A 144,179-nucleotide genomic window follows, 5' to 3' on the forward strand; every position below is an offset into this window, starting at 1 on the left:
CTGGAACTATCACACAGTATTACCGTTGTATGTTTACCTGTGGATCACTCGCAACGAGTCGTAAAGGGACCTTGCTAAGTCTTTGCATTAGCAGTGTTAGAAGAGCACCTATTATGTAGGAGGCATATAGTAACTAAATGAATGAATGAATACACTGAAAATACTAAACAGTTTGTATGATCAAGACAGCGAGGAAAGCAAGAGGTAACTGGCTTCTCACTTGCTTTCTGCCTATTGTACAACTAGGAGGCTGACAATAAAGTTTATTTGAGCGTCGACGTGCCCCGACGTGGCCCCGCCTTCCCAGCCGGAGCCGCGATTGGTGGGCATTGGCCAGCGGCGGCCGTTCCTAAGCCACGATTGGCTAAGGCCGCCGTCATTTCGGAGCGCCCGGCGCCCGCCCGCCCTCTCGCCGCGTCGCCGGTGTCTGTGCAGCCCGCTTCTCCTCGCCTCTCCTCTCCCGGCCGCAGCCCGGGGGACCGGAGCGAGCAGCGGGCACCATGTTCCGACGCAAGCTGACGGCTCTCGACTACCACAACCCTGCCGGCTTCAACTGCAAAGGTGAGGAGGCGGTCCCGGGCCCGCCGCGCGTCCGTGACGCCCCCCCACTCCCCGCCGCCCGGCCGCCGCTCTCTCAGCGCCGGCACCTGGGCTCCCCACCCGGACCGTCCGCGGCCTTGTCTCCCCCGGACTCCTCTCCTCCCGGCCGCCAAGCACCTCTGCTTTCCGCCTTCCTTCACCGGCTTCGGAGCCCCGTCACCAGCTCTTGCCTTGGCATCGCCACTTTCTGCACTTGCTGAACTCCAGACCCCACGCCCACCCCCCTCGCCCGCACTCTCAGCGCTCTAGAGGGAAAGTCTTCGCTTTTTAACGTAGCTTTTCAGCCCCGTGGTTCCCGGGTGATTGGGCGATACCTTGAGCACCTGCTGGGGGCCCAGCACAGTGCTGGAATCTGAGGAAGATGCTGAGTAACTTGAAGACTCGTTCACTGCCCCTCGGGAACTAAGGGGTGGGGTGGGGGCAGTGGGAGCCCATCCGGCAGTTTGAGCTCGAGATAGAACGAAGTCCAGGACTGACGGTGTCGGGGCAAGCGCGTATAGGAACGAGCTAGTGACAGTGTGCGAGTCGTGCAAAAAAAGTTAACAGCACACGAGCGGGGCGGTTGAATAGTAAATACAAAGGTATTTGGGATTTCACAGCATTAAAATTGTAAAAAGTATTAACATTGCTACCCACTGCTACTCACCTACTACCCACTATTCATTTTCTTCCAGAGTTTTTGGCCTGTGGTAGACTAATAAGTTTGAAAGTGATCAAGCACAGCCTGGGATGTTCAGACCATTTTATAAGTCTCAAGACTTCATAAGGGAGGCCTGAATTTGAATTCAAGCTTGAATTTTGTAATTGAAAATAATTTCCAAGCAGGGTAGCGGTGTTTTGTTCATCTCCTGTAGAAGCATGTCAATTTATAGAATCTTGTTCTTCTGCTTTGCCTTTTATGTAACAAAAAAGGTTCAGTGGTAGCAGAGCTTAGATCTGAATTTGAATCTTTGAGCCTCAGGTTTTTTCACTGGTAAAAATCGGGATATTACCTGCCTCGAAATGATGTGGGAGGATTAAATGAAACAACATCTGTACTTTTTCATGAATGCGTTTAATGTGCCATAACGGTAAGTGACAATGGTAGTCAGTATCTTCTTTCTGTTTGCCATTTAATTTCCTGTACATTATGATTGCTGTAAATTTAACCTGGCCCAGTCCTTCCTCCTCCTCTTTCCCATAGGAACTGGAATAATAACCGACACTTAAATAGCAAAACTGTGTGCCAGACACTGTTTTTTATCCTTAAATATTTTATTTAATCTTCATAACAACCCTATGAGGTAAGTCTTACTATTTATTACTCCCCATTTTGTAACTCAAGAATCTGAGGCCCGGAAAATTTAGATAATTAGCCCAAGTTCACACAACCACTAAATGTCTGGAGTCAATTTGAATTCAGGCCAGGATATGAACATAAGTTAATCCAAAGTCTGCACTTTTTTTTTTTTTTTTAATCAGTCATCAATTTTATACACATCAGTGTATACATGTCAATCCCAATCGCCCAATTCAGCACACAACCATCCCCACCCCACCACGGTTTTCCCCCCTTGGTGTCCATACGTTTGTTCTCTACATCTGTGTCTCAACCTCTGCCCTGCAAACTGGTTCATCTATACCATTTTTCTAGGTTCCACATATATGCGTTAATATATGGTATTTGTTTTTCTCTTTCTGACTTACTTCACTCTGTATGACAGTCTCTAGATCCATCCACATCTCAACAAATGACTCAATTCCGTTCCTTTTTATGGCTGAGTAATATTCCATTGTATATATGTACCACATCTTCTTTATCCATTCGTCTGTCGATGGGCATTTAGGTTGCTTCCATGACCTGGCTATTGTAAATAGTGCTGCAATGAACATTGGGGTGCACGTGTCTTTTTGAATTACGGTTTTCTCTGGGTATATGCCCAGTAGTGGGATTGCTGGATCATATGGTAATTCTATTTTTAGTTTTTTAAGGAACCTCCATATTGTTCTCCATAGTGGCTGTATCAATTTACATTCCCACCAACAGTGCAAGAGGGTTCCCTTTTCTCCACACCCTCTCCAGCATTTGTTGTTTGTAGATTTTCTTTTTTTTTTTAATTATAAATTTATTTATTTATTTATTTATTTTTGGCTGTGTTGGGTCTTCGTTTCTGTGTGAGGGCTTCCTCTAGTTGCGGCAAGCGGGGGCCACTCTTCATCGCAGTGCGCGGGCCTCTCACTGTCGCGGCCTCTCTTGTTGTGGAGCACAGGCTCCAGACGCTCAGGCTCAGTAGTTGTGGCTCACGGGCCTCGTTGCTCCGCGGCATGTGGGATCTTCCCAGACCAGGGCTCAAACCCGTGTCCCCTGCATGGGCAGGCAGATTCTCAACCACTGCGCCACCAGGGAAGCCCTGTTTGTAGATTTTCTGATGATGCCCATTCTAACTGGTGTGAGGTGATACCTCATTGTAGTTTTGATTTGCATTTCTCTAATAATTAGTGATGTTGAGCATCTTTTCATGTGCTTCTTGGCCATCTGTATGTCTTCTTTGGAGAAGTATCTAGGTCTTCTGCCCATTTTTTGATTGGGTCGTTTGTTTCTTTAATATTGAGCTGAAGGAGCTGTTTATATTATTTTAGAGATTAATCCTTTGTCCGTTGATTCGTTTGCAAACATTTTCTCCCATTCTGAGGGTTGTCTTTTCGTCTTGTTTATGGTTTCCTTTGCTGTGCAAAAGCTTTGAAGTTTCATTAGGTCCCATTTGTTTATTTTTGTTTTTATTTCCATTACTCTAGGAGGTGGATCAAAAAAGATCTTGCTGTGATTTATGTCAAAGAGTGTTCTTCCTATGTTTTCCTCTAAGAGTTTTATAGTGTCCGGTCTTACATTTAGGTCTTGAATCCATTTTAAGTTTATTTTTGTGTATGGTGTTAGGGAGTATTCTAATTTCATTCTTTTACATGTAGCTGTCCAGTTTTCCCAGGACCACTTATTGAAGAGACTGTCTTTTCTCCATTGTATATCTTTGCCTCCTTTGTCATAGATTAGTTGACCATAGGTGCATGGGATATCTCTGGGCTTTCTATCTTGTTCCATTGATCTATGTTTCTGTTTTTGTGCCAGTACCATATTGCCTTGATTACTGTAGCTTTGTAGTATAGTCTGAAGTCAGGGAGTCTGATTCCTCCAGCTCCATTTTTTCCCCTCAAGACTGCTTTGGCTATTCAGGGTCTTTTGTGTCTCCATACAAATTTTAAGATTTTTTGTTCTAGTTCTGTAAAAAATGCCATTGGTAATTTGATAGGGATTGCATTGAATCTGTAGATTGCTTTGGGTAGTATAGTCATTTTCACAATATTGATTCTTCCAATCCAAGAACATGGTATATCTCTTCATCTGTTGGTATCATCTTTAATTTCTGTCATCAGTGTCTTATAGTTTTTTGCATACAGGTCTTTTGTCTTCCTAGGTAGGTTTATTCCTAGGTATTTTATTCTCTTTGTTGCAATGGTAAATGGGAGTGTTTCCATAATTTCTCTTTCAGATTTTTCATCATTAGTGTATAGGAATGCAAGAGATTTCTGTGCATTAATTTTGTATCCTGCAACTTTACCAAATTCATTGATTAGTAGTTTTCTGGTGTCATTTTTAGCATTCTCTGTGTATAGTATCATGTCATCTGCAAACAGTGACAGTTTTACTTCTTCTTATCCGATTTGGATTCCTTTTAATTCTTTTTCTTCTCTGATTGCCGTGGCTAGGACTTCTAAAACTATGTTCAATAATAGTGGTGAGAGTGGACATCCTTGTCTCGTTCCTGATCTTAGAGGAAATGCTTTCAGTTTTTCACCATTGAGAATGATGTTTCCTGTGGTTTTGTCATATATGGCCTTTATTATGTTGAGGTAGGTTCCGTCTATGCCCACTTTCTGGAGAGTTTTTATCATAAATGGGTGTGGAATTTTGTCAGAAGCTTTTTCTCCATCTGTTGAGATAATCATATGGTTTTTATTCTTCCATTTGTTAATACGGTGTATCACATTGATTGATTTGCGTATATTGAAGAATCCTTGCATCCCTGGGATAAATCCCACTTGATCGTCGTGTATGATCCTTTTAATGTGTTGTTGGATTCTGTTTGCTAGTATTTTGTTGAGGATTTTTGCATTTATATTCATCAGTGATATTGGTCTGTAATTTTCTTTTTTTGTCGTATCTTTGTCTGGTTTTGGTTTCAGGGTGATGGTGGCCTCATAGAATGAGTTTGGGAGTGTTCCTTCCTCTGCAATTTTTTGGAAGTGTTTGAGAAGGATGGGTGTTAGCTCTTCTCTAAATGTTTGATAGAATTCACCTGTGACGCCATCTGGTCCTGGACTTTTGTTTGTTGGAAGATTTTTAATCACACTTTCAATTTCATTACTTGTGATTGGTCTGTTCATATTTTCTGTTTCTTCCTGGTTCAGTCTTGGAAGATTATACCTTTCTAGGAATTTGTCCATTTCTTCCAGGTTGTCCATTTTATTGGCATAGAGTTGCTTGTAGTAGTCTCTTAGGATGCTTTGTATTTCTATGGTGTCTGTTGTAACTTCTCCTTTTTCATTTCTAATTTTATTGATTTGAGTTCTCTCCCTCTTTTTTTCATGAATCTGGCTAATGGCTTATCAATTTTGTTTATCTTCTCGAAGAACCAGCTTTTAGTTTTATTGCTCTTTGCTATTGTTTTCTTTGTTTCTATTTCATTTATTTCCACTCTGATCTTTATGATTTCTTTCCTTCTGCTAACTTTGGGTTTTGTTTGTTCTTCTTTCTGTAGTTCCTTTAGGTGTAAGGTTAGATTGTTTACTTGAGATTTTTCTTGTTTCTTTAGGTAGGCTTGTATAGCTGTAAACTTCCCTCTTAGAACTGCTTTTGCTGCATCCCATAGGTTTTGGATCGTCGTGTTTTCATTGTCATTTGTCTCTAGGTATTTTTTGATTTCCTCTTTGATTTCTTCAGTGATCTCTTGGTTATTTAGTAACATATTGTTTAGCCTCTATGTGTTTGTGTTTTTTACGTTTATTTCCCAGTAATTCATTTCTAATCTCATAGCGTTGTGGTCAGAAAAGATGCTTGATATGATTTCAATTTTCTTAAATTGACTGAGGCTTGATTTGTGACCCAAGATGTGACCTATCTTGTAGAATGTTCTGTGCGCACTTGAGAAGAAAGTGTAATCTGCTGTTTTTGGATGGAATGTCATATAAATATCAATTAAATCTATCTGGTCTATTGTGTCATTTAAAGCTTCTGTTTCCTTATTTATTTTCATTTTGGATGATCTGTCCATTGGTGTAAGTGAGGTATTAAAGTCCCCCACTATTATTGTGTTACTGTGGATTTCCTCTTTTATAGCTGTTAGCAGTTGCCTTATGTATTGAGATGCTCCTATGTTGGGTGCATGTATATTTATGATTGTTATATCTTCTTCTTGGATTGATCCCTTGATCATTATGTAGTGTCCTTCCTTGTCTCTTGTAACATTGTTTATTTTAAAGTCTATTTTATCTGATATGAGTATAGCTACTCCAGCTTTCTTTTGATTTCCATTTGCATGGAATATCTTTTTCCACCCCCTCACTTTCAGTCTGTATGTGTCCCTAGGTCTGAAGTGGGTCTCTTGTAGACAGCATGTATATAGGTCTTGTTTTTGTATCCCTTCTGCAAGCCTTTGTCTTTTGGTTGGAGCATTTAATCCATTCACGTTTAAGGTAATTATCGATATGTATGTTCCTATGACCATTTTCTTAATTGTTTTGGGTTTGTTTCTGTAGGTCCTTTTCTTCTCTTGTGTTTCCCACTTAGAGAAGTTCCTTTAGCATTTGTTGTAGAGCTGGTTTGGTGGTGCTGAATTCTCTTAGCTTTTGCTTGTCTGGAAAGCTTTTGATTTCTCCATCAAACCTAAATGAGATCCTTGCCGGGTAGAGTAATCTTGGTTGTAGGTTCTTCCCTGTCATCACTTTAAGTATATCATGCCACTCCCTTCTGGCTTGTAGAGTTTCTGCTGAGAAATCAGCTGTTAACCTTATGGGAGTTCCCTTCTATGTTATTTGTCGTTCTTCCCTTGCTGCTTTCAATAATTTTTCTTTGTCTTTAATTTTTGCCAATTTGATTACTATGTGTCTCAGCGTGTTTCTCCTTGGGTTTATCCTGTATGGGACTCTCTGTGCTTCCTGGACTTGGGTGGCTATTTCCTTTCCCATGTTAGGAAAGTTTTTGACTATAATCTCTTCAAATATTTTCTCTGGTCTTTTCTCTCTCTCTTCTTTTTTTTTTTTTTTTTGGCATTTAATGTTGTCCCAGAGGTCTATTAGGCTGTCGTCATTTCTTTTCATTCTTTTTTCTTTATTCAGTTCCGCAGCAGTGAATTCCACCATTCTGTCTTCCAGGTCACTTATCCGTTCTTCTGCCTCAGTTATTGTGCTATTGATTCCTTCTAGTGTAGTTTTCATTGCAGTTATTGTATTGTTCATCTCTGTTTGTTTGTTCTTTAATTCTTCTAGGTCTTTGTTAAACATTTCTTGCATCTTCTCGATCTTTGCCTCCATTCTTATTCCGAGGTCCTGGATCATCTTCACTATCATTATTCTGAATTCTTTTTCTGGAAGGTTGCCTATCTCCACTTCACTTAGTTGTTTTTCTGGGGTTTTATCTTGTTCCTTCATCTGGTACATAGCCCTCTGCCTTTTCATCTTGTCTGTCTTTCTGTGAATGTGGTTTTTGTTCCACAGGCTTCAGGATTGTAGTTTTTCTTGCTTCTGCTGTCTGCCCTCTGGTGGTTGAGGCTATCTAAGAGGCTTGATGGGAGGCTCTCCAAAGTCTGCACTTTCAACTCCTACTTCAAGCAGCTCAAGTAACTTATAATTTTGGAGTTAAAAAAAAAAATTCCACAGGACTGTTTGTGAAGAAGGAAGTGTTTTACCTGTTAACCTGGTGCTTCTCGTGATTTATACGGTGTTTTTATTGCAGATGAAACAGAATTTAGAAACTTTATTGTTTGGCTCGAAGACCAGAAAATCAGACACTACAAGATTGAAGACAGAGGTAATTTAAGAAACATCCACAGCAGTGACTGGCCCAAGTTCTTTGAAAAGGTAATGAATTAGAAACTAAAATAAAACATACAGGGAGCTTGTCTAAAAATTATATGAAGACAGGCAAGCTTAAAATTACTGTGTTCTTTTAAAATAAATAAAACTAATAATGATCAGTGTTAAAAAAGCTAGACTTCAGGGATTTAACTTATTTCTTAACAAATTTTTTTGTTTTTAAAGCAGATTATATTATCTCTTCCTACCAAGCATTCAGTATTAGATAGAAATGGTATGGTGAATCATTAGGCATGAGGGTGGAGGGGAGTATAGAGTAGGCTGAGGAGAGAGGTAAGCTCATGTGCCGTAAAGAGTTTGAACTTGACCCAACTGGGGAGTTGTCACAGTTTTAGGTGATGTGACTGGACTAGTCTTCCCACCCCTCACCTTTCCCAACCAATCCCTGGTTTTTCAAAACTGTCAGCTTTAAGCTTATGTAGCTGGAGAGGAGGTGCTTATCCCCAGTACTTAGACGTGTGCCTGACATACAATAGAGAGACCTGTTTGTTTCATGAATTTATATATTTGTGTGTGTTTATTTGTATACATATATGTATATGTATGTAAATGAATGATATATCAATATTCATTTCTGCATTTTCTCTATAGCAAAACTTATTCTGTATTCACATCCTTTAGGGCCCTGTACCTGACTAGCTCGCTGCCATTGAAAACTAACTTTATAGACTATTAACTAATAAAGGTAATGGCACAAGTAGACACTCAAAAAAAGAAGAAGAAATAATTTTGTCCAGAAACACTGAGACTTCTTAAATAAACAGTGACACGTATTCTCTAAATAGTAAAAATGGCAAAAATCAGAATTTTTACATTACATTAAAAATATAGCAGAGATACAGTTAGAGTATTATATTAAAATAAGACATTATTGACACACTTGAAAACTAAGATTATGTCTTGTTTTTGCCTATATTTGACATACACAGTTGTCCCTTGTTATGTACAATAGAAATAATCCTAAAAAGATCTGTGTGTATTATCTTATTTTTGTGCCTGGAATAACTTTCCTGTTGACCTAGTTTAATTTTAGTAATGTTTTTGCAGAAAACAGTTGTTTTCAAATTAGAATAAAAATTACATTTTACAGCATCATTATTTACATTAAACATTTTTATTGGCTCTGTTACTTTGATGAGATCTCTTCCTTTAAGAATATGAAAAGTAATGCTCACTTTGGCAGCACATCTACTAAAATTGGAACAACGATATAGAGAGGATTAGCATGCACAAGGATGACACGCAAATTCGTGGAGTGTTCCATATTTTTAATTGAGTTATTTGTAGTGAGGTGGATGGACCTAGAGTCTGTCATACAGAGTGAAGTAGGTCAGAAAGGGAAAAACAAATACCATATGCTAACACATATATATGGAATCTTAAAAAAAAAAAAAAAAGGTTCTGATGAACCTAGGGACAGGACAGGAATAAAGACGCAGATGTAGAGAATTGACTTGAGGACCCGGGGAGGGGTAAGGGGAAGCTGGGACGAAGTGAGAGAGTAGCATTGACATATATACACTACCAAATGTAAAATAGATAGCTAGTGGGAGGCAGCTGCATAGCACGGGGAGATCAGGGGAGATCAGCTCGGTGCTTTGTGACCACCTAGAGGGGTGGGATAGGGAGGGAGGGAGGGAGATGCAAGAGGGAAGAGATATGGGGATATATGTATACATAGAGCTGATTCACTTTGTTGTACAGCAGAAACTAACACAACATTGTAAAGCAATTATACTCCAATAAAAATGTTAAATAAAAAAAAGAATATGAAAATTGACTAAATTTTCATTTACTGGTGTTTAGGTACCTAAGTTTCTAGTTTTATGAATTAGAGGATTGTGTAAGTTACATACTGCCTCTGACAATGGGCAAGTTTATTAACCATTCTGTGGCTCAATATTGTTATCAATAAATGGGGATAACAGTGGTATCTATCTCATAGCAGTGGTATGTTTGTTATTGAAATATACCTATGTACCTTTTCACAGAGATGCCCTGCCCATAGCAAGTGCTATATGTTTATTAATTTCCCTGCCTCTACTACTATTATTGCTACTACTGGATTATTTTCCTTTGCCCTTCAAGAGTGTTTTTGAAAATTTTGATAGGCTTCTTAATACTTTGAAATATATTGTTAGGATTTTATATTTCCTTATATTACGTCTTATGATGGCCCACTCACGTGTACAAGACAATATAGAGTTCCACATGTGGAAGGGTATTGAAGAATATAAAAAACTTTCTGATGAAGAACACCCAGAAATGACAGTAAAGTAGTATAACCTAAAGATAAATGTATTGGAACTTACACAGATATTATCTTTCAAGGTGGTTTCTTTGGAATGATGATGTCATTGCCTAAAGCATATTTAGAACTTCTTTTGCAATTACTTTTAGATCAGGAGACATCTTTTGAATATCCTTAATATTGACAGTTCTTTTATACTTTGAACATGGATTTGCTTTTTGCATCATGACTAAATCTTGTGAATGAGGTGCTTTTTTTTAAAGCAGGGGAATAAAATTTTTGGTTAGAAAATAAGTTATGGCTAAAAAGTGCTGATTCATTAATTATCCCCCAAAGGATTTCCAAAAAGGAGTTCCAGAAGTTTTGAGTAACATCATTGTTGGTGGAATTCGATTTTAAGTTCCTAAGAGACTTATTTTAAGGACATACTCATTTGAATATGCAGCTTCTGACATTTATTAAAAACGCTTGTATGTCACATGGCTTACTCTCTTCAGAAGCATTTCCATGATATGAAAGCTAAGGTTTAGATAATAATTGGTTTTGTTTTGTTTTGTTTGGGAGAAACAAAAGTCCTTTTTATTTAGACTTTTTAAAGTCCTTTTTATTTACCTGCTCTATGTGTATTGAGACCTGGAATCAGAAAGTATAGATTCAGCTCCCCAATTTAAGTCGTGTAACTGTCAGCAAGTGTTGACCTCTAGGCGTCGGTTTTCTCATCTACGAAATGAAGTTATTCTACATCAGTGGTGCCCTATCTGGAATCTGCAAAAGTAAAAATTTCAAAAAGCATGATGGGCCTACTTCATTATTTTTCCCTGAGTGGTACACTTAAGTGTTTCCTTCCTTTGGGTTATATAATTGCATCAAAGGTTTAGTAATGTAAATGGTTATAAGAAATTCTTAGAGATCCAAACTAAGGTCTCTTTCAACTCTACCATTTTTTTATTTTGTGACTTTATAGTAATAATGAAACCAGACTTTTTGTTCCCCTCACACAGTATCTCAGAGATGTTAACTGTCCTTTCAAGATTCAAGATCGACCAGAAGCAATCGACTGGCTTCTTGGTTTAGCTGTTAGACTTGAATATGGAGATAATGGTATGTTTTGTGGGGAATGTGTGTTTTAAAGAGAGAGAGAGGAAAGGTGGGAAAGGAGTGTAAAAATGTAGGGAACTTGCCAGTTTGTCTTACATTGTTTTACCTTTGGTTCATTTTAAGTTTTGTACCTCCTCATCTCACTTTACAGCATCTGTTTAAAAATTTACTTTTTGTAATTATTCTCCTGTATCCACCTCCCAAATTGTCTAGGAAAGAATTTTCTTTTCCAAAATGAGAGAGTCTCCTTACTATCATAAGATATTAAAAGCACTGGTTTCCATTGGTATTTAGATTTTTCTTTTAGAATTTGAAGATGATGTCTTCTGAAGAAGAAGGCTAATTGAATGTCTTCTCACAATGTCACATTACTTTGGTGAATTTGCCATCTTTCAGTCTGTACCTTAACCTTTCAAGTTCACTTGTTGCTGCTGTCCCAGAATTGATAGGATTTCAAGTGTTGGTTGCAGCAGGTAATTTCACAAGAGACTGAAATATACATCTAATGCAAATGTGCACTATAGGCCAAAATATATTTATTATTAATGTTTAGTGTTATTTTATTACAGATACTTGTATCATTGGAAGGTTTTAAATGTTAGTACCTGTAGTAAAAATAGCTTTCCAATAAACTGTTTTCTCTCAGGCCATTTCATTTTGAAAGGCCTGCTAACATCTGAATGTAATATCTGATTATCTTACTTTACCTCCATCCTCTGCATTTATGTTGTTCTCTTTCATGGGACTGTCAGTTCCGGTCCTCTTAATCATTTACGTTTGAAGCCTTTTTAATGTGTTTGGCCTCTCCCTTTTCCTCTCATTCTGTTCCATCCATTTTTCCCTTGTCGTATCTTTCCTTCTCCATCCTCACTGCTGTCGCCCTAATTCAAGCTCTTGCCACTTTTTCCTGAGATTATTGGAATGTCTTTCATACTAGTCTCCCATCTATGTCACCCTCTAGTCTCATCCACATGGCCCACCAAGCTAATTTTTTGAAACATAAATGTTTTAGAATGCTACACTTTGTTTCCAAACGATAGTTCCTTTTATATATTCAGAAACCATTGCTTTCCCATTTAACTCTATAGCTTTTTAAGTCATTCGCCACTTTCCATTTTGCTTATGTCTTACTTGCCCCACTAAATTGTAAGCTGATCAACTCAGCTTTGTTTCCTACATGGTACCTCTATTAGTTTCCTGTTGCTGCTGTAACAAATTACCACAAACTCAGTGACTTAGAAGACTGTTTATTATCTTACAGTTTTGGAGGTCAGAAGTCCAACATCTGTATTAGGACTGAAGTCAATTTGTCGACTGGGTGGGTTCCTTTTGGAGGCTCTAGGGGAAGATCCATTTCTTTGTCTTTTCCATCTTCTAGAGGCTGCCTGCATTCTGTGACTCTGGCCCCTTTATCTTCAAATCTAGCAGCATATCATCTTCTAAGCTCTCTGTGATTCTGCTTTCATTGTCACATCTTCTCTGACTCTGACCTTCCTGCCTCCCGCTTATAAGGATGCTTTGATTACATTGGGCCCACCTAGGTAATCCAGGATAACCCCCATACCCCCAATTTCAAGATCCTTAATTTAATCACATCCACAAAGTCCCTTTTGCCATGTAAGATACCATATTCATAAGTTCCAGGGATTGGAATATGGACATTTGGGGGGGGGGAGCAGTCATGATTCTCTCTGCCACAGTACCTGACATAGTTTCTTGTGTACAGTAGATGTGCTTATCAACTATAAATGCTTGGTAAATTCAATATATGAATGTTTATACATACTGGTGTGGAGCATCAACCAGCTGTTTTTTTGCTGGTTCTTCAAACTTAAGTTTCAGATGCCTTATGGCAGAAATCTGAAGGAAAGCTCAAAGACTTTTTCTTTACTATGGAGCCTTTAGCAAAATCTACCTGTTCTGGTCTGAGTTGGTAGGAACTCTATTAGTTAATTTGCAGCAAAGTATTTTCCAGCTTTTCAAGTGTTTTTCAGCTATTCCCACATAAAATTATAGTCACATCTCTATTTCTGTTTTACCCTTATTTAGTCCATTTCTCCCATTTTTTATAATACTTCAACTTAGGTTACCTAGGTTGTACCAAGAACAGTAGATGCCATATGATTGTGTATCCTTGTAGTTGACTGTTAAGTACAGTTTCTTCTCAGTGATAGCATGGTCTTTTTTTAATGTATTAAAAAAACTGAGTTTGTATGAGAAACATTGCCCCTTATCGGTAGGAGGCACTGCTGTGCTTTTATGGTTTTACATTAATAAGTTGCATTCTTCTTGACTTTTAAGTTATTTTAAATTTTTATTCTTTGATAAAACCATTGTGAATTTTTATTGTTTGTGCCTTAACGTTTTTTAAAGCCTTTTGCTAGCTTGTCAGTTAAGGTGATTAAAATCTGACTTAAATTCTTTTAACTTTTTTGACATAATTTTAGATTTACAGAAAGGTTGCAAGAATAGTAAAAAGAATTTTTTCATATTCAGATTCTGCAGATATTATTAACATTTTACTTCATTTGCCGTATCCTTCTCTCTCTATATATATATACATACTCCTAATTTTTTTCTAAACCGTTTGACACTAAGTTGTAAATGATTTCTCTTTTAACCTTATGCACATTTCCTAAAAAAAGTCATTGTCTTACATAGCTACAGTACATTTATCAAAATCAGGAAATTAACTTTGATTCTTTACTGTTATCTATAGATGAGATTCACATTTCACCATTTGTCTCAATGTTCTTTATGGCATAAACAAGCAAACAAAAACCTCCAAAGCAGTCCTGGATCACGTGTTGCATTCTTTCTCCTTAGTCTCTTTAGTCTCCTACAGTCTGGAATAGTTACTCAGTCGTCATGCTTCAGGACACTGACATTTATTTTGTAGAATGTCCTTCAGTTTGAGTGAGTCTGATGTTTCCTCATGATTAGATTCAGGGTTTGTAGTTTTGTTAAGAGTAACACAGAAGTGATGTTGTGTTCTTTTAAGTGCATCATATCAGGAGGCATGTGTTGGTGATATGCCTGAATACTGGTCATTTTATTCTGATCACTTGGTTAAGCTTTCTTCAGTGTAAAAATTACATATCTTGTGGAGAGATATGAGATGATTTCTATATTCTTCTCCTCTTCAAACCTTAGCTTTAGTATACATTTGATGATTTTTGCCTGAGTCAGTTATTATGTTGATTATGATGACTAGAAGGTGTTTTTCTAATTCCATCATTCCTCTACATTTATTTTTTGTCTTTCCACTATAAGGAAGAGCTTTCCCTTCTCACCAGTTTATGTTTGTTTGTTTATTCATATCAGTGTAGATATGTGGATTCTTATTTTACTCAGTGGGTCTTAATCCTTTTTTGTCATTGTGTATTTTGATGTTTACATTGTTCCAGGTTTGGCCAGTAGCTCCTTTAAGCTAACTCCTGTCTGATTTAAATTTTAATGCTTTTATTTTCCCGTTAGCAAATCATATAAGCACTATAGCCAAAGATGGCATTTTGGGCATTAAGTTTGGTGAATTACTATTAAATATTTTTATTTGTAAAGTCTTTTAAAATATTATTATTTAGTATTTTTCAGGTAAAAGTAATAAAATCTCCTTTTGGAATTCTGCATTTTAAGTCTCCATAAAATAAGTTTAGGTTTGTATATGATGGTGTATTTGAAGTGATTTTTTTAGAAAGCAAGGTTTTTGGTTTTGTATACAGCATTCACAAGATTTGCAAAGAAACTTCTTAGTGTGTTTGTATTTAACCTCATGTGACCTATACTTACCCTTCTCCCATTCTTCTACCCCTACCAAGTTTGAGGGGAAGCTGAAAAGCAGACTTTCTCTTCTAAAATTTAGATGGTGTTTGAAATGTTTTACTTTAAGAAATGTTACTGAAAAGATATTTGTGTCTGATAATCATTTCAGCTTAATTAAAAAGCTAGTCACATTCTCTTCTAGTAGATTTTTTATTATAGCATTTTTTTTTTTGAATGCTTGAGTTGTCTTATGCTTATAACCAGTTTGGCTCAGTTAAATTCAGTAAATAAGCAACGTTTGTTTTACCTTAAGTTGAAGCTCTACAAATTGTATTTTTGCCTATTTTTACAGCTGAAAAATACAAGGACTTGGTACCTGATAATACAAAAAACGCTGACAATGCAGCTAAAAATGCAGAGCCATTGATCAATTTGGATGGTAAGTGTATAAATGCATAAAAATGATCATCAACGTTTTTGGTTTCTTAAATGTTTTTTACTTCCTAGAATGAAGTCTGGGTTTATTTGGTTTTAGTAGATTAAGAATGTTTCATGCAGACAACATTTGTGTTGATATTTTATTCTCTATGCTGTTTTTTACTGTCAGTTATTGTGTGCTTTCTCCCTCTTCTTGTAGCTGAATATCTGAAACTGAAAATGCTCTTCTTTCATCTGCTCATAGTAACTTGGGGGTTTTGATTTTATTTAATCATGGTGGTGATTGTTTGCCTTCCTGGGTGCAGAAAATATTTTTTCTAATCTAATGACAGTATGAGACAAGTGTTAAAATTTTTCATTGTTTTAAGTCCCAGATGTCTTTAAGTAATTCTTTCTCCTTTTAAAAGTATTAAGATTCTAATTACTTAGATTATAATATGTTAAATATTCTTTCACTGACTGATTGTGACCTGTAATTTATGAGTTACCCTTATGAATTAATAAGCTGCTTGGACGCTCTAGAGCTGCTGCTTGGAGAAAAGGTTTTGGGAAAACTGTCCATTGAAGGGAATCTGTGTATTAAAATTAATAGCTTTGGGAAGAAAGGTTAATTAATAGTGTTACATAAATGGGCCTTGCAGAGAAAGTTACAGAACAAACCTCATGTGAGTTTAATTTAGTCATTTATTGGATTGTTCACTTTGGTTGATTAGTAGGAAAACCATTGATCTCATCAATTTACCTAATTTACCCCATACTGCTTTTGTCAGCAGCAATTTTAGAAATTAGAGATTTTTTGTTACTAGAAAATAAAAATATTTTTTTAAGTTTATATGTTTGCATATATGTTTGTAATTACATGCTTGCAGAGCTTTAAGTTTCCATTTTTAATCTTTTATAGTAAATAATCCTGATTTTAAGGCTGGTGTAATGGCTTTGGCTAACCTTCTTCAGATTCAGCGTCATGACGATTACCTGGTAATGCTTAAGGTCAGCTTCATATTCTTGATTCTTGACAAAAACTCTATATAATTTTAAAAACTTCATTTTCTAAAAATAACTGTGTTTGATATTTAAATCTATGGTAGAATGAGTAAAATGTTGGAGGAATGTGGGACATAAAGCAGATTTCTTGAATTCATTGGTTTTAGATTACCTAACAACTAATATCAAAGAGTGTTTACTGTGTGCCTGCCACTGTGCTAAATCCTGTGCACAGATGACTCATTCAGTCCTCCCAACAATCCTAGAGGTGGATGTTAGTGTCTTTTTAAAATATGTATATGAAGAAACTGAGACTTAAAGATAATAGATAAATAATGTTCAAGCTGACGTTGAAAATGATAGTCAGGATTTTAATCTAGGCACTCGACCTTATGGTCCATTCTTTTTCTTCTTTTTTTTTTTGGCCGCATGGCATCTGGGATCTTAGTTCCCTGACCAGGGATCGGACCCACGCCCCCTGCATTGGAAGCACAGAGTCCTAATCACTGGACCGCCAAGGACGTCCTGGTCCATTTTTTTTCCTGTATCACCCCACTTCTGTTTAATCAGTCCTTTTAAATATTCATGGTCTGTATTCATTAAGATTGTGGAAAATGCCAAACTAGTAATGGTGAATTTGGTCAAAAACATACCCCCAAATCTCTTTGAGGAATGAATGTTTCTGTCCTCCAAGCCCCTTACAGCAGGAAACCTGATGGCCTAAAAGAGGCCTCTTATTTCTGAGTGGAAAAATATACTCATGCTTCAGAAGATTTATGTCGAGTAATTATGATAGTCTAGTGGGGGGAAGGGGAGGGGTAGGGGAGTGGTACTTAAGATACCAGACTTGGAAGTTATTTTAGAAATTGTTATTGATTTTATGAGAAATTAAAGAGCTTTAAATTACTTTAAACCACTTTGCAGGAAATTGAATAATTTCACTCTACCCACAAGAGATCATAATTTATTCTCCTTTTTAGAATTGTATTTATTAAATGACAGTTGTAATATGGGAAGACTGTTCTATTCCTAGATTACTATAATTCTCTATACTGAATCTGAATGTTAACTCAGATTTTCCCAACTCAGATTGGACGCCAAGAGACAAAAGTTGTTTTTAGTGAAATTTAGCTCTTTGAAAGGCTTGTTCCTTACTCAGGCAATTATAGAAATTGCTTTGGAACAGTTCTACAGTGGTTATGTCAGCTTTAATCATAAACTGAGTGAGAGGAGAACAGACAATGCTAGCATATTTGGGGTGCTAAAAGTACAATATAAGTCAGTTATAATCAAAAGCTTTATAAAATTCTAATCCTAGCATGTTTGTCCTTTTGAGTTATTTTAAGAAGCATTCAAACAATACATGACAATATGGAAAACATCCATACTGCAGCTGTGAGAATCAGTACATTAACTGTTTGGCAACTGGACTGTGTAAATACATTTGCAATCACTGTTAGATTGGTTTAATTCTTTTTCAAATGTAGCATTTGGTTTGTTTTTATTAAAAATAATTTTTCAAATTTTCACACTTATCTTGGGGTTGTGTCATCCACTAATTAAAATTCCATTAAAAAATCTTACTTTTTAAGTGTGTGCAGGTGCGTGCATGCATTTGTGTCTGCAGTGGTAAAATGCCTTGCTAATGAAAAAAAAAATGTGTCCTTTGAAAGATCTGAAAACATTTTACTGTAATAAAGTGAAGAAAGCAGGGACAGTGTGCATGATATACTACCCTTTGTGTCAAAGGTGCCTGTTTGTGTGTGTGTGTGTGCGTGTGTGCACTTGCATATATCCCTGAGCATGCTTGTAATTTGATAGAGGCCTTGTGAGTATACACAAGGATCTGGTAGCAATAATTGTTTTCTGAAAGTATGGCTGAGGCTTGGGTAGAAAGGAGACATACTTTTTCGCCATGTATCCTTCTTTATTTAAAAAAATTTTTTAGCACCCACAAATTACCTATTCAAAAAACGTAATTGTTATGAACATCATTCCACATTATTAAATACTAGAAGTGAAAACTTTCATTACAGTAGCTATTATTTTTAATTTGCTGGGGAGTTTGTTAATGAATTAGGTATTTCTAATTTCATCAAATTGGGCATCCTTAGTCTGTATTCTCAGAGAAGAAAAGATAACAAACAGCCGATAAAAAGTAAAAATACTATTTTGGGATTTCTTAGGCAATTCGCATTTTGGTCCAGGAGCGCCTGACACAGGATGCAGTTGCTAAAGCAAATCAAACGAAAGAGGTATGCTGTTTTTTTAATTTAAATAAATTCTAAATTAATTATTACTGAAAGTTTCTTTTGGTTGTCATGAGTTTGAACTTTGCCTGAGAATGCTTAATATATCTATTCTGTGTTAGAACTGCCTAGAGAAAGAATAGCTTACTTCAGTGGGATTGAATTTGATTCTGAAGCAAACTGTATCCAGTCATTTTTGAGTGAAAAGTGAACTTCATGTTTATCTCACTTCATTACTTTTAAGAAGCCTCCAATAGCATATCCACAGTCTACCAGTTCAAAACTACTGCATGTGCCCAGTTCAAGTTTATTTAAAAGAACTTCCACTTGTGAAATTTACTGGGTTATTTTGACTAACTGCTAGAAAACAGGACACACCTTCTCTTTTTTAGTAATTCATTTTCTTTTCTACCTAAGTCTTTATCTTCACCCTTTTGTTTCTTCAGAGAAATCTCAGTTTATTCTATTTCCTAGCATAAATCATAAAAAAGTAACTTGTTAAGAAATCTAGGATATTTTTAGATGAACTGTCCAAGAAACCCAAATGCCCCTGAAGTCCTCTTGACTATGGGTCAGTGCAGAGAATGTCCTCAGGGGTTAGCAGCTGCAGGTGTCTGATAACGCCCCTTCCTGCTACACAGATGAATGTCTTGGGTACAGTCCACATTCTGGACCCTGGGCCTTCTATTGTGCCTCCCTCACCCTCCAATTCCCCAATGTCTTTTGTCCTCTGATCCCATCTTTATCGAAGCCCAACAGCATTAAGGTTATTAATGCTGGGGCAGTGTAGTCTCCTCTGAAAGACGCTCAGTTTCTTTTAAAGGTTCTTATTGGCTTATTAATTATGTATGAATCAGGCCACTGGAAATTGGATTAAAGATCAGCTTATTTCACCCACACTATAGAACAGACAGTAAATTGTTCTGGCATAATAAAATCATTCATCATTCAGCAAAATTATGCCTTTGGTTTGGAAGGCAGTGCAAGTAAGGCCATAGCCAAATCTCTTTGCTCTTGATTGCAAAGTAAAATTCAGTTTATTTTCAATGCTCCAAATAAATCTGAACTTTAATGTCATCTCAAAAGATACTATGCTATAATAATACAGTGGAAGAGTTCTATAGTTGAGTGTTCCTGTTTGCAATTGTTCATAACTAGCATTTGGGGCGTGTGGTCATCTTCAGGGGTGCCTGTTCCTAGGTGGTCTGTTGGCAGATGAAGGGAGAAGAGAACCTCTGGTACCAGACTGACACAGAAAGCTACTCAAGTACAATTCTACTCTAGTTTTTTGCTCACAGAATTTTCATACCCATTTGTTTCTTCATGTGTATAATGTATTACTAGTGATTTTAAAGCATTTTGAGTCTGGGTAGATTTGCATTAATAATTAGGCAAGAAGTGAGTAGTGACAGCTTAGCATTTGTAATGTTGAAAGTATAGTGACTTTTTAAAAAAACTGGTAATGATTTTATACAGTATAATCAGCAGAAAGTCTAGACTGCCTGTCCTCGTTTTTATTTGGTAGTTATTGTGAACTTCACACAGGTTGGCGCCACCACAGGCACCATCTCTGGTATATCTGTGTGCAGGTGCCGACTGGTTAGCTAAATGGGTTCGATTCTGTTCATTTTCCTAGACGACTTCAAAGTGACTTTTAAATGAACTGTTGAAAGTTAATATGTAGATAATCTGGTAAACATCATGCTTGCAGAAGAATGTTATGTATATTTTAGATTTGTGCAGTTCATAAAGACAAATTAATGTGCTCCAAAAGTAAACTTGCTTGAGAAAAGTCATCTTAACAGTAGTCCTATTTGCCCGGTACACTGCTGCTTACTATAACTAAAACGGGACAGTAGCAGCCCTGCTCAACCTTCCTTCCATAGCAGTAGTGACAGCACTTCTGCAAAAAGGAGCTATTCTTTTATATGCCTGGTCTTAAAGGATTGGATGTGTTATGGGACTAGCTGCCCACTACATGTAAAGGCCATTCTTTCCTAACTAGTTGTAGTAGGAAAAAACTCATAAAAAGGCAGATTTAAAGAGAAAATTCTCAGGCACCTTGCCACTGCAGCTAAAAGGGTTAAAATAACAATAGCTAGCTGCTTTTCAATTTGAGGTGAGAAAATGTAAACGTATAACTATACAGTCTGATTTTTGTCCTTTTTTTTCTAAAGGGCTTGCCTGTTGCTTTAGACAAGCATATTCTTGGTTTTGACACAGGAGGTAAGTAAGTGATTTTGTTTTAATTCAAACTGTTTTTAGAGACTTTTAGTGAATATTTGGGGGAAATGAGTGAATAAACGCAAACGTTATTGATTAATGCAGCGTTTCTTATGAAACAGATGCAGTTCTTAATGAAGCTGCTCAAATTCTGCGACTGCTGCATATAGAAGAGCTCAGAGAGCTACAGACCAAGATTAATGAAGCCATAGTAGCTGTTCAGGCGATTATTGCTGATCCAAAGACAGACCACAGACTGGGGAAAGTTGGAAGATGAACATTTTAGGATTTCAGCTTCTCACCTACTTAGTACAGTTGGGAACCATGTACGCTTTGGCATGTGTTTGGAAATGTCATGTCTTCAAGGGAAGAATTCCAGAAAATTGACTATGTTCTAGAGATTTACCATCACTGCATTTTCTTCAATAAAGTTGGGAAGGTGATTGATTTTTTTGTTTTTTGACCATGTGTTTATGTATTTGTATAATTAATCTATCTGCTTCCTCCCTGGTGGTTTAGGTACATGCCACCCCCCGACTTCATTACACGTATAGAAAATACAGATCCTTAAGTAAGTCATAGGAAAACTTAAAATATTTTATTGGAGTAATCTAGAAAATTTGAGAACTGTTACATCTTTGGTATTTATATATAAATGTAGTAATTTCTGTGGGTAATTCTATAGAGGGACTTAGGATCAGAAAATACAAACTGAAACATTGTAGCACCTTTTAATATAAATAGAAATGCACTTATGCAGAGGTAAAAAAAAAAATCTTAGAATAAGAAGTTGGTTCTGTCCCATCAGTTCTGCATAGCCTTCTCTACGTCAAGGTTTATGATCTTTAGGATCATATTTTTGTACTGATCACATGTACTTTAATTTCTTGGCCAGAAAGAATCTGTAGCAATAGTCAGATTTAGGGTCTTAACCTGCTCTAATTGGTTCTTAGTTCAATTAATTTGACCTTTTAAATAGGACATAAATGTTTATTAAAAGTTGCTTTAATAAGCAACAATTAAAATTGTTACCTTTTTAAACTTGAAATAACTTTTGTTTTTAAAAATACAGTAGTAAAGATTGAGGTATAAACTTTTCACAAAATATACTTAGTCTTTTTGCACTGAAAATGTTCATCGTATATGTCCAGAACTTCTAATGGCCAATTGCTTTTTCACTTTCTTCACCTTTGTTCGCAGTAAATGTTCTTTAGGGTCCTGATTCCGATTGTAAACTCCAAGTCCTTTATAATACCATATTTACTTTCTTCCTGTGGAGGGAGGGGACAGCATGTGAGTATTTTTATATCCAGTTTGCCACAGCAAGTCTTTTAAAGGGGAAATATCCTAATAGACTGACCTTTTTTGTGTGTATAGTTAAGCTAGGTAGACTTAAGGTAGTAGAATGGTCACCCCTGTGTGTTGGCCATTAGCTTTTCTAGGTCAGAGTGGCTCTCACCGGTGGCAGCAGCAGGCCAAGTGTGGTCAGTTACCAGATCTATCTTTCTCTACCTGGCTGATCCAAAGGAGCCACCTGAGCATGTCCGTTTACCTGTTGGGCAGTAGGGGTAGACTGCAGTTATCCCGTAGAGGTGAGATCGCTGCTCTGGGAGATACTCATCAGTAAACTGGCCACTGTCTCTATTTACTGATATAACACCATCCCTGGTAACAGAAAGGAAGAGTGAATTCACAGGATTTAAGGTTGGATAGAAAAAGCCAGTTTATCAGGAAGAGAAATCTCTGCCAGACTTCTGGAATACATTTTTAAAAGTCAATTTAAATCACATAACTAAATAAGATACCTCATGGTACCATTTAAAGGTAGTCTTTTATTCTCTGAAGATCAGATTCAGAGTAATGTGCTTCCTTTTTGGATAGTTTATTACCAAATAGCTCTGCCATTTTTAAGCTACATGTGAGCAATACCATTAAATTTCTGGGTGATGTGAAAGTATGCTTTTAAAAGCAGTTAACACTTGAATGATGTCTGCTAATGAAGAGAGAATGAAATGAAAACTTTAGCAGGAGGGCTTAATAACTAAAGTTGCTTACTAACATTTGGTACAAGTGGTGTGTCTTCCAAAACAGTTTGCCTTTTCAGGCTTGTCCAGAGTGTGTCAGGCTCACCTTCTCCAGTCGGTGTGGTAGAAGTGATCTGCATAGCTCACAATGCTGAAGGGGTAGTTGAGATTGTTTTGAATAACACGCCGTCCAGTTCCATCAGGTAGTGTACACTCTAGTTTTTTAGTTCCTTTTAAAACATCAAAGAGGGAAAAGAGATCCTTTCATGCGATGGGGAAAAAAAAAATCCTTTACCAATAATAGTGGCAGGTAAGTTCATTCTCAAAGGAAACAAAGGTAGAACTAGAGTATTCTATCCCCATTGCAATAATACAAATTAAAAACTGTAAAATTTTCCTATTCTATTACCAGTCTTCAGTTTGTTTAAGAGCATTCTAGTTTTTAGTGGAATTTAAACTCTTAATCCTTTTTTGGAAGAAAGGATTGCATTTAGAGAAATCTGGCTAAGTTTCTCCCAAAGTAGGACATTAGAGATGAAATTATATCAGTGTTAAAAAAGTTTGTGTTAGCTCTTAAATTGTTGTAAACATAACATTTGGATAAATATTAATACTTGCCCTTTGTAAGCAATGTATAATAATAGCCAAGGCTGCCTTTCAACTAAAATCCTTAATTTTTTTTTTTAAAGACTGTATTATTTTCTAGTTAGGAATAAAAAGTGCCATTTTTCAATGTAAATTTTTAAATAGCTAAACGAGGCAAGAATTTCCAAGTTTCACATTTCTCATGGAACCCTGATTTAAATTTCAAATACTTATTAAAAAATATAAATGCAGTATAATGAAACAGCATCTTTTCAGTTGTGCTAATAATGAAATCACACAACAGAAAGAGAACCTGGGAATAGGCAACCCAAATTTATTACTGAAGGAAGCCATCCTGCCACATCACTTTTCACAGAATGTCCTCAGCACAATAGCATACTGACTGTGAAAGTAACAGATATTTATAAATGTTATAATACTGGCAAAAAAGGAAAATGACCCCTGTTCATTTATCTAAGCCTGTCGATTCCAACAGTGGGTAATATTTATTTTTTAACCTAAAAAGTGTGCCAAGTGCTCATGTGGAGGAAGGGCAAGCAGGACAAAAGTAGGTTGGACATAGTACTAGCCCTCAAACCTACCGCCTAATTCAAACACATACATCCAGGACCTCAGGAAATTCATCACAGGAGTCATTACAAAGTGTCCTTTAAAAGGAGTAGATCATTTGCTGTACTGTTATAAACGTAAGCCAGAAGTCCCAAATGGTGGGATTTGGTTTTACTGTAAAATCTGTTAGAGTGCTCACGCTTACTGAACATTGTGGTGTTCTGTATTTGCATTCCATGAGTAGTAGTACCTGCATCTGCCCAGCAGAGCAATTTGGAGAAGGGGTCAAAGGTTAAACCATTGGGTAGTCCAATGTCTTTATTCACCAGAATTCTTCTATTTTCTCCATCTAAAGACGACGATTCAATTTTAGGAGCTTCTCGATTCCAATCTGTCCAGTACAAGTTGCTGTGGATAAATTAAATGGAGAAAGATAAACCTTCCCCAATGTATAGAACCCAAATTCCAGAACGATCTTTGAGGCTTTTCACTAAGCATTTCTGAGTCAAAAACACTTCGCTGAAAGTGAAAGCTGAAGGTTATCTTTACTGATTTGAAGGTTTCTCTGGAATTTCATTTGGTAGAAGCCCCATTAAATATGGCAAGAGTTTCTCAAGGTATAGAAATCCTCCCTGATTCTAACGAGTCCCACTGAAACACGGACCAAGTTATATGTCCCAGTTGATGACCTTAGCAATTATCATAGACAGGAAACATTGTTCTTTTGACTGTTGCCACTGTGAAAATGAGGTCAGAGAAATAACATGCCTGGTGTCTGAGTTTTGCTTACTCACCAACTAATGCAGGTAACCCCACTGCAGGTTTAACACTGGGATTTCCTAATGTGTTGCTGGAGGAGACTGACTTCATTCCGGTTGAAGTGCTGTCTCAGGCTTGGCCTGATCATCTGATCCAAAGTAGCCCCCAGTCTCTCTCACATACTCTGAATTCTCTATGTATCACATCACAGGCTTAATAATTTCCTTGTTATTCATTAGTTTACTGTCTTATTTCTTCCTAGTAGAACATAAACTCCATGAAAGGACAGACCTTGTCTTTGCCTAAACAGTACCTGACACCTAGTAGATCCTCAGTGAATACTATTAACTTAATATATTTTGAACTTTCATGCCCATGTTCTGACCCTCCCCTACAACTGTACTTAGAGCCCAAGGGCTTCAAATGAGGATCTACAGGTAACAGGAGAATTAGGGAAGCCCGGCTGACCCTCGGATTGGATCCACAGCGATGGCGCGGGGGTTCACCAGGTCCGTGTGGAAGAGGGCCCTGCGCTCAGAGCCGTCCAGCCTGGCCCTCTCTATCTTATCCAGGCCGCTGTCTGTCCAGTACATCGTTCTACGAAAGTGGTCGATGGCAAGTCCTTCGGGGCTTATCAGACCTGGAATAAAACAAAGGCAGGGCTGGAGCGACTGCAGCTATGAAAGGTGAACCTGAAGCAGAGAGCTCTGCTTACTATGTTTGAATAGTTGGGGGAAAAAAAAGTCTTGAGAGTTTCTAAGTCAAAACAGACAGAGTCAATAGAGGAACAGATCCTGCGTTAGTTTTTCTACCACCTCTAGTACCCTCTAGCCTAACAAGACCTCCCAGCCTGATGGCACTAGGCATCCCCAGGGCTGGGGCCAGGCGGCATCAACTGTAGCCGCACCTTGAATTCTTACTGCAAGCCCTTTCTATTCAGAGTCCTATCAAGAAGGTAGAGGGGAAACTTTGGCATAAAAGAGGCAAATAACTTGGACTTGGTAGAATGAAATGGAATGGGAGTCGTCTTCTGGGTGAAGCTGCTGACCTGAGTTAATGATGGTCTCGGGCTCTGCTCCCGATTCCAGACGGGCGCGGCTAATTGTCCGTCCAGCAACGTCTGTCCAGTACACCATCCTCTCCCGGCAGTCGTAATCAATTCCCACGACTATGGAGCCCTTTGTGACCAAGACACAGAATTGGAAGAATTAGGATTCCTTGCATTTCCCCCGACTTCATGCTCGGCTGCCTCACTCATGCGTGGCTGCAGCGAACAACCCTGCATCGCATGGTTTTATGGCAACCGAGCACAGTGGTTAGATGTGTGGGTGATGGAGGCCAACTTCCTGGGGCAGAGCCAGGCTTGGCCACTTGCTAGCTGTATGACTTTGGTACTGAACTTCTATATGCCTTTGTCTCCTCATTTGCCAAATGAAGATAACAATACCTACTTCACGTGGCTGCTATAAACATTAATACCATAAGTGCTTATAAAGTATCCTAATCAGTACTTAATATACTGTAAGCTCTCAATAAGCACTATTACTATTGGTGGTAAAAACAGAAGTGATTTCACGAAAAGATTAGCCCCTTCAGTGATTAGAGGACAAATGCTAGTGTCAGCGAAGTAAGTCTTTAATATTTCACTGGACAAAAACTGACTCTTTCAAATGTTATCAGCACTTTTTCAAAAAGCCTTTCTAAAATTTGCCAATATATAACAAAATCTACCCTCCCCTCCCCTGTGAGTGAGATCTTTCTGCTATCTGAGGTGCAGTCACCCTTACCCCCGCATCTCTGCCTCTTCCTCCAAGGCAATCATTTAGTTGTACTCTTGTGTAAAAGAAAGTTTACAACTTGATGGGTTAAGGAACTGGGGAATGGTGGTCACCTGACCTCTGGCTAGGGAGCTCTCCCCCTCCTTCCTTATTGCTAAATAAATGATGCAGTCTTTTTTTAAATGCCGAGTCTGTGATATTCCTTTCCAAAACTCTGCACAGAAGTTGCTTCATTCAATTTCCAACCCAGAGTCCTGCTCTGAGAAGCCTGGCAGATGTGCAGAGCCAACATGCAGGGGCCACCCAGCTGTCCCTGAGGTCATGCAAGCTCCCTGCTTGCCTAACAGCCTCCTGGGGCTGTCCTGAACTTATGCCTCTGGGAGAGGAGTCAGTACAAGAAACTACAAAGCAGGATTAGGCTCCTGTGGAAGAGTGGGCAGTTTATATGGGAGGATCTGAAGGTCAAGTACAGTTTTAAAATTTAAAGTCATCTGTCTCGGGCACGGGTGCACGGGCCTCCACTGACCCAGGGAATCATGGGATCCATTAACTCATGTAATGATTTCAAGGTTTCTTGGAGGAAAAAGTCCCAGTTTAAGTAAGTTTCCACAAGATGTGCTTAGAACCCATATTCCATTTCTCTTTCAGTTCCACCACCATTACCATCAACCACCCTGCCGTCATCAGAGGCAAGTTCAGAAATGCAGTGAAGCCACCTGACTTGGCTAGAATAGTTAGCTTGAGGTGATGACAATTTTCTCTTTTAGAGAAACTTTACAAAACAGGAGCGAGTATTTGGAAACGCATACACAACTCACATCTTGGAAGAATAAAACCCACATTGTTTTCTGAACACTGGCTACTTCTAAACTTTTTTAGACCAGATAAGAGGTTGTTCATTAACAGAAGTAAATGTAAACATGGACGCTGTATTATTCTTTCTCGTAGATGAGCAAGTACCTGGAGCGTGAAGTTTAGAAATGGAATTAGGCGATTTTCCATTGTAAGTGTCAGTGCCTTTCTGGTGAACTCCCTTCTCTTTTCTCCATTTTAGAGAAGAAATTCCTTCTCCAAAGTGGAGTGCCTTGACCATAGGGAGGCTGCTGGCTCCGGAAGCAGCCAGCATCCCCTGGGGAAAGCCCTGTCCATTCCCTTCCATGATCACACGCTCCCCAAAGTTTCATCTGTGATGGAGTCAGAGAAGATAAGAGGCTGGTCAACAGAACCAAATGCGAGGGCAGAGGGCTGCAACGATGAGGCCATCACTAGTTGGCTTCCAGGATCTCTGCAGAGATGTCTACGGCTTAAAGAGAATGCTGGGGACTTGGGTTTACCTTCTGTCATTTTCCCTTGGATCCCCATATGCTGCCTCAATATGCTGCCAACTCTGAAATTCCCTTACAACGTATCCGAAACCCCATGAACCAACTGGAGAAAGCGGCCTTGGTCAGTCAGACGTGACTCCCAGCCACAGAGAGCCCCCTCCTCTTCTGTGTGTCAGGCTCCCGAAGATGGCAGCCCAGAAACCCTCCAGGATCCCCCTCCACCTCCGGCCTTGCCCAGATCTGGAAACCCGATGCAGACCCGCCCCCAGGGGAGAAATCCACTTTACATGCAGCGACAGCAGGGTCTTGGCTGTGTCCTTCTGAAGCCTGGTACCATTGAGGGGCAAGTGGCCGATCTGCTGGCCCTGGGCATAGAGCAGGAAGGTGCCCACGGGTGGAGGGCTCACGTCGGGCCGGGGCGTGGGCCGGGCTGTGGGTGGAGCAAGTGTGGGTATACCTGCCGTGGGGAAGAGGAGGGTGTCAGGAGCGGAGAGGGAAGGGAACAGGGTGGGTGGGAGCAGAGAGGGAAGGGAACGGGGTGGGTGGGGAGAGGGGAAGAGAAGTTACTTTCCCACATACCAGAGCCTCCAGAAACATCACAAGTTTTTACCCTGGACAGATGTGCTCCAGATGTTCCTTAAAGTCTAATTTCTAGGGTTTTTTTCCCAAAGATCAATTATGTAAATCACTGCCAATTACTGGGGAGGAAGACAACAAAACGTTCCCCTCAGAACAAAGGAGAAAGTTTTCTTTTTCTTTTTTTTTAAGGGAAAAAATCCAGAGCCAGTGTTGTGTCAGCTTCTCTCTGGGGCCCCAGGGTGACACGTGTCCCCTTTCACCCTGGGCTCAGAGTAGGGGAAGGGAGGAGGAACTGCATATTGAATTTAGTTCCAGATGTTCTAATTACAGAAACTGTTAATGACAAAACCAAATGTTAAATCTGAATCGGGATCTGGGGCAGACCAGGTTATAAATCAACACGGCTTATCAGCGACTTCTTCTGTTGGACCTGTTCACCCCTCATTCCCCCCACCTTCACCCACAGCTGGCAGCTTTCCTTCAGGGACACGTCAGATGCCGCCCCTGGGTGCTTACATGCAGGGGTGATGCCTGGCTGGGAGCGGGTGCCCGGCACCTCTCTGCCGTCCCGGTCCACACACCAGCAGAAGTCACTCTTCCCGTGGCACTGCAGGGGCATGAAGTAGCCCAGGTCATCGCACTGGGGCACGTACTGGTCGTCCCTTGGTGCGCCACCGTAGTGCTCCAGCAGGCTTTCCCTCCAGCGCTCACAGACGGTCCGGGGCCTCTGGGTGGGCTCTGAGCAGGTGGGGACAAAAGGCCTTTGATTGTGAACCAAGGACGGAATGTAGCATGTGGCTCAAGATCCCCACTCCTGGCCTCCTGGCCTTCTTCCTCCTCGTGTCCATTAACGACGCCTCAGCCAAGCCCCTGGATGCTGGCCCTGAGTAGCAAAGTGCTCTAAGCAGTTCTCCACAGGAATCAGGAGAAGGGGTCGTCCTGATGCTCCTGTCTCCCTAGGCCAGAAGGACTGTCATCAAGGCCCAGCCACATCAGGAAAGAACAAGAGGAGGTAACATCTGGGGTGCAAGTCTCGCTCAGCCTGGGAAGGGGCGTCTAACAGTCCTTGGGGACTCAGGGCCTACATGATGCTTAAAGCCAATATTTATTCTTTCTTGTTTCAAACTCCAGGACCTGCGTCTGAGAGGGCTGTCTTGACGCTGGCCAGTGTGTCTTAGAAAGTATTACCAAATGCCCTACTTACGTGGCCCTAAGTATCTATCCATTGGAAAACTACATTGAGTAAAAGTAAAACCTATTGTAATTAGTATGTGTGAGCGTAGGAGAGTTGGTGGCAAACAATTTGATACTGACTGTGAGACACTCCAGCTCCTTGAAGTCCTTTGGCCACCCTGCTCTGGGCTTATCTCAAAGCTGAACCTTCTTATGGAGGCTCCAGCTTCCCACCATGCTGCTCTGTCCCCTCCTTTCTCCAGCTTCCTTCCCCATCCTTGCCCCTGCCCCTGCCCCCCACGCCCATACCCCCCCTTCCTCACCACCATGCTTAAACTCCTGTTAGCTGCCCTTGCAGAGCAGTTTCTCTGCCTGCAATTTTTTTCCCAGACTGCTTCCACAGGGCTGCCAAGGCTCTGTCCCAAACACGGCAGTTCTCTGAGAGGACTGCTTCAGGCAGTTTAACTTGTACAGCCTCCTAAGATAGGATTACCTAAAGGAACTTAAGTAGAAGGTACTTCTCCTTTATTAATTCCTGCAACTCATGCCTATGGTCTGTAGAATCATACAGCCAAGTACTTACTTATACCACCATGTGGATGTGTAACAGAGATCTCAGAGGAGAACAAAAACTGGGCTTTCCCCGATCAAAGCTGCTCTCCCCTAGACTTTTCCATGTCAGTAGCCAGCACCTCCATCTTTCCATTGCTCAGGCCCGGTCATCCCTGACTCCCTTCTCTCACTCTCCACATCTGATATGTCAAAAAATGTCAGCAGTATATCTTCACATCTCACCACATCCACCCCTGTCATCTTATGCCAGGATTACTACGATAGCCTTCTTACCGGTTTCCCTGCTTCCATCATCTTTCCTGCCCACCCACCTCACCCCCTCCACCACCCCCACTGTAAACTCAACTAGCAGCCAGAAAGAGTCCCTTTAAAAAAACTCATTTCATGTCACTCCTTTGGTCAAAACCTCCAATGGCTTCAAAGAACAGTTGGAAACATTACATTACATTTGGGCTCCAGCATCTACACTTCCTCTAGGAAAGGATGGTGAATAAAATCTTCAGAGCTCAAACCCAATGATCACAGCTCCAAGACTCACGACGTTTGGGGGAAACGGATGCCCTTCAGGCTGTCTCTATAGCTTATGACCCACAAGAAGCAAAGCTCTTTTTAAAACATCTTGGAGAAGGAGAGACTGACTTCCTCACCTAGATGTGTCTCAAAGGACCCAGAGAAGGAAATGCCACTTCCTCAGACACTCACCATCCATCACCAGAGGTGGGATTCCCTGGAGAAGTTCCCAGCACTGCCCCAGATCCACATAACAAACTCAGAGGATCAATTCTCAGGGGACCACCCAACGAGGCCCATCTCTTTGTTTGGAATGCAACACACAGCACATTCAGCTTCTGGGAAAGGGGCACCTCACGTCACCTACACGTGGGCATCCCAATCACTCCTTATTATTTCAAGCTACTTCTCGATCCAACCATGGATTTATTTCTATTTCTGGTTGGCAGGGTTTTAAATATTTTTAAATCTTGAGCACAGAGTGTTCTCTCTCCCTTCAAAGCTGACCCCGTTATGAAGATGAGACTGGTCAGAAATGGCAGCCGAAGCCAAACCAGCACCAAGAGAGAAGCTTGGCCATGGGAAAGAGTCTGCACAAAGGAACATGTTCTTCTTTTAGTAATTAACTTTTCATTCTCTTGGCTCCCTTCTGGATCACTGTTCTTAACACATGCCTGTCTTAATAAATTTCATAGAATTCTGAACCATTCCCTTAAGGCGCCTCCCAACCATCTGATTTCTTCAAACCCCAGCTGGAGTTAGAACCAAGACTTTTTAAAGACTAGGCATGAGTGAAACAGAATTTCTCTGTATTCTTTTTTTTTTGGACCTGCAAAATATTTTCCTAAAAATAGGGACAGAGAGGAACTAGAAGTGTCACTGTGAAAGCAAGGGTATATATACATCTAGATCAAGCATTAACAATTTTTACTTATATGAATCTTAGAACCACTAATGTCCTGGCCATCACAATTCATATTATTGAAAGGATCAAAACTGGTAGTAATTCTCCAGTTCTTACTCTCATACATGAAAAGCCAAGACTAGTACTTATGAAACCCTTTTCAATAGTAAAAATGGATCTTTGAATAGCAAGCTCATGGATATGTACAGGGATTATTTTGGCTAAAATGATATCAAACCAATTCTATGTTCTTCATAATAAAGTTCTTCTGTATTAAAAGAAAAAGTTCTTCCCATCTTCGAACAACTCAGCGAGGCATAGAAACCTGCCTTGGCAACCTGCGGTTGGCGTGAACTGAGCGCTCGGGAACCACGCCTCACACAGGTGGGGAGTGCTCAGACGGTAACAGGTTCATGCGCTGCATCTCAGATCACGCAGGCTAACAAAACAGGTTCCTGCATCTCTTCTAAAGGTGGCAGGAGCAAGAGCGATTCCCCCTCGACATGTGAGCCTGGCTAGAGAGGGCTGGGGTTACTTGCTTAGAGCAAACTAGCTGCATCCACCTACGCGTGTCATACTTATTTTTCCCACTGATACTAAAACAGCCTTCAGACTGTTTCCTGCACTCCAGAAGTCAGAGTTAAGTGATACAAAGTTACATGGGAAGGCAGTTTTCCTTTTGGACAAGAGGCTGGTCTGGCAAGGTCATCAAGCTCTAAGATCTCTCTAAGCTGCAGTAACAGATTTGGGCAGTGACCTCAGCCTGACCTCCACACTCAGTCTCAACTTCTAGTCTTGTACTTGTCTAAGAGGCTGGAGTCCAACATGCATGTCATGCACGGGTCTCTGTGTTCCTGTAAGATGTACGTGCACATAGGCGTGTGCCCACCATTCAGGTGTTCCTAGGAGGAAGGAGGCTATGCAAGGATGATGTGGTCTGCGTGGTCTGGGCAGGGGTTACAATCTATCCCACAGTAAGCACCATTCTGCTGCTCTGCCCCAGGCCTGTGCTGGGACCAGGTGTCTTTCCTGACTGGCTTACCTTGTGGTCCGCAGCGAGGCGGGACGGAGCCGGGTGGGGTCCGGGTGCCAGGGACTTCCTGACCATCGGGGTCCACGCACCAGCAGAAGCCAGTGCTGCCGTGACACTGCAGCGGCAGGAAGTGGCCCTGCTCATCGCACTGCGGGATGTGGAGCTGGGCAACGGGATGAGTGCGCTGGGCCTGGGCATCGCGCTGCTGGCTCTCACAGGGTCTCAGTCCAGAGGCGGGGTCTTCCGGGACCAGAGCAGAGGAGATACAAAGGAGGAGTAAAAGGCATTGCAACCCATCCACTTTTACCAGCCAGCCTCAAAGTCTCCTGAGGGTTTCTTTTTTTCTATAACTGGAAGACAGGATAACATGGGAAAAATAGCAAGGCGCCGGAATTTTGGAGTCCTGGGTTCTTATTTTAGCTCTGCCACTATCTACCTAATTCCCGCAGTTTACCCTGTAAGTCCTGGCTGATTATATAGTGAAACAGCCTCTCCCCTCAGCCCTCAGGGTCCTATTGCTATTTGGGTAAAATGAAGAGCAACCCATGACTTCTGTCCAAACATCCCAAGAGACTCCAGAGAAGACAAAACTGTGTTCATCCCCTGAGGTCCAGAGCTGGAGTCTGAGGAACTCCAGGTCAAGGGCAGTTGCTAGAGTGCACCGTGTTGGCCAAGTTCTACTAGAACAGTCACCATGGGGGCTAACTCCCCGCTCACTAGTGCATGTGTCTCCTGGTCAGTCAGCTCGATCTCAAGGCTTCATCTAAATTGCACTTATCAAGGCAAAGCAGATCACCAAGAGAGTTAACCAGAACTGCTACTAGGTAGGACCATGGATGGGTCATACGTCGGGCCTCCCAGAATGCTAATAACCAGTGAACTATCAGTAAACTAGGCAGCCAGAAATAATGCAGGAAAAAATCCAGAGCCTGGAAAATCCACCAACTCAGGCCTCAGACCCGGAGAAGTCAAGAGTGGGCTGAGGTGCTGTAGCAAAACAGCACTGAAGGATCCGGGAGTTTTCTGTGCCTGATCTGGCCCCCCAGACCGTACCAGGTGTGCACTGAAATCCATCCCCATGATATCCAGGTTGGCAACGGCAGGAGAAGGAGCCAGGAGTATTGGAGCAGGTGGCCGAGGGGTGACATCTGTTTTCCGAGCATTCGTCAACATCTGCAGCGGTCAGGGAGGGAGGGAGAGAGAGGGAGGAAGGGCGGGAAGGAAGGAAGGAGCATGACTTCACTGCACACAATCTATGCCACCACATGGCTTTAGTGCGCGTGGATCAACCACGAGGGCTCCACTTCAGAAGACCTCGGGCATGAGCAGAAACACGTTGGCACCTTAAAGGCAAGCTTAACAGTCCAAAGTCGAGGGACACGTTCAGTGTAGAAATCAAACATATACTTCACAGAGAAATATATCCCGGCATCTTTCATCTACAGTGAATTCCAGGAAGTTTTTACCTTTGAACTAACCTTTAGTCCGTAAACCATTCATTCCCTTCCATTGTATTCCATATAATAAATATACATAACAATAGTTTTTTTTTTCCTTTCCTTATTGGCACCATCTCCCTATAGCGCTGATTTACAGGTGCAAAGAACCCACTGAGTCTCCAAATACTTCTTCAACTAAGTTAGAAGCACATTCAGTCTTACATAGTCAGAGAGTCCTACTACCTAGAATGCCCAATTAATCAGAAACTTTCTTTACTTCTTTCCACCTTTAGAAGAAATAGAAAAGTATAAGAAAAATATTATCAGAGATTTTGAAACAACACATAGAAAAGAAAATCTAAATTTGTCTGGCTTATCAGCACAAACAATTCAGGTCCTAACATTCTCTATATGGTACCATGAGGATTAATTCTCACATTTCTCAAAACTGCAACATCCTGAAACTTCAAACAAAGGCTGACTTATATTCCTTTTATTTACTGAAATCAGCACAGGCTGACAATAGCAAGACACCACCCCCGCTCCACCCTGCTGCCAAAAAATAAATAAAAGTCTGAAAATATCACTGTTGAAACCAGTGGCCAGTGGTTGAGATAAGCCATCTTCAGAGACAGGAAGTCTTCCTGAGTAAAAGAAGGATAAAGGGTGTAGATCTGATCAAGGCTCAACTGAAAATAAAACGGAGTAGTCACATCTGAGGTAACATCCAAGAAATGTTTTTAAAATGTGTGAACAGGGAAAAATGTGGGACCGGGTAATCGGTGTAAAACCTAGAGAACAGGAGTCCCAGAAGGAGAGAACTGCATCAATTCTGTACAGCTCATGCAGAGACACATCGCACCCTGGAAGCCGGAGACTTACAGCCCTGAATGTGACGTCAATCAGACATGGCTCCTCGCCCAGCCTCCGGGACCCAGGTGAGGTCTCTTCTAGGGCGATCAGTGCCACCCTTGCTGTGACCGTGCTCGCACTGAGCCACCTTCCCATGACTGAGGGCCTTTCCCAGGTACCAGTAAGTAGATGTGCTGGTTACACAGCACAGACGTTCTGTTCAGGGGAGAGGAGTCTCTGACATCGTAATTAGCAATGTAATTACTTAATCTGCTTATCGTCAGGCTCAGGGAGTTTACTGCACATAAATTAGTTTACACTGAAGTCCAAAACCCCTGAATGCCCGACACAACCAAGTTTAATGCCACCCAGAGAGGCTCTGCCTAGATGAGCAGTGGGCCTGTCTAGTCACCTTCCGTTCACTGACAAAGGCTGGAAAGTGGTTATAAATTCATTTGCAAGGTTAGAAATCAAACCAGGTTTGCTGGTTAGCTCCTCAGTTAACCAAAAATAAACCGAATAAAAATAATTACAACAACAAAAAGCTTATCTCCAATAACACACAAGGGAATCCCCATAAGGTTAACATCTGATCTCTCAGCAGAAACTCTGCAAGCCAGAAGGGAGTGGCAGGATATACTTAAAGTCATGAAGGAGAAAAACCTACAACCAAGATTACTCTACCCAGCAAGGATCTCATTCAGATTCGATGGAGAAATTAAAACCTTTACAGACAAGCAAAAGCTGAGAGAGTTCAGCACCACCAAACCAGCTTTACAACAAATGCTAAAGGAAATTCTCTAGGCAAGAAACACAAGAGAAGGAAAACACCTACAATAACAAACCCAACACATTTAAGAAAATGGGAATAGGAACATACATATCGATAATTACCTTGAATGTAAATGGATTAAATGCTCCCACCAAAAGACACAGGCTGGCTGAATGGATACAAAAACAAGACCCATACATATGCTGTCTACAAGAGACCCACTTCAGACCTAGGGACACATACAGACTGAAAGTGAGGGGATGGAAAAAGATATTCCATGCAAATGGAAATCAAAAGAAAGCTGGAGTAGCAATTCTCATATCAGACAAAATAGACTTTAAAATAAAGACTATTACAAGAGACAAAGAAGGACACTATATAATGATCAAGGGATCGATCCAAGAGGAAGGTATAACAATTGTAAATATTTATGCACCCAACATAGGAGCACCTCAATACATAAGGCAAATACTAACAGCCATGAAAGGGGAAATTGACAGCAACACAATCATAGTAGGGGACTTTAACACCCCACTTTCACCAATGGACAGATCATCCAAAATGAAAATGAATAAGGAAACACAAGCTTTAAATGATACATTAAACAATATGGACTTAATTGATATTTATAGGACATTCCACCCAAAAACAACAGAATACACATTTTTCTCAAGTGCTCATGGAACATTCTCCAGGATAGATCATATCTTGGGTCACAAATCAAGCCTTGGTAAATTTAAGAAAATTGAAATCGTATCAAGTATCTTTTCCGACCACAACGCTATGAGACTAGATATCAATTACAGGAAAAGATCTGTAAAAAATACAAACACATGGAGGCTACACAATACATTACTTAATAACGAAGTGATTACTGAAGAAATCAAAGGGGAAATCAAAAAATACCTAGAAACAAATGACAATGGAGACACGACGACCCAAAACCTATGGGACACAGCAAAAGCAGTGCTACGAGGGAAGTTTATAGCAATACAAGCCTACCTCAAGAAACAGGCAACATCTCGAATAAACAACCTAACCTTGCACCTAAAGCAATTAGAGAAAGAAGAACAAAAAAACCCCAAAGCCAGCAGAAGGAAAGAAATTATAAAGATCAGGTCAGAAATAAATGAAAAAGAAATGAAGGAAACAATAGCAAAAATCAATGAAACTAAAAGCTGGTTCTTTGAGAAGATAAACAAAATTGATAAACCATTAGCCAGACTCATCAAGAGAAAAAGGGAGAAGACTCAGATCAATAGAATTAGAAATGAAAAAGGAGAAGTAACCACTGACACTGCAGAAATACAAAAGATCATGAGAGATTACTACAAGCAACTATATGCCAATAAAATGGACAACCTGGAAGAAATGGACAGATTCTTAGAAATGCACAAACTGCCGAGACTGAACCAGGAAGAAATAGAAAATATGAACAGACCAATCACAAGCACTGAAATTGAAACTGTGATTAAAAACCTTCCAACAAACAAAAGCCCAGGACCAGATGGCTTCACAGGCGAATTCTATCAAACATTTAGAGAAGAGCTAACACCTATCCTTCTCAAACTCTTCCAAAATATTGCAGAGGGAGGAACACTCCCAAACTCATTCTACGAGGCCACCATCACCCTGATACCAAAACCAGACAAAGATGTCACAAAGAAAGAAAACTACAGGCCAATATCACTGATGAACATAGATGCAAAAATCCTCAACAAAATACTAGCAAACAGAATCCAACAGCACATTAAAAGGATCATACACCATGATCAAGTGGGGTTTATCCCAGGAATGCAAGGATTCTTCAATATACGCAAATCAATCAATGTGATACACCATATTAACAAATTGAAGGAGAAAAACCATATGATCATCTCAATAGATGCAGAGAAAGCTTTTGACAAAATTCAACACCCATTTATGATAAAAGCCCTGCAGAAAGTAGGCATAGAGGGAACTTTCCTCAACATAATAAAGGCCATATATGACAAACCCACAGCCAACATTGTCCTCAATGGTGAAAAACTGAAACCATTTCCACTAAGATCAGGAACAAGACAAGGTTGCCCACTCTCACCACTATTATTCAACATAGTTCTGGAAGTCCTAGCCACAGCAATCAGGGAAGACAAAGAAATAAAAGGAATCCAAATCGGAAAAGAAGAAGTAAAGCTGTCACTATTTGCAGATGACATGATACTATACATAGAGAATCCTAAAGATGCTACCAGAAAACTCCTAGAGCTAATCAATGAATTTGGTAAAGTAGCAGGATACAAAATTAATGCACAGAAATCTCTTGCATTTCTATACACTAATGACGAAAAATCTGAAAGTGAAATTAAGAAAACACTCCCATTTACCATTGCAACAAAAAGAATAAAATATCTAGGAATAAACCTACCTAAGGAGACAAAAGACCTGTATGCAGAAAATTATAAGACACTGATGAAAGAAATTAAAGACGATACAAATAGATGGAGAGATATACCATGTTCCTGGATTGGAAGAATCAACATTGTGAAAATGACTCTACTACCCAAAGCAATCTACAGATTCAATGCAATCCCTATCAAACTACCACTGGCATTTTTCACAGAACTAGAACAAAAAATTTCACAATTTGTATGGAAACACAAAAGACCCCGAATAGCCAAAGCAATCTTGAGAACGAAAAATGGAGCTGGGGGAATCAGGCTCCCTGACTTCAGACTATATTACAAAGCTTCAGTAATCAAGACAGTTTGGTACTGGCACAAAAACAGAAATATAGATCAATGGAACAGGATAGAAAGCCCAGAGATAAACCCACACACATATGGTCAACTTATCTTTGATAAAGGAGGCAAGCACATACAGTGGAGAAAAGACAGCCTCTTCAATAAGTGGTGCTGGGAAAATTGGACAGGAACATGTAAAAGTATGAAATTAGAACACTCCCTGACACCATGCACAAAAATAAACTCAAAATGGATTAAAGACCTAAGTGTAAGGGCAGACACTATCAAACTCTTAGAGGAAAACATAGGCAGAACACTCTATGACATACATCACAGCAAGATTCTTTTTGACCCAGCTCCCAGAGAAATGGAAATAAGAACACAAATAAACAAATGGGACCTAATGAAACTGAAAAGCTTTTGCACAGCAAAGGAAACCATAAACAAGACCAAAAGACAACCATCAGAATGGGAGAAAATATTTGCAAATGAAGCAACTGACAAAGGATTAATCTCCAAGATTTACAAGCAGCTCATGCAGCTCAATAACAAAAAAACGAACAACCCAATCCAAAAATGGGCAGAAGATCTAAATAGACATTTCTCCAAAGAAGATATACAGATGGCCTACAGACACATGAAAGAATGCTCAACATCATTAATCATTAGAGAAATGCAAATCAAAACTACAATGAGATATCATCTCACACCGGTCAGAATGGCCATCATCAAAAAATCTAGAAACAATAAATGCTGGAGAGGGTGTGGAGGAAAGGGAACACTCTTGCACTGTTGGTGGGAATGTAAATTGATACAGCCACTATGGAGAACAGTATGGAGGTTCCTTAAAAAACTACAAATAGAACTACCATACGACCCAGCAATCCCACTACTGGGCATATACCCTGAGAAAACCATAGGTCAAAAAGAGTCATGTACCAAAATGTTCATTGCAGCTCTATTTACAATAGCCAGGACATGGAAGCAACCTAAATGTCCATCGACAGATGAATGGATAAAGAAGATGTGGCACATATATACAATGGAATATTACTCAGCCATAAAAAGAAATGAAATGGAGGTATTTGTAATGAGGTGGATGGAGTTAGAGTCTGTCATACAGAGTGAAGTAAGTCAGAAAGAGAAAAACAAATACAGTATGCTAACACATATATATGGAATCTAAGGGAAAAAAAAAAAAGGCCATGAAGAACCTAGTGGCAAGACGGGAATAAAGACACAGACCTACTAGAGAATGGACTTGAGGATGGGGGAGGGGGTGGGGTGAGATGTGACAGGGTAAGAGAGTGTCATGGACATATATACACTACCAAATGTAAAATAGATAGCTAGTGGGAAGCAGCCGCATAGCACAGGGAGATCAGCTCGGTGCTTTGTGACCACCTAGAGGGGTGGGATGGGGAGGGTGGGAGGGAGGGAGATGCAAGAGGGAAGAGAAATGGGAACATATTGTATATGTATAACAGATTCACTTTGTTATAAAGCAGATGCTAACACACTATTGTAAGGCAATTATACTTCAATAAAGATGTTTGAAAAAAAAAAAAAAAAAAAAAAGAACAAACAAAAATAAATTAACCTAAAACAAAAACAAAAAGACTTTAATGAGAGATGGTTTCTTAAGTAGGACTTGAAAAAGAAAGATGTAAATGCTAAAATGGTTGCTATTGTGTAACAGGTATATTTAAAACTTCCTTTAAATTAAAAATATCTGAAGTAATTTTACATATTGTACCCATTTGGTGTATACAGTTCTTTTATCCATCTTTGTTTTTTCATATTAAAATATATGGCCTTCAAAAAAAAAAAAAAAAAAAAGCTTATCTCCAATCCAATCATCATGGATTCTATATTGTCATACTTAATTATCTTTGAGGTTGGCCCTCTGTCTCTTCAGAAGGACAACTCAAATGCCCAGTTGGATGAAGCTGGTGCCCACCCAGATCCTTGGGACTGGAAGATGCTATAAAACCAAAGCTGTAAAACTTAACGTCCAGCCAAATGCAGGAAATTAAAGCTATTCATAATGCATATGCTAAAAGTACTTCTCATGGTAACAGGAACCCCAGGCAATGGCAGGAAGCAGGAATTCCTGAGATACAGGGCCTATTTCTAGAAACCACGGATCACTTGCTTGTGATTATTTTTGAACTAAGAGAAAGAGGACTCCCCAGAGGTACCGAGTTATGTTCTTAAAGCCTATGGCCTAGGAATTCTGACCAGACCCGAAAAAGCAGCCATCCTCCCACAGATACCAAAGTCACGGGGAGACAATAACTGATGAAGCACCAACAGGGAGAAAGTCTCTGAAGAGACTGAAAGCATCACGAGTGAGCAACACCTGTCCCCCAAAGCTGGAGAAGTTTAAGACTCCCTGAAGCACGGTCCCCAACACCTCTTTGGAGAACCTTGCACCGTGACAGGAAACTGGAGGCTCGCCAGCCAGCCCAGGGCCTGGGTGCAGAGGTTACACCCCTCCTTAGGAGCGCCAACCCTGAGGAGTGTGCGGGGGAAGCCCGAGCTTTTGTGTAAAGGAGGTCTTCCCAATTTCACGGGCGGTCAGGTGTCGAGAGAAAGTGCAGAGAGACTTTCAACCCCTTGGCAAGGGAGGAGCTTCCTGTTACACCACTGGGGACGGTGCGGGGGGGGGCTGCTTAACCATCACTGTTGGGATCTTCAAGGATTGGAAGAATACTGAGGTCAAGGCAGCGAGGTTCAAGGCAGAGCAGAGCCCCTTACCAGTCAGATAATGCAAGATGGCTTATTCTCAGTGTAATTCTCCATTCTGTCCTCTACCAAGCTGCTAAGAAAACCTGTTTGGAAACTGTATTAAAAATTCTCTATTTTGAGTTCATGCTTTGGTGCTTCAACATTCTTCTCCCTGCCTTACTTCTGAGCCCACACCCAAAACCAGCTGAAATCCCTTCAAAACAAACCCAACCCCTGGACTCGAGCTTCCCCCTCTCTACCTCCCCTGCTTTGCTTTTCAAACACCCAGTGAAATTTCCTGGTGGCCAACTCACCTCGACCCGCCTCCAGACCCCAACAAAGGCTTTGGCCCATGAGTTCTTGCTCCCCACCTACTCGGTCAAGAGCCCTGCTGCTGGCTGTGCCCTTTGGATCCTGCGTGGTGTGCAGTGACCCGCTCTCTGGGACCCGAGTATAATCAGCTTCTTCTCTGCTTCCGCTGTGACCACGCCAACTTTACTATACCTTACCCAGCATCTACACGCTTCCAATAGGAACCACGAGAGAGGACAGTGTAAGTACCTCTCCTCACGGCCCTTCTCTGGGTAACGGGCCATCTGTAACCCAGTACCTCAACTCACACGTGAGGAAAGGTCCCAGTTCAAAACACTCTGCTTTTCCACCCGGCAGGATCATCAAGATCTGCAGGGACAAACATGCCTGAGAAATATCCAGCTCACACCAATGCAGGGCTGAAATCAATCCCCATTGAGGGGAGCTGGAAAGATTTCATTCAGTTGCATAAAAGTAATTCCTCTTAGTGACTCAGACTAGGTCGAGAACCCAAAGCCAAGTGCAGCCTCCCTGGGGAACCTGGTTTTTAACAAATTGGCTGGAGAAAAACCCACACACCCTTTTAATACTAGTTTGATGGAGTGAAAACAAATGTGTGTTTCAAGTGTGCACACTTTCCACAAAATAGAGCCTTCATCTCTATTTTTCTCTTTCTTCTCTATCGCTATGGTCACTGGGACACATGCACACTGTGACATGCCTTTAAAAATGCACACACACACACACATTTATATACTTATCCTGCAAGCCTCCTTCATGATTAGCCCAGCCTGATTTATGCACAGCATAGGTCTTTAGGAAAATGACTATTCATTCTCTACTACCCCACAGTCTGGAAGCTTGGACGGCAACCACAGGGTAACTGACTATGGCAGGCAGCCTCTCAGATGGTCCCCAAAGATCCCTTCCTCCTGATATTCAGTCTTATGTAATCCCCTTCCTTTGAGTAACTTGCTTCCAACCAAGACACTAAAGCAGTACTGAAGGGATGTCATTTTTGTGATCACTGCCAACCTGCTGGCAGACTTCCTGCTGCTGGCTTTGATGAAGGAAGCTACTTTGTAGGAGAGGTCCTCGTGGCAAGAAGCTAAAGGTCACCTCCAGGCAACAGCCAGCAGGGACCCGAGGCTCTCAGTCTGATAGTCCTTGGGGAACTGAATCCTGCCAATAAGCACGTGAGGCTCTTTCCCCACCTGGGCCTTCAGATGAGGCCCCAGGTCTGACAGAGACCCCCTGACTAGACCATATAGAGAATAATAATGTGTATTGTTTTAAGCTGCTATGTTTTGGGGGAATTGGTTATTGCTGCAGTAGATCACTAATACACTGGGGAAGCAATGGATGGGCTTGGCCTATTTTTAAGTTTGTGGGTTCCAGAGAGAATCTCAAAAGTAGAGAACCAGAGATAAAACAGGAACAACTGAAAATGGCAGAAATCAGCAAGAAGACAACAATAACAAAGAATGACAGCCCTATAAAACTCCCAGCATGGAAAAGTAGCTAATATCAGGATCCTAATATGACCCCAAAATGTAACCCAAGTCCTACAGGACAAGCAGAAGTTAAAAGAAGGGAGAGAGAATGATTCTAGAAGGGGTTAGGACAAGAAGCTCACCTACATTAACATTCTGATTTTAACACTCATCACATCTAAGCTGCAATAATTTCAACTTCTTTGTTTTAAACCAAAGACCTAAGGAATGAAATACTTTCAAAGCACCATCTCTGCTGACCTGAGCAGCCGGATGTTTAAATACGAAATTCTACTGACAAGATTTTTTCCTCTGTGCATTCTCGTTTCTGAGAGCCAGTAGTGTGTTAAATCGAACTGAATGATGAGTCCCACGAGGTGGAAAGAGCAGTATTTCCACTGCGGGGGCTTAGCAGAAACATGAGAAGTTTACGTGCATCACCTGACACCCCTCCCTCCAGACCTAGAGGGTACCTCTGTCTGTCCAGAGTATCTACTACACATGGAGCTCTCTGGCCGGTCAAGTGGGACAAGCATCTGTGACTTACACATCTACCTCATCCTAACTTGAAAAGCACCTGAGCTCTGTCTAAACCTGGGGGTGTTTTTAGGGAGAAAAAAAAAAAAAACCTCAGGGTTGAACTGAGCCATAGCTTTGGGTCATTTCAATATAAACTGTGTTTTCAAAAGTAAACCATACAGCTGAGCTTCTGTACAGCAGAAGTGGAAACATTAAAGAGCCAGGTTCAGACAATCCCGAAAAACCCCACATCTGGAAAGGAGTAGAGGGGCTTTGCTGCCCTGACATGTCTGTTCTGTCAATAACGCATGGCTTCAGGCTGCTGGTCCACTCAGCCTGTCCTGCTGAAACCAAAGGGAAAAGGGAGGAGGAGGAGAATCAAACATCTAGCGAGGAGGTCAGGGCCAAGCTATTCGATCAGTTAACAAGCTCCCAGGGGGCTTCCCTGGTGGCGCAGTGGTTAAGAATCCACCTGCCAATGCAGGGGACATGGGTTCAAGCCCTGGTCCAGGAAGATCCCACATGCCACGGAGCAACTAAGCCTGTGCGCCACAACTACTGAGCCTGTGCTCTAGAGCCCACAAGCCACAACTACTGAACCCACATGCCACAGCTACTGAAGCCAGTGCGCCTAGAGCCTGTGCTCCACAACAAGAGAAGCCACTGCAGTGAGAAGCCTGTGCACCTCAACAAAGAGTAGCCCCCGCTCGCCACAACTAGAGAAAGCCTGCGCACAGCGACGAGGACCCAACGCAGCCAAAAATAAATAAATTAAATAAATAAATTTTTAAAAAAACAGAAGCTCTCAGGAGTTACAAGGCTGTTCTTAGCAAATCAGCTCAGTGGGCCCAGGTATACGGGGGCAGAGGCAAGAAGCATTTTGATGAGAGAGGGAAAGCCTGCATTTTAGGTTTATATTCCTAAAACCAACCCTTTTCCCACCATCCTCTCATTCCCAGTGTCTCATTTAACCATTATTTGTGTGCATTACTGACAGATGTTTTGAAGATCTTTAGTGATTACATAGATTTACTGAATGATCTCTATATTAAGGTATTACTAATCCCAGTTTCATGAACATTTATAATCAGTGTTATGCCTAGTTTTTCAGTAACAACCTCATACAGTTCTAAGTTAAATTTGAACAGTTAGTCCTGCTTTCTGGTTTAGTGATTTTATAAAATTCAGTATGAAGTCTTAAAGATTTAGATTTCTGGGAGAAAAGCTTTGAGTACTTAGGTATGCATTAATATCCTTTTATATCTGTGGATTTATTTCTTCTCTCTCTCTCTCCCTCTCCCCTTCCAGAGAGAGAGAAGAAGGGGAATAAATTCCACAGAAAGAACTGTATGTATGTTTAGAGATTGCTTAAATTACCACTTCACGCAGGGGAATAGCAACTAAAAATTAGGCAGGACTGGAGGCGCTGAATTAAGCCATTAGCCAGAGAGACTGAAGGATGGAGACTTCCTCCCAGGAGGATATATGACTTTCCCCACATCCCTCCTGGCTACACTAGCTCCAGGGAACAGAAGGTTACAAGCTGGCAGGGTCTCCCCACTGCCCCAGGCACGGCTCTTCCAAGGACAACCATACATGCTCAACAATCTGGTCCCAGGGCAATCACCCTCGGCCTCTCTCTTTCTGACTCAAAGGACACCTTTTCTTTCTCTTTCGGCAGTTCCACGGCGGTGTGAGTCAAAGGAAGGGAGAGGCTTCTGATAGGCCCTGGGGATGTGCATCCAAAGCAACGTTCAGAGTCACTGAGGCCGCCCACAGTTACTCACCGGTGCACTGGTGCCCGTCGCCGGCGTAACCCGGCAGGCAGGCGCAGCTGAACGAGCTGCCTCCGTGGTGAATGCACTGGGCCTGGCCGGCGGGAGCACAGTTGTGACGGCCATCCTCACAGGGGTTGGGAGGTGGGGCGATCACTGAAAAGAGAAGAAGGCAAGGATGTCCAAGAGCCCAGACCTGCGAATGGGTGAACCCTGCTCTCCACAGTGTGATCTGCACACCAACAGCATTGGGACATCTGTTGGGGCTTATAAGGAATGCAGGTCCTCAGGCCCCAGCACGGAGCCAGTGAATCAGAATAGGAATTTTAACAAGATCCCTAGATGGTTTGTATGCATATTAAAATTTGAGAAGTGCTGATCATGGTTTGTGGCTCTAACACTAGGCATGAAGATCAGTCATCAAAAACTGTCCTTGGTGGGGCTTCCCTGGTGGCGCAGTGGCTGAGAATCTGCCTGCTGATGCAGGGGACACGGGTTCGAGCCCTGGTCTGGGAGGATCCCACATGCCGCAGAGCAACTAGGCCCGTGAGCCACAACTACTGAGCCTGCGCGTCTGGAGCCTGTGCCCCGCAACAAGAGAGGCCGCGATAGTGAGAGGCCCGCGCACCGCGATGAAGAGTGGCCCCCGCTTGCCGCAACTAGAGAAAGCCCTCGTACAGAAATGAAGACCCAAAACAGCCAAAAATAAATAAATAAATATTTTTTTTAAAAAAAAGTCAAGCACGGATGGCTTAAAAAAAAAACTGTCCTTGATTAAAGTTTATAACTCCCCAGAGCACTGCTGCTTTGCATGCCTGCGTACACACACACACACACACACCGTCTCTGTGACCGCTGCTACTTTTTCATCTCACTGGATTGAAAAGTGGGTTGGCTCTAATATCATCTAGCTCTAACAGTGGGATGAATTTGGAATTCTAGTTCTTTTGGATCCACTTTTTTTTTTTTCAATTTTATTTATTTATTTATTTATGGCTGTGTTGGGTCTTTGTTTCTGTGCGAGGGCTTTCTCTAGTTGTGGCAAGCGGGGGCCACTCTTCATTGCGGTGCGCGGCCCTCTCACTATCGCGGCCTCTCTTGTTGCGGAACACAGGCTCCAGACGCGCAGGCTCAGTAGCTGTGGCTCACGGGCCTAGTTGTTCCGCAGCATGTGGGATCTTCCCAAGCCAGGGCTTGAACCATGTCCCCTGCATTGGCAGGCAGATTCTCAACCACTGCACCACCAGGGAAGCCCTGGATCCACTCTTCGGTCAAGTATTTTTCTGGAATTCTAGAAAGGGTATATTTATTACAGACGGAGCTCTTTGACCAGTCAAGTGGGACAGGCCTCTTTGAATTACAAATCCATTTCATTCTAATTTGAGAAACATTTGACCTCTATCTAGACCTGTTGGTATTAGAGAAGTTCATAGTCTTGTTACATGATTGGGCCAAACACCAAGATACACAGCCATCCCGAAAGAGGTGAACATCCTTCCATAACTTACACCAAAAATATCTATTTAGAGAAAAACAACAACACAAGAACAACAAAAAAAACCCAAACAAAAACAAAACCCCAACAAACAGGGCTGACCTGAGCCATAGCTTTGGGTAATTTCGATGTAAATTGTCTGTTTTCTAGAAAACCATGCAACAGAACTTCTGTATAACGGAAGTGGAAACAGTAATGAGTCCGAGAGCAAGGTTCAGCATGATTTTGGCTAAAAAGAGGCACAGTTTTGGCACTCACAGACGCAGGTGTGCCGGTCGTCTGCAAACTCATAACCACTCCGGCACTCACACCTGTAGCTTCCCAGCAAGTTGACACACACAGAGTTGGGGCCACAGCGATGGAAGCCGGTTGCACATTCATTTACATCTAAGAAGGAATAAGAACAGAAAAGGCTGCATAAACCAAAGTCCCCACAAGTGCAAGGTCTGCAAACTCAATGTTCTCTCACCCCTAAGAGGTTTCAATGGGACTAACGGTTGGTAGACTCAACAGGGGTTGAAATGCACGCTAAGTACCAGATGTGGATGCATGTTGCCGATCGTCATAAAAATAAACATTTATTTCAAGTCATTCAAGTATGAGCCCCAGGGAGATACGTTTTGAACAAATATTCTGAGAAGTCTTTAAACATTTAAACAATTCTGAACATTTAGAAGAAAAACTCACAAAGTAACGATTTTTCTTTTAAAACGTAAAGAAATTTCCACTACTGATTTTGAGATACAGTAAGTGAAAGAAATAGGTGAATGTCTGAAATCTGAAGGTAACCAGAAAACGTACTCTTTAATGAATGTAAAAAATACTTGATTCCGTCTTAAAACGACAACATTTGAGAATGTAAAATATTCAGGAATTACAAGAGCCATTTTCAGAGTCCCAGCCCAAAATACCCACCTCCAAACTACCCTCTTAAACCTAACCAGAATATGCTTAGTTTTTAAATAGCTGTATTTAGCTGAATAGCTGCTAAACTCATTGATCCATGGAGATGACAAAGCAGACACTTGTCTTCTATGGACATAATGTTGGAGGACTCCATGAGGGAACACAGAGCATGCGGCTCTTACCCACGCAACTCCGTCCATCTCCCTGGTACCCGGATGCACACTCGCAGGTGTAGTCTACACCTGTCGCCGGATGGCACCTAGCCGTGGTGGCACATGTGTGACTCCCGTCATAGCAAGGATTCACTGGGGTGGGATCTGAGTCCCCTGCATGGGTAGAGAGAAAATAAAAAACAAAAGCACAATCTGGCTGTCATAAAGAGAACGGCACAGAAGGAAGAAGATCGGCAAGTCCTTGGAACTGTCTGTGAACCTGTCTGTCTGGGGCCCACCTGGCGACCTTACTAAATTATTAATATCCAAAACGAGGGCGGATCATCTGCGTAGCAGTTTTCGATTCCAGAATGGCTTCCCCTTGCCTACTCTGCAGACTACTAACCTTTTCTTGTTTACAGCAGGTTTGTTTCAGGGAATAAAAATATCCAACACATAGCATCCTTTTATTTAAAAGTGCTTTCATTCTATCTTCTCAAGATAATTCTGTGAGGCAGGCTGTCATTCCTTTTATTGGTAATTTTCACCGATAAGGAAAATAAGCGAGAGACATTAGAAAAATTGCCCAAGCTCACAAAGCCAGGAAGTAGTACATCAAGGACTTATAGCCAAAATTTCTGCCTCCTAATTGAGCAGTCTCTCACCAAGTGCACTATTCCATGGGTCAAAATTCAATTAATGAGAAAATCTTGCTTTTTAAAAAAAAGATTTATTAAGACCAAATAAATAGGAATGGCTTTCACAGTATTTACTCTTTAGGATTAACCTTGCCATGACTCCATCCATCCACTGGGTAGTGATGACTGTTAACATCTGAAATCTTCCCTAAAGACCTTTACTTCTAGATCGAGTGTAACAGTAATGTGTATTAAGCACTTATGTGCCTAGCACTGTTCTAAACCCATACATATACCATTCCATTAAATACTCATGTCTATAACGTGAGGAAGGTATCATCATCATCTTCATTTTACCGCAGCACAGAGAGGTCAAGTAACCTGCCCAAGGTCACACAGCCAGAAGAGGTGGATGCATCAAAAAGCTAGGCAGTCTGGCTGCAGAGCCCACCCATGCTTTCCATCATTTTGCTACAACTACCACCAAAGGAACTTCATGAAGTCATCTAATCGAAGCCAAGAGCACAGAGGTGGTGGTGCTGTAGACAGCCCCAGTTGCCCAGACTGGATGAATCCATTAACTTTGGGCACTTCCATTTACTTCTCCGATTCCTCAGGTGTAAAATGAGAATAAAAATAATGCTTATATCTGCTAGAACTGCTAAAGAAAATAAAGAAAATCCAACTCAATGTATGTGAAAGGCGACTCTGCCACAGGCCAGCCCACCCAGCCCCCAGGGACTGCATTCCTTCTTCCTCATCAGCTGGGCAGAGTTCATTCTCGCTTGAAGTTTTAGCTTTGTCTCAGTCCTAAGAATTAATTCCGACCTTAGATTCAAAAGATTGCATGAGCCCCACCCAAACCTCCCGGGCTCTACCTCAAGCCATCCCTGCTCCTAATGGGGCTCCGTCTAAGTCATGATAACTTGACTTCTGTCCCCGGGTTTCTGTCTCGACAGCCAGCTTGACGCACAAGCCTACCTTGCCCTCCACAGCTGTCTCACTGCCCTAGAAACCAGCAGCTTGGCATCCATAGACTTTGGCAGTACCACCTCCTCCTGGACTCCCTTTGCTTTCACTCTAGCTCACCCACATCTCCCCACCCCCTGACCTCATGTGGGTGGGCCTCACCCACATAATTCCCAGTCTAGACCCAAGTGCTTGCTGCTGTCGCCTGCCTCACAGATGGACTTCCCTCCAGTCCTTAGGATGCCTGGTCATTTCCCCAGTGCTAGCCCACCGCCCACGTTACAACTCTTCCAGTTTCCTCTATGAGTCTGCTGTGAATGGGGATACCTTGGCCGAGTCCCTGATGGGACGCCTTCACTTTCTGGTAAACTCCCATCATCGCTTTATAAGAAATGCCACGTGTGGTCCCGCTGTGGAATATTCTCCTATCATTGATTCCCACATTATGGCCTGAAAATAAGGAGGGCCATGGGTTTACCCTCAGTTCACCTCAGTGACATTGGCTGGAGTAACGGAATCTTTGCAAGTAAACAGGACCAACAGTGGCGCTAGCATTTTTAAACCTGAGGAACTGAAGTACGCCAGCAGAGGCCTCGCTCCCCAAATCACGCAGACATCCTTGGACGTCCCTCATCCCTCCCCTCTGGTTCTCTTGCCAGACGGGCCCAGGAGCACAGCACTGGGGTTGTAGTTGCGGGGTTGACTTGATCGTATTGCCCAAGGTCCTGAGTCAGTCCCCTGTGTGCTGCAGTTGAGAACGACAGGGTTGCATCCTCACTGAAGGCCCCACGTGAGACAAGAACCTGATTGCCCCCCATTATTCCCTCTCCATTTTAGGAGAAGGTTTTGTACCAATTCCTGACGTACCCAGTCAAAGGAAGAAGTGAGCTTTGAAATGTTTTCGTTTACAAACACTAGTGGCTTAGCCCTCATGTTCAGTACTTTCCAGTATCAAAACTTCACCGTGGCACACTCCAGCAGAGATTAGTGAGTATACGTCATGTCAGGAGTTTACCACCCGGTGAGGCATTAAAAGAAAACACATGGGCTTCCCTGGTGGCGCAGTGGTTGAGAATCTGCCTACCAATGCAGGGGACACGGGTTCGAGCTCTGGTCCGGGAGGATCCCACATGCCGCGGAGCAACTGGGCCCGTGAGCCACAACTACTGAGCCTGCGCGTCTGGAGCCTGTGCTCCGCAACAAGAGAGGCCGCGACAGTGAGAGGCCCGCGCACCGCGATGAAGAGTGGCCCCCGCTCGCCGCAGCTAGAGAAAGCCCTCGCACAGAAACGAAGACCCAACACAGCCATAAATAAATAAATAAATAAATAAATAAAAATTAAAAAGAAAAAACATGCAGCACAAAAGTTGATTGGCAAACTTGGACGGGACACACCAGCGTACCTGAAATTGCGGAGAAAGTGTGCATAATTACATCATGCTGACTTAAAAGAGACTTCACTGACAGCAAGGCCACATCATTTGCTGAGCCCAGTGCAAAACGAAAATGTGGGACTCTATGTTCATAAATTATTAAGAGTTTCAAGACGGTGACAGCACAGCTTTAAACCAAGTGTCAACCCTTTCTGAGCCTGAGGCCCTGTGCTCAGAATTTGGTTTCCAACAACACTATATTAAAAACCCATTTCTAAAAATGTTTGGTTATCCATTCTCTATGGCTAGTTAGCTTTTCTCCTATTATAGTAAGTAAAGAAGAGCTGTAGCCTTCTTAAGACATTTTCTATTTCACCCTTACCCTCTGAACAGCTTGACTCTCTGACAGAGGATCTGGAACTAATTTAGTCATTTAATCAAGAGGGGAAGAGTGGTTTTCCTTAAAGGAACAGTCTGTTCAGCTTCAACGCATGGCCCTCCGCCCAAAGGCTCCTCAACTGGAGAGCTGAGCGGGGGGCAAAGGCAGGAAGCGTTCCTGGATCCTGTCCTGTGAACCCACCGATACCAGCCAAGCCGCACGGGAAGCTCAAACTCTCGGGGAGGGCAGGGGGCTGACTGGAGGGTTGTGGAGGGTCTGGAGACTGCTTCTAAATCCCGGGACACTGAACCAGGGGCTCCCACGTCAGGTGGGGCAGCTGTGTTGTTTCGTGCGCATTCCAGCCAGATAACTGCTCCCTCCAGAAAAATGCAAAGGCTCTCGAGAAGATACTGCCATGTGCTGCGAGGGGAAAGAAAAAATAGGTTGTGTTTTGTTTTCCTTTTAATAAATTTTCTTCTTTCTTCCCCATTTTTCTCCTATTCGGGTAGAATGAACAGTATATGGCTGTTTTCTGTAGGGGTGGATGAGCAGGGTTGAAACGCAAAGGGTAAATCCCCACGTCCCTTCTTTTAAAGTTTGGTCTATATTACGAGGCAGTCCCGGGGTCTGTGGAGTCAACGTGGGGCCGCAGTGCCGTCGGGGGGAAAGAGTGGGCTCTGGAGCCGGTGTTGGGTTTGAGTCCCAGCTCAACACTTCTAGCTGTGACCAGGCAGATTACTTCATGTCTACACCTCAGTCTCTGTAAAATGAGTCATAATTCCCTTACTGGGTAGGGCTGTGGTGGGGATTAAATGAGTTAATTCACGCAAGGTACTTAGAACAGTGCTTGGCATCAAGAAGACTGTCCTTTGCTACTACCAGCACTACTACTACTACTTATTATTATTTGACCTGGGTAGAAGGGAAAAATCATGCAACTCTAAAGGCAAATTAGCAGCTTGGTACCTAGCCAGTTTGCTGGCTTTCTGACCCTTTGCTACTTCTCCCTCTGGGTATGTCTCTAGGAAAGATACACCCAGAGATCTGTCTTTTCCTTACATGATTCCAGAGTCTGAATGAGACCTTGAGGGCTGGGAGGCTCTCCTGATAAACTACTCTTCTTACAGATCAGACGCCTACACCCAGCGAAGGGCTGAACTGGACATTCAAAGGTGAAGGTCATTTTCCCCTGGTGTTTTTGTTGAAATCTCTCCTTGAGACCTTTTCCTTCCTTCTGAGGTACGTGTTCCTGTAAAGTCAGCTGACATTTTTATACTATTAATTCACTACCGTATAATCCCTTCTTCAGATAGTCAATGGCTGCGCCCCCCCCCCTCCACCCAGCGCAGTTTCTTAAAACCAAACCAGCCAACCAACCACACCAACAAGCTCAGGATTCCCGTTTCGAATCACCTCTACATCCTAGGGAGGAGCCCTGTCCTCTTACCTTAATCTCCTGTTATCATACTGCTGAAGTGACCGCTGCACATCGAGCCCAAGGAGGCTTAAGGGGCCCTCAGCTCCAGTGGTGAAGCACAGACTCGCCAGTTACACACTCACCTCTCTGAGGTGTGGATTCCGGGCTCAGCAGTATCAATACAGAACTGAACAAGGGAAACATTCTTTCTCCTCTTGTGCCTCTTCTAGGGGAAAACTGCCTACTGGTTTTCAGAATTAAAATGCTCCCTTGATCTGACAAGGTCATTTCACATCTGTAGAGTTCCCTGACTTCCCAGGCTCATCCTCTGGCTTGCCTAGAACATTTTTAAAAAATTAACATACTTTATTTTTTTTAAACAGGTTTAGGTTTACCAAAAAATTGAGCAGAAAGTACAGTTTCCATAGCTACCTCCCACCAAGTTGCACAGTTTCCTCTGTTATTAGTATCGTGTATTAGTGTGGTACATTTGTTATAACTGATAAACCAATATTGATGTATTGTTATTAACTAAAATCCATAGTTTACATTGGCATACACCCTTTGTGTGGTCCAGTTCTATAGGTTTTGACAAATGTATAATGATGTGTATCCACCATTATTGTATCATACAGAATAGTTTCCCTGCCCTGAAAATACCCTGTACTCCACCTATCCATCCCTCTCTCCCTCCCCCTGAGCCCCTGGCAACCACTGATCTACTTACTGTCTCTACAGTTTTACCTTTTCTAGAAAGTCTAGAATCACACAGTAAAATAAATAAAATAAATTAATTTTAAAAAAAATTATATGAGAACAAAGTTTAAAAAAAAAAAAACTATTAGCTTATTCATTCAACCAACAGCTTTAGCCATACTATTAACAGCTAACATCACAGCAGGACCCCTATTGATTCATTTAATTGGAAGAGCGACTGTAGCATTGCTGAGTATTAGCACCACCACAGCTTGCATTACATTTCCTATCCTTGTCTTACTTACTATCCTCAAATTCACCATTGCAATAATTCTAGTTTATGTATTTACCTTACTAGCAAATCTTTACCTACATGACAATACATAATGTCCCACCAAACTCATGCATATCACATAGTAAATCCCAGTCCCCGACCCCTTACAGGAGCTCTCTCAGTCCTTCTAATAACAGCAGACCTAATTATATGATTTCACTTCAATTCAACATTATTATTAGCACTAGGCCTACTAACTAATACCTTATCAATATATCAGTGATGACAAGGCATCATCTGAGAAAGCACTTTTCAAGGCCATCATACACCAAGTGTTCAAAAAGGACTTTGATATGGAATAATCCTATTTATTATTTCAGAAGTCCTCTTTTTTACCAGTTTTTTTTTTGAGCCTTCTACCACTCAAGCCTTGCCCCTACACCTGAACTAGGGGGATGCCGACCACCAACAGGCATCCGTTCTCTAAATCCATTAGAAGTACTACTTCTTAATACCTCCGTATTATTAGCCTCTGGGGTGTCCACTATCTGACCTCACCACAGCCTCACAGAAGGAAACTGAAAACACATACTCCAAGGTCTTTTTATCACAGTCGCCCTAGGTGTTTATTTTACTTTTCTACAGGCCTCAGAATATTACAAAACATCCTTTACAATTTCAGATGGGGTATACAGGTCAACTTTCTTCATAGCTACAGGATTCCACAGACTGCATGTTAACTATTGGCTCTTCCTTATCGTCTGCTTCTTACATCAATTAAAATATCACTTCACATCTAACCACCATTTCAGCTTCAAAGCCACTGCCTGATATTGACATTCTGTAGATGGAGTATGACTATTCCTTTATGTATCCATTTATTGATGAGGATCTTATTCTTTTAGTATTAAATAGTACAATTGACTTACAGTCAATTGGCTTCAGCAGAATCCGGAAAAGAATAACTCTAATATTGACATTAATTACAAACATAGCACTAGCCTCACTACTTGTATTTATCACATTCTGACTTCCCCAATTAAATATTTACACAGAAGAAACAAGTCCTTAAGAGTGCGGATTTGACCTTATAGGATCAGCACGTCTACCTTTTTCCATAAAATTTTTCCTGGTAGCCATTATATTCCTCCTTTTTGATTTAGAAATTGCTCTTTTACCCCCTACCCTGAGCATCTCAGACAAATAATCTAAAAACAATACTCATTATAGCTTTATTCCTAATTTTATTACTAGCAATAAGCCTAGCCTAATGAATGAACCCAAAAAGGACTAGAATGAACTGAATATGGTAATAAACTAAAATAAATGATTTCAACTCATTAGATTATGATTAAGTTCATAATTACCAAGTGCTTTTAGTGTATATAATTATTGTAACATTTACAGTATCTCTTATAGAATTATTAATATATTGATCTCACCTAATATCTTCACTATCATGCCTTGAAAGCATAATATTATCACTATTCATTATAGCAATGCTAATAATCCTAAATACACATCTTGCCCTAGCCAGCATAATACCAATTGTTCTGCTAGTATTCTCAGCTTGAGAAGCCGCACTCGGACTATCCCTACTAGTAACAGTATCAAACACATATGGCACTGATTATGTACAAAATCTTAATCTCCTCCAATGTTAAAAGTTATTATTCCTACAATTATACTAATACCACTAACATAATTATCAAAGAACATAATCTGAATTAATACCACAGTCCATAGCTTATTAGCTCATAGCCTTTTTCTTCTTAATCAATTTAATGACAATAGCCTCAACTTTTCACTAATTCTTTTTCTCCAGCTCCTTATCAGCACCATTATTAACTTTAACATGACTCTTACCATAAATATTAATAGCCAGCCAATTTCACCTACTCAAAGAATCATTAACTCAAAAAAAATTATATATTACCATGCTAATTACATTACAAATATTCCTAATTATAAAATTCACTGCCACAGAATTAATCTTATTTTATATTTTATTTGAAGCAATACTAGTTCCAACACTTATTATCATTACCCGATGGGGTAATCAAACAGAGTGTCTTAACACAGGACTTTCTTATTTCATACACTAGTAGAATCACTTCCACTCTTAGTAGCACTAATACATATTCAAAATGTTACAGGCTCACTAAAATTTTTAATACTTAAATATCAAACACAAGCAATAGCCAACTCCTGATCCAACATTTTCATATGACTAGCATGTATGATAGTCTTTATAGTAAAAATACTCCTCAACGGCCTTCACCGTTGATTACCTGAAGCACATGTAGAAGCCCCTATTGCAGGATCCATAGTCCTTGCAGCTGTACTACTAAAACTCAGAGGCTACGGTATATTGCGAATTACAACAATACTAAACCCACTAATATATTTCATAGAATACCCTTTTCTCACACTCTCCTATGAGGACTAATCATAACTAGTTCATTTTGTTTATGCCAAACAGATCTAAAATCACCTATCGCGTATTCTTCCATCAGTCACATAGCACTTGTTATTGTAGTCATTCTTATCCAAACACCTTGAAGTTATATCGGAGCCACTGCTCTAATAATTGCCCATTGCCTCACACCATCCATATTATTCTGCCTAGCAAATTCAAATTACAAACGAATTTACAGCAGAACAATAATTGTAGCCCGAGGTCTACAAACATTCCTCCCATTAATACCAACATGATGACTACTAGCAAGCCTAACAAATCTAGCTCTACCCCCTAACTATCAATCTAATTGGAGAACTCTTTGTAGTAGTAACATCCTTTTCATGATCAAATATCACCATTATCCTCATAGGAATTAACATAGTAATTACCACCTTATACTCACTATACATATTAATCGTAACACAATGAGGCAAATATACCCACCACCATTCACATGAGAAAATGCCCTCATAACCCCTTCACATTTTACATCTCTTACTCCTATCATTAAACCCCAAAATCATTTTAGGGCCCTTGTACTGTAAATACAGTTTTAAAAGAACACTAGATTGTGAATCTAGTAACAGAAGACTAAATATTTTTATTAACTGAAAAAGTATGCAAGAATTGCTAATTCATGCTTCCATATCTAACAGTATGACTTTTTCAAACTTTTAAAGGATAGCTATCCATTGGTCTTAGGAACCAAAAAATTGGTGCAACTCCAAATAAAAGTAATAAACTTATTTACCTCTTTCACACTAGTTACACTATTTATTCTAACGATACCAATTATAATAAGAAACACCAACATCTACAAAAGTAACACATAACCATCCTTTGTAAAAAACCACTATCTCATATGCTTTTATCACCAGCTTAATTCCAACAATAATATTCATTCATACAGGTCAAGACATAATTATCTTAAACTGACATTGAATTACTATCCAAACCCTTAAATTATCACTTAGCTTCAAAATAGACTATTTCTCAATATTTGTGCCAGTAGCATTATTTGTCACATGATCTATTATAGGATTTTCAATATGATACATGCACTCAGATCCTAACATTAATCAATTCTTTAAATACTTACTCCTTTTTCTTATCACAATACTAATTCTTATCACTGCTAACAATCTTTTACAACTTTTCATTGGATGAGAAGGAGTCGGAATTATATCTTTTCTACTTATCAGGTGATGATATGGACAAGCAGATGCAAATACAGCTGCTCTCCAGGCAATTTTATACAATCGCATTGGAGACACTGGACTTATTATATCCACAGCATGATTTCTATTTAATTGAAACTCATGAGAAATACAACAAATCTTTATACTTAACTGAAATCACTCAAACCTACCGTTAATAGGACTTGTGCTGGCTGCAGCTGGAAAATCCACCCAATTTGGCCTCCAGCCATTCCCTCAGCAATAGAAGGCCCTCCTGTTTCAGCTCTACTTCACTCAAGCACAAGAGTTATAGCAGGTATTTTCCTACTTATCTGCTTTTACCCTTTAACAGAGAATAATAAATTTACCCAAACAATAACATTATGTCTGGATAAACACAACTACATTATTTACAGCAATATGTGCTCTCACCCAAAATGACATCAAAAAAATTGTTGCCTTCTCTACTTCAAGCCAATTAGGCCTTATAATAGTATCAATCGGTATTAACCAATCTTATATAGCATTTCTCCATGTTTGCACACATGCCTTTTTCAAGGCCATCCTGTTTATTTGCTCTGGATCCATTATTCATAGCTTACATGATGAACAAGACATTCGAAAGATAGGAGGTTTATTTAAAGCAATACCTTTTACCACAGCGGCCCTCATTATCAGAAGTCTCTCACCGACAGGAATACCGTTCCTCACAGGTTTCTACTCTAAAGAACTAATTATCGACACTGCTAACACATTGTACACCAACGCCTGAGCCCAGTGAATAACTCTCGTCCCCACATCCCTTACAGCTGTCTATGGCACTCGCATTATTTTCTTCGCACTATTAGGACAACCTCGCTTTTCTACTCTAACTTTAATTAATGAAAACAACCCACTGCTAATCAATTCTGTTAAACATTTATTAGCTGTAAGTATCTTTGCTGGATTCATTACCTCCAGCAAAATTCCTCGAATGACAATCCCACAAATAACTATACCTGATTACTTGAAACTAACTGCTTTTGCTGTGACCATCCTAGGTTTTATTCTGGCATTTGAAATCAACCTCACTACACAAAACTTAAAATTTAAATATCCCTCAAATTTCTTCAAATTTTCCAACCTCTTAGGTATTTCCCCATTATTATACACCGCTTCCCACCATACTTAAATTTATCAACAAGTCAAAAATCAGCATCATGTCTCCTAGATTTAATCTGACTAGAAAGTATCTTACCAAAAACTACTTCCCTTATTCAAACAAAATTTTCTATACTAGTGTCAGACCAAAAAGGCCTAATCAAACTATATTTTCTTTCATTCCTCATCACCCTTGCCCTAAGCATAATTCTATTTAATTACCATGAGTAACCTCTATAATAACCACAACACCAATAAGTAATGATCAACCAGTAACAATTACCAATTAAGAACCATAGCTATACAGCACTGCAATTCCTATAGGCTCTTCACAAAAAACCCAGAATCACCTGTATTATAAATTACCCAGTCCCCTAGTCCATTAAACTTAAATACAATCTCCACTTCCTCATCCTTTAAAACAAAGAATACTATTGAAAATTCTATCATCAACCCTGAAAGAAATATACCTAGAACAGTCTTATCAGAGACTCAAACTTCAGGATACTTCTCAGTAGCCATAGCTGTCGTATAATCAAATACTACTAATATTCCCCCTAAATAAATAAAAAATACTATTAAACCCCCAAGTGAACTGCCAAAATTCAACACAATCCCACAACCAATACCACCACCTACAATCAATTCAAGTCCACCATAAATAGGTGAAGGTTTTGAAGAAAAGCCCACAAAACTAATTACAAAAATAGTACTTAAAATAAATACAATGTATGTTATCATTATTCTTACATGGAATCTAACCATGGCCAATGAAATGAAAAATCATCGTTTTAATTCAACTATAAGAACACTAATGACCAACATCCGAAAATCACACCCATTAATAAAAATTATTAACAACGCAATTATTGACCTCCCAGCTCCATCAAACATTTCATCATGTTGAAATTTTGGCTCCCCACTGGGCATTTGTTTAATTCTACAAATCTTGACAGGTTTATTCCTAGCAATACATTATATATCAGACACAATAACTACTTTTTCATAAGTAACACATATCTGCCGAGATGTAAACTATAGATGAATTATCCGATATCTACATGCAAATGGAGCCTCCATATTTTTTATTTGCTTATTTATTCATGTAGGACAAGGCTTATATTATGGATCCTATACCTTTTTACAAACATGAAACCTTGGAATCATCTTACTATTTACAGTCATAGCTACAGCATTCATAGGCTATGTCTTACCCTGAGGACAAATATCATTCTGAGGGACAACAGTTATTACTAATCTCCTTTCAGGAATTCCATATATTGGCACAAGCCCTGTCTAATGAATCTGAGGTGGCTTTTCAGTAGATAAAGAAACTCTTACACGATTCTTCGCCTTCCATTTTATTCTCCCATTTATCATTGCAGCACTAGCAGCTGTCCACTTACTATTCCTTCACAAAACAGGATCTAATAACCCCACTGGAATCTCAACTGATATAGACAAAATCCCATTTCACCCCTACTGTACAATCAAAGATATCCTAGATGCCTTACTGCTAATTCTAATACTAATAATATTCGTGCTATTTTCACCCGACTTACTAGGAACCCAGACAACTACACCCCAGCAAACCTTCTCAACACACCACCTCATATCAAGCCAGAGTGATAATTTTCTATTTGCATATGCAATTCTACGATCAATTCCTAATAAATTAGGAGGAGTAATGGCCCTAATCTTTTCAATCTTAATTCTAGCATTTATCCCAATGCTTCACACGTCCAAACAACGAAGCATAACATTTCGACCTCTCAGTCAATGCGTATTTTGAGTACTAGTAGCAGACCTATTAACACTAACGTGAATTGGAGGACAACCCATAGAGCACCCCCTTCATTATTATCGGACAACTCGCATCCATTCTATATTTCTTTTTAATTCTAGTACTAATGCCAGTAACTAGCATCATTGAAAATAATCTCCTAAAATGAAGAGTCTTTGTAGTATCAATATATCTATTACCCTGGTCTTGTAAACCAGAAAAGGAGAATAACACATCTCCCTAAGACTCAAGGAAGAAGCTCCAGCTCCACCATCGGCACCTAAAGCTGAAATTCTATTTAAACTATTCCCTGAAGATTTGTTATGGGACATTTACAAGATTACTAAGTACAATCTTAGTATTAAAATAACCTCTTTTTACCATAAATTACCATGTACTTCATGCATAATGTGTATTACCACATTAATAAGTACATATACATCATACCATACATAATACATATGTATAATCGTACATTATTTACCCCATGCTTATAAGCATGTACATTATTACATAGTACATATTATTGATTGTACACAGTACATTAAGTCAAATCAATTCTAGTCAACATACATATCATATCCACTAGATCACAAGATCAATCAGCAAGCTGTGTGAAACTATCAACCCCACTTAGCAGGTGTCCCTCTTCTTGCTCTGGGCCCATAACTTGTGAGGGTTTATATTAATGAACGTTATCAGACATCTGGTTCCTACTTCTTACTCACCTAAAATCACCCACTCTTTCCTCTTAAATAAGACATCTCGATGGACTAATGACTAATCAGCCCATGTTCACACATAACTGTGGTTTTATGCATTTGGTATCTTTAAATTTTTATAGGGATGCTGTGACTCAGCTATGGCCATCTGAGGTCTTAACACAGTCAAATAAACTGTAGCTAGACTTTAATTGAATATTATTTACCAACATCATCAACCATAAGGTGTTATTCGGTCAATGGCTACAGGACATAAGGAAATTACACACACATACATATATACATACACATACACATTGAACAGGTAAATAACCTGTTTAACAAGCCCTCCTTACGCCCCACTAAATCCCATACTCTACATGCCTATAATGCCCTGCCAAACCCCCCAAACAAGGCAAAAACATATAAATACATAGAATTTAATCTAGCCAACAAACATAAACAATGCTCAAAATAGGATATACCTAGAAAATAAACCCTAATCGTACCAATGAATTACTTAGATATTTGCCATTTATATAGATAGGCATCTCCCTAGCTCTATGGACCATTTTTATCAAAATTTTAATACTAAATCTAGCACAAATCATACAAAACAACGATATACATGTTACTTCACAATATAAACACAACTTGTTAATGTAGCTTAAAACCTAAAGCAAGACACTGAAAGTGCCTAGATGAGTTTATCAACTCCATAAACACATAGGTTTGGTCCTAGCCTTTCTATTGGTTTTTAATAAAATTACACATGCAAGCATCTGAGCCCCCGTGAGAATGCCCTCTAAATCATTAAAAGGACCTGTCATCAAGTCCACTAATACTAGTAGCTCATAACACCTTGCTTAACCACACACCCACGGGAAACAGCAGTGATTAAAATTAAGTGATAAACAAAAGTTCAACTAAGTTACATTAACTAGGGTTGGTAAATTTCGAGCCAGCCACCACGATCAAACGATTAACCCAAATTAATAGAAATTCAGCGGAAAGTGTATTAAAGAGTAACATAAAGTTAAATTTTAATTAAGCTGTAAAAAGCCATAGCTAAAATAAAAATAGACTGCGAAAGTGACTTTAGTATTTCCTAATTACACGACAGCTAAGACCCAAACTGGGATTAGACACCCCACTATGCTTAACCCTAAACCCAAATAATTATTATAACAAAATTATTCGCCAGAGTACTACCAGCAGCAGCTTAAAACTCAAAGGGCTTGGCAGTGCTTCACACCCCTCTACAGGAGCCTGCTCTATAATCAATAAACCCCAATAAACCTCACCAACCCTGGCTAATTCAGCCTATATGCCGTCTTCAGCAAGCCCTAAAAAGGAATAAAAGTAAGCATAATTATACATAAAAACATTAGGTCAAGGTGTAACCTATGGAGTGGGAAGAAACGGGCTACATTTTCTATCTCAAGAATGTATTTCTCACTACACGTAGGTTTTTATGAAAACTAAAAACCAAAGGAGGATTTAGTAGCAAACTAAGAATACAGTGCTTAACTGAATAAGGCCATGAAGTAAGCACACACTGCCCATCACCTTCCTCAAGTATTACAATAGCTTCCTACAATCTATTACTAAACACTAATTATGTGAGAGGAGACAAGTCGTAACAAGGTAAGCACACTGGAAAGTGTGTTTGGATAAATCAAAGCCTAGCTTACATAGTAGCACCTAGTTTACCCCTAGGAGATTTCATAATTTATGAACACTTTGAACTAAATCTAGCCAACCCCCCACAAGTTTCACTAATATAAGCAAATTAAATAAAACATTTACTCAACATTTAAAGTATAGGGGATAGAAATTTAAAATATCCTCTGGCATTACAGAGACCATACGGTAAGGGAATGATGAAACATTAAAAGTAATAAAAAGCAGTTAACCCCTTGTACATTTTGCATAATGATTTAACTAGTAAACATTTAACGAAGAGAACTTAAGTTAAACATCCTGAAACCAGATGAGTTACTTATGAACAGTTTATTAGAACAAACTCATCTATGTAGCAAAATAAGTAGATTTATTATAAGAAGATTTATAAGTAGAGGTGACAAGCCTAATGAGCCTGGTGATAGCTGGTTGTCCAGGAAAAGAATCTTAGTTCAACTTTAAAAATTACCAAAAAAGTCATAAATTTTAATGTATTTTTAAATGTTAATCTAAAAAGGTACAGCTTTTTAGAAATGGATACAACCTTATCTAGAGAGTAAAAACAACACCATAGTTGGCTTAAAAGCAGCCACCAATTAAGAAAACGTTCAAGCTCAACAGTAACTTTATCTTAATACCAATAATGAGCAAATCAACTCCTAGCTTTATACTGGACTAGTCTATTGACCAATAGAGGCAATAATGTTAATATGAGTAACAAGAAATATTTCTCCTTGCATGAGCTTACATCAGTAACTAATACTATACTGATAATTAACAGCAAATGAACACAACGCAACATTAAATTATTTATTAAGTAAGCTGTTAATCCAACACAGGCATGCACTCAAGGAAAGATTTTAAAAAGTAAAAGGAACTCGGCAAACATAAACCCTGCCTGTTTACCAAAAACATCACTTCTTGCATAACTAGCAGTAGAGGCACTGCCGGCCCAGTGACAACTGTTAAACGACCATGGTATCCTGGCCGTGCAAAGGTAGCATAATCATTTGTTCTCTAAATAAGGACTTGTATGAATGGCCTCATGAGGGTTTTACTGTCTCTTACTTTCAATCAGTGAAATTGACCTTCCCATGAAGAGGCGGGAATAATAAAATAAGATGAGAAGACCCTACGCAGCTTTAACTAACCCCCCAAAAGACTAACTAAACCACTAAGGGATAACAAATTTTTACATGGGTTGACAATTTTGGTTGGAGTGAGCTCAGAGAACAAAAAAGGCTCTGAGTGATTGAAGTCTAGACTTACTAGTCAAAACATATCATCATTTCTCGGGGCTTCCCTGGTGGCGCAGTGGTTGAGAGTCTGCCTGCCAGTGCAGGGGACACGGGTTCGAGCCCTGGTCTGGGAGGATCCCACATGCCACGGAGCAACTGGGCCCGTGAGCCACAATTACTGAGCCTGCGCGTCTGGAGCCTGTGCTCCGCAACAAGAGGCCGCGAATAGTGAGAGGCCCGCGCACTGCGATGAAGAGTGGCCCCCACTTGCCACAACTAGAGGAAGCCTTCGCACAGAAGCGAAGACCCAACACAGCCATAAATTAATTAATTAATTAATTAAAATAAAAAAAAAACAACATATCATCATTTCTTGATCCAAAAATTTATCAATGGAACAAGTTAGCCTAGGGGTAACAGCTCAATCCTCTTCTAGAGTTCATATCAACAATAGGGTTTACGATCTCGATGTTGGATCCGGACACCCCAATGGTGTAACCTCTATTAAAGGTTCATTTGTTCAATGATTAAAGTCCTACGTGATCTAAGTTCAGACCGGAGTAATCCAGGTCGGTTCCTATCTATTATATATTTCTCTCAGTTCAAAAGGACAAGAGAAATAAGGCCCACTTTTAAAAAGCACCTGATAAACCAGTTAATGATATAATCTTAATTTAATTAATATATACAAAATATTACCCAAGAACAGGGTTTGTTAAGGTGGCAGAGCCCAGTAATTGCGTAAAACTTAAACCTTTGTAACTGGAGGTTCAAATCCTCTCCCTAACAAAATGTTTATAATTAACATCTTAATACTCGTTATCCCCATTCTCCTAGCCATGGCATTCCTCACATTAATTGAACGAAAAATCCTAGGTTATATGCAACTTTGAAAAGGACCAAATGTTGTTGGACCATATGGCCTATTACAACCTATTGTTGACACAAATTATTCATTAAAGAACCATTACAACCAGCTACATCCTCCATTTCCATATTTATTATTGCACCAATCCTAGCCCTAACCCTAGCCCTAATCATATGAATTCCTCTACCTATACCTTATCCCCTCATTAATATAAATCTAGGGGTGTTATTTATAATAGCTATGTCAAGCCTCGCCGTATAGTCCATCTTATGATCCGGATGGGCTTCCAACTCAAAATATGTATTAATTGCAGCCCTACGAGCAGTAGCACAAACAATTTCATATGAAGTAATACTAGCAATTATTCTTCTATCAGCCCTTTAAATAAATGGAACTTTTACTTTCTCGACCCTCATCACAACACAAGAACATTTATGAATAATCTTCCCATCATGACCCCTAGCTGTGATTTATCTCCTCTCTAGCAGAAACTAACCAGGCCCCCTTTGACCTAACAACAGAAGGAGAATCTGAACTCATATCGGGTTTCAACGTAGAATATGCAGCAGGCCCATTCATTACATTTTTCTTAGAATATGCCATTATAGGGCTTCCCTGGTGGCGCAGTAGTTAGGAATCTGCTTGCTAATGCAGGGGACACGGGTTCGAGCCCTGGTCTGGGAAGATCCCACATGCCACGGAGCAACTAAGCCCGTGAGCCACAACTACTGAGCCTGCGCGTCTGGAGCCTGTGCTCCGCAACAAGAGAGGCCGCGATAGTGAGAGGCCCGCGCACCGCGCTGAAGAGTGGCCCCCGCTCGCCGCAACTGGAGAAAGCCCTCGCACAGAAACGAAGACCCAACACAGCCATAAATAAATAAATAAATAAATAAATAAACAAATTAAAAAAAAAAAGAATATGCCATTATAATAAATATTTTCACAACAATCCTCTTTCTAGGAGCATTCCACAACCCCCGCATATTAGAACTATATACAAAACTTTATTATAAAGACACTATTATTAACAGTTTCTTTCCTATGATTTTGAGCATCCTACTCTCGATTCCAATATGCTCAGTTAATACATCTACTGTGAACAAACTTCCTACCACTAACACTAGCCCTATGCATATGGCATGCCTCACTACCTCTTATAACATCAAGCATCCCTCCACAAACATAAGAAATATGTCTGATAAAAGAGTTACTTTGATAGAGTAAATAATAGAGGTTTAAGCCTTCTTATTTCTAGAATCACAGGAATTGAACCTATCCTTAAGAATTCAAAATTCTTCGTGCTACCGTATTACACTATATTCTATGCTAAGGTCAGCTAAATGAGCTATTGGCCCCATACCCCGAATATGTTGGTTTATATCCTTCCAGTACTAATAAAATCCATCATCTTTATCATCATCCTAACAACAATTCTCTCAGGGACCATAACTGTAATAACCAGCTCTCACTGACTACTTATCTGAATCGGATTTGAAAGAAATATTAGCCATTATCCCCATCATGATAAAAAAGTTCAACCCACGAGCTATAGAAGCGTCCACTAAATATTTTCTAACACAAGCTACCACATCAATATTACATATAATAGCTTTTCTCCTTAACCTATTATATTCCGGCCAATGAACCATTACAAAAATCTTTAATCCAACAGTATCAGTAGTAATAACAATAGCCCTAACCATAAAACTAGGACTATCTCCATTCCACTTCTGAGTGCCTGAAGTTACATAAGTTATTTCATTAATAGCACGCCTAATCTTATTAACATGACAAAAAACTCGCACCCTTATTAGTATTATAGCAAATTTCACCATTCATTAACCTAAATTTAATACTATCCTTATCCATACCATCTATTATAATTGGAGAGTTACGACACTCTAAAAATCTATTCATCAATTGATGGGAATTTGGGTTGTTTCCACCTTTTGGCTATCATAAGCTTTTCTTTCTTTCTCTTGGTATATAACTAGGAGTAGAGTTACTCAGTCAAATAGTAACTTTGTGTTTAACTTTTTTGAGAAACTGCTGTTTTCCACAGTTACACCATTTTACATGCATACCAGCAACATATGAGGGTTTCAGTTTCTCCACATGCCCACCAATATGTGCTATTATCCATTTTTTGACTATAGCCATTCACATACATATAAAGTAGTATCTCATTAAGGTTTTGATTTTTGCATTTTCCTGATGATTAATGATGTTGAGCATTTTTTCATGGGCTCATTCGATGATGTCTTTGGAGAAATACCTATCCAAATTTTTTGCCTATCTTTTAATTAGATTATTTGTCTCATTGAGTTGTAAAAGTTCTTCATATATTCTAGATACAAGTCTCTTATTAAATATATGATTTGCAAATATTTTGTCCTATTCTGTAGGTTGTATTTCACTTTGTTGATAATGCCCTCTGAAGCACAAATGTTTTTAATTTTTTTTTTTTTTTTTTTTGGCCGTGCTGCTTGGCTTGCAGGATCTTAGTTCCCAAACCAGGGATTGAACCCGGGCCACGGCAGCACTGAATCCTACCCACTGGACCACCAGGGAATTCCCCAAAGTTTTTAATTTTGATGACACCCCATCTATCTATTTTTTTCTTTTGTTGCTTGTACTTTTAGCATAATATTGAAGAAGCCATTGCCAAATTCAGGGTCACAAAAGTTCACCCCTAAGTTTTCTCTAAAATTTTAATTTAAGTACATTAAGGCCTTTGACCCATTTTCAGTTAATTTTTGTTTATGATGTGAAATAGAGGTCCATCTTCATTCTTTTTCTAATGAGTATTATTCAATTTTACTGCAATTCTTGTTTGTCTAGAAATAGATTTAACAATACTTCAATATTTTATAATGCTTTACAATTAGGCAAAATGCTTACAGGTTTGCATATGCAACGTTTGCATATGCAATTTCATTTTTTAATTGAAGTATAGTTGATTTACAATATTATATAAGTTTCAGCTGTATAACATAGTGATTCAATATTTTTATAAATCATACTCCATTTAAAGTTATTATAAACTATTAGCTATATTCCCTGTGCTGTACAGTATATCCTTATAGGTTATTTTATATATAGTAGTTTGTATCTCTTAATCCCCTATCCCTATCTTGTCCCTCCCTCCGTCCCTCTCCCCACTGGTAACCACTAGTTTGTCCTCCATATCTATTTCTGTTTTGTTATATTCATTTCATTCATGTTTTTTTGGATTCCACATATAAGTTACAGCATACAGTATTTGTCTTTCCCTGTCTGACTTATCTTACTAAGCATAAAACCCTTCAAGTCCATCGTGTTGTTGCAAATGGCAAAATTTCACTCTTTTTCATGGCCAAATAGTATTCGTGTGTGTGTGTGTGTGTGTGTGTGTGTGTACCAAGTGTTCTTTATCCATTCATCTGTTGATTGGCACTTGGGTTCCTTCCATGTCTTGGCCATTGTAAATAATTGTGCTATTAACGTTGGGGCACATGTATCTTCTCGAATTTTTTTTTCATTTTCTTCAGATACATACCCAGGAATAGAATTGCTGGATCATATGGTAGTTCTATTTTTAGTTTTTTGAGGAACCTCCAAACTGTTTTCCACAGTGGCTGCACAGATTTACATTCCCACCAACAGTGTACAAGGGTTCCATTTTCTCCACATCCTTGCCAACACATTTATTTGTGTTCTTTTTTTGTTTGTTTGTTTTAATTATTTATTTTTGGCTGTGTTGGGTCTTCGTTTCTGTGCGAGAGCTTTCTCTAGTTGCGGCGAGCGGGGGCCACTCTTCATCGCGGTGCGCGGGCCTTTCACTGTCGCGGCCTCTCTTGTTGCAGAGCACAGGCTCCAGACGCGCAGGCTCAGTAGTTGTGGCTCACGGGCCTAGTTGCTCCGCGGCATGTGGGATCTTCCCAGACCAGGGCTCGAACCCGTGTCCCCTGCATCGGCAGGCAGATTCTCAACCACTGCGCCACCAAGGAAGCCCCTATTTGTGTTCTTTTTGATGATAGCACCTCACATCTGTCAGAATGGCTATCTCATTGTGGTTTTGATTTGCATTTCCCTGATGATTAGCGATGTTGAGCATCTTTTCATGTACCTATTGGCCATCTGCATTTCCTCTTTGGAAAAATTTCTATTCAGTTCTTCTGCCCATTTTTCAATGAGTTGTTTGGGGTTTTTTTAATGTTGAATTGTATGAGCTATTTATATATGTTGGATATACATGTTGGATATGTTGAGCATCTTTTCATGTGCCTGTTGGCCATCTGTATGCCTATTTTGGAAAAATGTCTATTCAGGTCATCTGCCCAATTTTTAATTGGGTTAGTTTTTGGTATTGAGTTTTATGAGCTGTTTATAAATGTGTGCGTTTATTTCTGGGATCTCTATTCTGTTCCATTGATTTATGGGTATGTTTTTATAACAGTACCATAATACTGTTTTGATTACTGTAGTTTTGTAGTATAGTCTGAAGTCCAGGGGCATGATACTTCCAGCTTTCTTCTTTTTTCTCAAGATTGCTGTGGCTATTTGGGGTCTTCTGTGGTTCCATATAAATTTTCAGATTATTTGTTCTAATTCAGATTATCTGTTTTCATTCCTGTGAAAAAAAATGTCCTGGGCATTTTGATAGGGATTGCATTAAATCTGTAGTTTGTTTTCACTAGTATGGACATTTTAACAATATTAATTCTTCCAGTCCATGAACATGCATATCTTTCCATTTCTTTGTATCATATTCAATTTTCTTCATAAATGTCTTATACTTTTCAGAGTATGGGTCTTTCACCTCCTTGGCTAAGTTTATTCCTAAGTATTTTATTCTTTTTGATGTGATTCTAAATGGGATTTTTTTCTTGCTTTCTCTTTCTGATAGTTCATTATTAGTGTATAGAAGAGCAACAGACTTGTGCACATTAATCTTGTATCTTGCAACTATACTGAATTCATTTATTAGTCATAATAATTTTTTGGTGGAGACTTTAGGGTTTTCTCTATATAGTGTCATGTCATCTGTAAATAGTGACAGTTTTACTTCTTCCCTTCCAATCTGGATGTCTTTTCTTTCTCTTGTCTTATTGCTGTGACCATCTTCATCCTTTTGCATGTGGATATCCAGAGTTATCCCAGAACCATTTGTTAAAAAGAGTACTCTTTCTCCTTATTGAGTTGTTTTGGCATCCTTGTCAAAAATCAATTGACTGTAAATGTGAGTGCTTATTTCTGGATTCTCACTTCTATTCCCATTGATCTGTATATCTATCCTTATTAGAGGACCGCACTGTATTGATTACTCTTAAGTTTTGAAATCAGGAGGTATGATTCCTCCAACTCTGTTCCTTTTCAAGATTGTTTTGGCTATTCTAGGTTCTTTAAATTTTTATATGAATTTTAGGATCAACTTTTCAGTTTCTGCAAAAAAGCTAGCTGACAGGATTGTGTTGAATCTATAGATCAATTTAGAAAGCACTGCCATCTTAACAATATTATGTCTTCCGCTTGTGGTTGCCAAGGGGGTTGGTGGGGAGGGGAAGGGATTAACTGGGAGTTTGGGGTTAGGAGATGCAAACTATTACATTTAGAATGGATAAACAAGGTCCTACTGTATAGCACAGGGAACTATATTGAATCTCCTGGGATAAACCATAATGGAAAAGAATAAAAGAAGAATATATATATATGTGTATAACTGAGTCACTTTGCTGTACAGCAGAAATTAACACAGTATTGTAAATCAACTATACTTCAATTAAAAAATAATTTAAAAAACACAATATGTCTTCTGATCCATGAACTTAGAATGTCTTTCCATTTATTTAAGCCATCTTTGTTTTCAGAAACATTTATAGATGTCAATGTAAAAGCATTGCACTTCTTCCTAAAAATGTATTCCTAAATATTTTATTCTTTTGGAAATGGAATCGTTTTCTTAATTTCCTTTTCAGTTTACTCATTGCTACTTTATAGAAATACAATTAATTTTTGTATACCGATCTTATATCCTGCAACCTTACTGAACTTATTAGTTCAAATAGTTTTTTTTAATTAATGAATTCCTTAGTTTTTCTACCAATAAGATCATGTCAGAGGAGAACAGAGATAATTTTACTTCTTCCTTTCCAATCTAGATGGCTTTTTTTTTTTTTTTTTCCATTTTCTTGCCTAACTGCCCTGGCTAGAACTTCTAGTACAGTGATGAAGTGAAGTATCAAGAGCAGGCATCTTCTTTCTGATCTTAGAGGGAAAGCAACCAGTCTTTCCTCATTAAGTATGATGCTAACTTGGTTTTTTTCATACATGCAAGTTCTATTTCATTTTGTTCTTTTAGGCTCTGGCTCTTTGTCCCACACCTTGATTTGGTGAAATCCTTCTCATCTTTTAAGTTTTAGCTAAAATTTCACTTCGTTGGGGACATCATTCCTGAACCTTGCAACTAGGCTCACAGTACCCTGCACTTATCACAATCATAACAAATATTTGTCAGCATCAATCTCCCTCCTAACTTGGCCACACGCTGTTCACAGGTGTATCCCCAACACAGACGGCACACAAAATTGGGTGTTGCAGCAAACCAGCCTCATGTATATGCTCTATTCCTGATCTTGGCAGGAACACTATTCTAAAAGTTCCATTTCTACCTCTCAAGGACAGGACCCTGCTTTATTCATCCTTACACCCAGCACCTAACAGAGCCTGGCACTCAGTTACCCTTAGTAACCTATGTGAATCATTCTGAGGCCACTCAAAAGGCATGAAAGAAAGAAGGTTGGATATAATTTTTGCCCAGCAATAACAAAAAAGGGAAACCATACCTTCAACAGGGCCAATTTGATTGGTCACAGCGAATCTGAGCACTTTTTCTTCATCCGTGTACAAGGCAAAGACCCGGTCCACATTCAGCTGCTGGGTGGTGGGGGTGGCCCAGTGTCTGGGGGCATGCCTGCATGCCTGGTAAGTGATGTTCTGGTGGATGCGGTAGGACCGTGTTTGGTTGACGGCACCCAACGTGAGAGAGTAGGCTCTGGAACTTGTGGAGGTCACAGCTGCAATAGACATTATTCAGTCAAACGAGGAAATTTACAAATATTAAATATAGAGGTTTTTTTTATGTGAGGTGAGTTTCTCTACACAGTTTTTAATGTAGTTGCTGGAGCATGTCCCTTTGGGAAGTTTGAGTTTATATGGGGAAACCTGCAAGGCAATCCCAAGAACCCACGTAGATGTAAAACCAAAGCACTGAGAGGGAGGAGGTATAATCACTGCTGTCAATATTCGCAAAGAATAAACTTTACTATATGCCAGCCAATGCCCAGCACTCTATAAGCAGTGCCTCATTTATTCCTCACAGCAGCCAGTGAGGTGGGCCCTGCCATCTTGTGTGGAGAGTCTCACAGAGGTTAAAGAGTTAATTAAGTAGTCTAAGAAGCAAAGCTGGTATGCAGAGCTGGAACTGGAACTTAAGTTGGCCTGACTCTACCCCGCTCCCCCCAGGTTTTCAACCAATCCATCCATCAGTGCACAGAAAAGAAGACTTCCAACACCTTGCACTTAAGTCTGGAGGCTTCTGGGGAAAGGGGCAGGGGTCTTTTATCTCCATCTGGGTGCAGAGTTGGGAGGCCAGGCAGTTTTCTAGCCATCAGCTACCCTGTGCCCAGGCCAGATCTCTGCTGCCCATTCTCTTCCCTGTGCCTCTTGCCTGGCTTCCAGCTCTCACACCGCATGAGAAGCAAAGGCACAACTCAGAACAAACCACTGTGCTGCAGGACAGCAACCGAGATTGGGGCAGCGTCTCAAAATCAGGGGGTGTCTTACAGAACACATCACACCTTACACATCAACCATGTAAGAGAGACAGAAAAGGGGTGATTATTCTCATTCTAAAGATGAGAAAATAAGCTCTCAGACAGTAAGTGATCTTATTCCCCACATATTTTAAACACATCCATGATAAGAATTCCTGTCTTCTGACTCCAAATCTAGTGGTAGTTTTACAACACTGTGCGGAATCTCTGATTTCAAAGCAGGCTGAAACAAGGTTACAGAACAAGTATAAATTCCAATAATCAATATTTTTCCACAGCCCAGAGAGCAGGATGGTTAAAAACTGTACAAAATTATACCATCCCTCCCCATGCCATAGACAAGGTTGTTATTATGTTATTATTATCTGCAAATATTGGGTAGGGATGTTGATATTCTTGTGTACAACAGCCAGCACTTTTCTCACACTAATAAAATAACAAGAATAATAAAAAACACTGAGCTCATTTCATGTGCCACACACTGTTCTATAAGGACATTCCACGTAGTCACTCACATAATCCTCACAACTATCTCGTGAGATACACACCATCCCCATTTTACGGAGTGAGAACTGGTTGCACGTACCTGAGTCCGAGTAGTGGTAGAGCTCCTTGTAGGGAGCAATGTGGGCTGTGAAGTTTGCTGGGATGTAAGGCACCTGGCCTTGAATGTTGGTTTGAATGCTCAGATAGTTCTCTGGGTCCAGCCCCTCAGCAGTTTGAGTGATTCGAACCCTTTCCTCTCCTGGGTAGAAAGTAACTTCCATGTCATGGATAAAGGTAGCACCTGGAGAGGAAAAAAATCCAGCCCAGGGATGAAAGGAGGCCTTGCATCTTCCAGCAATAATCACCAGTGCATACTTCCACTTCCCAATTTCTGCTACTGTTGGGGATGGTGCCTAAGGAGATCTGATAACCAAGGTTAAGTACTATCAGCTGTTGATCTCACCAGTTCCCCGAATTTTCTGTTAAAGAGCATGGTTCCATTCTATCCCATCTCACACTGCTTCTCTTTGTAGGAACTTGTTTTCTGTGAAAAATAAACCCCTAGGAATATCCTCGACCTTTCTCTTTCTATGGCTGTCAGACTTAACAAAAACAATCAAAAATCCCCAGGATACCCATTTACATTTGAATATCAGATGAATAAAAAACATTTTTAGTATAAGTATGTCCCATACAATATTTGGGGCATACTTATACTAAATTATTCAATTATTAATTGTTTATCTGAAATTCAAATGTAACTAGGTATACTGTATTTTATTTAGCTACTTTTGACTCAAGGTTTTATCAAAACTTGATTAGAGCAAGATCCTACAAATGCCTACTGAGCTCTACAGCTGGAGGTGGGCCAAGAACTTTTCTCTCACACTTTATGTGCAATAAAGATAAATCCACTAGGAAACAAGGGGTAGTGAGGTGAGAAGCCAGAAAGTATTCTCTACACCCTTGCTATCAAAGGGTGGTCCTTAGACCAGCATTATCATCTCCTGGAAGCTTGCTAGGAAAACAGGATCACAGACACCCCAGGCCTGCCACCCCCGGCCTACTGAATCAGAACCTGCACTTTCCCGAGGCCCCAGGTGATGTGCAGGTGGGTTAAAGTCTGAGAAGCCCTGTCTATACTATTATAGATCAGAGTCATCAGGGGACAAAGAGGAAAGGCACCCCTCCCCCATGAAGTAAAATCATCTCCAGGTGCCCTGGAACTACCACCTGCATCCCTCTTTGGCAGATCTGTGAGTGACACCTGAATTACACAGAAGCTTCAACAAACTGGGGTAAGAGGGCATGAATGCTCTAAATGGGATCATCCTATTCTCAGAACAACCTGGAGAACCTTTAGAAGAAATCACTGTCTTTTAAAAACAGTCCTGGGGCTTCCCTGGTGGCGCAGTGGTTGAGAATCTGCCTGCTAATGCAGGGGACAGGGGTTTGAGCCCTGGTCTGGGAAGATCCCACATGCCGCGGAGCAACTAGGCCCGTGAGCCACAACTACTGAGCCTGCGCGTCTGGAGTCTGTGCTCCGCAACAAGAGAGGCCGCCATAGTGAGAGGCCCGCGCACTGCGATGAAGAGTGGCCCCGCTTGCCACAATGGGAGAAAGCCCTCGCACAGAAACGAAGACCCAACACAGCCAAAAATAATTTTTAAAAAAACAGTCCTGCAAGGCCAAACCATCCCCAACTACCTCGGGGCAGAAAAACTACACCAGTGTGGCTCTGAAACTTTGGACGACTACTGAATGAAAACCCAAGGCTCCAGGCCGCCAAAGCCATGGTGACCTGTGGCCCTCCTCACCTGTGAGGCTGAAGCCGTTCTCCCAGCCTGGTCTTTCTAAAGCAAAGAGCCAGCCAAACAGGCCTCCGATCGGCGTGAGCGGGAGAAGGGCCTGGGCGGCGGGCTGCGGGATGTGGCCGATGGCCAGGTAGGCTCTGCCGTCGTCACCCACCACATAAGCGTGCAGGTCCGCGTCGGTGAAGTGCACGGGCGTGTGGCCCACGCGGAGGTGCCCACTCACCTTCCCATTGACTCGATGAGGTGTCCCTGAGAGACAGCAAACCCCGTCAGCCTTGAACGTCGTCCACACGCACAGATAAAACTATCCCACTGACAGCTCCCCACACTCCACCTTCAGCCCTTTTCACGACTCCCTAACCCACCCGCTACCCATCTAGGTACGAAACAGACCTGCCTTTGATCTCTCTTCTCCCATCCTCCCTCTCTCCTGTCCACTTGGACCCTAAGGAGCTAGCCAAAAGGGAGGAAACATTTCTGTTTAATCAAGTTGGGAAATCAGCCCAAGCGTGTTCATTCCTCAAACGTTTAGGAGCACCTGCAAGTTGCTCGGGCTTTGATTCCAGCAGCAGAGACACAAGGTCCATAAACAGAGCTCACACTGGCAGCTGGAAACAGCAAGGGACAGAAACAGACCCAGAGCAGCCCCCGCCCCAATCAAGCCAGCACCCCTCACCTTCAGGCAGACAGTGCTTCCCGTTCCCGTAAAACCTGGACCGACAGTGGCAGCAGAAGCCCGTGGCGTAGTCAGTGCAGAAGGCGTGCCGGGAGCACCGCTCGTGGTTGTGTTCGCAGGTCTCCTTGTTGGCAGCGTTGTACACGAAGACTGGAAAGTAAAACAAACTTGCATGTAAAGGACTAAGGGATTCCAGCATCATGGTTGCCAAGGTTCATCACGGACACAGCATCTGCTCCATAAAATCCATTTAGATTGTAATAAACAAATGGGGTTTTGATGATTAAGAGACGGAAATAACATTCAACTCGGGGGAATTAACTTGCTTTGTCTGCTGGCAAGAAGTACTGCTGACTGCTCCCATCTGGTCTCTCTGCAGAGCTGGTGAGCGAGGATGGGACTGCACCCCTCGGTGCAGTGACAGGAAAGGCAACCAGGAAGTACGTGTTAGGTTGAACTGCCATTTTCTGGGTCAAAAATGGCCAAAGGTCAGCACTTTTATACGGTTCAAACTAATATTAATGAGCTTCCGAGAGGAAGACCAAAGAGAGAAACTAATGAACACGGTCTTCTGTCTAACCATTCTTTTATTTTTGGTAACCCTGAACTTGAAGAGAATAACCTATAGCTTGTCTTACTTCCCAGAAAAAAAATTTTTTTTCTGAAAGAGAAGAAGGGCATTAAAGAAAGAACACACATACACACACACACCCTAAAGAAAGTGTATGGGAGGCAGGTGGAGATGGAGGGGGAGGAAACAGGGAGCCTGGCTGTGAAAGGCTCTGTGCCTTTGCAGGGTTTCTCGTGGTGGGTGTGGCCTGAGCCGGATGTCAGGGCAGTAGCGGAGAGCCCGGCCATAGTCACCATTCTCTAGGAAGCCATGTGGACCTGGGTAAGCTCAGTGCTCTCCAGTAGCTGTTCCTTCCAGCTCCCACTTATTTAGCCCATTAAAAAAAGAAAGACATCTTTGTCTGGTTTTGGTATCAGGGTGATGGTGGCCTCGTAGAATGAGTTGGGGAGTGTTCCTCCCTCCCTGATACCAAAACCAGACAAAGATGTCACAAAGAAAGAAAACTACAGGCCAATATCACTGATGAACATAGATGCAAAAATCCTCAACAAAATACTAGCAAACAGAATCCAACAGCACATTAAAAGCATCATACACCATGATCAAGTGGGGTTTATTCCAGGAATGCAAGGATTCTTCAATACATGCAAATCAATCAACGTGATACATCATATTAACAAATTGAAGGAGAAAAACCATATGATCATCTCAATAGATGCAGAGAAAGCTTTTGACAAAATTCAACACCCATTTATGATAAAAGCCCTGCAGAAAGTAGGCATAGAGGGAACTTTCCTCAACATAATAAAGGCCATATATGACAAACCCACAGCCAACATTGTCCTCAATGGTGAAAAACTGAAACCATTTCCACTAAGATCAGGAACAAGACAAGGTTGCCCACTTTCACCACTATTATTCAACATAGTTTTGGAAGTGTTAGCCACAGCAATCAGAGAAGACAAATAAATAAAAGGAATCCAAATGGGAAAAGAAGAAGTAAAGCTGTCACTGTTTGCAGATGACATGATACTATACATAGAGAATCCTAAAGATGCTACCAGAAAACTCCTAGAGCTAATCAATGAATTTGGTAAAGTAGCAGGATACAAAATTAATGCACAGAAATCTCTTGCATTCCTATAATACTAATGATGAAAAATCTGAAAGTGAAATTAAGAAAACACTCCCGTTTACCATTGCAACAAAAAGAATAAAATATCTAGGAATAAACCTACCTAAGGAGACAAAAGACCTGTATGCAGAAAATTATAAGACACTGATGAAAGAAATTAAAGATGATACAAATAGATGGAGTGATATACCATGTTCTTGGATTGGAAGAATCAACATTGTGAAAATGACTCTACTACCCAAAGCGATCTACAGATTCAATGCAATCCCTATCAAACTACCACTGGCATTTTTCACAGAACTAGAACAAAAAATTTCACAGTTTGTATGGAAACAGAAAAGACCCCGAATAGCCAAAGCAATCTTGAGAACGAAAAATGGAGCTGGAGGAATCAGGCTCCCTGACTTCAGACAATATTACAAAGCTACAGTAATCAAGACAGTTTGGTACTGGCACAAAAACAGAAATATAGATCAATGGAATAGGATAGAAAGCCCAGAGATAAACCCACGCACCTATGGTCACCTTATCTTTGATAAAGGAGGCAAGCATATACAGTGGAGAAAAGACAGCCTCTTCAATAAGTGGTGCTGGGAAAACTGGACACGTACATGTAAAAGTATGAAAGTAGAACACTCCCTGACACCATACACACAAAAAAACTCAAAATGGATTAAAGACCTAAGTGTAAGGCCAGACACTATCAAACTCTTAGAGGAAAACATAGGCAGAACACTCTATGACATAAATCACAGCAAGATCCTTTTTGACCCAGCTCCTAGAGAAATGGAAATAAAAACACAAATAAACAAATGGGACCTAATGAAACTTAAAAGCTTTTGCACAGCAAAGGAAATCATAAACAAGACGAAAAGACAACCCTCAGAATGGGAGAAAATATTTGCAAATGAAGCAACTGACAAAGGATTAATCTCCAAGATTTACAAGCAGCTCATGCAGCTCAATGACAAAAAAAAAACAACCCAATCCAAAAATGGGCAGAAGACCTAAATAGACATTTCTCCAAAGAAGATATACAGATTGCCAACAGACACATGAAAGAATGCTCAACATCATTAATCATTAGAGAAATGCAAATCAAAACTACAATGAGATATCATCTCACACCGGTCAGAATGGCCATCATCAAAAAATCTACAAACAATAAATGCTGGAGAGGGTGTGGAGAAAAGAGAACACTCTTGCACTGTTGGTGGGAATGTAAATTGATACAGCCACTATGGAGAACAGTATGGAGGTTCCTTAAAAAACTAAAAACAGAACTACCATACGACCCAGCAATCCCACTACTGGGCATATACCCTGAGAAAACCGTAATTCAAAAAGAGTCATGTACCACAATGTTCATTGCAGCTCTATTTACAATAGCCAGGACATGGAAGCAACCTAAGTGTCCATCATCTGATGAATGGATAAAGAAGATGTGGCACATATATACAATGGAATATTACTCAGCCATAAAAAGAGATGAAATGGAGGTATTTGTAGTGAGGTGGATGGAGTTAGAGTCTGTCATACAGAGTGAAGTAAGTCAGAAAGAGAAAAACAAATACAGTATGCTAACACATATATATGGAATCTAAAGAAAAAAAACAAAAGGTCATGAAGAACCTAGTGGCAAGACGGGAATAAAGACACAGACCTACTAGAGAATGGGCTTGAGGATACGGGGAGGGGGAGGGGTGAGATGTGACAGGGTGAGAGAGTGGCATGGACATATATACACTACCAAATGTAAAATAGCTAGTGGGAAGCAGCCGCATAGCACAGGGAGATCAGCTCAGTGCTTTGTGACCACCTAGAGGGGTGGGATAGGGAGGGTGGGAGATGCAAGAGGGAAGAGATATGGGAACATATGTATATGTATAACTGATTCACTTTGTTGTAAAGCAGAAACTAACACACCATTGTAAAGCAATTATACTCCAATAAAGATTTAAAAAAAAAAAAAGAGAATCATTTGTGCTACCAAGAAACAAAGGAACTGGAGCAGATGCTATTGTCCCTAAAGGGAATGGCCAAGGAATTGGGGTGTGGCTGGGGGATGCCTACAGATAAGAGAAAGCTTTGTCCGGGACACGGGGGATGATCCCAATCCCAAGCACGGCTGCCAGGAGGCAAAGTGGCTGTGCACACCTCTGCCTCTGCACCCCCCGGAGCAGGAGTTGGGTGGAGACTCCAGGAGCTGACTGAGCGAAGATGGCACAGAACTCTAGTGCTAGGCTCCAGTGCTATTGTGAGGTGCCGGCTCCCGAGGAAGACAGATAACCTGCTCCTGGGAAAAACTGGGTGGCAGTTGTGTTCCACATCTAGCTCTGAAAAGGAGGAAATGGGAAGGGGAAGAAGAAATGGAAAGATCAGTACTTACCCAGTATTCCGGGGAGAACAGAAAACAAACCAACGTTGGGGCAGGGTGGGAATGTAGCACCATAGAAGTAACAATGGGGCCAGCGTAGACTTGTATCAGCAAGTGAGAATATAACAAAGTGAACATTGAAATAGTGCCTGATATATGCCAGGTACTATTCTATGAACTTTATTAACTCTTTTAATTTGCACAAGAGCAGGGACTTTTTTAATCCCTGTTTTGCAGGTAAACAAGCTGGGCACAGATTAAGGTGACTCTCCTGAAGTCACACAGGCAGTAGGTGGTGGAGTTGGGATCTGAACCTAGGAAGTCTGGCTCCAGATTCTTAACAGCTGCACTTAACCACCCTCCGGCAGAGCCCAAGGACATCGATCATGAGAGCCAGGCAAAGGATCTGTTCAGGTGACTGGGGTTAATCAACACAGGCTTCGACAGTCAGGTTTGAGTCCTACTTTATAAATCAGGCTTAATGGGAGAAGATAGCAGAGATTGTCCAGATGGCTGTCACAGCCGACAGAAAAGCACAGGTAGGAGAACTGAGTAGCAGCAGTAGCATTAAATTCTGGACAGTATTTGACTGCTGCTTACAGATTCTTGAGAAAGAAGTGAGCTGGGGGTTGGCAGGACGGACGATCTTGACTCAAGTGGAATATCTGACTGGGAACAGAGTGAGAGTGAAGTCGGTGACTCAAGATTTGGTACCAGGCCTACACGGCTGAGAAATTCCAGTTTGATAAAAATAGAAAATTAGGCATCACCATGAACACTTTTTAAAACAGGAAAGTGACACAAAACTCAAGGCAGAAAAACAGAATGGATAATAAAAAAGATAAGAGGTTGCTGTGAGAAAACAATGTATCATTATCTATACCATCGGTTTAATAAGGGGGAAACATTCCAGTTTGAGTAAAAATAAATGAATGTAACTTGTCAAAATCTTGGGTTTCTCCAGCTCTGAAAAGTCACAAGTATTAAGAAGCGGCCCCTGGAGGGACTGGCATAGTTGTGTGTTCATGGCGTTGACTGCCATCAGGACTCTCCCTCCAGAACACAAGGGAAGCAGGGGCAGCAGAGGGTCCCAAGCTCTGACGTTCAACAGCAGCCTGACTCAGGTGGCTCTGCAGGAACCACAGAAATGCACCGTGTCTGTTTCCTCCTCTCCAAAATCAGGATGACACCCCTTCTCACACCTCATTGCCAGAAATCACGTTATTTCTTAGCGTACTTCTGAGCACCAAGATAAAAAAGGCAATCTGACGCAGGACTAAAAGGTAGTCATTTTCAGGAAATTCAGGTAAAAATAAAACCACATTAACACTGTTCTGCCCTCAGATTAAAGAAATGATGGGTCTGTATTATGTTCCCTCTATTTGTTGTTTTGTGAAGGCTTGTTCTTCCGCCCGATCCCTCTTCTAAGAGAGGATCATGAAACAGGGAGAGATGAGCTGGAGGAGGACCACAGGTGTGCTGAGTTGGGTTAATTGAACAGAAACACTAGGAGGAGGCATGGCTTTTCTATGGGTAAAAGGAGAGGCTCAGCAGTGCAGCCAGCAACTTACAAATGCAACTGTGACAAAGTTTATAAGTTCATGGACACGCAGACCGCAAGTTTCTAACAAAAAAATAACAGGGCCCCATGAAAGGCTATTACGAGACTGAAACTATAATTACGATGGGTTAAATTAACTATTGGTAAGCTGGCTTGGGGATCTTTTTCAACTGTGTGTGTGTGTGTGTGTGTGTGTGTGTGTGTGTGTGTAAAGCTGCTTGCTCAGGATGGGAGTCACTAAGCCAAGAACACAAGCTCAGCCTTCCAGCCCACGCCAGTCACACGGGGGAAAGATGGCTGCGCTCCTAGTCAGAGGAACACTGGGATCCCTTTTCCGTGCCTGCCTTCACATGCAGACGTGCACGTGTAACACTGACAATGTCAGCTTAGATGAAAGGTAAACGCCTGTTGCAATTTTCTTTCATTCTTTCAGTAATTCAGACAAATACTTATCGAGCACTCCCTATGGGCCCGGCACTGGACTAGGAATTAGGGATACAGCTGGGAACAAAAGAGACAAAAATTCCTGTCCTGGAGCTTACATTCCCCCCCTTTAGGCAGCAGTCAACAGACAGGTCAATTATTCAGTACGGCGGATGGTGTCAAGAACCGTGCAGAAGCTTAAATCGGGGAGGAACAAGAGGGCTGGAGACGGAAGGTGGCTTTGCTTCTTTTAAATGACACAGCCACGGAGGGCCTGGGGAGAGGACGAGCTTTGGGCAGAGGCCTGGAGGAGGAGAGGGTGAGTGGAGGCAGGAGCTCTCGTCAGGCTGGCGGGGCGCGTGGGAGGAACAGGGGCAGGGAGACAGGAGAAGGCGGGAGAGGTAATCCTGGCCAGTTCTCACCCGTGGGGCCTCACAGGTCAAGGGAAGGATTTGGGCTTTAGTCTGAGTGAGGGGGGGGACGCTACTGGGGAGAAGAGTGACACGGTCTGACTTACAGGAACCTCAGGAATGAGCCGGTGCCTTGATAGTAGGAGGTCCTGGTGGAGAGGATGAGAAGGGACCGAATCTGGAGTACTTTGAAGGTGGAGCTGCCAGGGTTTGCTGATGAATTGGATGGAGGGAGAGAAGAGGAGAAGGAGTTGGGGGAGGGTAGAGAGAGGGAAGGAGAGGAGGGTGGGGAGGACAAGAGGAGAAAGAGAGGGGTCCACAGGGATGTTCATTTCCTGGCGTGGGAACTGGAACGCTGGAGTTGCCATTTACTGGAGCAGGTTTGTGGCAGATCAGTTCTCCCAACACCTCTGAGGCATCTGGGAAGTCCCACCCCGGCTCTGACAGGGACTTATACCCTCAGCACGGCACTACTCAACCATTCAGAGGGACAGCTGCGTTCCTCCCTATGGATTCTGGGAACCACTGCATCAGAATCACCTGGGATGCCAATTAAAAATGCAAATTCCTAGGGCACACCTTAGACCTATCAATTCAGACTCTCAATGGGCAGATCCCACGAGTCTGTACCTTAGCCACTCCTGGGGTGACTCTTACATCCAGTGATTACAATGTTCAGGATATTTGCAAACTTTCCATTTCTGAGCCAGAGAATGCTGATTAATGTAGTGAATGAATTTCATCTGACCAATTAGCTCCTGCGGTGGCTGGGATTTCAGGGAATGCTCTAGCATTCATTCCTGGCCTGGCTGAGAAGCAGAACGCTGTGCTTATGGCCCACTTAGGCCAAACCCCCAAGCGGGGCACGTGAAGACCCTTAGTGGAGGGAACCGGGAGCCTGGGAGCCATTTCCCTTCCCTGATGAAGGGGGAGAACAGGACCTAGAAATGTGACCCCACGTGCAGCTCTCTATCCAGGGAAGAAAAGCCAGACTTCTGGCCAAAGTGACTTCTCAAATTTCTGTGGGAACTGCAGGTAGATTCAAAAATGCTGAATTCCGTGAAGGTGGGGAATCAGTGTCGAAATCCCAGCTGGATGAGATGTGCAGTGAGCAGATGCAAAAACAAAGTGGCACTTTTTCTTTTTCTGTGGTCGTTTCTATGCCTCTGTACCTCACAGTTTTGAATGTGTTTTCACACACTTCTTCCTATTCTGGTGAGGAGGTGGTATCCCCTCTTTACAGATGACACCACTGAGGCCCACAAAGATTATATGATCTTCTGGCTCTAAATCCCATGCTCCTTCCATTATACCAGCAGTACTCAAGTGTGATGGGCTTCAGAATCACCAGGAGACCTGGTTTAAAAAGGCAGATTCTGGGGACTTCCCTGGTGGCCCAGTGGGTAAGACTCCGCCCTCCCAATGCAGGGAGCCTGGGCTCAATCCCCACTCGGGGAACTAGATCCCGCGTGCGTGCCGCAGCTAAGAGTTTACGTGCCACAACTGAAAAAAAGATCCCGCATATCACAGCTGAAGATCCCGTGTGCCCCAACTAAGACCCCACGCAGCCTAAATAAATTAATTAATAAATGTTTTAAAAAATAAATAAAAAGGCAGATTCTGGGTCAGAAGGTGGAGGAAGGGTGTGGAATCAGCATTTTAAACCAGGGCCACGGGAGAAAGAGCCACAAGTGGACTAGAGCTGAACTTTGAGAAATATAGTTTTCATTCCACAGATTCCTCTCTCCTGAATTTTACCCACTGGGGCAGGCTGTCTTCCAGACCCTCCGGGGACCCACGCTCTGCCTGGCAGCTCCTGTCACAGAGAGTCAGAAACGATAGGGACAAGTCTGCTGGCAGCTCGGGCCCAGCAGGAGGGCAGAGGCCAGCCAGGTTTGAATGAGCTCAGTTTGAAGCAGCTTTGTTAACTGAGGTTAGACCGTTGCTAAAGGAAACTTCACGTGAGGATTTTTTAAATCTCATTTCTTTTTTCCAGTTAATGCTTTTCACTCTTCTCCTATCCTTAACAGAAAGAAAAATGGGGTAGGGTTAGGGGGGCTATGTAAGGGAAAAGAAGCAAAGGTGCTGCCAGGGTACTTGAGACTTGTCCTAATTGGGAGTTTTTCACACAAATGGAAAACTCCTCCTCTGCACTTGTTCTGACCCACCCTTCGGTCTTCATTTCTCCAGAAACACTTAGCAGACCGGGTTCATCATGCAAACGGGGACGGTGGGCTTCCTGCGCAGGGCTGCCCCTGGCAGCCGAGCTGTCTTTTACTTTTAACTTCCTGCTACCTCAAGAAAAAGGACCTACATTTTCACTGCAGGACAGATTTTTCTTAGGTTTTCCACCTCACAGAATGATAGATGAAGAAGAAAAACCACATCCAACTTTATAATGAAAAACAGTGGTATGCTTTTCCCTCCAGTTTTCATCTGTTTTGGGGGTATGCGTGTGGTACATAGTGAAGCTCGTTGGGCAAACAGTTACTAGGACCCTGTTTTTCCTTGGGGGGAGGGTTACATCCACCATCGTGAGACTAGCAGTTTCTCCCATGCAGGTGTCTTCACAGGTATGGGGGGCCTCTTGTTCACAGTCCCTCAGCAACCTGGGGGTGCACCCGGGAGAGGGGCTTTTGTGCCTGGAAGGCTGGGCTGGGCAGCAGAGCCTGTTCGAATTCATCCCAGGGTAGAAGCTGCTTGAGCAACACATTCCTGAGGCCTCTCCCAAGGCCAGAAGTAGAGTTGGACCAGAAGCCACAGGGAAATCCCTGTTCACACCCTGGGCCTGCCCTGCGTGAATGCCGTCTAAGTAGAATCAACAGGATCCCATGGTGGAGTGAGAACACCTGAGGTCTCTGAAAGCCAGGTGTCCCTCCCCCTTTCCAATTCATCATGCAGACTGAGGTCAAATTCAGCTCCCCATCGCATCACCTGGGCAGGTTTAAAAATCTCTACGACCCCTGTGAATCAAGCTTGTCCTGCTGCCCACAACCCCGGCAGTCTCTGGTCCTAGGCATCTGGAGCCTCGATGGCAGCTGCCTCTCACATCCCCTGCCCGCAACTCACTCACTCCCTCCCTCCCTCCCTCTCCATTTCCACCTCACCACCTCCACTCTTGTCACTCCTCTGTCCAGAATATGCCCCACTTTCTCCCTCTCTAAACTGAGACTCCGACCCCACGGCCTGGCTCAAGCCCCCCTCCTCCATGAAGACTTCCCTGATGGCACCACAGGTGAATCTGCCCTGCGCTGTGCTACCTGACAGCTTGCTCTAATCTTCACGGCTTCGCTGCAGTACTGGTCTGCCTCTTATGCAGACAAAATCACTCAGTATTTTCAGCCTTCAATTTCCTTCTTTGTACTGTGAGAAGGATAATAGTATCTACCCCACAGGGCGATTCTGAGGATTAACTGTGCTAGTGCAATCCAAGCAAAGTTTCCTCTCAGAGTCTGAGTGGACATTTGATAAATACCAGTGAAAACTTCCACTAGTGCCCCGGTCAGAGAAGGGCACAGGGCAGATGCTCAGGTAACTTTTGGTTTGACAACAAGCTTCCAGAGCTGCTTGGAGAAGTAAGACCCCTGAGACAGAGAAAGCTTGTGCATCCAATTTATTGCCGGTTCTCTGGTCTATGAAAACAGAACAAAGCAAATAATACGCTCGAGGCTAGAACTAGAGTGAAATTGGGACATTCTTGCCTGGTGTGGACATGATCTAAAAAGAATCTAGATTTCTCAACAAAAAGTCTATAAAAAGAGTCCCTAAGGGGGAAAAAAAAATTTAAAAGAGAAGGGAGAGATATTTGGGGGAGGGCTTTAAATTTTAATTTCTTGGTTTACCAAGCTGACTGCTATGAAGCTTCAAGGGGAAATTAAAATTTACTGGGCATGGTACTTCCATGCCCAATTTTAATTCTCGCAACTCTTTGATGAGGTCTACATTATCTCCATTTTATAGCTGAAGAAAATGAGAGTCAAACAGAGAAAATGTCTTATCCCAAACCACATAGCAGAGCTGGGGGTCAAGCTCAAGTCCATCAAACACCAAAATCCACACTCCTCCACTGCATCAGTAGGAAAAGCTGGGCAAGATGGCTTGAGGCTGGACAGTTAGCAGGCGCTCTTTGGTGGGAGTCTCTGCCACCCCGCCCACCGCCTTTCCCAGAGGGAGTCCACTTTTGCCTGATGGACCTCTGGGATGCCAACGTTTTGTTTGAAAAAACAAAGTTCACTGCCAAGAAAAACCAATTGCGTGGTTCTATACAGTCAGCTCCCCGCTATCTCCGCAGATTCAAGGAACGGCGGATCCTGTGCAATGTTAAGGATCTGCGGTTAGGGGAACCCGCATTTGGGGGGGCCTGAGGATGCAGAACCGTGGATACGGAGGGCTGTCTAAGGGGCTTGAGCATCCAAAGATTTTGGTATCTGCGGGGGGATCCTGGAACAAATTCCCCATGGATACCAAGTCTTCCTAAAGCCTGAGGTGAAACCAGAGGTTCACCTATTTTTCCCTTTCTGCTTTCAAGTTTTAAAGCTTTCCCTCTCTGCTAATATGGTGGTTGATTTCTTTTTTCTTCGCGTTTCAAAAACTTCTAGTTAGATTTTTTTCCCTAAATGTTTCATTGTATTAACCAGCTGTTTCAAAGGCATTTTGCCATTTCTAAGATGTCAGTGGTAGACATCATCCAGAAGCTGATAAATATCATACATAGTTCATGCCCCACGAGGGTTCTGGCTGCTGCCTGTTTTTCTCTACGGCCAGTTCCCTAGACCCCTACAGCTATTCCAGCTTTTGCAGCCCTTCACAGTTCAAAGCAGGATGTGCAGCCCCTTCTTCTTAACCCTTTAACAACTCACTGCAGGGATCTGCTTTCTAATATTCCAAGCTCTTCCCAGGGCAGGAAATCACAACCCACAAATGAAAAGACCACATAGGAGCACATATTTACCTCAAAATCTCTTTGATCAAAGTGTCTTTGATACTTGGCTTTACATTTTGTTTAGATATACGGCACTTATGCTGAAAACTCAGGAGACTATCAGAAGGGTGTGAAGGTTCTGACGCCTTCCAATAAACTTCACATCTTCAACTTGAGAGAAATGTGGTCCTTAGGCACAAATTAAGGCACAAGTATTTAACAAGCCTGCTCTTCATTGTCTACCGCCCCACCCCCATTCCCACTGCTTTAAATCCTCTATAATTAGTAACAGCAGCCACCATTTATTAAGATCCAACTAGTACAGACGCTAGCTTAAGAACTTCGTTATCTCTTTTAATCCTCTCGACAAATTTAGGAGAAACTGGAGGTTTGGAGGCTACATAAAGTGTCACCCAGCCAGCGTGACAGCCAGGATTCAAACCTACACCGACGTTCTCCCTGTAATCATTACACAATGCCGCCTCAGTCACAAAACAGTTTCACCTCTCCTGAAAGAAGGGCTTCATCAAGCAAATTCTTGCAGATCAGGACCACAGCAGAACCACCTGGAAGACCCTCTGCTAGGTCAACCTGTTTTACCATAAAAAGTATGGGAAACAGAAAAGGTGAAGGAAAAACACAAAGGTCCTAAAGAACGCTTTCACCTCTGACCTCTCTCCTCCCGTCAGAGGTCAGATGAGCAGTCCCTGGAACAAATGGGATGAATCTGTGGCCAGTTTCCCATTCAGGTGTTTACATCTCTGACTGGGAAGAAAGAGCTGACATGACAAGCCTCGCCTTCAGTAGAAGGTGACATGGGCTCCGTGTCTGTATTAATTAATCATCACCTCCCCTGGGCATTTCTCTGCTGGCCCCTCGCTCTGGTCAGTGAGTCATGAAATGAGGGCAAGTCTCCGGGGAGCTGACTAGCACAGCTGCACAGCCGTGAACCAGAATTGACAAGACACAGGTGGTTCGCGGTTTTCTCTCCCCAGGGGTCCCCTCTCCCACACCCCACCGCCGTGTCTCCAAGCGAGGGGAGCACCGGGGTCATCCCATCACAGAGGAAGAATCCGGAATGTTCATCCGAGCCAGCACAACCCGCTGCTTGAAACTAAAGCCTGAAGCCCTCCATTCCCGTAATGTGTGCGAAGCCTCAAAACGCTTTACCTTTGCTGAACTTTCAGACTGAAATAACTTCATTCCACGTGAGAGCACAGCTGGCACGAGCAACCCCAGTTCTTCCCCACGGGATTCATGAGGCCCATTTTAAAAATAAATAAATAAATAAATAAATAAAACATTAGTAATGGTCAAGAGATTCCAAACAGAATTTGCCTGCCAAGATTTCTTTGGCAAAGGAAAGATACTCTATCTCCTGAAACAATGGGTTTTAGAAATCAGTCCCAAGCTTCTTTTTGCGAAACTCTTCCCTCAACTCGCTTGAGAGAAAATTCACGACTCTCTGGAAGACCAGCCTTGTTTCAATGAATGCTTAGTACCCAGGGTTCAAACCCACTTACCCTCAGTGTTGGAACTGATGTCGTCCTCCACCCCGACCACTTGCCTCCTGCGACCCAGGGGTGGAGCGTGATCCGGCCCGGGGTAATTTGGAAGAACCGCCTCTCCTCCTGGATGGGCTGGAGGAACATCTCTGTCTGCAGGCTGTGCCCGTCCATCTGGGTAGGGAGGCGGGGCTTGCTGGGAAGGATCCAGTGACTCTCCAGTCTCTGCTGGAGCAGGGACTGTGGTCGCTGGCTGTTCAGAAGACTCAACTTGGCCTCTTAAATCCGGGGCATCTGTCTCCCCCTGAGGTCTCCCCTCTTTGGTTGGAGGGTTCAAGGTGGCAGAGTCTGTTTCAGGCCCATCCCTAGATGTTGGACGTGGCAAAGGGGAGGCCAGCTCAGAATCTGGTGGAGAGATCCCACCTCCTAACAGCCTCGAATCAGCTTCCGAGTGGAAGGAAACATCGACTGTGCTGCGACCATTCGATGCCTCCTCTGGCTCACCGGGCAGGTATTCGACGTCCTCCTCGTTCTCATCATAATAATCCAAATTGTCCTCAGTGTAGTCACCCTCGAGGGCCGCAGCACGGCTGAAGGAATGTCCCAGGGGAGCCGAAGGTTGGGCTTTCGAAAGGTCTCCTCCAACTGTCGCTGGCCTGACATTGTCCAACGGGGAGGTGCTGCCGATATGAAAGGCCCACACTCCAGGAATCCCCAGGTTGCTGTGTCTAAATAAAAAGGAAACAGGACATTGTCACAAAAGTGTCCATCCACCACCTTCCCACAAAGGCGAGCAATTTATTTTAAAACTGAAAGACTATTAAGATCAGATTCAGAGTTTTCACTGGCAGGAAACCCAAATAAAACCAGACTTACACGGTAACTAAAGATTATACTGGAATTTTGATGTAAACTACCTCTTATTTAACAATGGGTTTCAAAGGCCATGTGTCTACCGAATGCCAGACCCTCAAATCAGAATTCTGCTCTACATGTTTTATGCCAGACCCTCAAATCAGAGTTGCCAGACCCTCAAATCAGAATTCTGCTCTACATGTTTTATGCCAGACCCTCAAATCAGAATTGCCAGACCCTCAAATCAGAATTCTGCTCTACATGTTTTATCTAAATGGCTATTTGAAAACAAATAGGGAATGTGGGAATATTTTATCCTTCCTCTACTTTTAACAAACTCAAGAAAACATATGCTTAAACATTTTTGCCAAACTCTTAAACAATATTTTTTATTTGAGAGTTAGTTACATGCCAAGTGTTTAACATTCTTCAACACAACTTGCAAGGTAGGGGAAGTGATCATGCCCAGTTTTTCAGAGGAGAAAACAGGTTTAGAGAGATTAATCTTCTTAAGGTTGTACAATTAATAACTGACAGAGCTGGACTTGAATTCAGCACTACCACCAAAGCCCGTGTTCTGAACATCCACATTATGTCAGAAAGCTAATACACTAGAGTCAATCCACATCCTAATTATCTTACTCTACATTACAGAATGTTAGAGACATTTTGGGGTTTAGTCACGTGGATTAATCAATCAACTAATTCACAGAGACTGGTGAAGCCATGTCAAAAAATTCAAATAGAAATGCCTAAGTCTCAAAAATGTTGAGCAAATGTAGAACAAAGTTAAGGGGAAAATAAGAAAGCAAGTTAATCAAACTGCCACGGGTCACAGGTGAGAGGTATCCAGAAACATCTGCAGCCAGGGAGCTCACGCGTTTCCCCCACTAGAAAAGAACACGGGCTCCATTCAGCCTTCCAAATATCCCAGCGATCCATCATTTTAGTCAGTGATACATTCCAAAGAGGATAACCCCATACACAATTTCCAAAAAAATAAGAAAAAACCTGAAGGAACAAAGGGTCTGGCTGGCTTGAATACACCCATTTCTGTACTCTCTGGCATATGGCCCAAACACCAGGCTCCAAGTCTCTCATGCTGTGGGATTTCCTCAAAAGTCAGTCCATGAGAAATCAGTTAATGACTAATAAGACAACAGGAAATTCATTGAGTCATATAGGGACAAGAGACTTTTGCTCATTTAGGTTGGTACTCATCATATTCATGTGGATTTCCATAGCAATAATATTTTTAACACAATTCCAAGAATCAATCAATCAATCCCCACCCCCTTGCATATTGTTGTTTTTGCCACTGCTGCTGTTGTAATTAGTTCAGGGAAACAGGAGCATAGAAAGCAAAACTGTGATCCTTTGTGCAGTATGCTATGTAGACTTGGTCGGTTCTAAGAATTAATGCCAGTGCTTTTTGGCAAGCAAGCAAGGAACGCTAAAGACGATAAGAGAGAATTCTGAAGATCTGAGGATGTTGAGTTTATTATCACATCAGAGGTGTTGCAGCTGTGAAATTTCTTCTTGAAGTCAGAAACAGAAAACTATAAAAGCTTAAAAGAGTAGGAAAATACAAATTATGACAGATAAAAGCTAAATAAAATAATCTTCTAATTAAATATAAATCACTACCCTGGCTTTTGTCATTGTGCATGATGAGAAAGTAGCCAGTTTGAGTTTATCCTAAAATCCAAGGTCATTTGGAAAGCTTAGCGACAGAAAGAACTTAATTTATTTCCTAGAAAGGAAAACAAGGCTACAAAATGAGATGACAGTGCCTTCCTCCCTGGGTTGTTAGGAAGATTAAGTTAGAAAATCACGTAAAATGTTCAGCATGGGGCCCTGCGTGTAATAAGTACTTAGTAACTACTGTCTTCCAGGAGGTAGAAAAGTATAATCTCAAAAAATAGAAATGTGTACATTCATATTTAAATGTGCAGAAGAAGAGTTATGACAAACACACTATGAATTATATAATTTATGACCTCTGAGCTTATAATTATGAGACAAGTTTGAGGAAGACAACAATTCCATTGACTAGGAGGATAACTTTATTTTTTATAGATGCCTACTGAAGCATTGAGGAGTGAATGGCATGCTGTGTGTCACTTACTTTAAATCACTTATGCAAAAAAGAAAAAAAATGATGAAGATGGCAAAATGTCAACAGCTTGTAAATCTAGATGACTCCCTCCACTTTTCTGCATATTTCTGAAATTTTAACTAATGAATGCTGGAGAGGGTGTGGAGAAAAAGGAACCCTCCTATACTGTTGGTGGGAATGTAAATTGATAACATCCACTATGCAAAACAGTATGGAGGTTCCTTAAAAAACTAAAAATAGGGCTTCCCTGGTGGCGCAGTGGTTGAGAATCTGCCTGCTAATGCAGGGGACACGGGTTCGAGCCCTGGTCTGGGAAGATCCCACATGCCGCGGAGCAACTAGGCCCGTGAGCCACAACTACTGAGCCTGCGCGTCTGGAGCCTGTGCTCCGCAACAAGAGAGGCCGCGATAGTGAGAGGCCCGCGCACCGCGATGAAGAGTGGCCCCCGCTCGCCGCAACTGGAGAAAGCCCTCGCACAGAAACGAAGACCCAACACAGCCATAAATAAAAAAAAAAAAAAAAAAAAAATTAAAAAAAAAAACTAAAAATAGAGTTACCATATGATCCTGCAATCCCACTCACTCCTGGGCATATATTTGGAGAAAACTATAATTCAAAAAGATACATGCACCCCAATGTTCATTGCAGCACTATTGACAATAGCCGAGACATGGAACCAACATAAATGTCCATTGACAGATGAATGGATAAAGAAGATGTGGTACATATATATAATGGAATACTACTCAGCCATAAAAAAGAATGAAATAATGCCATTTGCAGCAACATGGATGGACCTAGAGATTATCATACTAAGTGAAGTAAGCCAGGCAGAGAAAGACAAATATCACATGATATCGCTTATATATGGAATCTTAAAAAAAAAAAAAAAGATACAACTAAACTTATTTACAAAACAGAAACAGACCCACAGACATAGAAAACAAACTTATGGTTACCAAAGGGGAAAGGAGGGGAGGGATAAATTAGGAGTTTGAGATTAACATATACACACTACTATGTATAAAATCGATAACCAATAAGGACCTACTGAATGGCACAGGGAACTATATTCAGTATCTTGTAATACCCTATAATGGAAAAGAATTTGAAAAAAAATATATATATATATCTGAATCACTTTGCTGTACACCTGAAACTAATACAACATTGTAAATCAACTATACTTCAGTAAACACACACACGCACACACACACACACACACACACACACACACCCCAGATAAATAAATAAATAAATAAATGTAAAATAGAAGATTAAATTGAGGAACATTTCTATAATTTGGAGGTACAGAAGGCCTTTCTAAGAATAATACCAAGACCTGAAATCATAAAGGAAAAGGCCAATAACTTTGACAACCCTAAACTTATACCTTCTAGATCATAACTAACTTTAAAGATGAACAACTGGATAAAAATATTCACAGCATTTGACAGGAAATATCTTTACTAGGTTTTTTCTTATTTGTTAAAGGTCTTTGTAAACACCTCAATAGAAAATAGCAAAGAAATGGCTATTAACCATATGAAAAGGTGTTCAGTTTTACTAGTAATCAAAGAAATTAGAGTGAAAATATGAACATTTTACACCTATCAGATTCACAAATACTAGAAAGATTAGAAGCTTGTAGGAAACAGACACTGTTGATCACAGCCCTCCTTACTGGTGAGAATGTAAGTTGGTGCAGGGTTTCTGAAGGGCAGGTGGTTAGCATACATTAAAATGTTACACTGCATATATCCTTTCTCAGCAATTCTACTTTCAAGAATTTACCTTTAAGACAAATGAGCATCTGAGCAATGTGTATTATTTTGTTTACTGAAACAATAATTATAAAAGGAAAAACCAGAAATAAGTTAAATGTTCATCAATAAGTTATTGTCTTAATAATACAGGCTATATATGATGCCATGTTTTATAGCGTTCAAATAATAATATAACAGATATCTTACTGAAAGACACCCATAGACAGTGATAAATGGGAAGATGCCATATATATAACAAAAGAACCATTTTGGTTTTGAAAAAGGTTTTGCATAAACCTAAAATTCTGGAATGACTGTTAATAATGGTTATCACTTGAAGTAGTGAGAATGGGTAATTTTTACTTCTATTTCACATTTCTCGGCATTGTTTGTACTTTATTTTCGTTTTTATACTAAGTACAGATTCTACTAAAGAAAAATTCCTCTGCTGGTCATTTTGGCCCCATATCTTCCACTTTCAATCAAGCAACTCAGAGGTTTCTATGAAGAATGAAAGATAAAGATGAGGTAGGCGTGGAGGGAGGTAAGTGGAAGTGGTGTATATGTGTACGTGTGTGCGTGCGTGTGTCTGTGTGAGTTCTTAGAGGCCATTACGGCTATGGTGGGGGGAACACGCCTGCTTTTTCCCTCCGGCTTTTCGGCCCTCACTGCCTCCTGTACCCTGAGGAGGTGTTAGCACTTACTCCCATGCTCTGGAACTGTAGTTTGTCCGTTTGCTCTAGGAGAGTGCAGGTTGCTTGCGTGCAGGGCCTGGGCCTTAGACATCTTTCTCTTTCCAGCCCTTGGCCCATGGTGAGCTCTCGATAATGTCTGAGAGGCAGAGAACCTATGGGCTCCAGAGTAGAAGAGGAGGGTGGAACCAGGGGACAGAAAACAAGGAGCTAAGTTTTCTCCAGAGTCAAGACTAAAAGGCAACCTTGGTGGAGCTCAAAAGATGTCCGACATGAGTCATGAGAAGGGGAAAGCAGGCCAGGATTCAGCATAAAATAAGTAGTTCAGAGCTCCAGACTTGAGGTTGAATTTTGGCTTTGCCACTTCATAACTTTGAGATTATAGGCAACTTAACTTCCCTAAGCTCATGTGTCACATTGAGAAAAGAGAAGAACTTACCCCCTGAGATTCTTGTTGAGTTTTAATTAAGAGAACTTCTATAAAGTGTTTAGCACAAGGTTGGCATACAGTAAGCTCTCAATAAATGTCAGCTCTGAGTAACCCTATTTGGTTGTAGGGCCCGCTCTCTGGTCTCTGAGTAAAGCAGATGGCATGCAAAAGTGTAAGATGTTCCAATACCCAGGAATCATGTAACGAAACTTAGAGGCACCAAGGGAGGCCAGGTAACCAATATATTCCGTCTGGCTTCTAGACCAGTATTCAGGGAAGGGATAAAAGCAGAGATTTTTTTTTAGAGCCTGGAAATTATTAAATATCAACAGGTGCTAACCCAGATACTGGGCACGATGTGCACGAGCAGAGTGAGTTTATGTGATGGGACTAAGGAATGTGCCTGGTCCCAGGCATTGCATGGAAAACCCTCCGGACGATTTCAGATAATGAGGCCACTGAGAAATCCTGAGACTTCCAAAAATCTACCAATCTGTTTGTTTGGTTTTCCTTTTTTTTTTCCAAATTACAGTACTCTTAACTTTTAACACCTCTCCGTCCAAAAGACTAACTCACAACGTCTCCAGCTGTGAAACGATTAACCTGGAAAAACCTCAACCTGGGCAGTTGTATTACTGGGTATTTTTATGTGGTTCCAAGGGCAATGTTTTCCATAGCAAGCCTCAGTGGCTGTGCTCACACACACACACACACACACACACACACACACACACACACAGTTCTGTTTCCGGTATCTATAGCCAATAGGGCAGGAAAAATAAAGGACTGTTTATATTTTGGTCAACGTGCTCCTCCCAGGGTCTAGCCTAGTTCCTGGTTTTGATCTGACCCCTTGCTTAGAAACCACGGAGATGATATTTAATGGGTAGGGCCACTCAAGTTTAGGTAGCTCCTAAGGGTCTTTACATTCCAACAGGAAAGGGCGTAAGCCCTATGTTACTTACTGGTAGAGATTTTTCACAGACTGTTCAGTGCTAGTCAAGCTGAAGTATGGTCCCTCTCTCTTCGGGTCATCGACCTCCCCTCTGCAGAAGCCCACCCGGGCTGGAAGCTCGAGCTGGACATTGTAAGATTCTTTGGGGCGGGTTCCAAAGAATTGAAGGCCATTGGCAGGATAAAGAAAGAGGGCGTAGGTGTCAGACTTATCAGATGCCAAAACTGCTTGGAAAGTATTCAGCTGTGGAAAAAAAATAGAAAATATTCTTAATAAAACAAACAAAAAACAAAAAAAAACCCCAAAATGCAAGCAAAGCATTATAAAATGCAAAGGGTTGTCCCCCTTCTCAGGATTTCTCTAAATTGTTTTTACACATAATATTCTTTTAAATTTCCTCTCCAAGTTATAAACATAATTACATAAGCTATATTATTGTCATAATCATCTTTTGTCAATTTAGATTAATAGTTGAAATATGCATAGGTAAAAAAAAAACACTGGTTAAAAAAAATAAAGCTATTTTTTAAGGTTTCAAACTTCTTTCATCCAAACTTCTTTCAGAGCTGAGAGCAAGTAGCAAAATTAATTTGTACATTCCCACAGCCACTGCCCTAGTTTTCTGCCCTGGGCACTCATCTGGATCATTCATTCATTCATTCATTCACTCATTCACTTATTTATTGAATGCCCATTATGGGCAGGGGTGGTATGAGGCACTGGCTGATCAAAAGGCCTCCTTACTGTTCCCAAAGCCTTACTCTCTATTCTCTTCCATCTACCTTTTTTGTTTTTATAAATTTATTTTATTTATTTATTTTTGGCTGTGTTGGGTCTTCGTTGCTGCGCACAGGCTTTCTCTAGTTGCAGCGAGTGGGGACTACTCTTTGTTGTGGTGTGCGGGCTTCTCACTGTGGTGGCTTCTCTTGTTGCATGCAGAGCACGGGCTCTAGGCACATGGGCTTCAGTAGTTGTGGCACGCGGGCTCAGTAGTTGTGGCGCATGGGCTTAGTTGCTCTGTGGCATGTGGGATCTTCCTGGACCAGGGCTCAAACCCATGTCCCCTGCATTGGTAGGCGGATTCTTAACCACTGCACCAGCAGGGAAGCCCCCATCTACCTTTTGACACCAGCACCAGAGTTACCCTACCCTCATTTCTCAGATGAGGAAACAAAGACATAGGGGCTAAGAGATCTGCCTAAGGTCAGGCTACTAGTATGCGGTGGCAGGCCGGCCAGGGTCCCTGCCCTGCACCACCAGGCTGTCCCAACCACTCCTTGGCCGGCCATCTCAGGTGATTTATAAGCTGCAAACTCTCTTCTCAGGCTCAGATCCCCTGCATCTCCACCAGATTATTTAATATTGTCCATTTGCCCCATGTACTTTGATGCTTCCGCACATTTGCTCACGTTTTCCTGTGCCTGGAAACACTCCTGACCTTCTAATGCCGCCCCTCTGAGGGGTTTTGCGATTCCCTGTAGATTTATTGCTGTTCTCTGACCCTCTGCAGCATCTTAGTGTTTCAAGTTAGCACTCACCTCGTTTTGCCCGGTTAGCTGCTTACATGTTTGTAAACTCAGTTCATTAATTCATTTGTACATTACTTCAAACAGCCAGGTGCCTACTAAGCACTCGACAGTATGCTTGGCACAAAAAGGCCAAGGAACAAAGGACGCAGCCGCTGCCCAGGACAGTCTCAGAGCTTAGGACAGGGAAGCAGCCATGGCTGGGATTCTAGGAGAATTGCTGGAGGAGGTAGTGGAGGCCAGAGAGGAGGGCGTGGACCCAACACCTTAAGGGCTGGGGTGGGGAGGCGTTGCAGAGGCTGCCTGTGAACATTAATAAACACTGCAGAAGCCAAAGCAGACCAGAAAGAGAGGCCAGGAGCCTGAGTTAGCCACAGACTCAGCACCCAGGTCCTTGTAGAATCACTCCTTAAAGTTCAACTTACTCTTGTATTTTCAACAAGACACATTTTTGCCTTTACCTACATCCAGCTATCTCCCCCCACCCAAATGATCAGTTAATGGTGCTTGAGTATCTTAATAAAGATGTTATATTAAGGTCTCTGAGAACACCTCTCTCACTAAATCCCACTCCGTTTACAATTTAGCAGGCAGCAGGGGAGGTATTTATAAATACCACCACTTCCTAAACAATGTGGCTCCTAGAAACGTTATTTACTGATAAGTAGCACGGTTTCCCCATTTTGCTAGACAGACAAAATTAGGCAGAGAGAAGCACATCACATTTTACTAAATGAAACAGCAAATAAGAGGCAAGGGCCTGCATTTTGTCCTGTCCTGGGTCCTTCCCCATACGGTGGTCAAGCTCTTTCCTAGTGTTGATTCTTCTTTCTTATGTTTAATTTCAAAGTACAGTTTTGAGGGTTTGCTTACAAGACAAAGAAATTCAGGTGTTAAAATGCTTTTCCAGAAAAAAACCAAAATACTATCCAAACTTTCTTTTAGATCTCCAACACAGAAAAGGTCACCTTGCTTGGCTTGGGTTTTTGCTTTTCTTTCTTTCTTTAAGTTCAGAAACTTAATGATGGGGGGCAGGGGGCAGTGTTCATATATTGTTACTGTTGTCGTTGTTGATTGCTTCATCCGGAAAGCCTGACTTTTCCAAAAACAAAAGGCAAGGGATGTTTTCTAGAATTTCTCAAAGCTCGGAAGCCATAACTTATGCCAAATGTAAACAAAGGCTGTCCTGTATCATGTCTATACAGAGTATATGCTATTCAGTACATCATCGATTAATGGAGATTCAATAACTTCAGTTTTACTTTAGTCCAAATAAAGTTCAACTAGAGAAAGAAAGGTAATTAAGGAAGGAGACAGATTCTGTTTTAAAAAGCAAAGCTTTCAAAGTTCCTGGCATTGATTGCCCACAATAAACGTCAGATAGGAGGAATCCTGGTTCTAAGTCTAGAGAAATTCTATAAGATAAGGAGGTCCCATAGATTGTGAAGGAATTGAAGGGGATGGGAGGGGAGGGAAAAAGTAAACAGAGCTGTGAAGGGGAGAGTCTGGCTTTTTACTGTGGGGTCTGGGTATTCAGCACTTTATTTTATTCATTCTTTCAGCCAGTCAACAAGTTCATTTCAATGAAAATTTATTCAATGTCTTTTATATGCCATCCTGAGACAAGCACTTACTACAGGTGGCAAGCATTTATTTAATCTACTTGTCTCCACCGAAATAGGCAAATAGAAGAATTTTAAATAGAATATAGGATCCCAGAGACCGGCCAAAAAAGTTTGGCTGTTTAAAAACCACCCGCATACCAAATGATCACTTTTAAAGTTCTCTCCGTTCCACAAAATTCTACATCTAATCGCTAAAGAGCTCTCTTCGTGATGTCCTGCAGGGCTCCTCCCCCAGGAGCACTCCTTGACAGGCTTCCAGACCGGAAAGGTCTTCACATTCCTGGAGAAAAGTCTTTGCAAGAACCCCACATGCTCTGTCCCTGAAGGGAAAGTCTCAGATGGGCTGCCAAACCCCACAAAAGGGTCACCAGTTCCCAACTCCCTCAGGATCCCAGGGAGGAAGAGGAGCAGGGCCAGTGCTTCGGAGCTTCAAGGTCTGCCATCCTGTTATCAGAAAGAGAGAAAAGCCAGAGCCCTCAGCAGAAATCAGGCAGCGCTGGGCTCTCCCTCCCAGGTGTGGGACATTGTTAATCAGTGTTGACTTGATGCTTGGCAGAGCCAGGCTGATAAATAGGAAACATGCCCCTCAATGAGCTCCTGATTTTTGCAACTGATTTAATTAATTTCAGCCATCTGGCCAAAAAAATCACAACGGTGACATCCATGTCCCAAAGGGGTTTGCCTAGAGTGGTTTACAAAAACTACAATGAAAATTAAGAAGTAGGGTGTCTCCGACACACGTCACAAAGTTCTCTTCTCTTTCTTCTCTAGGGTCACATGCTCTCTACAGTCATAGCGTCATTGACTTCTGGCCTCCAGTGTTTGGTGTGAACAGTAATCTCCATTCCTTAGTATATTTCTCCATCTCCCGTTACCTATAGGTCACTGTCATATGCATGATTTTCCCGCGTTCATTTCTTTCTTCCCTAAATCCTACAGATCCTGCCAAAAATTCAAAAATAAATGCTCAGTACTATCACATCACTAATATTATAACCTTCCTGACACTTAGTCTTTAGCAAAACTTCAGCATTTCTTTAACCAATTTCCGTATATGTCTCTGTTCTCTATGTCTGCAGAGCTATATCTCAGACAGAGGCTAAACTCTTTCAGGTAGACTGTAGACCTCCCCTCTTCTGGACCTCAGCTTCAGAGCTCAAAAAGCTACAACAGTGTCCTGCTTTTACCTCTCATTTTCTCCCTGGATCCAACCCTCTCTGTCAATGACTAGCATTCCTTGAAACAAGTCAGCATGCCTCCCTCCCCATGGTGAAGCCTCCATTGGGAAGTCTTCTGCTTATCTTATGTTACTGCACCACACCTGCCTTCATCCATTTCTCCAGCCTCAGCTGTCTTGGCCTTCTCCCAGGACACACCCTAGGCCAGAACAATCTGTCCTGCTGCCCCATTCTCAATATCCATTCTTTCAGCCCAACTTAATACAGGTCAACAATGCATTCCCTGTACCACACAGATCTATGTAGCCCAGTTCCCTATCCCCCTTCATCCTTCAACCAACAACAAAACAACAGTCTCACCTACCCCACCTCCGGAAAAAAAACACAGCTAAAGTAAACATATGGGCAGTATGTCTCCTGCCCATAAGTTCTTTGAAGGTCAATACCATGACTTTGCTCTGTGAAGTACCTAGGACAGTTCAAGGAGTCTCAGATAGAGTGAGTTGATAAACACCATTTGGTGATATGTTTTTAGATGCAATAACACCTTGATATTCTTGCAGTATCAGGTACCGCATCCTGTCACACCCACCACGAACATCCATGTCGAGAAAGGGCAACATCTGAAATAGTTTTAAATGGTAAAGATGCCATTCCTCTGATATCTTCAAATTTCCAGTAACTCTGCAACATGAAGTTAGTATGCCAAGGTTTAAGAAGGCCATGTAGAATTCACACAGTCCTTCAAGCAAAGTAGATTATTGCTTGCCAAAATCTATCTCCAAAGAACTATTAAAACGAGAACTCATGTCACAGAGCTCTTCAGAGTATTCAGAAGAAACTTCAATGTGGGTAATTAAAGAAACATCCTCTCTTCAAACAGAATATCTCCTTTCTAAATGAAACAAATTCTGAAGCCAACTCAGCATATGGCAATGTCTGAAGATTGATTTTAATTAGAAAAGAGATGGATTCTACAAATCTTCCCCCACTCTGCCCCCACCATAAAAAGGCCTAGACAGAAGTTGGAATTTAGAAAAGCTTGTATTTAAAGAGTCCTAAAGTAGAGGACTTACATCACAGCATCCTTACAAGACAGAGAAATAGAGAAATAAAAGAACCAGAATCTGGTCCCATCAACTCAATCTAGGGGAACACAGATTGGCTGAGCATATGCACTTGCTGAGTCTAAGGGACCATAATGGCTACTTTAAAATGTCACCTTAGTGAATTCTCACAACAGTCCCGTAAGGTAGGCGTTGCTACTTCATTTTACAGATTAGGAAATTAAGACTGAGGCTGGAGCATTGCTTCCAAAGTCACTGGATAACCTTTCATAAACCACTTCTTTCAAAATGTTTTTTATTGTCATTATCTTCACATCAGAAGCATTATTCCCATGCTGCAGATGAAACTGAGAAAAGTAAAGTCACCTGGTCTGTATTATAATTTTCAGTTTCAAATAAGCCCTGATAAAATTGGAATCCTAAAGCTCTAGTGTGACTTCATCACCCCAGAGATTCTGTGCAACTGCTCAACTCTCCGATTCCTCTCACTCAGCTCAACGTTGTCTTTCTCTGTTGAAAAAATAAGATAGATGCAGCTGAATTCACTTAAGAGCATTGGAATACTAATTTGGAAGTAATAAGGTGTTGGTAGTGTCCTTGGAAAATTTCATTCCAAATTCATTCTTCCTTTGAATGAAATATGGTTCCAAGGACTCTTCTGGTACAAAGATCACATCGAGACAATAAAAAAAAAAAACACCTCATTTATTGGAAGTCTTTGGAAAAGGTACAACTATTGTTGTGTCTACCTACATCACTTGTGCCAAGGAAATGGGTCCTGCATGAAAAGTCTGGGTAAAAGCAACAACAACAAAAACCTAAGAATCAAGAAATCTAGGGGCTTCCCTGGTGGCTCAGTGGTTGAGAGTCTGCCTGCCAATGCAGGGGACACGGGTTCGAGCCCTGGTCTGGGAAGATCCCACATGCCGCAGAGCAACTGGGCCTGTGAGCCACAATTACTGAGCCTGCGCGTCTGGAGCCCGTGCTCCGCAACAAGAGAGGCCGCGATAGTGAGAGGCCCGCGCACCGCGATGAAGAGTGGCCCCCACTTGCCACAACTAGAGAAAGCCCACACGCAGAAATGAGGACCCAACACAGCCATAAATAAAATAAAATTTTAAAAAAAGAAATCTGTATTCTAAACCTGCCTTTGCCTCACTATGTACAGAATTCTAGACAACTGCTTTAACTTACTAGGTATGGCAAACAATAAGTCTTGCTGTACTTATCTTAAACATGCAGCATTGTTGTGGGAAGACAGCATGATAAAATGTTGTTATAAGAATTAACAAGATATCCTGAATAAACAACATATATAATAATTGTCTAAGTAGTCAGTCTTTCCATTGAACCCTTACCTTCTCAATACAGTCAAAAAGAGCTCTCTTTAAAAAATAAAATAACAACAAAAAACTTCTGTTTAAAATCCTTCAAAAGCTGCCCAATGCCAAAGAACCAAGTCCAAACTCCTAGCATAGCATGATCTGCCCCCGCTCCATGGCCTTCCCAGCCTCATGTCCCACCACCCTTCCTCTTCAGTAATAAGATACCACATGGGATGCCCCAAACACATTATACAATATAGTCCATGGGTGATATGTCATATGCTACCTCTTCTATTGGGAATGTTCTACTCTACTCAACTCAGATGCAAAGACAATTGCTCACCGAAACTTTCCCAGATCAGTTCCCCTAACAAGGGAGGGGTAGAGTTAATCTCTTTAAGTCAAGATGCTACTTCACTTATCATACTGAATAATAATCAATATCCCTATTAAACTATGACATCCTTAGGAGTAAAGAATGTGTCCTTTCACAGTCTCTACATGTCCTGACATACAGTAAGTGCAAAAAAGTTTGTTGGATGAATAAATCTCAACTATGTTTAAATATAAATTACTTACATACACAAACATATATGAATATGTCACATATAAGATATATGTTTAGAAAAGAAGACTGGAAGAAAACACAATAAAATACTAGCAGTGGTGACCTCTGGTTAGTATAATTATAAACGTTATTTTCTAAACTATGTATTATAGGTATGTTAAACTTTAAATGTTTTTTAAACTTATGGACAAAAGTGAATTAATGAATGCAACGTACCTTATTCATCTTTCTCCAACCCTCCACCTAGACCAATGCCCTGAACAAAGAAGGTGCTCAAAGTCTACGAGTCTGTTCCTGTTTTATAAATAAGTTCATTTGTATCATTTTTTTTTTTTAGATTCCACATATAAGCGATAGCATACGATATTTCTCTTTCTCTTTCTGACTTACTTCACTCAGTATGACAATCCATGTTGCCGCAAATGGCATTATTTCATTCTTTTTAATGGCTGAGTAATATTCCATTGTATAAATGACTTAGAGAACAAACTTATCGTTACCAGGGGGGAAGGGATAGTTAGGGAGTTTGAGTCTGACATGTACACACTGCTATATTTAAAATGGATAACCAACAAGGACCTACTGTACAGCACAGGGAACTCTGCTCAATGTTATGTGGCAGCCTGGATGGGAGGGGAGTTTGGGGGGAGAATGGACACATGTATATGTACGGCTGAGTTGCTTTGCTGTGCACCTGAAACTATCACAACATTGTTAATCAGCTATACTCCGATATAAAATAAATTTTTTTTTAAAAAAAGAAGGTGTTCAGTGTATTTGTTTGAGTTGAATGTACTCTGTTGAATTGAATAACTGAAATGTCAAACCTATGCATTAAAAAAGTCATTCAGTAAACAAAACTAGATGTTGCCTGACCCCCAAAAAAATGAACGGCAAAAATCACTTCAAATGACTTGTATTTCTAGATCTTCTTTGCTTAGTAAAGCCTTTAGGAAATATTCCTCTTACTCAGGGAGCACAGAATAAGAATGGCCACCATCTTGAATCACTCATTGAGAGTGGGCAAGCTAGTTAATCTCTCTGAACCTACGGAGGATATGTGTCATCTTTCTATAGCTAAGAATCACTTTGATGAGTTAAAATAGAGATAAACTCAAAGAGTTCCAGCCTTTAGAGTTGACATTTTAGATCCAGGTCTAATTTCATAGGAGGAAGCCCTTACCTACCCCAGGAGTGAGGCAGCTCACCTTTTGCCAAGCCACCCTGGCGCCACCTGATGTCCATTTGGAGTACCTCAAATGTTGCTGCCAAGCCTAATGACCGGGAGCTTACGTTGTTTCACTTTCTCAGGTAGAGACTATTCAAGGAATCAAGGGCAGTCTCCTGTAAAGTACGGAGCATGTGAACCGGTACCTGGAGGGCAATTTGGCAAAGGCTATTAAAACCTTATAAAAAATGCATCACTCTGGCCCACCAATTCCGCTTCCTGGAATATCAACTAGTGACATGGTACAAAGATTTAGCTTAAAAAAGAAAAAGTGCTTCACAAATATATAATGATGAAAAATTGGAAATAACCTTGCTGACCAGTGGGCACAATGAGAAATCCACTGGATGGAATATATGCAAACATTAACAATGATGTTGTAGAAGTATATTTATTGACAGCTAAACATATTCAGAGTTTACTAATTAGTGAAAAAAAAGTTACAAAACCGTATGTGCAATGTGAACTCATCATTAATAGACATTGATAGATACAGATATGGATAGGAAAAAGCTCTGGCAGATGCACACGAAACTGTTTTAACAGTGGTTATCTTTGAGTGGTAGGAAAATGAGTGGTTGTTCTTTTTAAAATTTTCTGATGTGTTTCCTTCAATGAACATATAATTAGAAATAATTCTTGTATATATGAGGTGATTCTAAAAACAATCAAACCATAAACCCCTTCTGCATCTGCACTGGGGCACTCACATCCCTTAAGCAGTTCTCCTTGCAAGAGTGACCTCTCAGACCCTCAGAGAAAGCTTGGAGAAAACAGCCTTCTTCCCTTCCGAGCCACTTCAGCCCTGGTGCCACCAAACTATACATCAGGTTTAGCGGGAGAGCAGACTCAGGAAAAACTTCAAGCCAGTCCCTGGGTTCCAGCCCAGAATTCAAGCCCATCCCTCGGTTGGCACAGAGGCCAAGCAAGCATCCCTGGTCGCTTACCTCTCCCGAGGGCGGGGCCCAGCGCGTGGCCTCCTCGTAGGCGCCCACCTGCTCCCAGGTAGCCAGGAAGGCGTGGGTGGGGGCGAAGTGCGCGCCGGAGCGCGGGAAGCCTGCGCCCACGTAGCGGGCGGCCAGGCCCAGCACCGCCGGGGAGGTGTCCTCGCGGTAAAGGACGCGGCCCCTGCCGTGACTCGTGTCGATGTCGGCCAGGAAAGGGGCGATGGCCGGGAAGTCTGTGGGGAAATCATCGTCCACATACTGGGTCTCCCTGGGGAAGTCCTGGGTGGAGATGATGCCGTTGGTGACCACCTGGGGGACGAGGGGGACAAAAGTGTGACGGTCGCGTACGTTGCAGGAAGCCCAAGGAGGGCCACCACAGGTCCGGACGCGAGCGCCCACCCTGGCTCCGTAAAGGGGGAAGGGAACCGCCCAGGGCATGAAGCTCCCCCTTCCCCATCGGCTGGAAGCCCGATTCCTGGTTCAGTGCGACCAGCGCAACTTCAGCCGGCGTCCCACCCATCACCCCTACCCCACAAGCGCGGAGCAATAGGTCCAGGAGCCCTAAAACTCGTTCACGTTATCTTCTCACTTCCCGCACACCCTGGAAAAAAGCTACGGGTCCGAGGAGGGAACACCCAGCTCTGCAGACGTGCACAGCCCGATCGCTGTCCTAACTGGAAACCCCACTGGCCGGCTTGGCAATCCCTCCTTCTTTTCTGCCTGGGACGCTTATGCGGCTGCGAACAATTCTGAACCCCTCCCCCCCTCCCCCCGCCCCCCTGAAGCAGGGAAAAGCAGAGGGTCCGGCAACAGCATCGCTGCAAAGCCAGGTCCCACTCCGAGGGCGCTCGGGGACAGCCGACTGTGCGGACTATTTCCTCCCTTCGGAAGGCAGGGGTTCGCTGAGAGCCGCACTACACTGACGCCTGTTCAGAAGCTGTAAGAAATCTGCAGAATCCCGCACCAGGAAGAAGCTAAACTTACGTAGAGTTCGCTGAATTGGGCTTCATAGAAGCGCAGGGGAAGCGCCAGCTTCACGGCAGCCGAGCTTTCGTCGTCGCCTTCCTGCAGGAGCTGGTCCCCTCGCGACTGCCCGTAGGGGAAGAGCTCGCCCGGGTGCAGCGCCGCGGCCCGGGACAGCAGCAGCAGCAGCAGCAGCAGCAGCGGCGGCGGCGGCGGCGGCGGCAGCGCGGGCCGCTCGTCCGCCCGGTCCCCCCGCATGCTCTCTCGGCCCTGGGCTGCCCCACGGCAGAGCGCGTCCCGGCCGCGCCAACCAGCCCACTAGCCCCGGCGTGCTGGCCTCCAACCTGGATCCCGGCGGGGTCCCGGGCGGGGCGGGACTCCGGGCCCTCCCAGAGCGCTGATTGGCTGCGGCCCTGGCCCCGGGACCAATCGCCGGCTCTGAGAAAGTTCGACAGCGGCCACCACATCTGGTTCTCATTTAAGTTTTCTAAGGCAGTGGTCAACGGACCGGCGGGGCTGGCGGGGTGAAACATCCCGGCCAGGGGTGGTCGGAACCATTTCTCCTCCGCCTCCGCTCCCCGAGAGCTCGCGGGGGCACTCTCACCCTCCTCTCGAGGCTGCCCAGGGGTGCCGGCGACTCCCGCCTCCGGGACCAAATGGCCCGCACGGTCCGAAGGCAGCAGCGCTGCAGGACCTCAGCGCCAAGGGGGACCTCGCGGCGGCTTGTGCAGCTGCTGGCTGGCGCGAAGTGCCCCGCCAGGCTGGCAAGGCGAGGATGGTGCCCTGCCCTGGGGTGCCGGGCGCCCCTCGCCCTCGAGGTCAGGCTCTCGGGCCGAGAAGCAAAAGGCACTGTCGCAGCCACAGCTTCCTCGGCCTCTTCGCTCCACCCAGAGACGCTGCGGAGAAGCGCGCCTTTGTATGAAGCCGGGGGGCTGACTCCTAAATTCCGTCCCCCTCCCGAAGGCCGCCTCCCGGGAGAGCTGGACTGCCTGGGAGGACAGGGCCACCGGGCCGAAATGCCTGCCAGTTCGGGTCAAGAGCGTTGTTTACCTTCCCCGGGGAAAACCGCACCCGGGAAGGCCATGAAACGCGACAGTGTGTGATCGGCTCTGTTTGGGGCATGGAATGAGGCATCCGGTTTGGACACCAAGCAGAAATGAGTCAGGAGCCACGGTGGAGGGACCCCGGGTCTCTCGCCCGCTACCCGCGGGCATGGAAGCTGCCCTTGACAGCGCCCACGGAGGTGGTAACCCGAGCTCTCCGCGGGACTGGAAATCGCACAACCTCCAAACCAGCTGCGAGGGTGTGCGGGAACCCCATCTGCCATACACATCCCCGCTGCGAAGCTCCAGGAGCCGGACGAGATTTTATTACCAATTTTATTATCAAGAGCTTGATATTTCCCAGATAGACTGTTTTCTTTCTCGGGACCCCCATGGGGTCCTTGGAAGCAAAGGTATTTAAAAAGAAGGGAAAAGCAAACCTTTGGAAATGCCTTAAGGGATGCTCAAAAAACAGATTTCTTTTTTTGTAGGTGTTTATTCCAGTTATACAAATCCTTACCGTCCCACAGGGACAAGCCCTGAAAACTTTGAAAAGATCAGACTGTGAGACTCACAGAATCAACACAAAATGGAAAATTGCCCCAAAGCAGTTTACTTCCTTAGACTGTGGAGATTTTGCATATTTGGTGTTACAAAAATGTATCTGTGTTTGCATACATGTTCTCCTTTCTTTTGGAGACAGATATTTTCATTGTACTGAGGAGGAATTAGAAGCTCAAAGACATGAGGTGACTTGACTTGCCCAAGGTCACCTAAAGTTACTCCTTGATATGAAATCCTTCACTGGCTTTCTGTAGCTTTTGCAAATCTCTCAACTGAGAATAAAAATAGTTAACATTTATTTAGTGGTGATAAGCCATAAGTTAGTGGGTCAGGCAGACCCTAAGATGGCCCCCAATGATCCCCAGTTCCTGATGTTCACTCCCTTGCATAATTTCTTCCCCTGGAGTAGTAGGCTGGCCTAGTAACTTCTAAACCAAAGAATGTGGCAATAGGGATAAGAAATCATTTCAATGATTAGGCTAAATCTGTCTTGCTAGCAGACTCTCTCTCCCTGGCTTTGATGAAGCAAGCCATTATGCTGGGAAGGCCCACATAGCAAGGAACTGAGGACAGGCTCTGGCCAACATCTGCAAGGCACTGCCAACAATCATGTAAGTGAGCTTGGAAGTGGATCCTTCCCCAGTCATGTCTTGAGATGGCACGTTAGCTCTGGCTGACACTCTGACTGCAGCCTTGTGAGAGACCCTGAAGCAGAGGACCCTCACTAAGCAGGGCTCAGATTCCAGACCCACAGATACTTGAGAATTTAATAAAGCCGTGTTGTTGGTTTTTTTAAATTTTTATTTATTTATTTATTTTATGGCTGTGTTGGGTCTTCGTTTCTGCGCAAGGGCTTTCTCTAGTGGCGGCAAGTGGGGGCCACTCTTCATCGCGGTGCGCGGGCCTCTCACTATCGCGGCCTCTCTTGTTCTGGAGCACAGGCTCCAGATGCGCAGGCTCAGCAATTATGGCTCACGGGCCTAGTCGCTCCGTGGCATGTGGGATCTTCCCAGACCAGGGCTCGAACCCGTGTCCCCTGCATTGGCAGGCAGATTCTCAACCACTGTGCCACCAGGGAAGCCCAAAGCCGTGTTGTTTTAAGCTGTTATGGTTTGGGATAATTTGTTATGCAGCAATAGATAAGTGATAGAGCTAGACAGACACTGTGCTAAAGAAATCAAGACTTGATTTCTAGGTAAAAAAAAAAAGAACAGTTACTGCTACATGGCTAGTAAGTGTAAGAGCTGTGACTTGAACTCAGTTCTGTCTGATTTCTAAACCTCTGATCTTTAGTTCTAAATCACATTGCCACAAGGCCCTCTGCAAGGCAGCTCAAGACTACCTCTCAAACTTCAGCTCTGGCCACCACTGGCCTTTCAGCTGGGACTTTAGTTCTCAAAGGCAACCTCCTATTATATGCTTTGGACAACCCCACATGCTAGTCCCTCTACCTATAATGTTTTTTCCAATCAATCTCATCTAGCCAAAAACTTATTCAAGAATTGAATCAAAACCCTTCTCTTCAGGAAGCTTTCCTGGAAACCAGTCTAACATAGAAGCCCCTTCTCTGCTCCATGTGCCCAGCGCTTGTCATTATCATATCTCCTGCTATCCCTGGTCTCCTCATAGCCCCCTCCCTACCACTACAACACTTAGAGGAGGGGACTTGGTCTCATTCAGGGCCTGCTACAACTCCAGCCTGGCTCGTTGGAAGACCCTTAAAGAAATATTTGTTGAAAGAGTAAAGCCAAGCAAGGCAACCTAGGCCTAGGACCCATGTCTGCAGCTCAGATGAAACATTCTTGTCCCTACACCACCTTTCCTGCTAATCTGACCTGAGTTTTGTAATCCTCTTTACCAGGCTGCCTAGCGACTCACCTACCACTGCTCTCCAGTTTTTGTCATTCTTTCATTCATTCGTCCATTCAGCAACTATTTCCTGGGAGTTTACCATGACAAACACAACTCTGCAAGAAATAACAGAGCGCAAGATGTGACCCTTGACCTTACAGATCTCATAAGCAGTTGCAAAAACAAAGCATAAATATGGAAAAAAAAAAAAAGGAGCAATGCTGCAATGTAGCATGCATTTAACAGCAAAACGGGCAAAAAATGCCCTTGAACTGAGAGGCTGTCACTAGGTTCGAATCTGATGTAAGTAGATCCAACAGGGAAGAGGCTGAAATGAGCAGTCCTGACTCCTGTCTGCATTAAAGTGGCCGAATTCTTTTTGAAATATGAGGCTTTGGACAGCTGTGCTTGAGCAGACACTCCTTTGAGCTCTTATTCTAATATTGTTTTTAAAAGACTCTATGGTACCCAAAGAGTGGTTTCTCCTTTAAAATGTCACTTTGGGTCTTGGTGAAAAGAAAAAAATCTGTCATAGCTATTTCACTGGTCAAAGTAAATACTGAAAAAGTATTTCTTTTGTATCCCCAGCTCCAGAGTAGAATTTCCGTGACCTGCCAGACTAGCTAAAGAGGCAGAGGCCCTTCCAGGCTGGAAGTTATAGAGGACTTCTTCTCTAGACATTTTTAGTCCTCTTGGCTTGGATCTTTAGAGTAATTGCTTGAGAGGTAAGATTCTCAAGTGCAGGAGTTTTTATCCCAAGCCACGGATGGTACCAGATGCCTTGCCAAGAGACCTCGGCAAGAGTCTCCAAAGTTTTATATATATATATATATATATATATATATATATATATATATATATATACTTGTGGCTATATTTCTGTTATAAATACAATGACTTCAGGAATGATGACATTTCCTGTTATTTTAATCAAGAGAATGAAAACACATTTGCTCCATGGTATGGCAAATAGATTTTAGTATTCAAGGCCAAGTTCTATGTATAGCACGGACTGGTGTGTGTACATGTTTGTATTGGAGGTGGCCTTGGCAGAAAATGTTCTGGTTCTTGTTGCACACAGTGATTCCCTACATGACTTTACTCTCCATTAAATTCCAGGCTGGGTGTTCTAGCAGGTAGAGAAAATAGAGTTGTGCAAATTCGCACATCTCCACAGACTCAGGATTGATTGAAAATTATGTTAGGCCTATGAAAAACCATTCACTACTTAGAAATTCCTAGTGCTTGGGATATATTTGAAGGTCATTACAATGTAGGTGGGATGCCCTACATTTGAATGACCTCCAAATATATCCCAAGCCCTAAGTCTTCACTTGAGTTTTTCATTTATGTCCAACTCCCTGCTGAATATCCTCTTGGGATGATACTTCAAACCGACATCTAAGAGAATGAGATCCACTACTCAGAATTTCTGAGTTTTCAGTTTCAGTTAATGGCAGCAGTATCCACTCCCTCTCTATTACCATTGCCCTGTTTTGGGTCCTCACTATTTCCCACCTGCTAGCTTCTGTGGCAGAAACTACAGGTTAGCTACATACCGTACCTAATAACTACCACTTATTCCCAACCTCCTCCCTCGCCCAAATCTACTACGTAAGTAAGAAGGTCACTGATTTCCCAGCTTCTCTTACAGCTAGAGGTGGCCAGCTAGTATAGTCCTGACCTGACCACCAGTAGTTTCCTCAAAGTATGGTGGTCCCTGGGAGGGCTTTTCCACTGGTGATTAAAGGGAAGAGTAGCATCTTTCCCTATTCTTGCTTCCTTAAACACAAATGTGTTGTTTTGAGCTCAGAGGGCCATCTTCTGACCATGAGGTGACACTGTGAGGACAAAAGGATAGCAAAGCAAAAAGACAACAAGGATGTGAGTGTCTTAGCCAGTGAGGAACTGCCTACCTCCAGACTTAGAAAACAAATCCTGTTGGCTTAAGCACTGTTCCACGCAGCAGTACCTAATCCTAACAGATGCTTTGCTAAATCCTTCCTCTATGTGTATCTCAAACACAAATCTGACCACCACATATTCCTGTCTAAGACCCTCTGGTGGCTCTCCCTCACCTTTAGGGTGAATCTTAAGCTGGAAGGGCCCTCATGGCTTGGCCTCATCTGTCATCTCCTGCCCCTTCCTGCTCACACCTTTAGCAACACCCAACTGTTTCTAGTTCCCCGTCTACACAAGTATTTTGCTTCTGGTGTTCCTCTGGTCATGCTGTTCTTGGACTGGAACACCCTGCCTGTCTCCTGATGGTCTCTCCTTCCCTTCAGGATTCAGGGCAGACATCACATCACATGGGCAGCCTCCCCAAATTCTGGCAGAGAACCTCTCCTCTGCGTGGCTGTGACACCTGGGCACACTCCTGTCTTAGCTCCTCAACGAAAATACTGAAATGGCCTTTTTATGTCTGTCCCTTCATCTGGTTGAAAGGGCCCCGGTTGTAGTTTTCCTGTAATGGCACTCTTCTGTGTTCTTTTTTCTTATGCACTCTAATGTCTGTTTCAGACTGTTTTTCCCACAAGCCTGAGCACAGACAGAGAGATAGGCCTTGACAGTCCTACCTGGCCACTAGAATGTGAACCAGCGCTCGAGGGCAGGATCGGATCTTCCTCATATTCTAAATCTCATGGGTCTAGCATAGTACCTGCTACAACCCTCTGGGCTGTTTAGTAAACCACTGTTGATTTGAAGGGGGAAAAAGTGTTGTAAAGAAATCTTTCTTAACTCCTGTACTTTTTCCCAAGCAACCCACTCCCTGCTTCTTCACATATTAATTATATTCTGGATTGTTGCAGGGAAAGTAGAAATTAAAAGGTGTGGCTTTTATGCTGGTAGACAAGACTCCCACTGCTGATTATATTTGAAGGTATTCCGGTTGATGGCATTAGATGCCTATAGAAAGAATAGTGCAGAAAGGCCAGTACTGCTCCCTTTCCTCCTGTGACTACCCCAAGTACAAGTTAGCATTTAATTACTATAACATCAGCATGCAGCTCCTTCACAAAGATTTCTCTCCCTACCCAGACGGTAAGTTCCTCAAAGGTCCTGCTTTTCACTTCCTTTAAGACTCCCACAGCTGTCTAACACAATGCTGAATAAATAAGGGCTGGTCAACTTCTAATGAGTTGAGTGACTGCCCAGGAGTGATCTCAGTGTGCGCTGTCTCGTTGGGTAGTGGCTGTGGCCGTGTTTCCAGAAGCTGTTGTCCTTGGCTTCATCTGTGCTGCTTTCCTAGACATCCTGTGCTTCTTACCGAATTGAATCACCTTGTTTCTGCCGCATGTGACCGGCTGGCCATTGTCACTTCCTCTAGAAGTTAGTGCATGAGTCAGAACAATGCTAATAAAGCCAAAGATAATCATGGCAAGCCTTAATTGAACCTTTATAATGTACCAGGTTCTAGTTAAGGACTGGATAAGAATGAGTTCATTAATCCATTGTACACGCCCATTTTGCAGATAAAGAAACTGAGGCGAGAGGGATTAAGCAACTTGACCAAAAACTTAGCCAGCAAGGGTTGAAACCAGAATTCAAACCCAGGCAGTCCAACTCTGTTAGTTTATATCTGTGGCCTCCAGAGCTTTTTTTGATTTGCCACACTGAACATTGCTGTGCCAGGTACCAGGCAGAGAATCTGATCCAAAATTAACCAAAATCCACCCTCAGCAGTAGTTTCCCAGATACATCTGATATTTGAAACACAGCCTACAGGACATATATTCTCTATATTCCTTCCCTGTACTAAGTTATGTCGTCAGAAAACAATGCAGTAGGGTTATGTTATCTTACTGCTTCCAAAAAATACCTTGACTGAGTTAAGATTTAATTTTATGCTTTCAACTTTTATGGAAGGTCTTTATGAGAAAAATCAACTTGATAAACATTTCAGTATCTTTTTATAAAGCTACATTTAACGATACTATTTTAATGAATTTTCTCATATAAGGTTTACAAGTAAAATGCCTCCTAAAATTCAGGACCAGGAATAAGTAAGTATCTCCAGTCTAATCTGGGTGTCTCTGGGAATCAAACATTGATTAAACTGTACACCTCCCCATAGATCACATGGTACCAGTCACAGAACCCAAGAGTTAATCCTGAGCTCATTTCCTTTCAGGAAAGCATTTTAATTCTATAGCAATTCTCCAAGTTCATTGTGCTGAAAACGAATGTGTCACCTTTCACACCAACCCAGTCCTTCTCCTGCCTCCCATTGCTGTCAACTGTGACACCATGTCCCCAGACACTCAAGCCGAAACCTCAGCCACCTCTATTTGACTTCTCGCTTTCCCTTTCCATGTACATCCAATTACTTGACAAATGCCACAGACCACAGATTCACAGAGATCAAGATTTTGTCTTTTTTGCTCACTGGTGTATTCCTTGCCCCTAATGTAATACCTGACACACGGTAAACGTTTCATAAATATTTACTGAACGAATAAAATTCTGTAGATTTACTTCCTGCCTCCTGGTCTCCAGTCTTTTGCCCCCTTCCAATCCTCCCTGCCGTCACTCAAGTCCAGGCACTTACCACCTCTCCTTGTCGTTAAACAACACTCTAATCTACCCAGTCTTAGCCCACAAGTTCCAGTCTATCAGAGTTCAGCTGCTGTTAAGTAAGCTTCCTAAAATACCTGAATATGCGCCTTCCTTGTTCAAAGGCTTCCCTTGACCTACCATTCAAGAGGAGCGTTGGATATTATTCTTACATCTGCTTGCAATAATAACTACATGGTATGAGTGAAAAGGAGAAGGAGCAGAGGCCAGACCACGGCAGCTGGGGAGGAAGACGCTGATTAGAACTAAGCACACGGTCAGGATGAAGACAGATAGCTTACGCACCTTTCAGGTTGTGGAATGAAAGGAGGTTATGTAAACCAGGTAAAAACGATAAAGCGCCACAGACAGTTGTTTTATCTATCAGTAATACATGTTCCTGTAGATGTCATCAAAAAAAAAAAAAAAGCAAAGACATGTCAGAGAAATGGATGTATCATTTTGGAAAGACTTCTGTCATAGGTTTTCATTCATTATCTTACTAGGTCATAACAATCCTTACATCAGCAGAGGAGTTTGTGGTTTACAGTGCACGATTTCACATGCATTATCTCATGCAGTTCATTCCAACATCCTGAGAGGCAAGCATTAGTATCTTCAGGGGAGACCGAGGCTTGGAGAGGTCGGGAGACATGGCCAAAAGTTGCCTAGCTAGTAAATGGCAGTACATGCCCAATGGCACTGACACTGTGGAATTTGTTTGTGGGCACGTTCTTTGCTTCTGTGTTATCTTGAACTAAAACCCTAGACTTTGTATGCCAAGGCTGGTACCTTAGTCACTCCACCAGTGCTGTCCCACTATCACCATCCACTGCTCTATGTAGTTCTGGAGTATTATCATTCACTATATACTCTATGTAGTAGTAGCAGCAGTAGTACTGGCAATCTACTTCAAGTGTTTCATGATCCAGGCCAGCATGCATTACCTTATTTAATCCTCATGGCAACTCTTTGAGTAAAATATTATTTCTTTTTACATCTGATGAATTTTTTACATTCTGTTGAGGCCCAGAAAAGCAGTTTAGCTAAGGATACACAGCTACCAAGTACCGAGGCTAAAATTCAAACCTGGGCAGGCTACCTCAAAAGCTTGAGTATTTAACATCATTATACCATGTGTCCTAGAATTTTAAACATCTCCATCCTTCTAAATTGTCCTTTAATAGGATCTTTCATCACCTCTTTGCCACTTCTTTAATTTTTATTCTATATATTCAATGAGCAGTATCCTGATAAACAGGTGAGTTCATGATTCAGGAACAGTCCTGAGCATTATATATCCTTGAACTCCATTACTGACTTGATCTCATTGGGTTTCATATGTTTTTCCCCTCTTATTTCATAGACTCATAGCCTTTTGGAACTAGAAGGGGCCCAAGAAATCCTGTACTCGAATCCCCTTGCTTTAGTGTGACAAAACTCTGACTCAGAAAGTTCCAGTCTCTCGTTCACACATCGTAGCAGGAAGAGAATCAAGTTTCAAGTTCCCAGGCTAGCAACCATGGAGCCAAAGCTCCAGCCCTTTCTGCCCCACGCAATGCCGGCAATAAACGGAGATGATGGGAAGAAGCACCCTCTCTCAGATCAGTTCAAAGCACTGGTGATGTACTCTGCTGAGCTCTCTGGCTATGATCTCTTCAAAGACAAGGTATACGGGAAGGACTTAATAGACCCCTGTTCCCTTGACTTCAACATGGAAGCATTCACTTGGTAGTTTCGGTTGAAAAGACCACCTTTTAGCCCTTAATTGAAGCATCTGGCAGCCACAGTAAACAGAATAACAGAATCACATAAGCAGAATGGTAGCTTCCCAATGTTATTTTCCGACGGGAGGGGAAAGGTGTTCTATTTCAAGAAGGGAAATAAAATGATAGGCATTTGGGGGAGGGTGCTTCCTTCAGTTGAGACTCCTGGGTAAGCGGTTCTGTGAAGTGGTGACTTCACTAAAAACATCTGGTGCATCCTAACCATTACTTAGGGTGCCATTTTAAAGACTTACTTACATGGAATGATCTGTTTTGGCCCTTCTATTTACAACTCAAAGCGTGACTCATTAATAAGCCATGCGAATAGGACAGGCCTCATCTCTACGCTGAGCTGGGAAATGAGCGCAACCAAGAAAAATTCAGCCTTCCGGCCTCAAGCCAGCAGATTTTCTTGTGTTGTTTTCTCCTTCTCCTCCTCCTTCTTTTCCTTTTTTTTTTTTTTAATTGCCCTTCCATAATACACACAAACTTAAAGGAAAAATGTAATTGAAAACATTGCTTTATATTTGGCAAATACCATGCTAACTGCTAAAGAGATTATTCTCACGCCGCCCACCAAAGCATTCCATTGTACATTTTGGAGCCCAGGCAGATATACACAGTTAGGGTCCATGAAACTGTCAGAGGAGAGAGAACCTTGCTTACTGTGGCCCTCAAGGGCCTTCTATACTCATGGTTTTAATAAAAGGAAGAAGGAGCATAGGAATTTAAGACAAGTAGGATGAAACAACCTTTTGCATCTAATTGGTGGGTGGGGGAAAGGCAACGCTCAGGCGTGAAGGGGGTTAAAGCCTTAATGGACGTACATCTTCCACATCTGTATCATCCACTCCTGAAGAACTGAGCATTGACCTACACTTCATACAGTTTTCATTTATAAAGAGAGTTTGCAAGCGATGGCCCTGAACTCCCAATCCCTCCTCAAGTAGCAAGAGAATCACAGTTCATTCACACTTGGCCACTGCCTTTGTCAATTTAAAAGCAGTCTCTCTTAACTCTACCCAGAAAATTTACAGGATGAATAAAGACTTGTGAAGAAATATATATTTTTCTCATAAAACACTAATTAGATCTTTTTCTTTCAGTAACATTTTTCTGTTTTAAAAGTTATTTTAAAACGTACATACAGTAAATTTTGCTTTTTTGGTGTACAGTTCTATGAGTTTCGACAAAAGCTTAGAGCTGTATGATCACTACCACAATCAAGAGACAGAAAGTTCCATCACCCTAAAACATTGCCCAGTGCATCCACTTCCCTCACCCCACCTCTCAGCCCTAGTCACCACTAATCCGTTCTCCAAATGTCATATAAATGAAATCACAGAGCTACTTGAGCTGGACTTCTTTCACTTAGCATAATGCATTTCAGATTCATTTATGTTGGTACATGTACCTGTACATTATTCTTTTTTACTGCTGAGTAGTCCATTTTATGGGTGTACTGCAGTTTCTTTATCCACTCAATAGCTGAAGGACCTTGAGCTGTTTCCAGATGTCGCTGATTATGAATAAAGCAGCTATAAACATTCATGTACAGGTGTTTGTGTGAAAATAAGTTTCATTCTTTTGTCCTAGGAGTGCAATTTCTGGGTCATATGCTAAGTGTCTGTTTAACTGTATACCAAACTGTCAAACTGTTTTCCAGAGTTGTGGTACCATATTACATTCCCATCAGCAATGTCTAAATGATACGGGTTTTCCTCATCCTTTCCAGCATTTGATGTTGCCACTATTGTTTACTTTAGCCATTGTGATAGATGTGCTGTGGTAGCTCACTGTGGTTTTTTTTTTTTTTTAATTAATTTATTTATTTATTTGCTGTGTTGGGTCCTTGTTTCTGTGCGCGGGCTTTCTCTAGTTGCGGTGAGCGGGGGCCACTCTTCATCGCGGTGCGCGGGCCTCTCACTGTCGCGGCCTCTCTTGTTGCGGAGCACGGGCTCCAGACGCGCAGGCTCAGTAATTGTGGCTCACGGGCCCAGCTGCTCCACGGCATGTGGGATCTTCCCAGACCAGTGCTCGAACCTGTGTCCCCTGCATTGGCAGGCAGATTCTCAACCACTGTGCCACCAGGGAAGCCCTCACTGTGGTTTTAATTTGTATTTCTCTAATTATTAACAATGTTGAGCATCTTTTCATATGCTTATTTGCCATCTGTATATACAGATTTTAAAAACAGTCTTTACCTGGTTTCAAATGTGATACATGCTTGTTATAAAAAATTTAAATGTTACAGAAATATGTTATATTGAATACAAAAGTTTCCTTTAATAATTTTACTTTCTAGTCATAGCTACTGTTAACACCTTAGTGTATATTCCTCCATGTATATGCTAACATATATAGTATTTATAGAAGTGCAAAAATGGTGGCATTTTATACGTATTTTTTGAAAACTTGCTTTTAATCACTTAATAAGAATCCTGGATAGCTTTCCACATTGTGGTGTTCAATTGTCTTGTGCTATATTTTCTAATAAAATAGAAATTTTTCTGATTTTAAGTCCAAAAAGTCACATTTTGACAATCCCATATTTTTAAACATAATAGCAATTAGTATTTGTACTATATTCTAGTAAAATTTTAAAGTTGTACCAACTTCCTGATGAAATTATACATTACACATTTCCCAGCTTTGACCTGAGAACTTTGTTGCAGCAATAAGGACTATTTTCGGAGATGTAACCAGTTGAATTATGTGGAAATATAAAACAAGGTCCAGTTAATTGCACGTATGTGTCTTAAGAAACTTGGCATATGGGTAGCTGCTCTATCATAGGGACTAGCAAGACTACAAAGAAATTTATTACATTGTATTATTGCTCACCACGGTTTTCCATATTAAACAAACTGATTTTGGTATGTACTTGTAATTATTTCACTTAAGGGTACTTCCTTTCTGCGTCAATCACTCCTATTAACTCATAAGATTCTCATGGGGGTTAAGTTACTCTCAGTGTCCCTTTATGAATGATTTCATAAAGAATAGATATGAAGGCAAGGGAATGTAAATGATTTATTTCTTGTGACTAAAACTTAGACCCCCATGCTTGTTTAAATTTAAGGAAATTAGGGGGGAATGCTGCCAATGTGATTATTCTTAAGTAGAAGTGGTTTTTTTGTTTTGGTTTTTTGGTTGTTGTTTTTTTTAATAGCCATAGGTAGGCATATTTAATCTGAGAAGGCTATTGAGAAGTAGGAAAGAAAAAGGAAATATCAGAGACCTTAGTGGGTATTTCCTCTCTCTCTCTTCTAAGAGTATTTAATCTTTTGGTTTTCTAAGCAAATCTTTTGCAGCTGCCTAGGCTCTGTTCATGCCAAGGACCCTCTGTTTATACTAACTACACCCAAAGAATTCTTCTTACACGAGTTGTACTACTTAAGCTCTTTTGCAAGTCTCAGACTTTATCGCATACGTGGGGAAACAGAGCCATACTTTTCTGTCTCAACATTCCTTCTGGTCAAAGGAGAATGTACAGGATTTAATTCCTTAAGCATCAGTCTTAACCTAAGACTGCTTGTGACTTGCACGTATCAATGTATGAGAAAATTCTCATAAGCCTTTGGCTAGATATACCTACCATTACCATGCAATGTGAATTTAGGGTGACAGCTCTAAGAAGGGACCAGGAACAACCGTTTAGTCCGTTTGGATTCAGGTGGTTTTCTAACCTAAACTTAAAATCAGCAAGAACCAGTCTAAGAAACAGAATAACACAACTAGACCCAGTTCTCCTGGAGAAGACTGGTTCTGGATATTCATTCATAAGTTCACAACTTTTTTAATTCCATGAAAAATACACTTATCTTGGACCTATTTTTTAAAGTCCTTAAAGATTAAAGAAATTATATACCATCTTTTTATCACTGAACCCCAAATTATACAATAATTGAGCTAATTCTCAACTTTTAACATTTTTCCTGAAAGCTCAAAGGCTGTGAATAAAAGGAAGTTCCTTCTGTCCAGCTGTGTCTGTTCAACCCCCAAACTTAATATTATGTAAACATTTGGATCATAAACGCCATTCACTTACATTGTCTCCGTTGATGCCCGTTCAACTGTTTTAGAAATGAGACAGTCAAAGCTAAGAAGGGTCAAGGGACACGTCCAAGATCATGTAGCTGATGTGGCTGAAGGTGGACTCAATCAAGACCCTTCAATTCCTCCATATGTTTACTGTACCACAATTGCTCTTTCCCAGGTTATCCAGATCATAAAAATGAAAATATAGCCAATCATTCTGATGTTTGCTATCACCCAGATACCAGTGAATGATAGCTTTTTTTTTTTCCATTATATAGATAAAACTTCATCTATGTCCAACCTTGCTTGGCAAACATTATTCTCTCCAGCCTCTTATTTATTTCCCCTTTCCTCCCTAAAAGTTCATCAGGATTCATAGACTCAGGTCCAGCCTTAGTCTAGCCACCCCTCACTCACCTGTGAGCTGTGTGACCTTCACCAAATTCCTTGAGCACTCTGAGCGTCTGTTTCCTCATTTTGTGAAATAAGGAAGACAACAGCAGTCTCCTCAAAATAGCTGTAGGAAAAATTAGGTGAGAAAAGCCTTTAGGGCAGTGTCTGGCCAGGGTAAGTACTCTGCCTCAATGTCCCAAGAAGGCCCCCTCCAAGAATAAATGTAGGGGTATATGAAGAGTAGAGAGACTGGGGACCTTGTCACTAAATCGTGGGTGATACAAGTTTGCTCCAGGCTCCAAAATGTGTTTGATGACAATATAACACACAAAGTAAGCAGTGGTGTGCTGGAGGCGGCTGATACCAGCAAGAGTCTATTTTATGTATTTCTTCCCAACTCCATGTTTGGTGAGGTCAAGTAGGTAGCTTGAAATCAGCCATGGTTGGGGGTATTTACACTCCAGGAAACTGGCAAGCACTATAAAGCAGACCTCCCCTCCCCTCCCAGAGAGCCGGCTGTTGGACATTCGCCAGCATACCACAGATAGAGACCAGGCTTTTAAGTCAAACAAATTGACTTTGTAGCCAAACCTAAACTCTGAAGTTTACTAGTTCACCCTGGTATTTAGTAGACTCAAGCCATCTGAGTCTCTGCTTCCTCACCTTTGAGATGGGCATAAAAGTACTAAGTTTGGAGACTGTTGAAAAAATTAAATGAGATAAAGTATGTGAAACACATAGAACAGGACCTAAGACCTAGCAAACAATATACATCAAAAAATAGATAAGAGTGGTTGTTATTATTGTTGTAAAGAGTCTGTCAGCCTAGGTTAGGAAAGGCTTTGTTTTATGGAAAAAAATTTCTATTCAAGTTCTTTTGTTGTCTCCGTTTGAGAAAATATTTAAACAAATTTGAACATCTAAACAAAGGCAGTTTTAAAGCCAAAAATCTAAGTGCTCTGAGTCTCCTCTGAGCATTTTTCAACAATGTTGGGCCCCAAGCCAGAACATGTTACAATCTTTTCAACCCACCCCAGGCTGCTGCAACAGCAGGCCTCCCCCAGAGAAAAGGATCTGATGCAACACCAGCAAGACAATCTTCCTCCTTAGACAATCTTAAGTCTTTCATCCTTTTTGGTTTAAAAAAAAAAAAAGCTAAAAACTTGAGATGCAACAGGCTTCCAAATATTCAAATGCAGAGAGTCCAGAGAAAGGAATATTCAAAATATAAAAATCTATGGTCCAGAGGCATGTGGATGAAGGGCCTGGGCCTGAGGTCCCCCTTGCCATACTGCAGGAAGGGCCCAGATGCCCACAGGGTTGGTGTTCCTGGCCACTTCCAAGCCTTTCTTCCAGGTCCCTCATCATGAAGGGAGTAGCTGGTCCCCCTCCTACTGATGCCATTGGTGGAGGCCTGTTGCAGTGGCTCAGGGCAGTCCAGTTTTGGGCAGTTGGGCGATGGGCCATTCATCTTTCACTCTGTTGCCAGGGCATGCAGGGGTGGGGCAGGAAAAGGAGGACAGACGTGACTTTAGGACACTGGTGGAGCCCTGGAAGCCACACCCCGTGAGCTCATGAAGTAAGGATGTGGAAAGGATGGTCCCTTGCAGGTCAGTGTTCTGCGAAGTCTCTCACTTCCTCTCTATCCCCACCATCTGTCTCCTGCTTCTGCTGGAGGGACCGTCAGGAGCACATAATGCATCTGATGTCCCCTCTAGCAGGGTAAAATCAAGATTTTCTGTGGACAGCTGCCTCTTTATTCCTATATAGAATTTCCCCGGCACAACAGTACCACGAGCTGTACCACCACTGTCCCACTACCATGGAAGATGAAAGACAAAGAGAACCTTAAAATTGCACTTTGTTCCACGGACAGGACTCCAAGGGGTGAAATCCTTTTTCTACGGTTGCATAGCTTGTTAACTGACTGTGTCTGGAGCTCAGATTTTTTTTACTTCCTTCCGAGTGCAATTTTCCCAGTCTGCAACTTTTCGAGTCCAAGACCTTAAACTTCGAGTCTCCTCCTCTGAACTGACTGTTGGAATTCTGCTTCTTCAAGCTCACCTTGAACCAGATTCCCACATGGCGATACCCCTCTCCTTCCATTTTTTAGGAACACTGACCTCCGTCTGGATTCACTTCGTCCCGTGCAGAGGCTGGACCCCAGGGTCCGACTCTGTAGGCCTCCCAGCATCATCAGCCTTCTCTGGATCTCTCCAGCCCTTGACTTTTCCATTCACAGTCTCAGGTTGCCGGGCCTGGCTGTGCTCATACAACCTTAGCTGGGTCCTAATTGCTACTCAGAACCCTTTCTTTGGTTGCTTATTCCAACATTCACCACTGAGACTGACCTAGGCTTTTCCCATTGCCCAGTCCTCCTGCCTCCCCACGACCCCCTCTCTGAAAAGCCTAGAGAAGTGAATCACAGCATACTAAGAATGAGTAGATCCATTAAAGGTTATGTCCTTCAATGCTCTCATTCTACAGAGAAGGAATCGAGATCACAGATGCTCAGAAATGGAGTACCTCAAGTCCCCTGGCCTACAGCTTCCCTTCAGGTAGGTAAAGTCCAATACCATGAGGCGTTAGAGATTCAGATTTGCTCATAGCCCCAGCCTGGCAGATTTTAGAGACACGCCTGTTCCTCTTGACTCCCTGCCTTCAACTTGCCCTCTGACCATACCTCCTCTGCACAACTTTAAAATATCTCCATCACTTTCTCTCCTCCTTTCATTCAGCAAGTGTCCATTGAGCATATACTCTACAGTCAGCATAAAGGAGGTGCAAGAGCTAAAAAGATAAAGAGGACACACCCCATCTTCCTAAATCTACATCTCCTTCCTAGAAGAACCCAGACTTTAGCCTATCCTGTTTTAAATAAGGAATTTTTCTCATCTTCCCAAATTACAATTTTTTTTTTTTTTAAGGATTTTCTTTTTAATTAATTAATTTATTTATTTTTGTCTGTATTGGGTCTTCGGTTCGTGCGAGGGCTTTCTCCAGTTGCGGCAAGCGGGGGCCACTCTTCATCGCGGTGCGGGGACCGCTCTTCATCGCGGTGCGCGGGCCTTTCTCCATCGCGGCCCCTCCCGTTGCGGGGCACAGGCTCCAGACGCGCAGGCTCAGCAATTGTGGCTCACGGGCCCAGCTGCTCCGTGGCATGTGGGATCTTCCCAGACCAGGGCTCGAACCCGTGTCCCCTGCATTAGCAGGCAGATTCTCAACCACTGCGCCACCAGGGAAGCCCTACAATTTTTATTTATTAAATGTGTTAGATATATTTATTAAATGTCTCCTCTAAACTCTGTATCTCTTTTCTCCATTATTAATTATGAGACTGGGTTTCTTAACCCCATGTTTTATACAAGGAGTAGGTAGATTTTAGGTCTAGCTACTCTACTGGCTTAACCTGAGTTCCCCAGAAAGCAGAGCCCAAAGCTGCTTTCTATGTCCCTACTTTATTAGGGATGCATGCTCAGGAAGCAGGCACGAGAGACAAGGAGAGAGAGGCAGGAAGAAGAAGAGCCAATGGAAGGAAACTTTATAGAGTTTTGTGCCATTAAATTCAACTGATGCTTTGATACTCTCAGGACTGTCCTTATTTAAAAAGCCAAGAAATAAGCTGTGTGTGGGGTAGGGATAAAGGAGGACGAATTTATCCACCAGTTCCCTTCTTCTAGGTCAAAAGTTTGCCCCGTGGAGCATTACTTCCTTCTACACTTTCAGGTCTGCATGTGTGAGTACCAAACAGGGCCTGTCCCACAGCTCAGCATCAGTAGGGAAGCTAAGGGGCTGGAGACAAGAGGGGTACAACATATAGAGAAGGGGGAGCGCTGGCAGGGGGCACCTGCATGAAGTTTGCCTGAGCCCACAGCAGTGCTGGCCCCCACAGGGGGGCTTGAACAAGACCAGGTAAGGCCTGATGCAGGTGTCTGATATGACGGCTATTGACATTGATCCTGCTCTCTGTTTCCTTATAAAGACAGGAATGACAAAAGTTGTTAGCAGTTGCTTTTGACTGTTCTTTAGCCCATGGTTCTATGGCCATGAGCCTGAAAGGGCTAGGTTGAATGAGCTCAGTACGGAGCCTCCAGGTAATCATACGCACACAAAACTCATACCTTAATAGATCCTGAGGGTCAGGGTTGATAAGACTCGTCTTCTAATTGATCAGATAAACATTGTAGCACTGCAAAAGAGAGATGTTCTATGTCTCCTTCTTTTGAACTTTAATTCTAATGATTAAATGCCTGCTATTAAGAATTAAAACACATATTCTCTATACAAAGGATATGGCTTTACTGCAATGTACTAGGAGTGGTCTTTATAGACTATTAGTCTTGCTAATAGATTTTTGCCAGAAATAATGGCTTAAGAATGAATCTTAATAAAAATGATCAACTTTGGTGTATGTTTCCAATTTTAATCAGATTCTACCCATAATTCTGAATGACAGATGTAGTTGTTCCCCCTTCTTCCTTGTTAGCAGAACCCTGATTTTGTTTTAATAGCCATCTCTCCCCCAGCAGACCCTGGATTCTTGATGATGTCTTTTAGTCACTAAACTAACCAACTCTGGAGCTGCTCAACCTGTGGGTTTGTTAAATGGGATAATAACTTTATTATTTGGGCCAGTTGAGTCAGGGTCTCTGCTACTCGCAGTTGAAAGTATCCTGATGCAGTAAGTCAAATTAAGTGGTTTAGCTGGGAATTCCATGTACAATTAATTTATACTGGAGAGCAAACCAGAAAGGTACATGCTTAGAATCAGAAGTTGTATAAGAATTTTATTTAAATTTTTCTATGACTTTGGTGGGAAATGAATATTATCTTCTTTTAAAATTTTCTAATCTAAAATGATTTGTTCCATGCCACAGATATTCAGAGTCCTGAGTCTTTCTTGTTCATCTATAAGTCAGAGTAACTCCAAACTTATTTCCTGGGGATGATTTTGGTTCTGCTGTGGTTCTGTCCAGACAACTCTCCTGGTCAGTCTCCCTAATTTCAATAAGAAGATCATAATTTTACCCTTGCCTCTACTGATTGCCAAGGTATTTGGATTTGGTTTTAAAGAACAACCCAGAATATCGCAACTCCAAGTTTTTGCTAAATATTGTAAGTTTCAACTCTCTGTGGTCCAGGACTTATCCAAAGCTCAGCTACAAGAATGGAGCTTGCCAAAAGACACATAATCCGTCATTCTACTAGAGATTAGAAACTCTGCCCTTGGCTCAAACAGACGGTCCAGCAACCATGGCTGTACTGTTATGCCTCTTTCCCTCTCCCAAGTCACCCATCAGCCATAAAGTTACTTTTTGTAGTTATATTTTCAATCGAAGAATGTTAAAGAAACAGCCATCTAAATTCTGTATTAAACATAACCCTGCTGAAGCAATGGCCCAGAATCTGACTGGAGTCCTGGTCACAGAAACATAGTTTGGCAACCAAAAAGTAACTTTGAAATAATGAAAACTCTCTCATTAACATTTGTTTCTTTAATAGAGCAAAGGCAAGACAAAATTCACAGGATATTTCTTAAAATCTCATCTGTAAATTCACTATCTTGATTGTGGTGATAATTTCATGGGTGTCTACATATATCAAAACATCAAATAGTACACTTTAAATATGTGCAGTTTATTGTATGTCAACTCTACCTCAATAAAGTTGTAAAAAGTAATAAATAAAGCTTCCAGAAAAAAACGCCACCTATGTTTGACAATCATGTCTACAGTTCCTATAGAGTCTCTCAACTCCCAAATCCATAGAAAACTCCTGACTTGTCCTGACCAGCCTACCCCTAGCCCTTCACCATCCTACTCCCTTCCCTATCAATTCTCATTATGAAACCTCAGAAGAACTGGTCTCCCAAAGACAGGACCCTGCTTACAAAACAGGGAAGGAGGAAAAACTAATCAGCCAAAGCCCTAATTTTCTATGGGGTGGGATGGAGGTATAGGAAGGAGAGGCTAGGAATACTCATTTTTTGCAGTCCTCACAAAGCAATGTCCTATAATCATATGTGCCACTGGGACAAACCTAACCATGCAGAGTGTGGATATGGCTATACCACTTCTTGGAGTTGTCTTAAGAAAGGCATTCATCTGTATTGACCTGGAAACCAACAAGTTGCCATTTCTTGAGCCTTCTTGTTTTGTTACTGATGAGGCTACCTCTATTTAATGAACACACACCAGTACATTATCCCTTAGTTTGCAACTCTTAGTGGATCAAGTCTTAACTTTGGCCCCTGTTCCAATGTTTCAAGGCCACCTGTGCTGTTGGTCTAACTGTCAGAGAGAAAGTGTGCTCTCAGCTCAGATCTGCAGTGATGTCAGTCTAGCCCAGGGCAGGAGTGCAGCGCTTTAGGTCCACCATCCCACCTGGCAGCCTCCCCATATCTCCATAATGAAACAAGGATCCACATCCTGCAGTCTCAGAGTAGTGCCAGCATCCATGGAAGAAATGCCAACAACCAGCTGTGATTCCAAAATGAAACAATCCCTGATTAATGTTTCTCAAGCCTTTTGAAGGAGATATATAATCAACAGGAACGTTTCTTAAAACCATTTTGTTCTCCTTGTGCGTCTTTCATGCCTCATGGCTCCTCCAAGCCGACCTCTCCTCCAGAACCTCCTTAAAGAATCCCTCTCCCAACCTTAGTTCACATATACGCCTTGGCTTCCCATCCCTCTCCCTTTCCTCTCAATTAGTCATCCACAAAATCCAGAAAAAAAAAAAAAGTCTGCAAAGGCAGAACTGTCTTTACATGGTGGATGAGGAAAAGAAACTGAACGAACAAAGCCAAAATACTCCCTAAAGCAGGGCAGAGGGACAGGCCGGCAGCATTCATATATTAATGCATTTGCTCCATCACAAATCCCTGTAGGGATCAGGCAGGAGACTACATCATCTGTTACATCTCTGTGTCCTCTTTCTGTGAACAAGAGGAAAACATTCACAGGTCAGTGTCATGAAAAGCTGCGCTCCTACTAAACAGTACATTCATTTTCATGGATACTGGGAATCTTCTACTGGTAGTGCTTCTGTCCCTGCACAGGTTATTAAGAAGTCTAGAGCCAAATTTACATTATAAACCTAGTAACGTGCAGGGTAGTGTCTACAGTATGTAAACTTATGTGCTAATATCACATCTGGGTTTGATAGTTCCTATGCTTGTTTCTCTCATCTGCCAGTTCCCTCATCTATTTATATTCTATGTAATTTTACAAACGGTTTCAGATCCACTGTGGCATGAAGTGGATACAGAATGAATGAATGAATAAGAAAGCACAGATCTTTCCTTCTATTGCTTCCTTTACAAGGTTACAGTTGCCTTTTCCCTTGCCTGGTTTTATTTTTTTCAATTTGAAAATCTGCTATTTTTATTTATGTATTTAAATTTATTTTTTTCCACTTAGGAAATTCTAAGGTTTTTATTCTTCCAGGTTTATTGAGGTATAATTGACACACAGCACTGTATAAGTTGAAAGTATACAGCATAACGATTTGATTTACATACATCATGAAGCAATTATCACAATACGTTTAGCGAGCATCCGTCACCTCATATAGATACAAAATTAAAGAAATAGAAAAAAAAAATTCCTTGCCTTTTAAATCGCAGCTACACCATACTACAAATGCATTTCTGTCCCGGGTTCCCTTGTCTCTCCCAGTGACCCAAGATCAAAAGCTAGACATCATCTTCACCTGCTCTTGTGCCTCCCCTCACAGACAGTCACTAAGTTCTGCCAGTTCTCACTGCATTTGCCGCTGCACGTCTGTTCCTTCCTTTCCAGTCTCAGTGACAGATTCTTTTTTTTTTTCTTTTCTCTTCAAGTACACTTTATTTTTTTATTTTTTTTTAACATCTTTATTGGAGTACAATTGCTTTACAATGGTGTGTTAGTTTCTGCTTTATAACAAAGTGAATCAGCTATACATATACATATGTTCCCATATCTCTTCCCTCTTGCGTCTCCCTCCCTCCCACCCTCCCTATCCCACCCCTCTAGGTGGTCACAAAGCACCAAGCTGATCTCCCTGTGCTATGTGGTTGCTTCCCACTAGCTATCTATTTTACGTTTGGTAGTGTATATATGTCAATGACAGATTCTTGTTTGGGCCCTCATCACCTCATGACTGGACTACCGCGATATGTTCATAACATATGTCCGCCGCAGACCCTCTCCACTCCATATCATCCTACAAATGCTGCATCATTATTCCTATCACACCCCCTGATACAGATACACTCCTTTTCTTACCTTTCTTAAATTTAAACCCCAAAATCAAATTTTACTAAAAAACTGTTAATATTCTTTTACATCTAAATTATCTTTGAGGTTTTCCAGATAGTCCCTGGGTAACCAAAAAGATCTATCCCTTCACCTTATGAGAGGAGCAATACTAAAATAATAAGGCATGGCTCATGCTCTTCATATTGTAATTAGCTCTGTCAACTCTACAAGTGACTGGAACCACTGTGTCAGTGCCCACTTTCTGAATCCTGATGCCAAATGAACCTCTTCCTTTCTTAAGCGAAAACTAGACGAACCCCCTACTTTGAACCTTTCAACCTATGCCAACCTCTTCTCACGCATTGTGCGTTCAGGACAAGGTTACATTTTAAGGGTACTTATTCAAAACTAGGAGTTTATCATAAGCCCATTGCTTATGTTTTTCTCAACCTCTCATCTAAGGCTTATCCACCTTGTTTATCTGCTAGAGGCAGCCAAACAATAAGCAACACTTTAGGCCATTTGATTATCACCTATAAAATTCTTGTGTTGTCTGCTTCCTACACGCGGTTAAATGCTGCTCTGATCTAAACCCAGTAACCCTACCTTTCCTTCCTAATATAAGCAAATCTGGTCTAAGCATACCCTGTTCTGATTGGCTCATGTTTGACCCTGATGACAACCCTAACATGATATTATTTGGTGATCACTACATCTTAAGAATAACCAATGCATATTTAGTGCTGTATGAATAATAGATTCTAAATATTTGGTTACCCGTAGCTTATTCTCCCCAGAGAGCTCTGACATGAGTATGCCACAATTAAGACAGTGTGAAGTTTACATTGTTCATGATTTTGACATATTATTTTTTTAAAAGGGCTTTTCTAACTTCTTTGGACACTCCAATAAAAAATTTAAAAAATAAATTAAATTTAAAAACTAAATTATCTACTTATTGTAAACAATCTAACATCTAAAGGAAATCTCAGTAACTCAGACTGAAGCTCATTCTAAAAGAAAACACACCTGCCTACTATTCTACAAAACAAATAGCCCTTATTGGTGTTACTACCATTAAAAGACAGTTGTTCAATCTGATTTCTGAATAAAATGGACTTACTCAAATTTAACAATTTATTCCACTAGAAAAAAAAGATACTATTTCAAAAATTTCTCACATCCTTTCATGCCTTTCCAAGCTACCTCTCCAGGCCTTTTTACTTATGCACCAGAAAACCCAACCAAACAAACAAAAAAACCCAAGTGGGAGTGGAGGGTCAAATTGGCTCAGACTTTACAAAATTATGGGTGGGAAAAAATTTACCTGAGAGGCTCAACAGGTGATCAAATTTTGCCCTATCTATAACTATCATAATCCAGGGAGAACTGGATGATTTTTTTAAATGTCACTTTACAGTTAAAATATTTAAAGAAATATTTAAAGAAGCATGTCACTGACACGTCATTCTGGAAACATAAAATGAGTTATTTTGTAATCAAAACTATCCCAATTTTCCATTTCAGTGTTATCTGTCAAAATGCCTATAAATTCTCACTGTATAAAATTGTTCCATAAAGCCCTGTGAGACTCAACTTGACCCTCCCTCTGACAGATTCCATTTGGAACATTCTGGCCTTGTCAGACATGATCAGGTTGATATGTAGTCATAGGTCTAACAGATGTGAGCTGCAATTCTAAAAGGTACTTGGCTGAATTCACCACCACATGTTACAGATTTAGGAGACCAAATATACTCCAACAGACTACAATGAAAGCCAGCCTTCAAACTACACAGAATAGGGCCATTTCAGGTGTTCTTAACCACAAATAGTGTTCTTAAGTTCCAACACATACATCACAGACATGTTTGCCCATAAACATACTTAGGATCTCCATCTGAATCTTCCAATCTAGACTACTGTATATCTGACCCTAGGCTCACTAAAAGGCCTCCAGAAGCAGACAATTTCTGCAAGTTATCAGCTTCCTTCCCAACCCTCGATGGATGAAAAAGGTGACATCAAGTATAGACAGTTTCCTTTTAATACATTTGGATGAACATTTATGGTTGGGTCAAAGGCCTTATCATTGAACTTGAAATTTATTGTTTGTCTCTTTCTTCTTTACTTCTATTCTTTTGTGTTAATCTCTTTTGCCCTCTTAACTTCTTCCTTTCCCATGAATGTCTCCGAACTAAATTTGCCTTTCTCAAAGAATTGGAGTGACCATCAAACTTTCTAAATATTACTTTTGATATACAGCCTCAAAACTCACTAAAATATATATATATTTTATATATATATATATTATATATATTTTATATATATATATTATATATATTTTATATATATATATTATATATGTAAACTCTGACACATCTATATTCTTTTTTTTTTTATTTCTTTCTTTATTTTTGGCTGTGTTGGGTCTTTGTTTCTGTGCGAGGGCTTTCTCTAGTTGCAGCAAGCGGGGACCACTCTTCATCGCAGTGTGCGGGCCTCTCACTATCGCGGCCTCTCTTGTTGTGGAGCACAGGCTCCAGACGCGCAGCCTCAGTGAACATCTATATTCTTTAATGGGATTCTAGGTCCTTACCAATTAGCTGCTGTTACTGATATTTCTTAGAAACTCAAAGGGATCCAAGGACATCAGAAAACAAGGAGACACGTGACTAATTATGCAAACTGGTCCAATTATTTTCCCAAAATGCTATGCAGAATCATTGCATGATTTTTTTAAACTCTCCCAGGGATTTTGTCTTCCACAATTAGACCAATTAAGATCAAACTGTTATTAGTACCTATTTCCATTAAACAGAACACAATGGCTATTCTTGAGTCTATTCCTCTTGACTAATGAAACAGCCTTTTTGTCCTTACCATACCAAAATGTGATCTATTCTTTGGACAATCTAGTCTTTCCAAGTATTCAAAGCCATCCTTTCATTTGCTCATATTTTATCAAGAGTTTTATATGACAACTTACCAAAAATTGTCCAATATAGTGGATTTCATTGGTTTACACAGGATTCCTGAACTATAATAAAAGCTCCATAATTTATCTTGACAATGGACCTATTATCAAGTAAAAAAATGCAAACTTGAGTTGCTCAAGAAGCTAGAATAAATTTGTTGCCTAAAATAGTTCTAAAAAATAAAATTGCCCTAGACTATTTCCTGGCCATCCAAGATGAAGTCTGATAATACTTAATGTATTTTATTGTGCTTGGGTAAATACATCAAAAAGGACAAAACAGTGAATCAATAAAGGAGATAAAAGTCACTTGGTTAATTAAAACTGATCAAACCAATCCTTTGAGACTTATTCTCCTGATTGGATCTAGACTGACTAAAAATTGAATACAAAATCAGTTCTAATTTTTTAAAATATTTGTTATTATTCTCATACATGTTTGTCTTTCTCTGCCCTTTACTGATGACACTGCATCAAAAAGTGACTAAAGCCCTCATGGTAAACTGCTTCTTTAGGAGTTTGTTTTTACAAAATTGTGTGCTTGTTTATTGTCTCTCTCTCCCCCACTAGAAACATAAGTTTCATGAGAAGAGGACTATCCCCTAAGTTCCTAGATTTAATAGTGCCTGGCATGTAATAGATGCGCAACAAGAATTTGTTGAGCAAAGAGGTTTCCCTCCCCTGCAAAGATGGAGAACAATGTAGAAGTATTCTCAACCCTGGGAAGGGACAATCCAGCTGTCCTCTTGGTGGTGGTCACATGTATGGCTCTGACGGTTGCCATGCTGGGTGAGCCACGTTCCACTATCAGAGAGAGACCTCTGAGGGGCTGTCAAAACCAGGAGCACAGGGACTTCCCTGGTGGCGCAGTGGTTAAGAATCTGCCTGCCAATGCAGGGAACACGGGTTCGAGCCCTGATCCGGGAACACGGGTTCAAGCCCTGATCCGGGAAGATCCCACATGCCGTGGAGCAACTAAGCCCGTGTGCCACAACTACTGAGCTCTAGAGCCTGCGAGCCACAACTACTGAAGCCCACATGCTGCAACTACTGAAGCCCGTGTGCCTAGAGCCTGTGCTCCGCAACAAAGAGAGGCCACCGCAATGAGAAGCCCGCGCAACACAACGAAGAGTAGCCCCCGCTCGCCGCAACTAGAGAAAGCCCGCACGCAGCAACGAAGACCCAACGCAGCCAAAAAAAAAAATAAATAAAAATAAATAAATTTATAAAAAAAAAACCAGGAGCGCAGAACCTTGGCTTTGTCACCCACTGTTGCTTCAATAACCAAGACTGGGTCTTAGACACAAATGTGCATCTCTGGGAACCCCCCAAGATTTATTTGGGAAGAAAGACTGGAAGAAATAGGATTTGTAGTCAATTGCCATGAAGACTTGGATATGTGTGTTCATGGAATCACATTTGTGTTTACCAGCTTTAGACACTGGGATTACACTTATATTTTCCATTTTGAATATGTATAATCGGCCTCCCTGACTCAACTGTAAATTTCTCAAGGGCAAGTATTCAGTATGAATGGGGAGTTTTATTGGTTGATGATGGAATGAGAATAACCCCTAGAGGTTTGGGGGAAGGGTAAGCTGGGACGAAGTGAGAGAGTGGCATGGACATATATATACTACCAAACGTAAAATAGATAGCTAGTGGGAAGCAGCCGCATAGCACAGGGAGATCAGCTTGGTGCTTTGTGACCACCTACAGGGGTGGGATAGGGAGGGTGGGAGGGAGATACAAGAGGGAGGAGATATGGGGATATATACATATGTATAGCTGATTCACTTTGTTATAAAGCAGAAACTAACACACCATTGTAAAGCAATTATACTCCAATAAAGATGTTAAAAAAAAAATAGTAGGTCAAGACCTTCCTATCTTATACTGTGCTCTACTCAGAAGGTCCCTGAAAATAATTTTTAAGCCATGTAACATTATAAAATGCAGCAATAAGGAGGTTAACTGAATAAATATAATTTAACAGCCAGTATGATCTGGTGGTGGCATCTCCTTAATTATCTTTCAGAATAGCCACAAATAAACTTTTTTTTTTCTGCTTGTTATTCAGAGAGAGTAGCCCAAAAAGAACCTGACCGAGACTAATGGGGTGAACTTGATTTAGCTACTGACTTGTGTGATTCTGATTCTGACATTTAACTTCCTTCCAACAGTATTTCCTCATCTGTTAAACAAGTATCATATTTGTCTGTGTCTCCCAGAGCTGTTATAAAAGCTTGTATAACATATAAAAGCATTTATCATGTAAACTATTCTATATTAGAAGTGTTTGAGCACTCCTTCAGTCAATGAATGCATTTTAAGGAGTATTCATGTTGTAGGCCATTTGCTATCACTGAGAAAAACAAATAGTCCTCTATAGGGCAAATTTATGAAGATAAAAAGGTCACTGCTTTGCAAAAATATATTGAAAGCAGAGTCCTCTGCATAAAGTGGTCCTGAGGGTGAAGCCATTATTTCAGCCCAGAAATGTTCAGTTACACTTTCTGCAGGATTTCCAAAAGTGAAACAGAAATCAGCATGCTGGGATTATTGGAAGGTACAGCTGGCTCAGGCCAACGGTTTACCTGTTTGCTTTTATTTCAATTCCTGGCTCAGAGCAGGCAGTATTATATCTGCTGATGCCTACAGACTATATTGCGCACTGCTAACCTCAGCTTCTTGCTAATGCAGAGGAAGCATCACCACATGGGAAGCATCTCTTACAGACTAAGTTAAAAAGTTGAATGGATTGAGCAATAAATGTTAGAAAAGAGAAGTTCTATGCACAGGACATAAGACATTTATAAAGACTCCCAAAAGTTTCAAATATTTCCTGTCTGTTTTTTTTTTAATTTATTAGTACCATGCAATACAGTTTGGTGTTTGACAAATACAAATCTAACTAAGAAAAAGAAACAATTTTTTTCCTGATGAGTGAAGCAGAGAGAAACCACGTGGCAGGCTTCAAGTCTTTTAATCTCAGGATAATGTGAGAATCAGAGAACCAGAAAGAGTGTCAGGGAGATGTTTAGATGGCAGACACGTAGAAGATTTTCTATTTTGTCCTAAAAGATTTTGCAAAGATGAATATTCTATTCTCACCTCAAGTGGTCTGATAATGTTTGAGCTCTCTTAGATCAACAGAGAGCTTCTCTTTGCCTGAGCTCTCCCTTGCTTCAAGTTCAGCAAATATTGCATCTTCACTGAGGAAATGGAAAACATCTATCTAGCATTATCCCCTTGACTACTGTTTAACATACAATGCCATCATATATTTACATATAAATATGCAAAATCTACACAGCACCTTCATGAGAATGAAAGGGGAAAGATACCTTTTCTGGGTGGGTGTGTGTCCTGGCAAGCAGAAGATGGCTTACTGTGAGAAAAGCATTCTTGTCTTCCCTATGAATTCAGCCTGAGCCAGAGCAGCTTGGCAAGCCCCCATTGGCCTTCTTAGCTGCAACCCTTTGTGCAGTGCACAAATCCAACAACCCTATGGAATAATTCTTCAGGACTCGAGGATAATCACTGTCACAGCCCCGCTTTCTATCAATAACAGTGTTCCACATCTGTTTGTGCTTTAGAATTTACAAAGTTCTTTTAACATTATCTCATTTAATTCCTTCAAGAATCACTTAAGGAGATAGTTCCATTTCATAGATAAGGAAACCTAGATAAAGAAGCTTAGATAGGTTAAAGTACTTGGCTAATAAGTGGCACGGCCAGGCATTGAAGACCAAGACTTCTGTTTCACATCCAGTCTGTGCTCTACACCATCAAAGCTATTCCTTCTTCATTCTACAGTTTAAACACACCAGCTTTGGGGGCCATGTTTCGTCCATCTATTTCTCCCCACTTACAATTATCTTTGTAGAACCCTCAGTCCCGTGTCTTTGTAGAGTTTGGAGCTCCAAAATCCAGATACCACCATATATATCAGCTCATGAGTCAACAGCCTTTATGGAGTGCATGGTGAGGGGATCCAAAGAACCAAAAAGCTCAGCTCCTGAGCTTGAGGGAAGCATTGTTTTCAAGAGGATAGGAATGTCACTGTTACTAAAGCTTGCCTGTGTTTGCTTCTCTTGGGAATGTGAGTTACTGTTTAACACTACCATTTGACAACCTTTCAACAGAATGTTAATGCCATACTTTCCCTCAGGCCTTCCTCATTTTGTACCTGTGGTATTTCATTTTAGATCCTAAATGCCCACTTCAGCATAATCCTTTATCGTATTCATTTTTAATTCTTTTTCTGACATTCAATGAACAACTTTCTCTTCATCCTGCCTGATTTAGAGGCACCTACAAATTTAGCCAATATAGGTTCAACACTTGATTTCAAGTCATGTGGGCCATCTCTCTTAGATCTTCTACTGTTGACAGAACCCCTTGCTAAGGGTGTTAAATTGTGTCAGACTATGTCTCTAAATGCACTAGAGCACAAGTCAGCAAACTTTTTCTGTAAAGGGCCAGAGAGTAAATATTTTAGGTCTTGCAGGCCATATAATCGCTGTCACAACTATTCAACTCTGCCCTCATAGCACAAAAACAGTCATTGACAATACATAAGTAAATAGGCATGGCTGTGTTCCAATACAGCTTGATTTATGGACACTAAAGTCTGAATTTCATATAATTTTCACGTCACAAAATATTATTTTCCTTTTGATTTTTTTCCTGACCATGTAAACATCTAAAAACTCTTCTTAGCTCACAGACTGTACAAAAGCAGGCTAGGATTTGTCAAGGTTTGCTAGCCCTAATATAGAGATCAATGCTTATATTAACATATTGTGAGTTAGCTAAATATATATCTGATAAAGGTTTAATACCCAAAATATATAAAGAACTCATACAAATCAGTAGCAAAAAAAAAAAAAATCCAATTAAAAAATGGGCTGAGGAAGTGAATAGACATTTTTCTAAAGAAGACAAACAGATGGCCAACAGGTATATGAAAAGGTGCTCAACATCACTAAATATCAGGGAAATGCAAACCAAAACCACAATAAGATATCACCTTACACCTGTTAGAATGGTTATCATCAAAAATACGAGGGCTTCCCTGGTGGCACAGTGGTTGAGAATCTGCCTGCCAATGCAAGGGACACGGGTTCGAGCCCTGGTCTGGGAAGATCCCACATGCCGCGGAGCAACTGGGCCCGGGAGCCACAACTACTGAGCTTGTAAATCTGGAGCCTGTGCTCCGCAACAAGAGAGGCCACGATAGTGAGAGGCCCGCGCACTGCGATGAAGAGTGGCCCCTGCTCGCTGCAACTAGAGAAAGCCCTCGCACAGAAACGAACACCCAACACAGCTAAAAATAAAAAAATAAATTTATTAAAAAAAAAAGAAAAGTCAGCTTCCAGCAGCACAAGTAACTTGATTACCATAGATGGACTGAAAAAAAAAAAAAACACACGTGATAATAAGCATTGTCAAGGATGTGGAGAAAAGGGAACCCTTGTACACTGTTGGTGGGAATGTAAATTGGTGCAGCCACTGTGGAAAGCAGTATGGAGGTTCCTCAAAAAAATTAAAAATAGAGCTACATACGATCTAGCAATTCCACATTTGGGTATTTATCTGAAGGAAATGAAACCACCATATCCAAGAGATATCTGCACCCCGTTGGTCATTGCAGCATCATTCACAATAGCCAAGACATGGGAACAACGTAAGTGTCCACTGACAGATGAACGGATAAAGAAAATGTGGTATATATACAATAGAATATTACTCAGCCATAAAAAAGAAGGAAATTCTGCCATTTGCAACAACATGGAGGAACTTGAGGCCATTATGCTAAGTGAAACAACTCAGAGAAAGACAAATACTGTATGATCTTACTTGTACATGGAATCTATAAGAACCAAACTCATAGAAACAGAGAATAAACTGGTGGTTGCCAGGGGCTGGTGGTGGGATGAGGATGGGGGAAACGAGTGAAGGTGATCAAAAGATATACAATTCCAGGTATAAGATGAATAAATTCTGAGATGTAAAGTACAGCACGGTGACTAAAGTTAACAATACTGTATCATACATGAAAGGTGCTAAGAGAGTAGATCTTAAAAGTTCTCATCACAAGAAAACAAAATTCGTAACTATGTGAGGTGTGATGTTAACTAAACTTATTGTGGTGATCATTTCACAATATACACACATATCAAATCATCATGTTGTACATCTAAAACTAATACAATGTTATATGCCAGTCATATTTCAATAAAACTGGGAAAAGAAAAAAGAAAAAAAAGTCCATTATCTTCCTCATGTATTATATTAATTTTACACAGAGGTATATAGCCTACGTGATATATTCTTATGAAAAGCCATTAAAATATAAGTAAATAAAAATATTTCATAAATTTTAGATGCCCATGGTAATTGAGCCTACTCTAAACAGTATCATATATACATTGATAAATATTACATAAATAATCACTTATTAAAGAAACGTTTATTAAGTGCTTGCTATGAACTTAGATGAAGGACACATGAAAAAGAAAGATGCACTCACTATCCTTAACTTTTTGGTAGAAAAAGCTTATATTAAATACACAAACAAATAAATCTTCTTAGCTCACAGACTGAACAAAAGCAGGCTAGGATTTGGCAAGTTTTGCTAGCCCTGATGCAAAGATCAATACTTATATTAACATACAGTGAGCAAGGGACAACTAAGTATAACTTTCATGCTCCCCCCACTCTCAGTTTCCCGGGCAGTAAAATCACGAGAATCAAATCCTAAAGTCCAGAGGTAGAAATTAAGAAAAATACCTTTAAATGAAATAAGTTTCAAATTCAATCTAGAAACAACTGCTCCTGTCAAGTTTGATTACAGATTGCTCTAGCTAAGTATATTCATTTATTCAAATGAGGTTGCAGATTTTCATATTTCCCCTTTCCCTTCAAACTTCGGCTTCATGAAGTGTTCAGAGAAAGAAATATATGAAAAGCTGTTTGACTCCACGTTACCAGTAAACAGCTCCAGGCAGTGAGTGCCAGCCGCTCGCCATGGTGCCCTTGGCTTGGAAGTCTGAGCGGCCACCTTGGCCTCTCCTTCCCGTCTTAGGTGATTTTAATTCAGCCTCACAGTACAGGTTTCGTGGTACCTGTCTTCTAGTTTGGTTACACGCCTCTGTGAGTTAAAAAAAATGATTCAGATTCCGGACAGTAGGCTCTGGACAAATCTTTTTCAAGAGGAATTTCAAGGTGGTAGGATGAACTGGTAGGATGAAGGAAAAAGAAATGGTGAAATTACCTGTGACGGAAAATGTAAAGTGGGCTCCAAGACTACCAGCCTCATTAGGACTTTGGACCTGAAAACACTACACGCTAGAAAACGAAAAATCTGTATTCTGTAGATATAGCTATTTTGGGCTTTGGCTATGAGGTCTGGATCACAGACTGTTGCCTAAACTTCCTTTTTTTGCATAGCCCATTTCTAGGAATATATCCTAGAAGAAGAATCCTCAGTAGAGAAAAAAGCTTTCAAGCAACAAAGATATTTATTATAACATAATTATGACAGAAAAAGGAACACCTAAATAGGTAACCATGTGGGGAAGACTAAGTTAGCTTAGCTGCACATAAAAAAGCTGGATATGAAACTGTAAGTGTAATATGATTCCCACTATTAAAAAGGATATTTGCATAGAAAACATGGGAAGAAAATATTAAAATAATAGTTACCTTGCTCTTTATACTGTTATGCACTTGATATGTACTATTTCATGTACACTGGTACAATCAGAGAGAAAACATATGGAAAGGCTAGTGAGATACTGCTTAGAGAAAAGAACTGAACATAAAGTTGCGTGGAAAAAATGAGTGCAATGATTAAAAAACCAAAAACTTCTACATCAAGAGCATCAAATTTAAATACCAACAGGAGCCAAACAGGCAGCAGAAAGAAATAAAAGAAACTGCACTGGGACAATTTTCAAATTGGCAAGCACCTGCTCCTTCTGAGGGGGACTGCCTCTTCTCAGCTCCTGACATTTGGGAATGCATTTCAATTTTTCAAGAAAAATTCTAAATATGGATTTAATGTGAAATCTCTTCATTGTTGCATGTTAAAATTGAATTTAAATCATAAATATATTGCACAGGCCAAATAAAACATGCCAGATATTTTTTTGGCCCCAAAGCTGCCCATTTGCATCTTCTGCTCTATATCTGAATAAACAGAAGCACGCACACATCAATAGATGTTAGAGACAATCCAACCAAAATGCACCTGAAAACACGACATGTTAGAAAACAAAAAAATCTGTATCCTGTGGATTTAGCTATTTTTGGGCTTTGCTTCCATATAGTCTAAATTTTCTTTAATATGCATGGATGCTTTTATAATGAAAACATTAAAGCATTATTATTTTTTTTTTTTTATTTTATTTATTTATTTATTTATTTATTTATCTATGGCTGTGTTGGGTCTTCGTTTCTGTGCGAGGGCTTTCTCTAGTTGCGGCAAGTGGGGGCCACTCTTCATCGCGGTGCGCGGGCCTCTCACTATCGCGGCCTCTCTTGTTGCGGAGCACAGGCTCCAGACGCGCAGGCTCAGTAATTGTGGCTCACGGGCCTAGTTGCTCCGCGGCATGTGGGATCTTCCCAGACCAGGGCTCGAACCCGTGTCCCCTGCATTAGCAGGCAGACTCTCAACCACTGCGCCACCAGGGAAGCCCTAAAGCATTATTTTTCACTAAAGTACAGAGTTTATCGTTTTTGAAGATTTCTCAGGATCTGGAGATTCTTTTTCTTATTTCCCTCTACATTTTATAGCCATTAAATTAAGCTTTTAATTGTTCTTATAAGGATGTTACAGATAGCACCGCCAGTCATACATACAAGACTTAATTAAAGACACCAGCATGAAAAATGACAACTATGTAAAGTGGACAGTAAGAGACAATGTCATTTCCACGTGGCTGCCTAGTCACTCTCTCTCCCCACCCCCTTGCCTTCGTCCTACCCTAACCCAATCGGAGGAAGGACTCATGTCCCTTGAGCCTACTTTATTACAAAAGTGCAGCCCAGGAGGGGAGGAAATGGGAGGAAAGTAACTACACTTAAGAGAACTTATGATAATGCAGGGAGAGTTGACGACTTAGAAAAAGTGAAAGATTTTACATCCTGCCCTGAATTCTTTTAATAATTCTACTTGGAAAGTTGAGCTGTTTCTCCAGACATTTAAAAAAAGGTAATGAAAAACCATCTGCGATTCTATTCAAGACAGAGCTGCAGATGTTGGAGAAAAAGTATAAAGGAAGTGAGATTTGCTCTTCTACAAATTCAAGTGCCATTAAGGGCCTTTTGATTTCCTTTATATGTTCCTCATAAGATCAAAGGGATAGTTCAAGTTTCACTTTGTGCTCAGAGGTGGCATGCCCTGTGCATGGCAGGAGTCATATTTTCATTCATTCTTTTGCCTCTCCTTGAGAATGTACCCTGTTTTCAGGCCTGCTCTAAGAGCCCCGGGGAAGCTTCCTGCTTGGCATAACAAGAAAGTGTTTGGGGAGGTGGGTTTTCAGGGACTGCAGTGGGCAGGGGGTAGTGAGATAAAGTGGCTGGGGAAGGGTTTGTATACTTTTGAACTTCTGCCAGGACTGCTTCATATTCTCTGGAGTTTCCTCTGAAAGGTTATTGTGGTTTGTCACAGTGATGCGCTGGTAAACCTTTAACAACTAGTTTTCCGAGGGAAAGAGCCCTGATCTATATAGCATTTGCTCATTTTTGTGGTGTAAATGCTCCCACCATAGCTGATTTCACTCAATGCAGAGCCAGGAAGAGAGATGCACAGCTGGCTCCTCCAGCTCACCACAAGTCTGTCTTCTGCATCATCATCAAGCCAGAGGGGACGCTCAGCCTGTAAGAAGTGCCTGTTATGAAGAAACCCAGCTGTAGCCTCTGCTTTAACCACCTTTGTTCAGACACAGTCTTACTCTGATCTTTTTTAGCTGATCACATTGTTGAACAATTTTATGTTTCTGTTATTTCTCTCTTCCTATAGTTTAGCTTTTCCATTTTATTTATTTTATTTCTTTGCCATCGTCTATTTCAGAAGGGAAACACTGAATCTGGAATTGCCCCTTCTCTGAAAAAGGTAGAGAGCTCATGTCATGGTCGACAATAAGAGGTCCTCTTGTACTCACTTTGGCAGAGCAGGTACTAAGATTGGAACGATGCAGAGATTAGCATGGCCCCTGCCCAGGGATGACACACAAAATCGTGACGTATTCCATATTTTTTTTCTAGGAACCATCTATCTATATGGTGGTGCCAAATGATTCAGACAGATGCTTAGGCTGAGGATGTCTTGTTTCTCCGCTTTGAGTTAACTTTGTCAACGCTGCCACCATCATAAGTCTCCTCAGAAATTACTGAGATGACATGGGTGGAATATGTATGGTGCTGAAAATCAGTCTGACTTCACCTCTAGCTTCCTGTGTGACCTGCTGCATGTCACTTAAGCCTGTTGGGAATTTTATTTTTCCTACATTGATCCTCAAGCAATAAAAAGTTGCTCATTTCTGACTCATGGGGAAAATATAATGAATTGAAAATTCTCTCAGTTAGATCTGTCCCCTCCTCCCCAACCAAGGCTCTGTAGTAAAATAACCTACAGGCCTTTGGGGATGGGAAGGTATCACCTTGTGTTGATTTGGACTCCATCAGGAAATGCAAATCCCAAGCTCATTGGTATCTGCTTAACTTTTTATAGGAAGGGCACAGGAGGAAATCCATCTTACCTGTGCTGCCTATATCACTTTGGTAACCTTGCATTTCATGCCCTTTATATATGCATGCCTGGACCTTTACTGTCTTCTTTATGAATGAAATCACCTCCATCATCATCCTTGTCACCTTTGTGTTAAAGCCCATCATTTATTCCCAAACCCTGAGTGTCTACAAAATGAAATAAAAAATTAAAGAGAAAAAAAGAGGAAAAGAAGTCCTCTCAATCCATCTAAAACAGTTGTAAGGGTCAAAATAACAATACATTTGTTTAATTTTTACTGCAAAATTAAAACATTAGGAAATATGGTTAGCAAAGGAAGACAAAAAATATAAGCAAAATGAAATAAATAAAAATCACCCATAATTCTAACAACCAGATATAACCACTGTAAATAACTGGCATATAGCTTTCTAGACATATACATGTATTTTGTGTTTACAAAATGAGTTTATACTGTTCATTCTGTTTGGTAACCCTCTCCTTTCTATGTCACTAACTAGATTTTTATTGCATCATTTTTAATGACTACAGTGTATTTCATTCTATTGATATACCTTATTTAACCAATCCCCTATAGCTGGTACTTAAGTTGTTTCTTTTTTGTTTTTATTTATTAAAATTTTTTTGTTATTTTTAATTTTTTAATTGTAGTATAGTTGCTGTACAATATTATATAAGTTACAGGTGTATGATATAGTGATTCACAATATTTAAAGGTTATATTCCATTTATAGCTATTATAAAATATTGGCTATATTCCCCATTTTGTATATGTCCTTGTAGCTTACTTATTTTATACCTAATAGTTTGTACTTCTGAATTCCCTCCCCCTATATTGTCCCTCCCCACTTCCTTCCCCACTAGTAATCATTAGTTTGTTCTCTATATCTGTGAGTCTGCTTCTTTTTTGTTATAGTCACTCGTTTGTTGTATTTTTTAGATTCCACATACAAATGATGTCATACAGTATTTGTCTTTCTCTGTCTGACTTATTTCACTTAGCATAATGCCTTCCAAGTCCATCCAGGTTGCTGCAAAGGGCAAAATTTTGTTCTTGGATTGGAAAAATCAATACTGTTAAAATGACCACACTACCCAAGGCAATCTACAGATTCAGTGCAATTCCTATCAAAATACCAATGACTTTTTTCACAGAACTAGAACAAATAATTGTAGAATTTGTATGGAAACACAAAAGATACCGAACAGCCAAAACAATCTTGAGAAAGAAGAACAGAGCTAGAGGAATCATGCTCCTTGACTTAAGTCTATACTACAAAGCTAGTCATCAAAACAGTATGGTACTGACACAAAAACAGACATGTAGATCAATGGAACAGGATAGAGAGCCCAGAAATAAACCCATGCACTTATGGTCAATTAATCTACAACAAAGGGGCAACAATATAGAGAAAAGACAGTCTCTTCAACAAATGGTGCTGGGAAAACTGGACAGCTACATGTAAAAGAATGAAATTAGAACATTCTCTAATACCATATACAAAAGTAATCTCAAAATGGATTAAAGACATAAATGTAAGACCAGATACTATAAAACTCCTAGAGGAAAACCTAGGCACAACACTGTTTGACATAAATTACAGCAATAACTTTTTTAATCTGTCTCCTAAAGCAAAGGAGATAAAAGCAAAAATAAACAAATGGGACCTAATTAAACTTAAAGGCTTTTGCACAGCAGAGGAAACCATCAACAGAATGAAAATACAACCTACTGAATGGTAGAACATATTTGCAAATGATATGACCAATAAGGGATTAATATCCAACATATATAAACATCTCCTACAACTCAACATCAAAAAAAAAACAAACAAACAACAACAACCTGATTGAAAAATGGGCAAAAAGAACTGAATAGACATTTCCCCAAAGAGGAAATGCAGATGGCCAACAGGTACATGAAAAGATGCTCAACATCACTAATCAACAGGGAAATGCAAATCAAACCACAATGAGATATCACCTCACACATATCAGAATGGCTATCATGAAAAAGTACACAAATAACAAATGTTGGCAAGGATGTGGAGAAAAGGGAACACTTATACACTGTTGGTGGGAATGTAAATTGGTGCAGCCACTGTTGAGAGGGGAAGTGTACTGGGCTGAATCTGGAGTTTAATTGAAGTGGCAAAAATACTATTACAGAAAATGTAAACAGTGAAATAATTTGTACTTAAAATTATACCCAAGGCGAGGAGAGGAAAAGGAGACATGACCTTAACTCAGAAATGGATTTCCTTAAAAGGTGGAAGCATGCTAAAATGGAAACCTGGAAAGGTGAGGTATCGGGATCTGCTGTCAGAGAAATTTGAGCTTTGGGACTAAGTTTAGCTTCTTCCTGAGAGATAAATGATATCAGCTCTGCTGTTCGGATTGGGAATGTGCAACAAATAAGTCAGTTCCTGCTGCAATTCTACTATGTTTCTGACAACCCCCATCTCGGTAGCTTAGAATAACAGATATTTATTTCTCACTCATGGTCTGCAGGTCAGCGGCAGCTGCTCCTCTTCAGAC

At 41.3% G+C, this 144,179-nt stretch overlaps 2 protein-coding genes, 1 long non-coding RNA gene and 2 other non-coding genes across 6 annotated transcripts; 3 read left to right on the top strand and 2 right to left on the bottom strand.

Moving 5' to 3' along the window:
- The first annotated feature begins 386 nt into the window (after positions 1–386).
- On the top strand, positions 387–21,177 carry RTRAF (RNA transcription, translation and transport factor). Of its 2 annotated transcripts, none has more exons than XM_007192857.2 (8): positions 387–561; positions 7,586–7,710; positions 10,978–11,077; positions 15,189–15,275; positions 16,176–16,264; positions 18,445–18,513; positions 20,685–20,733; positions 20,853–21,177. In XM_007192857.2, the coding sequence occupies exons 1-8, from the start codon at positions 501–503 to the stop codon at positions 21,005–21,007; spliced, it is 735 nt and encodes a 244-aa protein (XP_007192919.2). In that variant the 5' UTR covers positions 387–500; the 3' UTR covers positions 21,008–21,177. The 2 variants fall into 2 exon arrangements, with proteins under 2 accessions (XP_007192919.2, XP_057398905.1); XM_057542922.1 differs by having other exon boundaries at positions 20,685–20,737; positions 20,853–21,006.
- On the top strand, positions 8,893–8,995 carry LOC114239223 (U6 spliceosomal RNA). The gene has a single exon (XR_003624406.1). It is a non-coding gene; the product is annotated as a U6 spliceosomal RNA (small nuclear RNA).
- Positions 21,178–21,306: 129 nt separating the features above from the next.
- On the bottom strand, positions 21,307–105,837 carry NID2 (nidogen 2). Its single transcript, XM_007192995.2, has 21 exons — positions 105,469–105,837; positions 104,485–104,793; positions 95,031–95,263; positions 88,221–88,930; positions 75,300–75,449; positions 74,627–74,872; positions 72,910–73,110; positions 71,334–71,564; positions 47,742–47,885; positions 46,912–47,040; positions 45,171–45,314; positions 33,597–33,716; positions 32,553–32,783; positions 28,867–29,088; positions 28,059–28,228; positions 25,717–25,846; positions 25,137–25,308; positions 24,160–24,317; positions 22,861–22,984; positions 22,283–22,395; positions 21,307–22,001 (listed from the first exon to the last, which is right to left on the bottom strand). The coding sequence occupies exons 1-21, from the start codon at positions 105,703–105,705 to the stop codon at positions 21,991–21,993; spliced, it is 4,185 nt and encodes a 1,394-aa protein (XP_007193057.2). The 5' UTR covers positions 105,706–105,837; the 3' UTR covers positions 21,307–21,990.
- A 4,396-nt stretch (positions 105,838–110,233) lies between these two features.
- On the bottom strand, positions 110,234–123,851 carry LOC130707622 (uncharacterized). The gene is made up of 3 exons (XR_009007563.1): positions 123,781–123,851; positions 119,684–119,783; positions 110,234–117,277 (listed from the first exon to the last, which is right to left on the bottom strand). It is a non-coding gene; the product is annotated as an uncharacterized LOC130707622 (long non-coding RNA).
- A 17,195-nt stretch (positions 123,852–141,046) lies between these two features.
- Positions 141,047–141,150, top strand: LOC114239222 (U6 spliceosomal RNA). Its single transcript, XR_003624405.1, has one exon. It is a non-coding gene; the product is annotated as a U6 spliceosomal RNA (small nuclear RNA).
- Positions 141,151–144,179: the final 3,029 nt, after the last annotated feature.

Source organism: Balaenoptera acutorostrata, chromosome 3, assembly GCF_949987535.1.
Source record: "Balaenoptera acutorostrata chromosome 3, mBalAcu1.1, whole genome shotgun sequence".
In the NCBI taxonomy this organism is placed as follows: Eukaryota; Metazoa; Chordata; class Mammalia; order Artiodactyla; family Balaenopteridae; genus Balaenoptera; species Balaenoptera acutorostrata.

What these genes read in the sequence shown, in the direction of transcription:
- RTRAF (XM_007192857.2), top strand. Translation starts at nt 501, where the DNA reads ATGTTCCGACGCAAGCTGACGGCTCTCGACTACCACAACCCTGCCGGC. An exon ending in TGCCGGCTTCAACTGCAAAG is followed by an intron (nt 562 to 7,585) that starts GTGAGGAGGCGG and finishes TTTTTATTGCAG; the next exon opens with ATGAAACAGAATTTAGAAAC. An exon ending in ACTTGAATATGGAGATAATG is followed by an intron (nt 11,078 to 15,188) that starts GTATGTTTTGTG and finishes CTATTTTTACAG; the next exon opens with CTGAAAAATACAAGGACTTG.
- NID2 (XM_007192995.2), bottom strand. Translation starts at nt 105,705, where the DNA reads ATGCGGGGGGACCGGGCGGACGAGCGGCCCGCGCTGCCGCCGCCGCCG. An exon ending in CCCAATTCAGCGAACTCTAC is followed by an intron (nt 104,794 to 105,468) that starts GTAAGTTTAGCT and finishes CTCGTCCCCCAG; the next exon opens with GTGGTCACCAACGGCATCAT. An exon ending in CATCAGTTCCAACACTGAGG is followed by an intron (nt 75,450 to 88,220) that starts GTAAGTGGGTTT and finishes TTTACTTTCCAG; the next exon opens with TCTTCGTGTACAACGCTGCC.